The sequence below is a fragment of the Herpailurus yagouaroundi genome, unplaced genomic scaffold, assembly GCF_014898765.1.
Source record: "Herpailurus yagouaroundi ecotype Mexico unplaced genomic scaffold, PumYag 545, whole genome shotgun sequence".
Classification (NCBI taxonomy): Eukaryota; Metazoa; Chordata; class Mammalia; order Carnivora; family Felidae; genus Herpailurus; species Herpailurus yagouaroundi.
In genome coordinates this window covers 916,795-1,025,844 of record NW_024412762.1, presented here as the reverse complement: position 1 = coordinate 1,025,844, position 109,050 = coordinate 916,795, and the positions used below count along the sequence as shown (strand labels likewise).

Below are 109,050 nucleotides of genomic sequence, written 5' to 3'. Positions count from 1 at the left end.
GTGTGTGTGTGTGTGTGTGTGTGTGTGTGTGTGTGTGTGTGTGTGGTATGTGGTGTGTGTGTGTGTGTGTGTGTGTGTGTGTGTGTGTGTGTCTGTTGTTTCTTTCTTCTTAGGACCCTCTCACTGATTTTGGGTCCACCCTAAGTGACCAATCCTAAATGATCTCAATTCTTAACTTATATTTGCAAAGAGCCTCATTTCCAAACAAGGTCCCATTCTGAGGTTCCAGGCAGACACGCATGTGGGGGATGCTATTAACCCATCATGATGTGTTCTGGCACAGCCACTTTTCTGAGTTCTGTGGCCACTGCAAGAACAGACAAAAGTCCTAGCCCTCATAGAAGTGACATTCTGGTTGGGGTCATAGATGACAAGTAAATAAGTGAACCATTTCAGGTAGATGTCAGAAGATGCTTAGTGCAGCAGTCCAGGGACACCTGAGGGAGGAACAGAGCCAGCTAGAGGACCCAGGGGAGCTCAGTGAGGACGCTTGTGCCCATCCGAGAGTGTAGGCACCACCCTGCCCATGCATACCCCAGAACCCACTTTGGGAAATGCTTGGGGGTGGGGAAACCAGTATCTACAAGTGGGCCCCTGGGTGGAACATCCCAGAGTTGAGGGGGTATAGGTGGCAGCTATCCCCAGTGCTGCAGGACCATCCCAACTTCAGCCTCTTCCATAACTCACAATGGGCAGGTCTTCTGGAGAGCTTGGCACAGAGACCAGGGCGGGAGGCCATGCAAGGCTGGGCCTTCCCTTTGTTCCTGAAGGACCAGCCTACCCATCTGACATAGTCTTTCATGAAGACACCTGACCCCATATAGACCCCTCCTTCTAAGACAACTTGGCCCCTGGCGTTCCCATGGTACCAGAAGGGTCATCCACTAGCTGTGGCCAGTGCTGACTTGTGAGCCAAGAGGCTGCCACTTGAAGCTGCCTGTGAACCCAGACTCATGAAATGGTTCGTGGGGAGCAGACTACCAGATGGAGGTGGGACCCTGGGGACAGCTTGCTGGAGCATGCAGTCAAGAGCTGCAGCCACTCCTCACAACCAGGTCATCTCTGACCATCTAGTCAGGCTGCTGGGGTGGACAGAAGTGAGTGGCTTCACATGCCCACATGACTGGGCAGCGTTGTTGCTCGTGTGATCTCTGGTGGTTGGGACATGGCATTCTCTGGTGGCACCTTCTGTGTTCATCCTGTGTGCTGCACCCTAAGATAGCACTCATGGTCCTGGGAGAGTGCCTTGTGTATTAGACCGTGCTTTCTGTGCACCCAGGAGCCGAGTGAGATCCATGTGCAACAGGGCTCATGCCGACATAGCAGAAACCATAGTATTTCAGATTGTGTTGCCAGAAATACATAGTGCACACAAAGGCAGTATCTACTGAAATATTAAATCTACTCAGTTGGAAAGGTCATTCTGGGCAGTCAAAAGAGTTAACACCCCAGTGGTCTGGCATCCAGCGGGGAAGAGTCCAGCAGGCGGGTGGGGCGGCCATTGTCTAGTGCGATATTGTGTGCTGTGCGCATGGACGTTTCCGCAGTTAGTCAGGCCCGGTGGAATGCACGGGCTGCTTTCACAAGTTTATCTCTGTGGATCTCTATTCATTTCTGGAATGTCAAACAACATCTGCATTTCCTGCTGCTACAGAGGTGATTGGCAGCCGGTCCCAGGCTGACGCGTGCAGGAACACTGGGGGCTGTGCCACCTCCTGCTCCCCAGGCAGGACACACCCTGGGACGGAGGGGCCTCCAGCAGCACGGCATTCTGACTTGGGATCTGTAATGGACTGTGACATGCAAGCCAAGCTGCTTGTCAGGAGCACACGAAATGCTTCCAGGGCCCATTTTAGCCTGAATCTCAGTTAACGTGAATGGTTGAACAGTAGCGGGATCTCCTTTGAGCTTTGTCATGAGGGCAGCTCTCCAAGGCCACCAACATGAAGAAGGAGTTCGGAGAGAAGCTGTGCACGAGTGTGGGCAGCACAGCTGGGTGCATGGGCAGCTTACCTGCTTTTCCAGGGAAGGGGGTCATAACTACAGGTGTGTTCTTAGAGCAGAACAGAGGGAAGCAAGCCAGAGAACAAGCCAACCCCCAGGAGCCCTGGGGCCCAGAGGCCTTTGGAGGTTTCTGAAAGGGGCAAGCTTCTCTAGGAAGGCATGGGTGGTGGTGAGGGTACTGCACAGACTCCCTCAGACATGCCAAAGTGACCCCAGGCTCCCTCCTTACATCAGGGGCGGCCCGAGCTGACACCCACGGCTATAATGGCAGGAAAACTCTTGGCCCGGCGCCTGTACGGTCAGTCCTTAGATGTGATGGATTACAGCAACGTGAGTACCCACCGACCGCCCTTTAGCATGCTAAGTCCAGCCTGGAGACGGCCGCAGTTCTTTCCGGGGGCATGGGGTGTGTGTGCACGTACATCTGTGGGAGTGCATGCACGTGTGCCTCCACATGTGCACGCATGTGAGCTTTAGCTCTGAAGGTGTGGCCCAGGAACAAATGAGGGTGTCCACCCGCCTTCTTATGAGCCGCCAGCCAGCACATCTGAGGACCTAGCCTGCACTTGCTGTTCTTGTGTCCCATGGCAGGCATCTTCAGTTTTGGGTCCCCAAGGGTATAGGTCACTTAAGACCTGCTTTCCAGGTGCCCACCACAGTCTTCACCCCGCTGGAGTATGGCTGCGTGGGGCTGTCAGAGGAGGAGGCCATGGCTCGCCATGGAGAAGAGCATGTGGAGGTAAGGTCCCCGAGGATAGAGGGGGGCCAGGACATCATGCCTGTGTGGCGCTCATGCCCTGATGACGGCCTCTCCCCGACAGAGGCCTGGTGAGCCAGCAACAGTATTGGCCTCCCTGCTTTCCAGGGCCTGAAGTTTGGCAGGGTAGGGCAGGGGGGCCCCGAGTGATGGCTGAGATATGGTATGAAGGGATATGTAGGGCGGATTGCTGGAGGACAGCCCCAGAAACGAAGGCACGTTTGGGTTGTGGTCCCCCTCACAGGGGCATGTGTCTCCCTCCACCTGGAAAGGCTTCTCTTACCCTCTGACCTTTTCCTGCCCTCCAGCTGCTGCTCTCCACCTCCACCCTGCCCCACCTGGCCCTGCCCTCGGGTACCTCCACCTTCCTGCCACCCCTGCCTTGGTTCCTTATCTGAGATTCGTCCAGCGCTCACAGGCCCCCAATAGCCCAGACTTAGGTACTCACCCTAGAGGAAGGCTGCTTCTGGAATCTGTTCAGCTGGCCTGCTGTGGCCTGGGGTGGCCCCAGGAGGTGCCCCAGGTGGCTCAGCAGGATGCAGGAGCCTTTGAAACCTGCCGGGCTGTGCATACTGAGAGCCTTCCGTGTGGCTTCATCTTGCTACTGCAGCAGCTTGCAGACGGACCAGGAGAAACCAGACCCCGTGTGGCCACCACTGTGGGCCTGGTGTCCTTTGGGAATGAGTCACTGGGTTCCAGGGCCTGCCCCTTGCCCCAGCGCCCCGGTCCCCTCCATCAACGGGCCATGCCTGACAGGCCGGCCTTCCCCCCAGCACTGTATTTGCTATTTTTGTTTGATTCATCACAAGTACATGGGGACATATGTTCATGGCATTCTATAATGTTGTTTTATGTTTCACAATGTTGAATGGCCAAATACCCTTTGTTTGTTTTCTTTTCAATTCTGTCTTAGTTAGAACAATATTCTCTGAAGTTCCATTAATTAATAATGGCTGTGCAGCACATGTGAGCGCCCCGCTCATTTTTTACTCGGCCGCAGCCCCGAACACGCTGTCGAACCCTTCTCGGGTGCTGAAAGCCTTTGTCCGACAGCTCCAGTGTGGCCCGGGGGCCTCCCTACATCTGCCTCCCCCTCTTTGCTCAAGTGAGGGCCCAGCAAGCACCAGAGTGCCCTCAGGAGGCCAGAGAGCCACTGGGTGGGCTGGACATCCCCTTCCAATGTCCGCAGTCACCCTGTCCACTCTGCAACATCCATCTGGTGTGTACTCCTGGGGGCACCGTGTCCTACGTTGAGCCTCGGACTGTGACTTGTCACAGTGGACTGCACTTAGCCAATCTGGTGCCTACTTTGCTACTGTGATCGGTAGGGGTCTTGGGCCTGGATTGAAGAGGGTCTGTCCTGCAGACAGTGTGGCTCCAGCCACAGTCTACCTTTGTGTGGGAGAGAGAGGGGTGCTATCCATGGCCAGCTGAGCCATGTCCTTGCCCCAGACCACAACCTGCAGGCCAAGTGGGCAGTTCTGGGTTCCCACCACGTCCACGCAGTTCACTGGACCTGTAAAATGCCTATGAGGCTACTGACTCCAGGAATCGTTATCTTGTCACTTAGGTTTATCATGCATATTATAAACCACTGGAGTTCACAGTGGCAGAACGGGATGCATCCCAGTGTTACATAAAGGTAAGTGTCCTCATGGGCCTGGACTGGGGCATGCCAGGAGGTGAGAGGCAGGGAAAGAGCTGGCACCCACGGGTGGAGAAGCTCCATGCAACCACCCGTGCCCCCAAGGCAGGGCCGTGCGTGCAGCCCCGGGGTCCTGTCTCCAGCCAGGCTGGCAGTTGACAGTGTGACTTTCAGATGGTGTGCCTGCGGACGCCCCCACAGCTGGTGCTGGGCCTGCACTTCCTCGGCCCCAATGCAGGTGAAGTCACTCAAGGATTTGCTCTGGGGATCAAGTAAGTCTAGAGAAATGTCAGCCGTTGTGCAATGCCCAGACTGGTGTCCCTCCGAATGTTGGTGGCTCTGCAGTTGGGAGTCTGCCATGTTGGTGTTGCTTTTATGTAGCATTGTACGTGTTTTCAGCAGAGCGTCTCCTCAGATGTGGCACGTCGTGTTACATGAGAGGCAGCCGGGCCACCTGGGGAGCAAAGGGAGAGGCCCATGTCCCTGATCACCCAGGGTGGTGGTTGGGGGTTGGTCACAGTTTGGGTCTTTTCTACTCAGAATGAGCAGGGTTGGGGCCCTTCTTCACATGGCAAAGCACCCAGTCAGTAATGAGCGAGGTTGACGAGAGCTGCCCCAGGGCCAGCATGTGTTTTCCAGAGCTGGGCCTTGGACACAAGCTGTGCTTTGTAGGGTCCCAGGTCCCCAGGCTTGCCTGGAGCCTTTGCTGATGGAGTCTCCATCAGCATGGGTGGAGGTGAGTTGTCTGGGGCAGTGGGGTGTGGGGCTGTCAGAGGCAGGAGGGTAGAAAGGTGAAGCGGCAGTGAGGAAACCGGGAAGGGCTTCCTGGGCCACCTGGAGCCCCATATGTGCTTGGGGCTTGTGGCTGTGGCCAGGACCCAGCCTTGGAGCTTGAGGTGGGGGGGCAGGTAGGAAGTAGGAAGTAGGAAAGGGCAGGAGCTAGAGCGGCAGGGCCCATACTCAGGAATGCTGATGGGGCTGTGAGGGTTTAGTACAGATGCCCTGGGAGTACTGAAGCCACTGGGTGGGCCAGGCACCTGGTAACAATAATAATTATAGGACAGAGCCAATAGGAAGATCAAGAACATGAATGGGCAAGTCACAGGAAAAGGAAATTAGTAGAAAAAGTAGAAAGTTGCTGTGTCTCATTTGGAATTTTTAATATAATTAAAATACCAAGAAACCATTTTGGCCAGTGAAGGTTTGACACCGTCCAGTCCAGTGGTGATTGTTTTCTAGCATCTGCAAGTGGAGATGCTGAAGGTTTGAGCAAATTGGTGGAGTGTTCATGTTCAGACACCATCAAGAGGAGGGTGTGAACTGGACATTCCCACTGGGAGCCTTCGGTCCACATTTGAAATGCACACACTTGTTCATGTCAGATATTCTAACACGTGCAGAGACAGAAGAGGGTTGTTTGTCTCAGCCTTGTCTGTGGAGAGTGGAAGCGCCCTGCGGGGAGTCCACACTTCCTGTGCCTCCGAGGAGGTGGTCGCTGTGCCTGGGGGGTGGTCGCTGCTGAGGGTGCAGGGGGGCATGTGTGTGAGAAGAGTGCTGACCAGAAGAGCAAGGTGAGCAGGACCGGGCAGGGGGCTGGGCCGGTGCAGGCTACAGTAGTAAGTGGGCTCAGGCTCGCCGGAGCAGGCAGGTCAAGCCTCACCTTGGCAGGGAGAGGGAGCAGGCCCACAGAAGAACCGGCTGGAGCCATGGGCCAAGCTGGGATTGTGCCCGGTGGGCTGGGAGCAGCAGGAGGCCAGGATGGAGTGAGGGAGGGAGGGGGGAGGTAGGAGGTGGGCCTGACGTGGAGCCGCTTGGCATTTGCTGGGAGACACGTGGGTGTTGGCAGCCGTTCCTGGCCACTGGCTGGGGAAGACAGGGTGGGGGCCAGGACTGGGGAGCAGGGAGGAGACTGTGATTTCTGAGGCCCTCCCCTGGGTGACATCTTCAGAGGGACGGGATGCTGTGGACATGCCTCCTTGTGCTGACTCATCGCCTGAGTCCCTCCGTCCCCCTGTGTGCAGGTGCGGGGCCTCCTACGAGCAGGTGATGCGGACAGTGGGCATCCACCCCACCTGCGCTGAGGAGGTAGCCAAGCTGCGCATCTCCAAGCGCTCGGGCCTGGACCCTACTGTGACAGGCTGCTGAGGGTAGGCAGCCATCCCTGCCAGGCCAAGGGCACACGGCGTGCCTGCCGCCCCCACAACCAGGCTCTTTTGAGGCTCAGATCCAGGTATGTAGCTCAGGTAGGCTCTGTGTTTAAGGATGGAACAGTAGTGGGGCGGGGGGGGGGGCGGGGGTAGGGTGCCAAACTGTTCTCTCCGGGTACGTGGGAGGCTATGCCCGCCGTGCCGCTTCAGACATGTGAGCCCTGTGCCCAGGCCACAGTGGCTGAAGAAACAGGGCTGGGAAGGAGGCCATTTGAGGGCCTCACCCTCCACAGGGCACCCCCGGACACTGGCCTGGCTGCCACTGCTCCCCAGATGCAGGAAATGTCTTGAGGCTGGGCTCACACCACAGGAGGGGCATTGGGTGTGGAAAGCATCCCCGGCTGAGCTCAGTGGGCTGCCGGGCAGGAGGAACGTGCCTCCCTCCAGCTTTGCTCGGCGCAGAGCAGTGCCGGCTTGTTTCCCTGTTGCCCAGAAGGTGGAGATGCTGCCTTGAGCACGGCAGTCACCGCACATCTGGTTCTGTTAGGGCTTTTCAAAGTCAGGCTGGGAAGGTGGCAGCCGGAAGCCTCAGGGTATGTTCATCCCAGCCCTCTTCTGAGGAGGAAGAAATTAGTGAGACCCTGCCTGACCCCTGCTAAAAGGTTGCATGTGGTCAGCGCCTATTCAGCTGTCGATGTGAGAGCATCCTCGAAGCTTCCACGGCCTGGCCTGGGGTGTCTGCTGTGGCTGTCAGCCCCTCCTGGGGTTCAGCTCCTGAGAGCTGATGCAGACTATAGACTGAATGGGGAACACTCCACAAGATGCCCTCAGGCAGGCCCAAGGGCTGAGTGGCAGCTGAGGGTCCCATGGATTCGGGTGTAGGCCCACAGCCCCCCAGCCAGGGCTGCCCTTGATACAAACAAAGGGTATCCTGAGGAAACGCCTACCAGAATATTACACCTAACAGAGCTGTTATGTTAAGAGCCTGCCATAAATTTTTATCATTTCAAAATATTTTTTGACAGTACAGTGTCCCTGTGACGCATCAATCCGGGGAGGGGGGTGTGGGGGTAGGGGTTCTCCCTGGGGCCTGTTTCTCCTCTGTCCCCAGAGGGTCCCTGTGTATGGGCACTGGAGACGTGGCCAGACAAATGCAGGGATGGCCTGACTACCCCTTGCTGACCCCCCATTCTTGCAGGACGTAGAAGGCCGAGCCTGGGCAAGCCTCACCTCTGCCTGGAGAGCCCCTGAGGTAGTCAGCGTGGGTGGCGTCTGGACCGACCCCCTGTGTGCCCTGCAGGGATGGCTCCAAGGGTTGTCAGCCCCTGACCTCACACACCCTCCTGCCTGGGCCAGCCCCGCCAGGCCCCTGATGCCAGAAGATGATGATGTGCACAGAAACCCACCCTGTGGGCTGTCCATGTCCGAGCCCCCCTGGTGTCTCTGGAATGTAAATAAAGAGGGTGTTTCCCTGACATATGCTCCACCTGTGCTGTCCCTGATGCACCCCTCCCCCAGGATGACCCAGGTGGGGGTGGGTGGGGCCTGGCTGCCCAGCCTGTCACACGTACACCCCATACCCCCCCAACCCTGAACCCCACAGCCACGCCTCAGAAGACCCTGACCCTTTCTCCCAGGCACAGGGAGCTTGGCTGTCCCTCCCAGGGCCCTCTGCTGGGTCTCTGTGCATCTCACAGCAAGGCAGGCCCTTGAGGGGTGGGAAGCCACTGGCTTTGTTCCAGAGCAACCTGCCAGTGGTGTGGCCCAGTGACAGGAGTTGGCAGGGGTGTTGGAGGCTTTCTGTCCCCTGAACGTCAGGCATCTCATTACGTTTCCATTGTGGCCCTCCCAGCCAGCTTGTCTGCTGTGCTCAGGCTAATCCTGCACATTGAGGCTTGATGGGTCGAGGGAGCGCCCTTCGGCACCCGGCCGCACCTGTCAGTCACTGCAGAGAGACAGTGCTGACAGTGACGGGCAGGGCCCTGCATTGTGCTGGGGCTTTAGCGGTGGTTAATCTTGTGTCTTCCTTAAGAAAACATCACTTAGTCTACCCGCCCGGGAGCCCTGGATGGGACCCTGCTTGTCAGCGAACAAAGGAATGTCTTTGCACCTAATGGGCCTACGGGAGCCTCAGACACTCGCCTGCTTGGTGTGAAGCGTGTGCAGGAGCTCTCAGACGCCCAATTAAGATGCCGAGTGCAGGGCTGGGCCAGCGCACTCTTGACAAGTGCGGCAAGAGATCAGCCGTGTCCCATTTAACGCACGGTTGGCGGCGCGCCCCTGCCTTGGAAGGTGCAGGGAAAGCTCCCATGTGCACTGGGGGTGAGGCGTTCCCCTGCCTTGGAGGCAAAGGGTGAGGTCTGCAGAGGGAGGTCAGCTAACGTAGCTGAGCTGCTGGGGGTGTCAGGAGGGCCCCCTTGGAGTAGGGCTGGGCCCCTGCCATGGGGCAAACAAGGAACTTGAAGTGGCTTCGTTGTTTTTCATGATGGTAGAAATGATGTAGCCTGTGTGGGAGCCATCAGCAGACACCAGGCAGTCTCTGGGGCGAGGACTTTCCACCTCCCTGCTCATGCCACCAGTCAGCCAGAGCGCCAGCCCCGTGTCCTTGACCCCACAGTCCCCCACCACCAGCGGTTTTCTCCAGGCACCCTTTGCCCTAGAACAGACCTTGCTCCAGCACACTTGCTGTGTCTGTAACAGCCACTGTCTCCACACTGTGTCCGGCCAGTTCACCCAGCTTGTGTCTTCCTCTAGGAAGGAAAGAAGCATCTGTGGTGCTGCGCCCTGCCAGCCTCATTGTCTAGTCATGCGGGGACTCAGGACACCTCTTGAGGGGTGCGTCCTATGTGGCCTTGAGGCTCCACAGCCCCTGTCCAGGAGGCCTCAGGCCCACTGGCTCCCCCTGTATGGGGACTCACACCTTCCTGGCAAACTGTGGGCAAAGGCCTGGCCCAATTCACAAAGCCAATGGGCATTCCATGCAAAACTCTGCCACAAAAGGCCCAGCCCTGACAACTGCCATCACCTGGGCCACCTTCCGGGCCATATGCTGCTTCAGTATATGCCTGCCTGGCCATGGGGTTCAGCACCCTGAATGTCCCACATGCTCCTACTGCCCTGGTGGGCCCTAGGGATGACAGCTCAAGGTCCCCTGCCCAGCACTCAGGCAGGTCACATACTTGGGTCTCAAGTCTGAGCAAGAGCATGGGGAGCAGGACAGATGTGTTGGGCCACAGTGGTTTCTGTTCTGCGTGTCCCAGGGACCACCTGGCTCCAGACTCACTGTGTAACCCAAGGCCCCCTCCCTGGGCCCAGCCCTGCCCTGCTCCCCTCCTCCCAAGGAGCCAGAGCAGCACTGGCCAGGTGCTGTCCACTTGGCTCCAGGGCCGCCTTCCCTCCATCTTTGCATGTTTTTATGGTGCAATGAAAATATAATTTTAATTTCTCAGATTGTTTGGTGTAACCTGTAATTATCCCCGGTGCTGTCCTGCACACTTCTGTCTATGGCTCCAGATTTCACAATGATGTAGGGGTTGTGGTGGTGGGGTGGGGGGGGATCGCTGTTGCTCAGAGGCCAAGCTATACCTTCCCTGCCTCACCCTCTGCCGTGAAGGGGGGCAGGTCACCCTCTGGTCACCTACTACCCCCCTCCTTCCCCTAGCCCCATGAGGTACTGTCCACAATGGTCCTGAGGGCCCCAGGAAGGTGGGTGCACAGAGAAGGGATGACAAGTTATTATCAAGGACCTAAAGGACTCAGCAAGGGAGGGGCAGGCTGGGTCTGAGGCGGATATCTGGAGCTGATGGAGTGGGCATCAGCCCACAGAAGGTAGCCCAGATGCTCAGCCTGCAGGCCCTCTAAACCCTCCACAGTTGCTGATGACCCCCAATATTCCACAGCCCTGCTGGGACTCCCTGCCTTGCTGGGTAGCTAGTGGGAGATGCTGTCCCTACACATGCCTCAGCCATGTTTTCACATGACTGGGGAGGCCTGGCTGAGGAAGTGACCAGGGGCCAGGGGCCCTCACTGGTGGAGTTGCCCCATGAGAAACAGCTTGGCGTCAGCTGGCACCTGCAGCTCAGTGTCTGTGCCAGTGGCCTCGGGTTCAGGCTTGCCCCTGAGGTCCCTGGGGTCCCTCACTTGGCTCAGGCAGCAGCTCAAAGGTGTGACCAGTGCTCTGGGCCCTGGCCCACTCCCCAGCCTGAAGCAGGCCCTGGGGGCAGGACTGAGACCCTCGCCCCTGGCTCATACTGAGCTGTGAGGACCTGCCGCTGAGCAGGCAGTCCAGAACCCTGCAAAAAAGGATGCCCAAGTCAAGGGCCAGTATGCTCATCACAAGCTGTGTCATCTCCAGAGACTTGGGCCACCAGGCCATGTCACTGAGCCCTCCAGACCCTGTTCAGGGTGCCTGGCCCATTCTGGTCAGGGGGCTCCCTTGCAGGGCTCATTGCCCACACTCATATCACTCACGGGAAGCACCCATGTAGGCATCTAGTTCTTACAAGTACATCACAAGAGGTTCCTCTATGCTGGACTAATAATCGGGGTCCAGGCCAGGGTGGGGGCCGGGCTGCTAGGGGCCATTTCTATCTCCCCAAGCTGGCCCACTCAGATGCAGCCAAGCATCCCAGGTCCCAGACTTTTCCCATTCATCTCTGTGTCCCTTTGGGAACCACCACCCCCACCCCTCTCCACCCTGGGCCCCCTGAGTGCCCCTTTCCATCCACCTACCTTCTTCCTTGTCAGTGCCCACTGTTCCCACTTGGCTCACCCTTGGGTCCTGGTCAGGGCGTACACAGGAGATGCAGTGGGCTAGTCACTGCCAGAGACAGGTCGGGAGCCAACCCCTCCCCACCCCCACCCCCACCCCCGACCGCAGGTGAGCAAGCAGCAGTAGGGTGTTCTCTGTGTGAAGCAATTCTTGATCCACATGGTGAGGATGCTTGCATACGTGGCAACCTCTGGGGCCTAAGCTGGGCCTGGCTCTTAGGGAGCGGCCCCCCCAGCCTCAGAGGAAGATGCTCACTCCTGGCCCCAAACTCACAGGCTGTGGACTCCAGCCTTACGTGGGGTCAGTGGCTTTTCCCTCACCTCAGGCCAAGCCGTACTGGCACAGAAGCCAGAATCAGGGACAGGGCAAGGGGTGTAGTCATCCCAACGCAAGACCAGGTGTCTCTCCCCTGGAGGCACCTGCAGGACTGAGCCTTGCCAGCCTTTAGCCTTATGCCACGAGGGACCCCACTGCCTGCCCACCCATGGCCTTGACCCTCAACTGACAGGCCACCCAGTGTAGGGAGCCACCAGAGGTTGCTCCTGCTGCTGTTCCAGGATCTGCCACAGCCCCAAGCCCTCTTGGTGGGGTCACAAGCACTCTGGGCTGAGAAAGTGGCCCCTACAGTCTTTGGGCTGGAGGTCTGCTTCTATCTCCCCCTTCTCCTTCCCCTCCTCCCCTTCCCCCATCTTCCCTCCCTTGGCCTTCCTCCTCCCCATCCTCATCAGGTTTCCCTTGATGCTAGTGCCAAGCAGCTGCCTTGTAGAGGAAGCTCAGAGTCAGACGACAGGCCTCGTGGGGGCAGCACTTTATGCCCCACCCTTGTTTCTTCCTCTGCCACCATCTTAGACCTGGGCTTTCTTGCTGGATGCCGAATGTTCCTAGGAACTGCCTTAGGTCATCCTGTACCAGGCAGGGGTATCAATAAATAAACAGATACGCCTTGGATGCTGCCCTCCTGGGTCAGGGAGGGGCGGAGGAATGGGACACAGGCTCTGCCCACCCCAGGCCCCTCTGCACACCCAAGCTGAGGGACGTGCTTGACGCTCCATGTGAGCGGCTTCTCTACCGGGCTTTTTCACAGGTGTGGGGGTGGGGTGCTTCCCCCAAAGCTATGCAGACACCAGCTCTGTGCTGCCCACGGCCCAGGCTAGGCATCCCAGCTCCGACTGGGCAGGCTGATGGGGTGGGCAAGCTGCTGGGTGCCCTCTCAAACAGGCTGGAGAAGGAGGGAGCTGCACAGGTAACTTTGGGGAAGACCCAGCCACAAGCCTTGGAGATAACGAGGCTAGTCTCTTAAGATTCTTCAACAGGCAAGAACTGTCAAGATAGATAATTGAGAGAACTGAAAGAGACAGCAGTTCACGCATACAGGCCAGGTCACACCTGTGAGTGTGGAGGGGCTGGTGCCCGTGCTCCCCCCCCCCCCCCCCTCTGCTGGAGGACCCACACCCAGCACTCCTTGGGCCTCACCTTAGGCTGAAGGGCCAGCCTCCCCGCCCAGCAGCTGTGACTGGTGTCACTACTTCCTGTTTCCAGATCCCACCATGAAGGCGAAAGTTCGCCAAAGGCCAAGGACATGTGGCAGACTCCCTGGGCTCCCAAGGGCCACAGACAGCACCCACCTTAGGCTAGCAACATGACTGATGTTCAGGGAGCAAGAGTGACAATAGATGTGCCACCCACTGCCAAGTAGCCAGGGTCCACCAGGGGGCCATACTTGCTCCAGTTGATGCTCTGGATCTCTGGGACAGCCCTAGGAGGGAGGACACAGGACTTGGGGACCATTTTACAGATGCTGCTTCTTGCACTTCCCCGCAGAATCCCTCTGAGCAGGTCGGACTTGCCACCCTTTCTTGCCTGTGCCCACTCCTCCCCCATCCACCAGCCCTTGCTGCGCAGCCCAGCCACTGCTAAGCTCTCAGGTTACTGGTCCCTCCACCCGAGGGCTCTGGGAGCCCTGCATGGCCTGGTTCCCGGCCAAGCACCTGTGCCTTCAAGGGCAGTGAAGAGGCCGTTGCGTCAGCCCATGGGGCCCAGCAAAGCATCTTAGAGCTGAGCCCGTCTAATCCCAGCCCCAACGTGGTTTACGGTGCTTGGGTTTCCCTAATCCCGAAATCCAAGCCAGGGTCCCAGCAGCCATCCCAGCGCCATCTGAATGGGCAGCACGAGGACCCCCTCCCATGTGCCTACCGTGTTTGGGGCTGACCTTCTGGGACAGTGCAGAGAGCTGGGCACTCAAGGGTAAAAATCGAACTCTGATAAACTCAGGGGAGCTCAGGAAACAGCCAAGCCCTCTGCTGCCTGGCTGGTCCTGCTCTGGCCTCTTCCCAGGCAGGAAATGCAAAGCCAGCAGCGACAGCAGAAAAGACTGGCAAGGCAGGCCCAGCTCAAGACTGCTGAGGTTCTGGCCTCTAGAGTTTCACAGGACAGTGATCCGGCCTTGCAGTTCCACAAAATTAAGGGCTTTTTTTTTTTTTCCTAATAAAATCAGGATATCTGGCTTATAACTCATGATCAAATAACACCAAATGCTTGGGAAGAAAGTGGGACCATAAACAAGAGACAGTGTGACCTTGTTACACAGCAGCTGGGTGTCAAGAGCCAAGTGGGCCCAGCTCCCTGCCTTCACCATTGGCCACTTACCCAGCCAGGGCTCTCAGGCACTGGACACCAGGCACATGGGTGTGAGCACCCCAGCAGAGGGCACCCCATAGTCTCCCTTTTTATAATTTTATTAGTGAGGCATGCAGGCCACGTGTGGTGAGAACAGCTAATGGTGCCTCGTGGTCTTTAGCATCTTTGAGGAATTTTCATACCCATAAATTTCCCAAAGCAGATGTAATTAGCTCCTAAGCTACCAGGGTCAAGATATGGGACAGAATGTGAGGAGATCAAAGTAACGTCCAGATGTGTTTTCTTGGGGCCTCCCACTTGATGAGTGAGACCGATGCCTAGACCCCCCAGAAGTCCCCATGGGGTGCAATGGTGCAGCCAGGACACAGGCATGCTGCCATCCTCCTCATGGAGGCCTCAGCGCCCAGTCCCTGCCGTGGGAGAGAGTGGATAGAAGGCAAGACCTCCGTGCGGCTTCAATGGCTCATTGTTCTGCCCTTGGTGGCTGGAATTGGGCTGGGTGATTATAATAATAAAGTCTTAACAATCAGCCAGCGGTTGGGTTTCCATAGCTTGGGGAGTATTTGATTTTCAAAGTCTTTGGCAGGGGAGATGGTGTATAAATGGAGTGTGTTGTTCATGTCGGCCTGTTCTTTGGAAGTCAGGGTCCCATCCAGCACCTTATTTCCCTCAAAAGATGCTTACCTGTCAGCTCCCTGATGCCCAGGCACATCAAGGAGGGAGGCTTACTAGGAGGCCCTGGCACAGTGTGAGTGAGTCCTGCCTTCACCAGCTCAAACAAGCCCGGACCCCCATCCCACCCTCGGGGGGGCTGCTACTAAGTACAAATGGCGGCAGTGGAGGCACTCAATGAATTGGGTGGCTCATCTTACTCCTGCCTTGTACCCTCTCCCACAACACACATCTGGCCCTTAAGCCTTTGCCCATGCTGTTCCCCCAGCCCCAAACCGGGCCACCACCCTCTGTCATGGCTAATTTCCCCTCCTTAGTTAAGATTCAGTGCAGAAAGGCTTCCCTAACACCTGGCAAGGGGCCTGCTTAGGGCTCCCATGAAATGCTGTTTCTCTCTCACCCCTAAGAAGCCTCCCTTATTCACATCTTTGTTCCTAGCACAAAGCCTTGCACATAATAGGTGCTCAGAGCACAGCTGTCAAATGAACATTAGCATGAAATATTTATGTTATATTTTCAATACCAAAATTTCCACAATGCCCTGCTCTGTAAGATCTGAGGACATGTGCTTCACACACACTATGCATCCATGGGAAAGAGGTTATGGCTTAGAACCTGACCCAACTTACTTCAGCTTACCTCCTCCTGGTTCTGACATTCCAGGGCTGCAAGAGATAAACAGAACACCAGATTTTCTCCAAGCATTTCATCAGGCACCATGTGCCCACAAAAGCAGGCACAGCAGGATTGGTGCCTATAATATAAATGTAAGGAGGGGCTGGCCTGAGTAGTGACTGGTAAATTTATATAGGGCTTACTTGCTATAGTTAATAATGATCAACTCTAGACAAAATAGAAAAGATAACTTAGTGAAGGCACTAAGCAACAAATAAATAAAAGTGGCAGAAACTAGAGGGAATCCAACCTTTGAAAGGAGAGAAATGCACTGGGTGAGGTCCAGATTTATACTGCTTTTCCCTTGAGGGCCTTCTCCGGGGCATAGCATCAGTGACTGAAATATGAGCAGAAAGCCTTAACCCTATTGGCTTGATGTTCCAGAGAACAGAGTTTGGATCAGCCAGAGAATCTCGAAATGAGGAAGAAAATCCATAAAAAATGTGCATATAAACTCCCCTCAAATCCTCGGTTGAGTCCTGGACTGCATATGTATGAATGAGACTCAAGGGGTCCAGTAGAAAGATAACAGCTGAGCATAGATTTCAGCTATTGCCTACCACAAAGGAGAGAGTGTGTGGATCTCAAGATCTGCCAAGCTACGGAGACTGTGCAAACACCACAGGCTCTCCATAGAAACCTCAGGAAGTCCATGCCTTAGGAGAAAAAAATTATGTTCCAGGATGAAAGGGTTTGTGAAATTAGGACTAAGGGCAGAAGTGCAACAGATCTATCCCAACAAATATAAAACTAAGCTTTCAAAAGTTCAAAATGGAACAAAAACAATGTCAATATGCTTCAGAAGAAAACAATCCAAAGCCCCTACCAACTGCCATTTGTAATGTCCAGAATGCAATAAAAAATTACTAGATGGGCAAGAAACATGAAAATGTGATTCCCAGCCAAGAAAAAAAGCAATCAATTGAAAACAGCCCGAAGATGATTCAGATGTTGAATTAAAACGTAAAACAGTTATTGTAAATATGTTTAAGTACTCAAAGGAAAAAGTGGTCACAATGAATGAATACAGGGGATCTAAGCAGAGATCTCTTGGTAAAGAGAACCAAATGGAAACACTAGAGCTGAAAAGTACAACAAATGAAATGCAACTGGATGGACTTTAACTGACCTTAAGAACAGATTGGAGATGACAGAAGAAAGGGTCAATGAGCTTGAAGACAGAGAAAGAATTCTCTGATCAAAAGAATAGAGAGTGACAACAGAAATAATATGGACCAGAGAGACCATATTAGAAAGTCTAATATAATGGTGGCTTAGAAGGAGAAAAGAGAGAGAATGGGGCAGAAAAAAATCTGAAGAAGCAATAATGTAAAATGTAATGAATTTTGGATCAACTTACAGATGCAACAATCTCAGCAAATCTCAAGCAGTATAAACATGAAGAAAACACACCAAGGCACATCATGGTCAAACTCTTGAAAATCAAAGATAAAGAGAAAATCTTGAAAGAAGCCAGAGGGATAAGGACACATCACACATCTGACTTTATGTCAGAAAAAAAATGTAGATCAGAAGCAATGGAACAAAATTTATGTGCAGAAAAAAAAAAAAAGCCAACCCAGAAAATCTATGTGCAGTAAAAATATTCAAAAATGAGGGAGAAATGAAGACATTTAAATGACAGCTGAAATAATTCCTCAGCTGACTCACACTGCAACAAATGCAACAGGAAGTTCTTCGGGATGAAGGGAAATTACACCAGATGGAAGCTTATAATGACAGAAAGCAAAAAAGAGTACCGGATATGGTGAATATGTAGGTAAATCTAAAATGCTATTTTTTTCCTTTTCTTATTTTCTTTAAAAGACACTGATTACTTAAAACAAGGATTGTAACAATGTGCAATTGGGTTTATATGAATGAAAAACATGATAACAGCAAAAAGATGGTTGCAATTGGACTTATACAGTTGCAATTTCTTATACTGAATGTGAAGTGGTACAATATTAACTCTAAGTAGACTACAGTAAATTAAAGATGCATATTGTAAACTCCTCGAGCAACCAGGAAATACAATACAAAGAAGTACAACTAAAAAGCCAATAAGGGTGCCTGGGTGGCTCAGTCTGTTAGGTGTCCAACTCTTGATTTTGGCTCAGGTCATGATATCATGGTTTGTGAAACAGAGCCCCTGCATCGGGTTCCATGCTGAGTGTGGAGCCTGCTTAAGATTCAATTTCTCCCTCCTCCTCTGCCCCTCCCCTATTCGTGCACACAGGAACAAGTGCTCTCTCTCTCTCTCTCTCAAAAATAAAAATAAAAAGCCAATAGAGTAGTTAAAATGAAATACTAAGAAAAACTTAATAAACGAAAAAGGAGACAGAAAATGAAGAACAGAAAAAAAAAAAAGAAGGAAAGAAAGAAGAGATGGGACAAATAGAGAACAAATAGGAAAATGGTAGGCCTAAAACTCACCAAACCTAATTAATATCAATAATTATATAAATGGAGGGATTAACTCTCCAAGTAAAAGGCAAGGATTACCATACTTGATATTAAAAAACAAAATCTACCTTTATGTTTTCTACAAGAGATATCTGTATGTAGAAAGAAACATCCAGGCTGAGAATAAACAGATGGAAAAGAGATACACAATCCAAAAGTCAAGCATTAGAAAGCTGATGTGGCAATATTAATATCAAACGAGATAGACTGCAAGAGAAGGAATTTCACCAAAGACAGATGTGGTTATTCATAATAATAAAAGACTCAATTCATCAGCAAAGCATAACAATCATAAATATGTATGCAACCTATGCAACCTGTATGCATATGTATGCATAAATATGTATAACAGAATTCAAAATTAAAATGAGAAATGGACAAATCCATAATCATAATTAGAGATTTTAACATCTGTTTCTCAGCAATTGACACCACAACTAGAAATATTTCAGAAGAGTTGAACAACATTATCAACCACTTAAAACTACTTGACATTTATAGAACACATGCTAAATAACTATGGAATAGACAGTCTTTTTTTAAAGAGAAAGACACTTTATTGGCTCCTATACTCTAATGGGTAGCTTTATTAAAATTTTTAATAACATTTTAAATATATAATTTAAATATAATAAATTGCACCCATTTAAAGGGTACAATTTCATATGTTTTGTCAGATGTATATACTCAGGAAGCCACCCCAACAATGAAGATATAGAAACTTCCACTCCTCACAAAATATTTCTTTATGCCCCTTTCCACCTTTTCTGTCCCTCTACTTCCTGCTCCAGGCCACCACCGATCAGCTTTCTGTCACTATTGGTTAGTTTGCATTTTCTATTAATGGATTCATACAGTATATATTCCTCTGCTCTGATTTCTCTCACTCAGTTGTGTATCAGCAGCTGGTTCCTTTTTCCTTGGAGACTGTGTTCTGTAGTATAGATGTACCACATTTTGTTCATCCATTTACCTATTGGTGGACATTTGGGTCATTTTTGGCTGTTATTAGTGAAGCTGCAATGAATGTTAATGGACAGCTTTTTGTGTGGATATATGTTTTCATATCTCTTGGATATGAATTTAGGAGTTAAATGGCTAGGTCATATGGTAGGTATATGTTTAATATTATAAGAATGCTGGGGCGCCTGGGTGGCTCAGTCATTTGAGTGTCTGACTCTTGATTTTGGCTCAGGTCATGATCCCAGGGTCGTGGGGTCAAGCCCTGCATAGGGCTCCATGCTGAGCATGAGCCTGCTTAAAATTCTCTCTCTCCCTCTGCCTCTCTCCCCTTCACTCTCTCTCTGTCTCTTTCTCCCATTCTCTCAAACAACAACAGCAACAATAAAAACATTATAAGAATGCTAAAGAGTTTTTCTGAAGTGATTGTACCAGATTCCCACCATCAGTCTTCACATTTGTTTTATTCTTCACATTCTTTGCAAGCAAACATGGAATTTTCACCAAGTAGACCACACACTGAGACAAAACCACATTTAAAAAATCACAAAAAGATATCTTGAAAATCCCTCAAATATTTAGAAATTAAACAACATACTTTAAGTAATCTGAGGACCAAAGAACTCACAAGAGAAATTGGAAAATATTTTGAACTAATGATAAAAACATAACACATTGGGGTGCCTGGGTGGCTCAGTTGGTTAAGCGGCTGACTTCGGCTCAGGTTATGATCTCACGGTTAGTGAGTTCAAGCCCCGCGTCGGGCTCTGTGCTGACAGCTCAGAGCCTGGAGCCTGTTTCAGATTCCGTGTCTCCCTGTCTCTGACCCTCCCCCGTTCCTGCTCGTCTCTCTCTGTCTCAAAAATAAACGTTAAAAAAAAAAAACATAACACGTTGTTTCTGGGATGCAGCTAATGAAGTCATTAGAGGCAAATGTATAGCTTTAGAATTTGTGTTAAAAAGAAAAAATACTTGTGTAAGAAAGAAAACTACTTGTGTTTAAAAAAATACTTGAGGGGTGCCTGGGTGGCTCAGTTGGTTGAGCATCCGACTTTGGCTCAGGTCATGATCTCACAGTTCGTGAGTTTGAGCCCTGCATCAGGCTCTGGGATGACAGCTTAGAGGCTGGAGCCTGCTTCAAATTCTGTGTCTCCCTCTCTCTCTGCTCCTTCCCTGCTCATGCTCTGTCTCTCTCTCCTTCAAAAATAAATAAAAACATTAAAAAAATTTTTTTAAATAAAAAATAAAAAAATACTTGAGTTCATGATCCCTGACTCATGCAACCTCCTAAAGAAAGCAGTAGCAGCCGAAGAGCAAATTCAGATCACAGGAAAGAGGATGGAAATAATAAATATAAAAGTGAAAATCAACATAGAAAACAAATGATAATCAATAAAATAAAATGTTGATTATTTGAAAAAAAAATACCAATACCAGGGATGAGAGAATAAGCATTGTTACAGAGTCTATAGGCATTAAAAATAAGGCAATATTATGAACAAATTTAATTTGCTAAATTGGGCAATTTAAAAATGGACGGATTCCTTAACTTACACAGGAAGAAGTATAAAATATTAAAAGCTCCACATCTATTAAAAGAATTAAATTCTTCATTACAAACTATTCCATACAGAAAACTCCAGGCCCAGAGAGTTTCACTGATGAATTTTGTCAAACATTTAAGGAAGATAATAATAATGCCAACATCACACCAATTATTTCAGCAAATAGAGGAGGAAGAAACACTTCCCATCATTTTATGAGGCCAGTGTTACCCTGATATCAAAACCTGACAAAGACATTCTAAGAAAAGGAAATTACAAATCGGTATCCTTCAAGAACTTAGATGCAAAGGTCCTCAACAAAATATGAGCAAGCTGAACCCAGCAATACATACAAAGAATTCGTTATTGCCAAGTGAGATCTATCCTAGGAATGCAAAGTGGTTTTGCATTCGACACACCATCAATGTAATTTATCCATTAACAGAAAAAAAAAAGAAAAATACTGTGATCATAGCAACAGATGGAGTAAAAGCATTTTACTAAATTCAACACTTGTTTATGAGAAAACAAAACTCTGAAAATTAGGACTGAAAGGAAACACCCTCAACCTGATAAAAAGGCATCTATGAAAAACAGCTGCAGCTGACACCAGACTTGATGGTCAAAGACCAAACATTTTCCTTCTAAGATTAAGAATAGGTTAGGGAGGCCTACTCCTACCACTTTTACTGGACTTTTTTACTGAAAGTCCTGGCCACTGCAACAAAGAAAAAAAAATCAGAGAGGTATATGTACATATATGTGTGTATGCATATACACATTATATATAGATGTAAATATGCAAGTGTCATATACATAAAAAAGAAGCACAATTGTTTTTATTTGTAGATGACAGGGTCACATACATAGAAAATCCTAAGGAAATTATAAAACTACTAGAACTAATAAGTGAATTTAGCAAGAGCTCAAGATAACATGTCAATTTCAGTTTTTTGCATACTAGCAAAGAAAAACTAGACATTGAAAAAATGTTAAAGTACTATTTACAATAGCATGAAAAGCCATAAAATGCTTAGGGATAAATTTAACAAAATATATGCAAAACTGTGCACTGAAAACTGTAACAATTCCTGAAAGAAATTAATGAAGACGTAAACAAGCAAAGAGATATAATCTGTTCGTGAAATGGAAACTTCATATCGTTAAGAAGTTCCTTATCTCCAAATTTACTTACAGATTCAACACAATCCTAATAAAAAATATCATTAGAAATTGAGAAGCTGATTTTTCACAGAAATTGACAAGTTGATTCTAAAACTTGCATGGAAGTCTTAAAAGGACTACAATAGTTAAAATAGTTTTGCAAAGGGAACAAATAATTGGAGGACTTAACTATCTGATTTCAAGTCTTACTCTAAAGCTAATACAATAAGTAAGAGAGTGTCTTTCTTGCCTAAGGACAAAGATCAGCAGAACAGAGTAGAGGGTCCAGAAGTAGAACCACACAAATGTAGTAATTGGAAAAGTGCCAAGGTAATGTAGTTGGGAAGAGGATAGTTTTGTTTTGTTTTGTTTAACAAATGGTGCTAGAAAATGGAATGCCCGTATGGATAAAAATGAATTTCAACTTGTAACTCACATCATACACAAAAATTGATTCAAAATACCCACAGATTCACATGTAAAAGCTAAAAGAATAGAACTTCCAGAAGTACACATAGGAAGAAACTTCATGATGTTAGGGTAGCTAAGTTTTTAGGGTACAAAAAGCACTAGCTGCCAAGATGGGAAATTTCTGCTTTTCAAAGGATACCTTTAAGAAAATGAATAGGCAAGTGACAGGCTGAGAAAACATATATATAATACACATATCTGACAAACATTTTTAAATTCAGAATGCATGAAAAACTCTTATAAATTAATAGAAGATGACAAGCAACCACATAAAAGCATGGACATCATTAGTTATCAGAGAAATCAAAACCACAATGAAATACCACTCCATTCCTGCCAGAATGATTACAATTAAAAAGACTGACAATACCACATGTTGATGAGGATGTGGAGCAATTGAAATTGTCACGCATTGCTAGAGGAAGTGAAAAGTTCCAGATATTTGTTGGGGGGGGGCGCCTGGGTGACTCAGTCAGTTGAGTGTCCAACTTTGGCTCAGGACGTGATCTCACGGTTCATGAGTTTGAGCCTCATGAGCAGCGTGGAACCTGTTTCGGATTCTCTGTCTCCTCTCTCTGCCCCTCCCCAACTCACACTTGCTCTCTCTCTCTCTCAAAAATAAATAAACACTTAAAAAAATTTTAAAAATGTTTCAGATACTTTGGAAAACTTTTGACAGCTTCTTATAAAGTCCACTCCTAGATATCGCCCCCAAATGAAATGAAACCCTATGTCCACAAAAAGAACTTATTCAAGAATGCTCATGCTTCATTCATGATAGCTCCAAACTAAAAACCATGTGAATGTCCATTAACATGAGAATGACTGAACAAATTGCATAGTCCTGCAATAACATGCCATACAGCAATAAAAAAATGTGAGACACATGCAACCAAAACATAGATGAATCTTACAAATACTAGGTCAGACACAGAGTCCATGCTATAGGATTCCATGTGTAAGAAGTTCCAGAATGGGGGGGGGGAGGGTGCCTGGGTGGCTCATTTAGGCATTAAACTTTTGATCTCAACTCAGGTCTTGATCCTAGGGTCATGAGTTTGAGGCCCATGTTGGGCTCCACTCTGGGCATGAAACCTACTTAAAAAACAAATAAACAAACAAACAAAACAACAACCAAAAAAACCTTCCAGAACAGGCAAAATAAAGCTAAGCAGTAGAAGTCAGAACAATGTCTATGAGGAATGGAAGCACTTTCTGGGTAACAGAATGTTCTATAGCTTAATTGTGTGTGGTGGTAGCTTACTGTGCAAAATTTGTGTGACTGTGCTTTTCAAATCTGTATATTTTATTGAAGTAAATCTTACCTCAATTTAAAAAGAAAGAGAAAGAGGGGCACCTGGGTAGCTCAGTTGGTTGAACATCTGACTTCAGCTCAGGTCGTGATCTCACAGTTCTTGATTTCTAGCCCCACACCAGACTTTGCATTGATAGTGCAGTGCCTGCTTCTGTCTCCCTCTCTCTCTGCACCCCTCCTTCCCCTGTCAAAAATAAATAAACATTAAAAAGAGACAGAGGGAGGGAGGGAGAGAGAGAGAGAGAGAGAGAGAGAGAGAGAGAGAGAGGAGAGGGAATGTAAAGAAATGGATAGGGGCACCTGGGTGGCTTACTTGGTTAAGCATTCAACTGTTTGTTTCAGCTCAGGTCATGATCTCATGGTTTCAGATTTGGGCCCCCTGTCAGGTTCTGCCCTGACAGTGTGGAGCTTGCTTGTGATTCTCTCTCTCTCTACCTCTCTCTCAGCCCCTCTCCCACTCATGCTGTCTCTCTCTCTCTCAAATAAATAAACTTTAAAGGAAAAAAAAAAGAAATTGACAAAGACAACAATGGGTTCCCAAAGCTTGTTTTAGTTCAGGCTGCTCTAAGAGAATACCATAGACTGGGTGGTTTATAAACCACAGAAATTAATTTCTCACAGTTCTGGATGGGAAATCCAAGATCAAAGCACTAGCAGATTTGATGTCTGGTGAGGACCCACTTTCTTGTTTATAGACAGCTGACTTCTCCCTGGACCCTCAAATGGCAGAAGGAGTGAGGGAGCTGTGTAGGGCCTCTTTTATAAGGGCATTAATCTCATTCATGGGGGCTCCAAAAGCCACATCTCCTAATACCATCACATTGGGGGTTAGGATTTCAACATGTGAATCTTAGGAGGACACAAATATTCAGTCCATAACAATGAAGCACAAGGAACCCCAGGGGCACCAGGCTCAGGTGCCCAGCTGCCTGGCTAAGTTGGAAGGGTCTCTGAGGCATCTGTGCTAATCACTTAGGGCACAGCCCTACCAACAGGACAGGAAAGAGACCCTTCTCTGGAAAGTGGGACCTTTGAGAAGGCACCAAAGGATTCAGCTCTATATTTTTAGGGAAAATGTTGGTAGAATGAAATGAGAAAGGTGATGGCTGAATAGAGAGACACTGGCATTCCTGTTTCTGGGCTCACACATCTATCAGCAGGCTCTAGGTAAAGGCCCCTGATGAAGGTCCAGGTGCCAGGAGCACAGATAGGCTTCAGAGGCTGACAGTCCTCAGGCAGCTGGCATCACCTTTCTCAGGTAGCTGGTCCCTGCTTCCTTGTTGCCTTCCTGGTCTGGGGATGCAGTGCCAACATCAACCCTCAACACTTTACAGCCAAAGTCCTTGTTCCAATGCCCCTTGCCTGACCACTGCTTTGGGGCTTCCTAATTCAAACATTCACATCCAGCACCCAACACAAGAGGGTGCATTTCCAAAGAGGGGCTGCTAGTTGGATAGGGACTCTCAAGTGTACCATCCCTCAAGTAAGTCTTGGCCTTCATGAAGCCTAGCTTCCCCATCTGTGAAATGGACTGACTCCTGCCTCATCATCCAATGAAACCTTGAGTTCACATGTTGCCCACTTGGTGGGTTCAGCAAAGTTAGCTCGCCTCATTGTGTGGGTGAAAAGGCAGCAATTGGTCCTGTTAAGAACCCAGCCCACAGAGAAGTTAAAGTCATTAATATATGTGTATATATATATATATTTTTCAAGATCAATGTAGTATATTGTATCAATAGAAAGAAATAAAGAAACATGGTCATCTCAATTGATATAGGACAAGCATTTGACAAAACTCAATACTTTTCCATGATATAACATTCAATAAAACTAGGAATAGAAGGACACTTCCTCAACATGATAAAGCCATATGCAAAAAACCCACAGCCAACATCACACTCAATGGTCAAAACAGAAAGCTTTTCCTCTAAGATCAGAAACAAGGCAAGGATGCCTGTTCTTGCCACTTGTATTCAACTTAGTGCTAGAAGTCCTAACCAGAGCAATGAGGCAGGAAAGAGAAATAAAGGAATTCAAATTGTAAAGGAAGAATTGAAATTATTTCTGTTCACAGATGATATGATCTTCTATTTAGAAAACTCTAAAGATTCCACAAAAACACTGCTAGACTTAATAAATGCACTCTCAAAGTTGCAGGATACAAAATCAATACACAAAAAGGCTGTATCTCTATACACTGACCACAAACAATCTGAAGAGGAAATTAAGAAAACAATCCTACTTACAGTAACATCAAGCAGAATAAAATATAAGAGAATAAATTTAACCAAAGAAGCAAAGGACTTGCACACTAAAACCTACAAAACATCACTGGAAGACATTATAGAAGACCTAAATAAGTGGAAAGACATCCCATACTTACAGACTGGAAGATTTAATATTACTGAAATATCTATAGTATACAAAGTGATATAGAGACTAAATGCAATCTCTATCAAAATCTCAAGTGTCTTTTTTTCTAGAAATAGAAAAACTGATCCTCAAAATACAAATTTTTGGAATCTCAAGATCCCCAATAACCAAAATAATGTTGGGAAAAAAAGAATGAAATTGGAGGACTCACACTTCCTGATTTAAAAACTTGTCATGAAGCTACAGTAGTCAAGACTGACATAAAGAGGGGTGCCTGGGTGGCTCAGTTGTTTGGGCTTTGGACTTTGGCTCAGGTCATGATCTTAAGGTTCGTGAGTTCAAGCCCCACCTTGGGCTTTGTGCTGACAGCTCAGAGCCTGGAGTCTGATTCAGAATCTGTGTTTCTGTCTCTCTCTGCCCCTCTCCCGTTCTCTCTCTCTCTCTCAAAAATAAATAAGCATTAAAAAATTAAAAAAAAAAAAGAGTTGGACACTTAACTGACTGATCCAGGTGTCCCTCAATTCCATTTTGGGGCACCTGGGTGGCTCAGTCGGTTAAGCGTCCGACTTTGGCTCAGGTCATGATCTTGCAATCTGTGAGTTGGAGCCCCGCATCAAGGTTCTGTGCTGACAGTGCAGAGCCTGGAGCCTGCTTCAGTTTCTGTGTGTGTCTCTCTCTCTGCCCCTCCCCTGCTCGTGCTCTGTCTCTCTCTCTCAAAAATAAATAAATATTTTTTTAAAAAAATTTTAACATTTGTTTATTTTTGAGAGACAGAATCTGAAGCAGGCTCCCGGCTCAGCCCAACGTGGGGCTGGAACCCACGAACCGCAAGATCATGTCCTGAGCCAAAGTCTGGCGCTTAACTGACTGAGGCACCTAGGCGCTCCTAAAAAAAATTTTTTTTAAGACTGACATAAAGACAAACATAGACATCAATGGAATAAAATAGAGATCCCAGAAATAAACTATTGCTTATGTTATCAGTTGATTTTTGACAAGAGTTACAAGACTATTCAATGGGAAAAGGACAGTCTTTTCAACAAATGGTACTGGGAAAACTGGATATGCAAACAGAAGAAGATGGACTTTTATCTTATATCAATTTATATATAAAATAACTCAAATGGATCAAAGATGTAAGCATAAGGGATAAAACTATGAAACTCTTAGGAAAAAACAGGCAGAAATTTCCACAACATTGTATTTGGCAATGATTTATATATGACACCAAAAGAAAAAGAGAAAAAAATGGGTAATTTGACTTTATCAAAATTTAAAAATTTTGTGTCTCAAAGGAAACCAAGAGAGTGAAAAGATAAACCACAGAATGGGAGAAATATTCACAAATCATATATCTTATAAGGGATTAATATATAAAATATGCAAAGAACACATACAACTCAACAACAACAAAACAAAAAACCCAACAGGCAAAGGACTTGAACAGACATTTATCCTAAGAAGAGCTACAAATGGTCAATAACCAAATGAAAAGATGTTGGGAGTCACTAGTCACTAAAATTAAAACCATGTGATACCACTTCATACCCATTAGGATGGCTATTTTTGAACAACAACAAACAAACAAACCCAGAAAAGAATAAGTGTTTGTGAGGATGTGGAAAAATTGGAAAACTTGTGCATTGCTGGTAGGAACATAAGATAATGCAGATGCTCTGGAAAAGTTTGGCAGTTTCTTAAAAAAGTTAAACATAGGATTACCATGATTCAGCCATTCCACTCCTAGATATATAGCTAAAGAACTGAAAGCAGGACTCTAATAGATACTTGTACACCCATGTTAATAGTATTAGTCACAAAAGCCTAAAGACTGAAGCAACCCAAGTGGCCATCAACAGTTGAGTGGGTAAACAAAATGTTATGTGTACATATTATTGAATATTGCTGAGCCTTAAAAAGGAACAAAAATTCTGACAGGTGCTACGACATGAATGTCTTAAACATTCTAAATGAAATGATAATGTATGGTTCCACTTATGAGGTACCTAGAATAAGCAAATTAACATAGACAAAGTGGAATAGAGGTTACCAGAGGCTGGGGCAGGGGTAGTGGTGGGGAGCTAGTGTTTAATGGGTACAGTTTCTGTTTGGGGTGATGCAAAAGTTCTGGAGATGGGTGGTGGTGAAGGTTGCACACAGCGTAAATATACTTAATGCCACCAAATTGTACATCTAGAAATGGTTTTAAAAGGGCAAATTTTATGACATGTATATTTTATTACAATTTTAAAAATATATACATAGAACATGGCCTGAATAAAAAAAAAGCAATTGGAACCAAAAAAAAGTGGTTTCTGATGGCCTGGCCCAGTTGGATTAGTTTTTGACACAAGCATACTGCCTGCTCTCTGCTGACCAGCCTGGAGTTGGCCTTAGCTGCCTAGTGCCTGAGGTAAGCCAAATTGTCAGGAACTCCCCCTCTCCTTTGAGGCAGGAAGTTTAAATTATCAGGTCAATTAGGAAAGATACAACCGAAAAATACAAGTTTCATTCACACTTCAAGGAGGCGTTTCCTGGCTGGGTGCCACTTTTATTATTTTTGGCCGAGGTGGCTGGAAGCCCCACAGACCCAAGTAAAGGTACAATGTGATCTTTGATTCGCGTTTCAAAGATCAAAGAGAGTGAGTTTGGGTGTAAATGCAGATAACATTTCAGAGATAGTTTCATGAAAGGAGTCACTAGACCAGGGCAGAAAGGGAGCTGGTCTCTTAGGCATGTGTTCGCCTTGAGAAACATCTCTTTCCAGGGGATTCGGCTGCTGATGGCTCCAATAACTCCTGGCCTGCATCCAGGTCCTTGGCTCACAGGGCATTAGGTATCCGAGGGGCAGATACCCTCTCCCACCTCTTGTCTAGGCGCCGTAAGCACTGGAAGAGGAAGCGTGGGATGGTGCACATGAGGAGCACCCAACCTCATGCTCTGCTCACTTTCCCAAAGTCTCTGGGTGCTGAATGAGCATGTCACTCCTGGGGAGCAAACTTGGCCTTGGCAGCCTGCCCTCATTGTCCTCTCAGTCTAGCCTCCACCCGGGTAGGGCAGCACAAACACACCCCCTAGAAAACTTACAGGCCCCGGTTTACCAGCCTCTAGGCACCCAGGTGGGGCGTCCTCACGGCCAGCCCAGCCTTGCCCTCTGGCTCCCGCACAGAACGTAGGCAGAACCAGGCCCCACTTTCAAGCATGGGGCGCTGGGTGGTGAGAGACACTTTCCACCAAAGCGCCGAAGGCCCTCTATGGCCAAACCCTCCCTGGTGGGCTCTGTTCCCAGCAACCCTCCAGACGTTCGGTAGCGCCCCAGGGCCCAGCTGATTTGAGGGCAGTGGCAACGGCTCCAACATCCCTGGGAGAGCCAGTTGGGTGCCCCGTCCCTCCCTCCTGCTATCCATTCCTCAGCCCCAGTGCGTTTCGCGCGGGCCCGCTGAACACCGCCGGCCCTGGCCACCCCACGCCTGCCCGCGCAGCCTGGACTGCTCCAAGCACTTGGCGCGGCGTCGCGGGGCTGAGCGCGCTCCCATCACCCCCCGCGCCTCACTGCCGCGCTGGCAGGGCCTGAGAGCGCCTGCGCAGCTATGGGCCTCAAGGCTCACAGCGCAGGCGCAGCCCTACAGGGAGACTAGTGTGGGACGCGCCGGGTACCGGCGCGGGGACGTATGGGGCGGCCACGCGCACGCTGGGGGCGTGGCTGCGCGAAGTGGTTGGGCTTGGAACTTAGCCCCTGCTGGAGTGGGTGTCGCAGACTTTGGACGGAGGGTCAGTGGGGCGGCGGGAACCCGAGTGCCCGGCGGGGGCCCCGCCCCTCCGTCCTTCCCAACTTCCTGTCAGCGGAGAGGCGCTCGGAGCCCTCAGACTGGGTCCCTGTTTCCCTTCGGAAAGGCGGGCCTCAGTTTCTCGGTCCGCGCCGTGGGCGGGGGAGAGCCTGGAGTCATTTTCTGGTGGTTCCAGCTGTGTTCGAAGGTGTCCCCCGCGCCCTTTCTCACCTCACGGCGGCCGATCTTGTTCTGCGCTTTCTAGGTGGCACTTGGGAGTCTCGCCCTGGGAGGGAGACGGGTCCGTAGTCTCCGGTCGCAGATCCGTGGACCCTCTTCGCAGACGCCTCGTGGAGCCTCAGGTTGGTCGGCTTCTTTTTGCAGTGGGACTTGTGAGCTCATATCCCCGCGGTTTCCTGCATGGCGTTTAAGAAGGGGGTGGTGCAGTGGTCTGCCCTCCACTTGCTGCGAAGCTTTGGGCAAGTTGTTCTACCCCCGGGGTCCCTGGTCTCCTAGGAGCTGAGAACGCTCCAGCATTGTAGGTGCTGGCTTTTGGCTTTGCAGAGGCAAATGCGTGTGCGTCCCGGTACCTGTTCCTTGAGTAAAGCGCTGTGCAGTCCAGAAGGGCCCAAATTCCTCAGTGTTAGGGTGGGGAGAGAAGGAAGAGGGATCAACAAACTAATAGCTGTGGGAGGGCTAAGGTTCTCAAAAGTGTTAAGAGACCCAAGCTTAAGAAGGTTCACGGCCAAGCAGGGCTGGCTGGTTGGCGCAGGGGAGCCTTCACCCTGATGCTACAGGGGTACACAGGCATGCTGATGAGCAGGCAGGGGACAGCTAGGGTTCTGACCGGGGGTAGGAGTTTGGGACTGGGAGGAAGCCAGGGCAGAGACTTGGGTAGTGCACTGTGTATTGGGCATGGGATGTGGTTTTTGTGCGCAGCCTGGCACTTAACCTTAGATTGGTGGCAGGAGCTTGGAGTGTGGTTCGTGGTCACTGGCGTTCATCGTCATTGGTTTTCAGAGCTTGATGAGGAACTGGACTGGAGTCCCGAGTGGATTGCATTTGTGTGCTGCCACTTGAGCCACTGTTGCTGGCAGGCTCTGTTATATTGTTTTTCTCTGTTAGGATGGGAAGGCTTTCAGGTGGAAGAATCATCCCCCAGAGTAGGGGCCATACCTGAGAGGTTCCTGAATGCTTAGGTGGCAGAAGTAGGTGCTGGTGGCCCTAGCAGCTTCAGATGCTGCAGGCCACCCTGGGAGGTGCTCAGCAGAAAGATCAGCAGAGCTGTGTCTCCCTGGAGGAACTCACTCTGGTGGGGGCAGCGGTAGATAAACACATAGGCAACTGTGCACAAAGGTGTGTGCAGACCGTGGTGCCCCTGGATGTGAGCAGATGGAACATTGGGATATGTGTGGAGGGGTTGCAGAGTGTGTTCTGTGGCAGCTGTGAGTGGACCTCCCTTTGCAGAGATACTTGGGAAGTGGCCACTGTCAGGTTAGGCAGTGGGAGAGCCCTGAGAGAGGGCTCCTGGCATTGGAAGGGAACTGTACTTGGTGATGGTTGCAGCCTCCTTTCCCACTTCAGGGCTCTTTGGACTGCTCAGGGTTGATGACCACTGCCCTCCAGGCCCTTTACTGGAGTGACTTTGAGGTGGTGAAAGAAGACACAGCGAGTGAGATTAAACTTGAGGGATTGGATCCTGTGCTGTTGACAAGGATGAGGACAGGGAGGTGGTGTTTAGGATGAGGGTGGTGTTGTCAGCACGCTGGACTCTGAGTGGTGAGGTAAGTCTGGAAAGCATGGGTAGAGAGAGGCTGGTGGGCACCAGAGAATAGTGGGACCCCAGGCTTCTGTCTGGCATGCAGGTAGCCCCTTCCAAGCTCTTAGTGCTTTGACGTAAAATAATCTTGTGACCTGGTCTGCTTACTTAACGCTCACAGTGTTTGGGGTGACTGGGGGCTCCTTCTCAGTGGATTGAAACATAGTTCATAACCAGCATGGTGATGTGTGGTGGTTAATCATATGGTCTTTAGAGCCAGGTTCACCTGCCTCGGTCACTTACTGATTGGTGTGTGGCTGCAGACAAGTGACTTCACTCACCACTTTGCCTCTGGTACGATAAGAGTATCAGCCTCATCAAGGGGTCAGTGTTTGCCATAGATAGAGCACTCAGTTAAAGGTTGCTTTTGTTGTTCTTCTGAAAATCCCTGACAGCCAGCCAGGCTGTCCAAGGAAGCCCAGGGGCTTCTGATCTGGCCCCTTTTCCTTCTCCTGGGACTGATAGCATCTGCCATCACACCTTGCCCATGAAACATCACAGGTGGCATTTGCCCACCTTCTCAGGCCTCTCAGGCCTGCCTCTTGGGCCCTCCTTCCAGTCACAGCTCCTAGTGGGGTACCTGGGGTTTGCCTGCGTATTGCCTCCTTTTGCTGCACGGTGGAGATGGTTGGGCCTAGTTCCCGCTCTTCCCCACCTTGTTTTTGGACAGGATTGCCTTGGATGGTGGCCTGCATCTGACTGTCCCATCAGCTCTTCTCAGCTCTCCTGAGGCCACAGCTGTCAGCTCCTCTGACCCTCAGCACTTGCCTGGAACATCTGGGTTTGCCAGACACCTCTTCAGCCCATCTCTGTCCTGCTGAGTCTTGCCCACCCTCCCCACTGCACCATCTCTTCCTTTCTTCCCCCTTCCTCTTCTAGTTGGTGTGGCAGCTCCCCTCTGCTCCCAGCATGCCCTGTTGCTGGCGCCATCGGCACGGCCCTTGCAATCCCATCCCAGCAGCAGCCAGTTATGCCAACACACACCCTTGGCAGCAGATGGACCAGGTCTCTCTTGGGGTCACATATGCCCCCCTAGTGGATCCCTGGATTGAGCGGCCCTGCTGTGGGGACCCCGTATGCGTGCATACGACCATGGAGCAGAAGAGCACAGCCAGCAGTGCTCCTGGTGGTAAGCTCACAGAAAGGGGACCCCTGGCTCTGTGCATGCCCAGCCCATGGCCCCTCAGCGTGGACTTCTACTAGGTGCCAAGCTTGGACCCAGGCACCTTTGATGACTCCCCATGGCTTGTGGACCGATTTTGGGCTCAGTTGGGTGATTACATGTCGTTTTGCTTTGAGAACTGTCAGGACAACCTCAGTCACGTCTGTGAGATCCTTGGGCACCCGACCGGCCAAGCCCGGGCATGAGCACCCCCCCCTACCTCGTCGGGGACCTGCCCCTTCCTGACGATTATGAGCTCTTCTGCCAGGATCTCGAGGATGTCATTCAAGACCTGAACAGTTTTGCTGAGTACCATGCTGCAGCGCCTTGCCCCCTGGCCCCTGCCTTAAGCCAGTCACCAGTGGCCCCGCAGCTGCCTGTGGTGAGGCAGTACTTAGCTAGGTATTCGGAGGTCCTGGCATTCAACGTGGGTGCTGTCCCAGTTGCTGTGGCCACCTTTGCTGTTTATACTTCCAACTCTACATCCAGAAATGGTCTCCCTGAGTAGCAGCTGGCCAAGGAGAGCAGCCTTGGGTCTGTGGAGTCCCTCACCTTGTCTAGTTCCGCATGCAGGGCTGATGCTGGTCCTGTGAGGCCAGCCTCATCCCAGCCAGGGTAGGCGGTCCCCGCACCTGTCCCTGCACTTTCAGGATCTGTAACCCGCCTACCCAGAAACCAGATCCAGTTCCGCCAGGGTCCAGAAACCCAGAAGACAAAGGAGGAAGTTTCTAAGACAGAGGGAGACCAGAAGGCATCCTTAAGTACCCCTCAGCAGGTTGCAGACACCCCAGAGACCCCAAGAGAGCTAGCAGTTTCTCTTGCTCCCTACCCCACAGCCCTGGATTCTGAACACAGTCCAGGCAGATTCAGTAGTGCCCCTTGTGATGAAGTGGCCTGCATAGCTGAAAAGCCCCACAGTGCCCCAGCAGGACAGAATGGCATTGCCAGATGACTGTAGCCATAGTGTGCCAGGTATTGCCTTATCCACTTGCTTTATTGCTGGGCCACTTGTTTTATTGCTTTATTGGAGGTGCACCTGTTTGGGCTCTGCCCTGTCTGAACACAGACAGCCCCCTTGTCCTCACCATCCCACCTCCTCTTATAGCAGAATATTGGGCTCTACCATGTGCTCCTCATTCTCTGACTTCTCCAGTCACCCAGAGGCTGCCTCCCTGTGCATTGCCAGCTGCATTGCCATTAGTTGGACAGAGTTCCATACAGCAGTCCCCATTCAGATATCTGTATGTCTTCATAACACCCCCTCCCCAGATCCCTCATTCAGTGTTGGCTAGACTGGACTGGGTCTGCCATGCCAGCCCTGTTTAGATCTGTCCCCGGATGGTATCTGTACTTAGGCCCCCTTCCCCATCTTGGCTCTCTGTGACCTTTGTCCTCTGGGCTAGAATTTAAGGAAGGCTGCATGGAGGAAGTGGCCACTTTGATCATTTAGTACTAGTGGGATGGCAGAGAAAGATGCTTCCCTATGGGTATACCAGCAGCCTGGGACAGCTAGGGAGATGGGATACAAGCCTCCTTGCCAGTCTTAACTGAGTTCCAAGCATTTCCCCCTTCTGTATATTAACATTGTAGTTAACACCTGGTGTTTTCAGAAGTTGGCATGAATTTCTGTGTCTCAGTGCCTTTGCCCATTGTTGCCTTCCCACTTTCTGCTATTCAGCATTCCCTGCCTCCCTGCCCACTGTTGGGCATTGCTGACTCAACACTTAAACCATAACACTATAAATGACTTGTATCTTTGGGTAGATTGTGAGCCTCTAGGGCAGGAGCTCCATCCTAATCAGCTTTGTGTCCCTGGTACACAACTGGTGCTCATTAAACATGTTAAATCCATGGCTGATCCTGTGGTGTGGTGGTAGCTGATGAGCAGAGCCCTTATTTTGTTGGCAGAAGCACTGTTGTCTGTTCTGTTGAGAACAGGCTAGGCCCTAGCCATGAGCACTCTAGGTTCAGTGTTGCAGGTTTCTGGTGGGTGGGGCTTTGAAAATCGAAGGATCTGGTTGAAGGAAGGAGTTGGGCTGAATAGGTGGGAATGGGAGTCTTGGCAGGTGGAATGTGGCCTTGAAAACTGACTTCCTAGAGCTGGAGTGAAGGAGCAGGAAGCAGACCAGAGCTGTGAGGCCAAGGGGCCAGAGGATTGGAATGAAGAAAGATCCGTTCTGCACAGGATGGGTTTTCTAATAATGAGAACTGAGCTCAGAAGCTCCCTCAAGCCAAGTTTAACACAGGATGGGTACAGTGCACCTACTCTGATGAACAGTTAGGCAAGAGTGTCAAGCCCCTTTAGTTTTACAGCTGGAAACAACACTTTTCCAGGAAAGTAGGAAGAACAAATAAAGTGGAAGCATGAACTGCTACTAAAACTATTTTAGAGAAAAAACAGTAGTAAGCAAACATCTGGTAAAAATTTTTAAGTAAAATAGACACCATTGGGATTATTTAGTAATTATCACTTTAAAAGGCTCTGGGTTCACATGGTTTTAAGCATGAGCTATTTTAAGGCACAGTTGGCTTGTAAATAAAACAGTTGAAAATCTTAGAAATAGGTGGGAAGCTGATACAACCTGAAAAGCAAACAAGCAAGCCCACAGAAGAAACGACTGTGCAGCCTGGTTCTGATCAAGTGTGGGAAATCCCTGCACATTGTAGCCCAGCCCCAGATACACTGCTGCCCCTCTACTATTGCTCATGTCTGGACCCTCCTTTTGTAGACCCAGGTCAGACTGCTTCCCACTCCCTGGCCTGCCAATAGGTCTGATATTGTTGGCGATATTGTTTGAGCTGGTAAGATGCCTCTGACAGTAGAACCTGGAGTTGCTCTCTGGGATGATGGCCGAGTCACTTAGTTGACGCCCGCACTATTGCTGGCATCTGCGCCGGCCACCTTTCTCATCTACATTTAGTGGACCTGAAATGAATCCCGTCAGCTCAAGATTGCCATTTTCCTTTGGCCCCTCTGGCCCTGTGGACCTTTTCTCCCTTGGGCCCCAGACAGCTTCTGCAAGCTTGGTTTATAGTCTGGCATACCTCTCCTGAGGGCCACCTCTCCTAACGCAGGCCCAAGAGGATGTGTGGAGAGCCTAGGTGACCTATGTTTTAATTTGGAAAATGTCTCCTGTTGTGATTGAGCCCTTGCCACAAAGGAAAAGAAAGGAGGTCAGGGTCTCAATGGCAATGGCCACGTGAGGGTGGGATCAGGAGAGGGTGGGAGGGCTCTGGCCTGGCCTTGTAGATAGGCAGTGCATATGGTATTGCAAAGTGATAGTTTCACTGCCAGCCAATGCTGTGCCGTCTTTGGCCATATGCAGTGACCTAGCTCCTTTCCCATTCTGAGCGGGGAGAAGGAGAAGGCCCTGCCATGCATGATGAGAGGAGGATCCTTGGGCCATTCGCCACTCCTGGCTCTCACATGGGAGATGGAGGAAGGTGCTCCTGGGCGCAGGACAGTCTGAAAGTGTTTGCTGGATATGCTCAGGGTCCAGCTGATGTGCTTGGGTCTACCTACCAGATCATCAGGTCTGTCCTTTACTTGCCTTGGAAATACCTGGAGATTTTATTTCCTAAAGATAGGATATTTGTGAGCTCTGTGGAAGGGTTTTTAACATACATGTCTCCAAGGAAAACTTTAACACCAGAAGTATTAAGGATAAGGTCCTATGAGATACAGAACTTTTTATAAAGCTGCAGCAGTGAAGTTACTTGAAATTTGGTGTGGATGGATGAACAGAGAAGAATAGAGAACTTTGAAATAAAGCCAAATAAATGCAGGAATTTAGTTCATGCTTAAAGTTATTGTTTCAAATTAATGGGGCTGAAATGGATTATTCACTAAAAGGAGTTGGAACAACTGGTTAGCCATCTGGAAAATGGTAAAACTGGATACCCACCTCACTCTGCCAGGCTCTACTCCAGATGGACTAAAGATTTCACTATTTGAAAAATCATAAAAGTACTACAGGGAAGTATGGTGATTTTTTTTTTCTGCCTGTGATCCAGGACTTTAAAAGTTCTAGATATCCAGAATTGTGGAAGACATGGAGAAATAGGCTTTTTCTTGTTGGTGAGAATATCAAATACTACAATACTACAATTCACCCACATAACATTTCTAAGCGTGCAGACCCTGATCACTTGCCTACACGCAGATGGCTGTTGTGTATTCCTTGGTGTAGGGCTTCAGAGCATGGACTTGAGCTCCACTTGCAAACTCATGGTCCTTGCTGTCACCTGACCTCATAGGGTAGTGGGAGGATTGAGATAAAACCCACGCAGTGGTCTGACCCCTGTTGACTGCCTAGTGGGCAGTCACTGCATTAACAGCAGAACTGCAAACAGCCCCATGGTTCTATAGTGAGGAACAACGTAAATAGAGCTGTTGTCCTGTCATAACAATCAGGATGGGCCAGATTGTGCTGCAGTAAAAACCTCCCACATCTCACCACTTACCTGTCACAGATCAGCTGGGGTGCCCTCTGCCTGTTACAAAGGAACCATGTTGACAGGAGCTCACTGGACCCATTTTTCCAAAACCACCAAGGCAAGGGAAAGACCACAGCGAACCACAAGTGATACTTGTCCCTCCTTTTCCATTCCCATGCCCAAAGGAAGCTGCCAAACCACACCTAAGTTCGAGGGATAAGCAGCTAATCCCCCCGTGAGGTGGGGCCGTCAGCATGGAGAAGATGAACAGGACGCTCAGTGGTGCAGCCATCACCGAAGTAGGGCCAGCCTTTGTCAATACCCACGGGAAGATGCCTGTTTACTAAGGCTGCATGGCTTAAACTACAGAATGTATTCCTCACGGTTCTGGAGGCTGGAAGCCCAAGATCAAGGTGTTGGCAGGGTTGTTTCTCCTGAGGTCTGTCCCCTTGACTTATGATGGCCATCTTATCCCTGTGTCCTCAAATGGTTGTCCGTCTGTGCTCTAACTCCATCTTATAAGGACACTAGTCATATGGGATTAGAGGCCACCCATATGACCTCATTTAACCTTAATTACGTCTTTGAAGACCCTGTCTCCTAATAAAGTCACCCTCTGAGGTAGTGGTGGTCAGAACTTCAGTGTGAATTTGGGGGTGGGGGGAGGGGGAAGCACTATTTGCCCATAATAATGGCCAAGGTGGATTTCTTGTTTTTCATTTTTGCTATTGCAGACAGTGTTGTGGTGAGCACCCTTTGAGCATCGCTGAGTGCTGAGGTGCAGAGCCCCTCCAGGCCATGGCAGCAGGATATGCCCAATAACGTCTGGGAACTTTTTCTTCTTCTTTCAGAAATCTTTGTGTACCTGAAGGTACAGACATTACCCTATACTTCCCAGTTTTAATGTTTTACCGTTTACATCGACTCTTGAGTTAGCTTGTAACTAATGGCGTGGCTCTGCTGTGGCCATCAGATGGCCAGTGATGAGCAGGGCTCCTCCGCCCACCTGTGCTGGACATGTAATCTGATGTGTGGAGCTTCTGAGTTTGGGGGCTTGTGTTTTCCACAGTGTGACCTATTCTGCCCTAACCAGTAGAGGATCCCATCACGGACCTGCCAGCATCAGGTTCAGGATGCCGTGCTGGCCCAATGTGTACAAGGTGCCATCTTTCTCATACATACCTGGCTCTCTGGTCCAGTCTGTCCCCCACCAATTATCTAGTTTTATAGTGAGTCTTCATTATTTGGTAGAGAAACATTCCCACTACCTCCCCACCCTGTTCTTTAAATTGTCTTGTCTAATTTTAAAAACCCATATTATCGTAAACACAGAGGTGGTGTGTTCCTTGCTTGGCTCCAGCAGTGGTCATTTCTTAAGCCGGGGGCGTCATGTTGGTGGACTGCCTGGCTAAGCATGCTGTCCTGGACGGCGGGAGTCTTGAGCTCACTTTCTCTTCGGGCTGTGCTTTCCTCATTTGTAGGTGGGTGACATGATCTCTGTTACAACGGTGTTGACAGCCTGGGAAGAGCCCCTGGCCTGCAGGGTGCCCTTGGCAGCCCATTCCTTCTCTCCTGGCCTCAGGGGTGCACAGCCAGGGTTGGGGCCTGTGTGTGATGGGTGCTCATCCACTTGCCAGGTGGGGCCACCAGACAGTGGAGAGGAGTATCCTGGGCTGCACTCCCTCTATGTGCCTGAACAACAGGGGGCCTGGGCTGACAGTGAGCCCACACTCTCCCACACAGGTGGCGAAGTGCAGGTGCTGTGTAGTCAGCGCAGGGATGCCTCCTGGCCACTGGGAGTGCCACATCTCAAGCCCCATGAAGTCCTGAGTGCACAGTGTTGTTCACCTTGACACTTTTGCACCATAGCCAAGGTTTTCTGAAGGCCACGAGTAGGGAGGTGGGCAGCCTGTGAGGGCCTACAGGGTAGGGGAAGCCAGGAAGCATGGAGTTGGCCAGGTATCCAATCCAGGGTGCTGTCCTCTGGGAGATGGCAGCCTTTCCACCACCAAGACCCTATGTTCCTCCCCTGAAAATCAGAGTGCAAATGGGAGCCATGCATAGTGGTGGCCAGGAGGGTAGCCCAGGGCCAGTACAGCTCTGCCCCTGTGCTTCCACCCTGCTCTAGGTGTCCACTTCACAATGCCCACTGTGGCCTCCTGGTCCCTGTCATTGTGTCCTGCATCCCATCCCCCTCTGGCCCGCACAAGATGCTGAACTTTGGCAAGTCTCATTTTGCCACCTGTGTAATGGAGAGAATTTCTGCCTCACATGAGCTCAGAGGCAGCAGGCCCCTCAGGACTGCATTCACTGTCCCCGGTCCTTCCCTGTCCTTCCCTTCCCTGTGAATGTGTGCACGTAGACACGTGTATGTGCACAGAACCCTACAGCCCATTCTGAGCATGCGGTGCATCTGTAGGCATGTTATTTGCACATCTGTGAGTTGTGGGGGGGGGGGGGGAGGACCCCCCTGCCTGAGGTAGCCTCTGTCATAGGAGCAAACACATGGATCCCTGTCAGAAAATGCATTACCACCATTGTGTTTAGGGACCCCCTCTTCAAGTGGAATCAGGTTCAGAGGAGCTGCCTGGGCATAAGCCCATGGGGGTTGGTCCCCATTCCATGCCTAAGGATGAGCATTGTCTGGGTGCTGTTGTCAGCCCTGGGCAGCTTGCTGTTGCGGACCAGATCTCTTGGTGGAAGTGGGCCCCAGAGGCTGGCACTGGTGCATGGGAATGGTCACACTTCCTGTAAAACAACAAGCTTTTCCGTGTGTTCACCACGGACAAAAATGCTGCTGGCCTTTTGTTGGCTGAGTTCCCACCCCTGCCTGTAAGTTCATGGGGGCAGGCTGGCTGAAAATGCTTCCGAGTAGGACTTCCTTCCTGCTGTCTTGCCAAGCTCCCTGGACTTGCTCCTGGGGGTGACAGGCATCCTCAGCTGCAGCTTGAGGTGCCTGTTTATGGAGCGGCCTTGCCTGCCCAGCCTGCCTGCCCTGCAGCCCCGCAGCCACCCTCCCTGGCGTTTCCTTTTGGTCCAGCAAGATTGGCCTGTCTCTTGGTCCCAAGGAGAAGTGTGCAACTGCTGGCCTCAGTGGCCCGGCCTCAGGAAGCCTCTGCTGGCCTTGGGGCACACTGGTCGTTCACACCTCATATGCCGCAGCTGCTAGTCTGTCAGATATCACTGTGCCTTTGTCCATAAAGCTCACTCCTGCTGCCCCAGCCAGCCCAGCCTGGCCCTGCCAGTGTGGGAGCACTGGCAGAGCACCCAGCAGGGACTTGGCTGTGCTGTGGCAGGGGAGAACACGCACGCTGGTGGGAGGGTCATGCTCACCTCTACCTGGTCACCCATCATACCACGTGGGCCTTGACCCCAGCAGAGGAGCCAGGTCCCACGGGATGTGGCTGTAACTTGGCTTCTGTTGCCTTCCCCTCCAAACACGGTGGGGCCCTTCCAGAAGGGGTGCTTGCGGACCTGGGGGGAGGGGAGTGGTGAATGTCCAGACACAGTGTGGGACACTGCTGTGGTTGACTGCAGGCAAGGAGCTCCCATGGGACCTGGCACACTCTTGCCTGAGGGGGTAAATCTTCCCCCTCCGAGGAGCCAGGAATGCCTGAGCTCTGTGGGAGCAGAAGGTTTCCAGTTATGGAGCAAGTGACTTGCTGCTTTTGGACAGAACGAGAAGCTTCAGGCAAAGGATGGAGGTGGCTGTCAGTGTACCTCCCCAGGCCTTCAGGAGTGCAGCACCCTTGACTCTACCACAGAAGCCTGTTTCTACAGCTGTCCCCCAGATCTTGTTTGTGGACTTTCTGGTCCATGGGGAGATGTCCTGGCTGTACTTGAAGCTCAGAGGGGGTTCCTGGCCCCAGGGCTTGGCTGTTTTACCTGTGCATTCAAGAAAAAAGCCAGCACAGGACCCTGCCGGGCCTCAGGCCACCACCACCTGCTGCTCCTGGGAGATGGCTATGCCAGAGGCAAGCAGGCCTGGGACTGGCTTTTGGTCCCCTAGGGGAAGGGCTGCTGGAGGGCATGCCTTACACCCCCCTACCCCCACACCATACACACAGTGTTCCCTCAGTCGCCTGGGGAGGTGGAGATGGCCATGTTTGCGGTGTGCACTTGCTGCCCAGGGAGAAGGAGGGTGCAGGGATGGTGCCTGGCTCCCACCTCCCCCTGGACTCCGAGGCCAGGGCTATTCGTGGCCATGTCCTCCCTCCCCTCAACCCTCCCTCCCAGGCAGGGCTGGCCGCACTGTGTCCCCGGAACCCCTCCCCAGGATCTGCATCTTTGAAGCCACGGATACTGACAGAGGATTCAATGAATCCAAGGTCGCCAGTCGGGCGTTGACAGATGCCCGGCCACGATACTATTTCTGATTTAATAACCGAATGGGAGGCTGGCCCTTGGTAATAATTAGGGCTAATTACTGAGGAGGTGTTGACAGACGGGCTGAGAGGAAACAAACTACCTTTATCCCCAGGCTTAGAGTCAGATTACCAGCCCGGTGCTATCTGCCCCTCAGAAAGTAGACGCTTCAATCACTCACCGAGGCTTCAAAGGGGAAAGGGCCCTGACAATGCATAGGGTTTGGAAAGAAGCTATGAAGTGCGCCTTTGACTCCGAATAGCCAAACGGAGCCCCATTCCAGAAATGGTTTCTTTGTGAAGTTTGAGTTACCCCAGCAAACCTGCTTCCCTGGCTCGGGGCCGGGGAGGGTTGCTGTGGGCACAGGCTGGGTTGGTGCCAGGGCTGGCCCAACCCACCCAGGTCCCTTCTAGGCTGGGCTTGTGCCTGGCAGCCCATGGGGCCCAAGCAGGGAGGTGCAGCATGCTTTCTTTGGCCCAGGGAGTGTGTCCAGTTCTTTGTGGCCATGAGCTGTATGTAATGGGATAGAGAGCTTACTATCCCAGCAGAATTGCTCCTTCCCTTGTCTCCTCTGGACATGCTTTCCTAAAGCTGACATGGGCAGGTCTGGGCTCTCTGGAAGGGACTGTGCCCTTGGCCTTCTTTATGGCAGGATCACCCCTCTGGGGCCTGGGCATCATTCAGTGGGCTGCCCCCACCCCTGGCTTGAGTGGTGAGCCAACGCCGTGGAGAGATATTGACCTCCAGGAGACTCAGCAATAGGGTGAGCACTTGCAAAGGGGTTATCCTAAGTTGTAGGCTGGCTTCTGATGCCCTTATGTGGACCTGCTGACTCCCCTGGGACTCCCTGCATTTCAAAGACTGTGGATGGCAGTGGTCAGAACCCCACTTCCCTGGTATGAAGCAGCAGCCCTGGGAAGTTTCCCAGTGACCTGGCCTAGACCGCCCAGGTCACTGTGTCTGTGATGTGGCTTCGAGGGGCCAGTTCTGGGATTCTTGCTATAGTCTGTCCTGATCAGGAAGGTGGGAGGGTGACAAGGCAGCACTCAGGATGGGCCTGTCCAGAGAGCATCTTTCTGGTTCCAGGTGTAGCCTGGGAAGTATAAAGTGAGTGGTCTCTGTTCCTGCAGCCTGAAGGACCAGCCAATTCAGAAGCTTCCCACTAGGATGGCTGTGTACTTCAAGGAGAGAATGAGTTGGTCAGCCTGGTGGAGAGCTGCCTTCTTTCCCTGGCATGCTACTCTGCTTCTAGAAGTAACTATGGTGCTGCTGCTGCTGCTGATGGTAACAGTCATCGGCTAATTTCCTTAACTGAATACTGCCTACCTTATATTAGGGACACTAAATGAATTTAAATCTATTAGGGCACCATAATAAGATGGCGTATTATTTTAAATGGGATAAACACTTAAAAATTGGCATTAAATCTGTTTAGAGTCACCTGAGTAGAATTAGATAGAAATTGGCTATAAGCCAGAAAAGTCTAAGCAGGAAATGGTTTTCATAGCATGTTAGTGGTAAATCAAATCAATTGTAGCTCAAGAAAAAACAGCACAATATTGTCAAATATATTATATTAAAAAAAAATAACGTTCCAGAAAATGGCCAAGAGCAGTGACCTAGTGCATGCTTGAGCCCTGTTCTCGTCTTATTAACATCTTACATTATTAGCATGGTACATTTGTCACAGTAATGACCCAATATTGCTACATCATTATGGACTTAAGTCCCAATTTATTCAGATATTTTGAGTTTTTACCTAATGTCCTGTTTCTGTCCCAGGATCCTATCCAGGACAGTACATTACATTTAGTTGTCATGTGTCCTTAGTCTCCTCTGGCCTGTGACAGTTTCTTAGACTTTCCTTATTTTTATTATTGCCTTGACAATTTTGTGGGGTACCAGTTGGGTCTTTTGTAGAGTGTTCCTCAGCTAGGATATGTCATGTGTTTTTCTCACAGTTAGACGGGTTGTGGGTTTCTGGGAGCCAGACCTCAAAGGTAAAGTGCCGTCTCATCACATATTAATGGTACATGTTGTCAAAATGACATCACTGTTGATGTTGACCTTGGTCACCTGGCCGAGGTAGTGGTTGTCAGGTTTCCTTTCTGTTAAAGTTATTCTTTTCTCTCCCTTTGCAGACTGTCCTCTTAGGAAGGCAGTCAGTATGCGCAGCCCCTGCGTCAGGGGTGGGAATTCTGTTCCACATCCTTGAGGGCGGAATATCCATACAAATTATTTGGAATTTTCCTGCATGCAAGATTTGTCTGCTCTCTCCTGTTTGTCTATTTCTTCAGTCCTTTTATTATATCAGATTGAACTCCTAAGCATCTGTTATTAATATGATCATTATTATGAAATGTACTTACAGTGAGTCGTAACACCTGCGCACACCAGCATGTCCACAATCCTGACATGGAGACTGATCCATTACCTCAGAACTTTCCTCCTGCTCCCCCTCGGTAGTCAGCCTGTCTCCCCACCCCTGGCCCCTAGCCACTGCCCATCTGTGCTCTCTACCTTGTTGGGCCTTTTCTGGAATGCCATATAACTAGGCTCATGCCATATGTAACCTTTCACTCACCATAATTCTCTGGAGAGCCATCTGTTTAGTTGTGTTTTTCAATAGTTTGTTCCTTATTATTGCTCAAGAGTATTTTGTTCACCCATGGTTGGACCTCTGGGGCAGTATGAACAGAGCTGCTATAAACATTCATGTGCAGGCTTTTCTTTGCACATAAGTTTTCATTTCTGTAAACACCTAGGGGTAGGATTGCCAGGAATATGATACACGTATATTTTATTTTGTAAGAAACTACCTAACTGTTTTCCAGAATGCTGGTACCACTTTACATCCTTATAAACAATATATGAGAATTCTATTCCACATTCCTGTCAGCACTTGTTTTTGTCAGATTTTCTTCTTTATTGTAGCCATTTTAGTAGTTTGTGGCCCTAAGTTCCATTTCATCTAAGTTGTTGAGTTTTTGTGCATTGAGTTGTTAATAGCATTTCCTTACTGCCCTTTTAATGTTGGTGGTGTGTCGGTGTCTTGAGTGATAATCCTTCTTTCATGAGGATAGTTTGTTTCTTTCCCCCTTTTTTGTGGTTGTCAGTCTAGATAGAGATTTATCAATTTTATGAATCTTTTTTAAAGAACCAATCTCAGGGCACCTGGGTGGCTCAGTCGGTTGAGCATCTGACCCTTGATTTCAGCTCAAGTCATGATCCCAGGGTTGTGGGACTGAGCCCTGAGTTGGACTTCGTACTGAGCATTGGAGCCTACTTAAGATTCTCTCTCTCTCCAGAGGGAATGAGCCCCTCTCCCCCACTCATGTGCTCTCTCTATCTCTCTAAAATAAAATTAAATAAATAAAATAAAGAGCCAATCTCTGATTTTGTTGATTTTTCTCTGTTGCTTTACTATTCTCTGTTGTATTCGTTTCTGCTCTATCCTTATTATTTTCTTCCTTTGGTTTGCTTTGGGGCTTATTTTGAGCCTCTTTCTCTAGTTTCTTAAGGTGCACACTGGGTCATTGATTTGAGACCTTTCTTTCTTTCTAATGTGGGCGTTTTTATAAAGTGATCTCTACACCCAGCATGGGGCTTGAACTCATGACCCTGAGGTCAAAAGTCTCATGCTCTACCAACTGAGCCAGCCAGGCACCCCATATGTAGACATTTAATGCTATAAATTTTCCTCCATGCCTCACTTTAGCTGCATCCTAAAAATTTTGATTATTTTGGTTTTCATTTTTATTGCATGTAAAATACTTTCTAATTTCTCTTGACTACTTCTTGGACCAATCGGTTATGTAAAAGTGTATTATTCATTTTCCAAATATGTGGAGATTTTCCATTTACCTTTCCACTATTGATTTCCAGCTTAATTCCATAACGTTAGAGAATATATTTTGTATGCTTTTGTTTCTTCTTCATTTTTTAAGGTTTTGTTTTATGATCTGGGATATGGTCTATCTTGATGAATATTGCATGTGCATTTGTGAAGAATGTGTTTTTCTGTTAGAGTGTTCTCTTAATGTCAACTAGGTCACGTAGGTAGATAGTATTTATTAGTCAGGGTTCTGTATGACTTTTTGGCCACTTATTCAGCTAATTACTAAGGACGTGTTTAAGTCTCCAGCTATAATTACATATTTGTTTATTTCTGCTTTCAGTTGCATCAGTTTTTCCTTCATGCATTTTGAAATTCTGTCATTAACTGAGTACATATTTAACACTCTTAATATCTTCTTGATGAATTGATACCTTTTATTTTTATGTATCCTTGTCCCTGATAATATTCCTTTCTCTGAGGTCTACTTTCCATGATATTAATATATTTTCTCCAACCAACTTTCTCTTATTGTACATATAGTAATTCTCTTTCATCTTTTTACTTTTAATCTGTGTTTTTATATTTAAGGTGGGTTTCTGCCAGATAACTTCTAGTTGGATCTGTTTTTAAATAGCTTATCATTGTTGGATCTTATAATTAACACGTTGAGAGCATTTATATTTATTATAATCATTGATATGATTCTATTTTGGTCTACCGTTTTGTTATTTTCTCTTTTTCCTCTAGTTTTTTGGTTCCCCTCTCCCTGTTTCCTGTTTCCTTATGAATTATTTAAATATTTTCAAATACTCTTGTTTAAATTTTTCTATTGGCTTTTGGCTGTATCTCTTTGTATTATATACTATGTTTTTAATGGTTGCTCTGGAGATTGCAGCGTACATTCTCAACCTTTCACAGTCTTCTTAGAGTTAATTTTTTTTTTCATTTCAAGTAAAATATCAAAGCCTTACAATCATATAGGTCCTCTTACTCTCCTGCCTTCATGTGATAGCTGTCATACTGAAAACCCCACCAGACAGTGTTATTTTAGTAATATACATGTTCACTTAAGGGGTGAAATTTTGCTTTTATATTTACCCAGATATTTACTGTTTGTCTTCCTCTGCCTTCTTGAAGGCCCATATTTCTTTCTGGTTCTCATTATTTTTGAGCTGTAGAACCTCATTTAGTATTTCTTTTAGGCTATATCTGCTGGTGAGATATTCTCTTTGTTTTCCTTCATCTGAGAATATTTTTGCCTTCATTCCCAAAAGAGAATTTACTGGATATAGAGGATTTTTTTTTTCCTTTTAATACTTTAAAGACACCCCACCGTCTCCTGGCTTCTGTGGTTACTGATGAGAAATCCACACTAATTCAGATTATTATTTCCCTATGTATGTGTCATCAATGTTGAGTTATTTTTCTTTATTATTTTCAACAGTTTAATTATGATGTGTTTGAATGTAGTTTTTTTTCTGCTTATGGTTCATTGAGTCCTTAGATCTATAAATTTTTGTCTTTTCTCAAATTTGTAAAATTTCAGGCAGTGATTTATTCAAGTAATTTTCCTGCTCCATTTCTTTCTCTTCTTCTCAGACTTCAGTGACACAAATGTCAGACCTTTTACAGTTATTTCACAAGTCACTGAGGCTCTAATCGTTTATTTCAATCGTTTTCTTTTCTGTCTTCTTATTGGATAATTTCTATTAATCAATCTTCATGTTCATTGGCTCTTTCCTTTGTCATCTCCCATTCCATATTGAATTTTTTTGTTTCAGATTATTGTATTATTTGGTTTTGACATTTCCTTTTAAAAAAAACTACCTTTTTAAAAATGTTTATTTATTAATTTAAGAGAGGGAGAGAGCGTGCATGCAAGCCAGGGGAGGGGCAGAGAGAGAGAGGAGAGAGAGAATCCCAAGCAGGCTCTGCTCTGTCAGTGTGGAGCCCAGCACAGGGATCAGTCCCACACACCGTGAGATCATGACCTGAGCTGAAATCAAGAGCTGGACGCTTAACTGACTGAGCCACCCAGGTGCCCTAAAAAAATTGGCCCTAAAAAAATTCTATTTCTCTGTTGAGAACTTTACTTCTGTTCATTTCAAGTGTGTTTACCTTTGCTGTATGGAGCATAATCCTAAAAGTTGCTTTAGAATCCTTAATGATACTCCCAACATCTGAATCGTCTCAAGGTGGGCATCTATAAGTTGTGTCTTCCCATGAGAACTGGTCTCATTTCCTAGTTCCTGGTATGTTGAATAATTTTGTATTGTATCCTAGACGTGTCCTGACTGAGTATGACTTTGGGCCCTCTGGAGAATGTTGAGTTTTATATTAGCAGGCAGTCAATCCAGTTAGAATTGCCACACAATTCTGTCTTGCCCTTTGTGGGCTATGGTTTTAATCTCTTTTCAATTTTCAAACCTTTTGAGATGTTCCTTTGGGTCCGTCCCAGGCTTATGAATCTCAGCAGTGAGCCTGGGACTTTTGTGGGTTCATTCACAGAATTGAGAGACCTTTTTCTTTAGCTCTTTCCTCTCTGCAATTCTCCCTCCCTCCCCTGCCCCCCACTCACACTCCATCCTGCAGGATTCTCTCTCTGGCCAAAAAGACAGAAGTTTCTCTCAGAGTCATTTTTCCCACACAGTTCTATGTCTGGGGCCCATTCTTGGGGCAGTGCTGAGAGAGAAAACAAACCATCAGGGATTTCCTCTCACATTCTTTAAACTCTTTGTAAAGTTGTTAGTCTAAGTTTTAGCCACTGCTGCATGGCAGCTATGCAAGCTGGGCCTATCCTCAAGGCAGTGCCTCAAGACATAATAATAAAAACAGAAATCCCCATACAGGTCACTTCTCCAAAGTTTTGCCTCCAAAGTCTGTCTGCTATTGTTCACTTTTCAAAATTTTTAGGTAATTGCTCCTCATATTTTGTCTGGAGTTTTTATAGTTGCGGTCAGCCAGAGAGAGAAAGGCTATAGTGAGCTTATGCATCCTGGCCAGAATCTGTCAAAGTAGTTTCAATTTACATTTCTGCATGAGTGATGTTAAGCATCTTTTTATATGTTTAAGGGCCATTTTCATTTCTTGTGTATGTGAATTCATGTCTTTTGCCTATTTGGTCTTTGGACTTTACTTAATTTTGAAGATTTCTATGTATTTTGTCTTATTTTATTTTTTGAGAGAGCAAGGGAGGGTCATAGGGAGAGAGAATCTGAAGCAGGCTCTACACCTAGCATGGAGCCCGACTCGCTTGATCTCATGACCTTGAAATCATCACCTGAGCTGAAATCAAGAGTTCGACACTTACCCAACTGAGCCCTCAGGTGCCCCAAAGATTTCTGTATATTTTAGAAATATTAGAATTTTATCACTTTTGACATGGAAAAAATTTTAAGTTTATTAGGTATTTTATCTTCTAAGTTGGTATTATGAATGGACTTTTCTTTAACAGGTTACTGTTTGGGCATAAGGAAGCTATTGAGTTCTCTTTGTGAGTTTTTTTCCTGCTACCATACTAAAGTTTTTCTTTTTTAATGTTTGACTCTATTTTATGTTTGATTATCTGAGGTTCTCATGTATATCATCATGTTATCTGGAAAATAATTTAATGTTTTCTAAGTCATATGCCTTTAATTGATTTTTCTTATTTAATTGCATTGGTTTAAACCTCCAATGCAGTGTTGAATAGTAGTATAGATGTTGGGTATTCTGATCTTAGAGGAAATACCTCCAGTATTCCTTCATAAAGTAATGTCTGTAGAACTAAGGAGGGGATTTTGTGTGTGTGTGTGTGTGTGTGTGTGTGTGTGTGTGTGTGTGTGTATTTTAGTCATTTTTAGTCAGTTTCTATTTGGTTAGGTGTTTTAGTAAAAAATGGGTATTGAGGGGTGCCTGGGTGGCTCAGTTGGTTGGGCGGCCGACTTCGGCTCAGGTCGTGATCTCGTGGTCCGTGAGTTCGAGCCCCATGTCGGGCTCTGTGCTGACAGCTCAGAGCCTGGAGCCTGTTTCAGATTCTGTGTCTCCCTCTCTCTGACCCTCCCCCGTTCATGCTCTGTCTCTCTCTGTCTCAAAAATAAAAATAAATGTTAAAAAAAATTTTTTTAAATGGGTATTGAATACTGTCAAAGGCTTTTTTTTTCGCATCTATGGAGATAATTATATGATTTTTCTCACTGATTTATTAATATGTTGTATGACATGAATGGATTTTCTAATTGAGCTAACCTTGCATTTCAAGAATAAATTCTACTTGGTCATCATGTATTATTTCTTTAATTTGATGTTATATTTTGTTTGCTAATATTTTACTATTTTTGCATGATATTCCTAAGTTATACTGGTCTCTACTTTCCCTCTGGTCAAAGCTTTAAATATATCTCACGAATTCTGGTTTACAGTGTTTTTCATTGTCATTTTTAAAATTTGTGGATTAAGTACTTCCCCTTTTACCTAAAATCTATTGTTTAATAAATGTTTAAAAAAAATTTTTGTTTATTCATTTTTGAAAGACAGAGAGAGACAGAGCACAAGCAGGGGAGGGGTGGAGAGAGAGGGGGACACAGAATCAGAAGCAGGCTCCAGGCTCTGAGCTGTCAGCACAGAGCCCGACACGAGGCTCGAACTCACGAACTGCGAGATCATGACCTGAGCCAAAGTCAGATGCTCAACCGACTGAGCCACCCAGGCGCCCCACGTTTAATAAATGGTTTTAAATTTTTAGTTGGGAGGACACTTTAGTTTTTATTTTGTTAATTTCTAGTTTGTGCTGTGGTTATAGTATATGTTTATAATATTTCTTTTTAATGGAAATTACTGGTATTTTCTTTGTGACCCAATATACAATTTTTACACATGTTCATGTGCACTTAAGAAGAAGATGTAGTCTCTGTTAGCAGAGTGTAAAGTTCCATATGGATCCATAATATTTATCTCATGGAGTCTTCTATCTCCTTACTTAGTATCATCCACTTGATAATGACTTGTACTGAGAGTAGTAGTATATCATGTTTTCCAATTATTGATGAGTTTTTTCTGTGACTCTTTACATTTCCTATAGTTTCTGTTTTATAAAGGTAGTGTTTCTGTTGTTTAGCGCATAGATATTCACAGCTATCATATATTCATTGTGAATTGCAGCTTTCAGTATTGGAAAGTATCTGGGTTTGTCAATTCTAATGCTTTTCAGCTAAAATTCAACTTTGGTGACATCTGTATTTCAACTCCTGCTTTTTTAAGTTTCTTTTGCCTGAAATACCTTTGTCCATCTCTAATTTTAGCCTTTTAGAATCACTTTAACTTTTGCTTATTAACTTTATAATCTGAGTATGGTTTTTCATCAGATATATGTGTCATGAATATTTTCTCCCTGTCTATAGCCTCATTTTTTACACCCTTAATGTCTCTTGATGAGAATTAGGATTTTGAGCTTCATCCATGTGAGACTGGAGTTTATACAGTTTCAATTTTGTGGAATAGTCTATTGTATGAATATATCAATTCTATCCTGTTCTGCAGTTGAGGGCCATTTGAGTTGTTTCTAGTTTTTATTAGCATGCATAATATTGCTATGAACATTCTTCTACAAATCTCTCCTTGTACACATGTGAGAATTTCCTTAGTGTGTTTATCTAAGAAAGGGGACTGTTGCATCATAACGTGTGCAAACTAATCCCAGATTGTTTTCCAAAGTGATTCTTTCAATTTATGCTGCCGGTAGCATGGTAAAGATTTCTAGTTGTCCCACATTGTAGTCAACATTTGACAGATTGTTTAATTTTTTGCTAAAATGCTAGGAGTGTAATTCTATCACACTGGTTTTGACAAGCATTTCCAAGATTAGGTTAAACATCTCTTTCATATGTTTATTAGCCATTTATGTTTCTTATGAAATATCTATTCAAATTCTTTCGCTTATTTTCCTTTTTGCTGTTTGCTTTCTTCTTGATCTATGTGTTCCTTATTCTGGTTATGAGTCCAGGGCAGATTTATCTTCCTTCCCCTCATCTAGAGTGCTTTTATAATTGTAAACCTACAGAAGAGCTGCAAGTGTAGCAGAGTAAATACTTGCATACTCTTCACTTGTGTTCACCACTTGTTAACATGTTGCCACATTTGAAAACAACGTGCAGACATCATGATGTTTCACCCTTGCAACACCGTTGCCTGAGAATAAGGACATTCTTCTCCATAAAATACCACTGTCCTGCTGCCCAAGAAAATTAACAATAATTCCATATTATCTGTAGTCCATATTCGCATTTTCCCATTTGTCACCAAAATGTCCTTGATAGCCCCCACCTTTTTTGATCTAGAGTCTAATCAAGGTTCACCTGTTAGATTTGGTCACGAGGCCTCTAGTCTCTCAATTTAGAACACTCACCCTGCTTTTTGCTCTTGTTTTTTCTCTTGATCTTGACCTTTATGATAAGTCTGAGCTAGTTATCTTGCCCAGTATCCCATAATCTAGATGTATCTGATTGTTTTCTGCAGGTTGTTGGCACAGATGTACAGGGATGGTGCCGTGTCTTCTGGCATCACCTCAGGAGATAAGTGATGCTGGTTTGTTTACAATTGGCGGTGCCAGCTTCGATCTCATGGTGAAGGTGGTGACAGCCAGATGTCTCCATTGTTAAGGAACATTCTCCTTCTGTGATCAGTAAATAATCTGTAGTGTAATACCTTGGCACAATGTAGATCTCCTGTTTCCCAACAACCTTTCACCTGCCTGGATCTTTTTTCAAATCTGAGTGGTGATTTTATGCTCTCAACTTGGAGTTTTAGCTCCCTCTTTTTATTTCTTTAAAAGCATTAAATATCCCTGTTTTATATGCCTGAATGCCTTGTGCACTAGAGGTCTTGTTCTGCCTCTTGTTGTTTCTCATGGCTCTCACTCACGGTGCAATTTTTCCTTTTTTGTTTCTATGAGTTTTGATTACTTGCATTTCATAGGGCTTTATCTATGAATTCATTCAGGCCGGTGTTGAAGGTAGGCTCCTTCTGAGAGCCATTTACAGACTGAAGTTTTGAGGACCTCCCAAGGTGGTGTAAATTAGGACCAAACCCTGGGAGCTGGCATTATTCTGGCAACTCTGGTTGTAGGTTTACTTCTGGTTCAGTCTAACACTGAGAATGTAGCCTTGTGGGGGTCTCATCTTTATGGAGATACTCCTGTGAGATTGCCCACTTTGGGAGAGCCCTAGCATTGTCTTTCATCGATTCAGAGGCCTTGCTTGAGAACCAGAATTCTGGGTCGCTAATGTAGCAAATGCCCTCAGGGCAGGCACCAACTGGGGGCTCCGCAGACCTCACTAGGTTTAATTCCACTGAAGCGTTGGGCCTGTGAAGGTTCTAAACTTTTTCTGTTGTTGTTGTTGTTTGTTTTTACCAGCTTAGTGATGTACTGAAGATTTTGGTTTTTTATTTTATTAGCATTTTTAGTTGTTTTGTGGGCATCTATCCTGCCAGGTAGTAGTGCTTCCCTAGTCTGTGCTGGTTATGGAATTCTTAGTGCCTCTTGGGGCTGCTGGAGCTGTTCTAGGCACACGTGTGGGAGGACTTGGGGTCCTCTTTGAGGCACTCCCAACATCCTGTGTAGCCTGTCCTTATACTCCCAAGCAGGCAGGACCCGGTTGGCGGGGACAGGCAAGAGCAGTGCATGGGTATCTATCTCTGGGTGGTGGCTCCCCTGCTTGGGCTCACTTCATGCTGTTTTTGATTCCAAGCTTCTTCTGGGACCAGTGGCTCTGGGGCAGTAAAAGGAAAGGATTCTGTGACTGAGTGGGACCTGTTTGCAGGTTAGGCTGTGGGGCACACAGAGGTAGGGACCCGTGGTCTTTGGGTACCAGCTTCTCCCCTGGCCCTGCCTCTTCTGTGTTTGCCAGTCACTGGTAGGTTGTGTGTGTTCTCCTGCGCACACCCCCCCAGGAGGGGCGTCCTTGGGTCCCTGTGGCTGCTGCACCTGCCCAAGGTACACATGGCTTTGTGGGACGGTAAGTTCCAAATGTAGCCCTGATGCCTTTCCACGTGGGACCCTGCTCCCGCCCCTGCCCCTGCTGCTGTCCACACCAGGAGGGAGGGTCTGGGGCCCCTCTCTGTGTGGATGACCCTATGTAAGCCCTGCCAGACTGCTGCTTCTAAGATGGGATGTAGGGGGGCGCTGTCATCCTCCATCCATGGGCCAAGGGCCTGAGGGGCTTTCAGGGGGGTGGGGGAGTGGGGGGTTCATAACATCAGTTGGAAAGGCTGTCAGAGTTGCGCAAATTGTGTCAGATTGTCTTTCTTTTTAATTTTGAAAAGAATGTGTCTCTCTTTGACATCTCGAGGAGCAGGCAGAATCCGAAGTTGTGCTCAGTGGATTAAGTTTCATGTTCCTTTGCCCTCTGGGAGGAAAAGACAAGTGACAGAACAGGGAAACGAAGCAGCGGCGGGCGGCTGGTATCACGCACTGGTGTTGCACAAGGGGCTGTGGCCTCCGCTCTGGGCGGCCCAGTGCCAGGGAAGATAGGATAACGCGATTATTCTCAATTAGATTAATAAAGAATAATTAGATGTCATAAATCAAGTAATCATAGGATATTGTCATGGGAAAAATATGTAGCTAGAATTAATTAGTTTTCAAATAAAGCATTTATTTTAATTGCTTGAAATGATGGAGCCCTTAATTGCCGATGCATCATTTTGGCCTGAACATTTTGGTTGTTGTAACAACGTGACGGGTTTGTTCCCTGCAGTTCTGGGGAAACAATAGAGGAGAACTTGATTTCATCACCTCAGACTGAGCCTTGTGCTGGTGAGGTTCTGGAAACTCCCATCAGGCCGCAGGCAGGTGGCAAGTGTGGGCTGGGCTTCGGCTGGCACTGCCCAAGGCCCCCATGCTATGAATGTGTGTGTGAGTATGTGCATGCATGTGCATGCGTGTGTATGTATATGTGAGTGGATGTGAATGTGTGTGCCTCCTGTGCATGTACGCAAGCACGCGCTTGAACGTGGTGTGTGTGCAAGTCGGGACTGTACCGTGGGAACCTGCACAGAAGTGGCCTGTAGGACTCCAAGGCCTGGACTGTGGGGTGGAATGCTCCCCACTCCCTAGCCCCTAGGGACCAGGGCTTTTCTGGTGGGTTGATGTGCATTAGCGGGGTTCTCCATTCTTGGGTTTTTCCAAATCTGAGATCCTGGAGCTGATCAGCTATTCTTGCAGAGCAGGCATAGCACAGACAGTCAGTAGCTTCTGAGGATCCAATAGCTGCTCCTCGGAACTTGTCCCAAGCCCACCTGCTTGAGGGTAGCCTAGCAGGGTTTTAGCCCCAGCCCAGAAGCATCTCCAGGCAGCTTACCTGTCCCACAGCAGAGCAGGGGCCATGGGTTGTGGAGCAGTGTGGGGTCAGGTTCTTCTGCCCACAGGAGGCTGTCCTTATGTTTGAGAAGAGTCATTTGGTTTTCAGCCAAAGGGACATTCCGAGGGACCCCTTCCTTCTCTTTGAAACCCCTCGATGAAGGCAGGATGGAGCTGTAGAGTGGCTTCCTGGGGTCTCTCACCATTAAGGGTAAGCTTCTGCCCCTTCTTGGCCCTGGCCCTGTAGTCTCTGCTCTGGGTCATTAGGATCTCAGCCCCCAGCCCTACTTCCAGCCCTCACATGGGCCAGGCCTCAGCCAGCCTGGTGCTGGCAATGGCCTCCTGCCGGGTCTGTGCAGTGTTTCCCAGGTTCCTGTGGTCTCCAGAGGCTCGGGTCACTGACCGCCTTGTGCTGCCTTGGTGACTTAGAGCCCCCTGGTTTGCAAGTCCCCAGCTGCCTTGACGGTGGCATTTCTTAGGTGTTTTGAACCTTTTGCTTAATCAAGCTACTCCTGGCTCTATTCTGATGGGAGAGAGAGAACGAAAGGGTCTGGGATGGTTTCAAGGAGGGGAGGTACACAGGGCTTCGCTGTTAAGGGTGTGGATGAAGCAGTGCCTGGACTGATCTGCTGGAGAAACCCATGCCTCTCTTGCCTCTGCGCCTGAGCATTTGCCTGTCCTCAGCCTGCAGCCCTCTCCTGCATGGGCCTCCTCCGTCCTTGGCCTAGAACCCTCTCTAACCTCTGGCATAGGCCAGAGCCCCCTCCTGGAGGAATGCTGTCTTCTCTGCTCCTGTCCTTTTCCCTGCCCCAATTCCTCTGGTGGCTGTGGCTGTGGCTGTGGCTGTGGCTGCTGCAGTGGTCGGGTGACCTCCTCCCTCATGGGCAGGTTGGGAAGTGTCTCAGAGCCCAGCAGGAGAGGCCCTCCTGATGAAGTTACTACAGTTCCCCAGCAGTCTGCTCCTGGCCTTTCCCTTTCAACCTTCAGCCTGGCCTGGGACCTGCCCCTTGGTCATTGGGGCAGGTCACTTCTGGTCCAGCAACCACCCCTGTACCATCACTGGGGCAGGCTCAGGCGGGGACACAGGGAGGCTTCTTCTTTCAGGTGGGTGGGCCCCAGCAGGCTTTAAACATAGGACCAGTGATTTGAGGAAGGGTCACTCATCTGTGATATCAGTCCTCCAGGGGAGTGGCAAGGTGACTCAGTCTCTTGCCCCTTGCCCACACACCAGTGCCCAAACCACTCTGCCCCTTTGTGGCAGCATGCCACTTCAGGCCTGGGTCTGAGTGGCCTGGGGCAGCTCACCAGATCAGTCTCTGCCCTAGTTTCACCAACAGCAAATGGGGTGCTGCCTTCTCGAAGGGTGGTTGTGCAGGCCTTCAGGACCCAGCACACGTGAGGGAGAGGGCCCTCTCCATCTTTGGGTCCTGCTTGCCCAGGGACCCCACACACCTCTTGTCTGTCCATTGGTTCATCCCTTCAGTATACACTTGCTGAGCAGCTGCTATGTGCTTGGCCAGGCCTGTGGTCTGGGGGGAGCAGACCAGCGTGGCCCCTGTTCTCACAAGCTTGCTGCGGGGCCTAGGTGGGCAGCATGTCCCGGCATGTCTTTGCCCCGTTGCAGGGAGGAGAGGAGATGGGCCTCGTGAGGGAGGAGGGAGACTGAATTTGCAGGATTCAGCTAGGTCCAGAGATGAGACTGGGTGTGTGGAGAGCCCAAGTGAGGAGGAGTCTTCCCTGGCTAGAGCAGTGCTGCTGCAGCCAGTGGGGTCCAGGGAACCAGAGGTTACAGCCGGTGGGTGGACAGGGAGGCCTGGAGGCCAGTGGCTGTCTCTACGCAGGACACTGAGGGTAAGAGTGGCCTCAGAAGGGTGTGGGTGCCATGGTGCCCACCCAGAGACAGTATAGGTTGGGGCCACGGTGATGCCATTTGAGTGTAGAGGCCAATAGGCAGGATGGAAGACAGGCTGAAGGGGGTGGGCAGCATCCAGGGGGGCTCCTACTGACTACCTTCCTGAAGGATGACAGGTGTGTCACTTACACCCTCCCTTGGTCCCCAGGTAACTGCACCTCCTCCCAGTATGGCAGCCTCGCCGCTCCCACCGCCAGACCCGCGGTTTGTCCTCCGAGGTACCCAGTCGGCAGTACATGCGCTGCATTTCTTCGGAGGAGCCGAAGGGCAGGGGCAGCCGCTCCTCCTCTCAGGGTGAGTAGCTGCGGTCCCAACCTAACCCCAGGGGTTAGCCCAGGGTGAATTCAGAAGGTGGTGGGCTAGCAACGAGCCCGGCACTCAGTTGGGGGTCCTAGTGAAGGGCTCAGGCTGCCCATCACTTGGGCAGACTGCCCTTTCAGAGCCTACTCGACAAGCTGTCCCTTGGGCCCGCCCCCCTCGGAGGAGGTAGGAACATGCCCTCTCTGTTATAGACACCATCCAGTTTACAGTGTCGATGGAGCTCCCCCATTCCTCTCCAGAGAAGTAGACTCTGCCTGAAGGACTCTCTGCCCACCATCCTTGGAAAAGGAGCACTGTGCCACTTTTACCCTTAGTTCACATGTACAGCCATCACCTAAACGAAAACCCAACAACGGAACATCTGGTCCACCAGCTGGGTGGTTTCCAGGCCAGCCCTACAGAGCATGCTGGGAATGTCCTCCACTGACGCCTCTTCCTGAGTCTGTGCTTGCACTTGTCAGAACAGATCCCTGAGTGGGCTGGTGCACATCTGGAGCCTGCAGACACGGAGGGCGGTTGCTACCCTGGACGGCCATCGGGGCCAGTGTGTAACCTGGCTGCATTCATTGCCCCAAGGGCACCAGCTCCTCAGGTGGGTCTTGGTGGCGGTGAGTGCAGTCCCAAAGGAGTTAAGCTGTGGCTTTCACCAGGGGCCAAGAGCTTGCCAGTGGAGGCTCTTGGGGTTTCCCCCAGCTGCCAGGCAGCCCCTCCCAGTGTGGAGCAGTGTGACCTCTGCCCTTGGTCTGCCCTGAGACTGTAGGTGGGCTGGGTGCCCATCACTGCAGCATCTGTGACCACTGCGCTATCCAGGCAGGTGCCCACTGAGATGATGAACACAGAAAGCAGCTCTGTCTACAGCCCCACACCTCCCTGGCCTGAGCAGGCCTCTCCAGGGGCAAGAGCTGGGGGCTCAATGGCTGAGCCCAAGGCATCTCCTTAGAGGAGCCTCAGCTTTCCTTCCCCAGGGCTCTGGTGTCACAGCGGCTGCTTTGATGGGTGGCCACCTTCCCACGAGGTGGCTAGGACTGGTCACCAGGGTGGTGCAAAGCCTAAACCTAATGCCTACCCACTGACTGGGGCTGTGCTCCAAACCCTGAGTGTGGCCACCCCTAGGGGCACTGACAGTGCCACACAGGCACCCAGGTCCATGGCATTTGGGCTGACCAGTGCAGGGTGAGATGGGATGGCGAGAGCGAGGTGGGGTCTGGCACTCCTGGTAGAAGAAACTGCGTGTGCCAAAGCCACTGCAGGCCCAGCCTGTGCGTGTCATGGGGGCTGTGAGGGATGGAGGCCGGGCAGCAGAGCCCAGAGGGGCTGTGTTCTGGCACTGCCACCACAGCTTTGTGGAGGTACCAGCTTGGGGACTCCAGGTGAGAGGTGGGCCAAGAGGCAGCAGGAAGGGGCAGGTGGGTAAGAGAATGAGTTTATGTCTATCAAGTTTAAGTGAAACTTTCCTGAATGCCCTCCAGGGCAGGTCTGTGTTCCTTCTCTAGATTTGGAGCCCAGACATCTGGGTACCATGGTTCCCAGTCCCCAGAGGAGGAGGCCTGTCAGGCCCCCACCCATCTTCAAAGCACTTTTGTGCCAGACATGCCGTTCCCACCACCCTGAAGGTGGCTTGCAGGTGCCTGACAGACTGGAGGTATCTGGAAGGGCAGTGGCCCCGGATGTATGTGCTTGCAGGGCCGTTGCGGCACCTTGCCCCCTCCCTGGCCAAGCTGGCCCCCATCTTCAGTTGGTAGGGAAGGCCCTCCATACAGTTGTGGTCTTTCCCTGATCCTCAGAATAGATGTTGTGTCCAAATACCCCACTTGCACTGGAAGTTCCTATTTGTAAACGTTCCTCTTGAGTTTTCAGCTGAGGCCTTAGACCCTTTGGGGTCTCCTGCTCCTCCAGGGCCCAGATACCTTGGGCTGTTCTCAGGGAACTCCTGGCCCTGAATTCTGCTCCCTGAGCTGGCCTGATGCTGTGTGGGGAATAAATGTTGATGGTACCTCCCCTTCCAACCTGGATGGCACGGCGGTGGTCCTGCTCTGGGCAGGGGGCCCGTGGGTCAGGAGGTCCACAGCACAGACTGTGCAGGTACTTGGAATGCCCAGGTGCATTTACGTTGCACTAGAGGCCGTGCACCCAGCTGTGTTTGGAGCCAAGTCTCTCTAAAGTGGCCCTTGAGAAAGGAAGGTACACTTTCATGTCAAGGGGAGGCCAGAGGACAGAAAGCTGGGAGCCAGGCTGAGAGTTAGTTGCCGCCTGCGTGCCTGAGAGCACACCTGTGCCAGTGACAGCCACCTGGGTGGATTTGTTTCCTCCCTTTTTCATTGCGAATTGTGCATACTTAGAGAAAAGTGCATATAACATGTTTACAGACCGTTGTGTTATTACAGAGTGGACACCTGGGTAACCACTCCAGTCAGGAAACACAACACTGCCGGGCATGATGTCTGCCCCGCTCCTGGCCTCGGGAGGCAGCCCCTTGCACCTTATTCTCACTGTGTCATCTGAATGTGCATTTCCAAAATGCATAGAGTCGTCATGTCTAATTTTTTCTCTACTTAAAAAAATGGAGCCATACAGAACAGCTTCCTCTGTATTTGACTTCTTCTATTCAGCTTTACGTTGTGAGATCCACCATCATGCTACACAGTGCATTGTGTGGGTTTTTTCCTGTGTGGTATTCCACTGGATGTGGATTGTTTACCATTCTACTGTCAGTAGAGATCTCGGTTGTCCACTTGGGGCTGAGAATGACACTTAGGAAGGCTCCTGTCTGGGGTACCTGGGTGGCAGTTAAGCGTCCAACTCTTGATCTCAGCTTAGGTCTTGATCTCAGGGTTGTGTGAGCACAAGCCCCTCATTGGGCTCCATGCTGGGCATGGAGCCTACTTAAAAAAAAAAAAGAAAAGAGAAGAAAAAAAATCTTAAAAAGAAAGAGTCCCATCTGGGTCTCCTGGTGCCAGGTGTGCCGTGTCTGCAGGTGGGACCCTATACCCAGAGGTGGGCCGTCCGGGCCACAGGGTGTGCACATGTTGGGCTGCTCAGAAGGTGGCAGTCTGTCCCCAGTGCAGTAGGTGATCCCAGCCTTCCACTGCCCCCTGGGGCCTGGGAGCTTCTGGTGTGGCCTCATTTGCATTTTCCTGACCACTTAATGAGCCAGCCCTCTTCTGCTTCGTTAGCCACTGGGACAAAGTCTTCCTTAAATGCGCATTTCTTTATTGGATTGACTACCTTTTTCTTACTGAGAGTTCTTTTTATATTCTGGATATGGTTGATATTTTTATATCACCAGTTACTTCTCCACATGGTGGCTTACAGTTTGCACTCACTTACTGGTGTCTTTAATGAGCAGAAGTTAGCCATTGAAATGGAATCAAATCTGCCATCTTTCCCTTATGGCTGGAGCTTCACTCTTGTTTCTTTTTGCCCACACTTCATTTGGAATTGCCTCATCCATTGGAATGGATGAGCATTCTTTGTTTCCATTTGGATACCCAGTGGTCTTGTCCTCCCTGCCCCTGTTTCCCCTCCAAGTTCAGTGACGTGGGCAGTTGAGGAAGTAGGTAGTGGGGAGTGGCTTCCAGGCAGGGATGTTGGAGTGGCATGCCCAGTGGCCAGAGAACGAGGGTGATGGGGGCGAGGTCTCAGAGTGGCTGGGGAGGTTGGGAGACTGGCTGCATCATGCAAGCAAGCTTGTTGGGGGAGCGTGGCAGTAAATATCTTGAGGAAAAATGGGAGGCAGATTTTTCATGGGTCAGAGAAGGAAGTCACAAACCTGAGAAGGAGGAGGTGGGGAGGAAGAAGCTTCAGGGCATCAGCATGAACTTGTGGCATTTTGAAAATATACACACAAAGATAGACACAGAAATTCTTGTGTGTGTATGTTTGCATGTGTGAGTGTGTGTGTTTGTGTGTGTGAGGTATGTTTGCATGTGTGAGTCTGTATGTGTGGTATGTTTGCATGTGTGTGTGTGTGTGGTATGCTTGCATGTGTGACTGTGTGTGTGGTATGTTTGTGTGTGTGTCTGTGAGGTATGTTTGCGTGTGCGAGTCTGTGTGTGTGTGGTACATTTGTGTGTGAGTCTGTGGGTGGGTGTGAGGTATGTTTGTGTGTGTGAGTGTGTGTGTGAGGTATGTTTGCATGTGTGTGTGTGAGATATGTTTGCATGTGTGAGTCTGTGTGAGGTGTGTGTGTGTGTGTGTGTGTGAGGTATGTTTGCGTGTGTGTGTGTATGTGGTATGTTTGCATATGTGAGTCTGTGTGTGTGAGGTATGTTTGCGTGTGTGTGTGCACGTGAGGTATTTGCATGTGTGTGGTATGTTTGCATGTGTGAATCTGTGTATGTGTGTGTGAGGTATGTTTGCATGTATGAGTCTGTGTGAGATATGTTTGCATGTGTGAGTGTGTGTGAGGTATGTTTGCGTATGTGAGTCTGTGTGTATGTGAGGTATGTTTGCATGTGTGAGTGTGTGTATGAGGTATTTCACATGTGTGAGTGTGTGTATGAGGTATTTTGCATGTGTGAGTGTGTATATGAGGTATTTGCATGTGTGAGGTACGTGTGTGAAATATGTTCGCCTGTGTGAGTCTTTGTGTGTGGGGAGGTGTTTGCGTGTGTGAGTGAGCTGTGTGTGTGTGTATTTCCTGGCCCTGTCTGCTGAGAGGGCCTGGTGGCGGCAGCACCTCACAACAGTGAACAACACCAGCATCCAGATCTTGGTTTGCAAATATCTCTCTGCACTGAAAGGAACAAGGGTCCCTTGGAGAAATGATACTAGGTCTGGAATATCTTGCTGATGGACACGTGTCAGAAGGACTCTGAGCCAGCTTGAAGGGGGTCCCATTGGCTGATCTGGGATGGTTTAGCACAAAAATAAATAGTGAGAAGTGTAGATGACAACCCACTGAGTAACACAGGAATGTGTAAGTCCAGAGCAATGGGGAGGCGAAAGTCCGTTCTTCCTGTGGGATAGCACCTTGTAATTGTAGAAGGTGGTGGGCTTGGGAGTCACCCACCAGTGGCTGTGAAGGCCTCAAGGACAGGTGGGCAGCCCTGCTGTGTGCCAAGGCTGAGCCGTTTGAGGGTTAGGATACAGACTGACAACTAGAGTCCTGGGTCTTTGTAAAGGTGTTTTTCCTTTAACTTTTCAGTATCGAGTCAACACGCTTCTCCAACATCCCGCAGGTCGGCTCCTGGGTGCCCTTCCCCTTGGTCACATTGTGTCATACATTTGTCATAGTCTGCAGTTTGTCTTGGGACCCTGACACCCTGGCTGTTTTCTAAATGTGTACATGCCGAAGTCTGCTCTTTGTGGACTCGTCCTGTGGGCTTGACGATGCCCACAATCACGTAGGGCCACCCCAGGGCCACACAGGGCGGTCAGCACGCTGCAGGGCCTCTGTGCACCCCCTGTAGGTGGTACCCCAGTCCTCCACATGCCATCATGCTCCCCCCCGCCACACACACAGAGAACGCCCCACCAGGGCAATCGTACAGAAGGTGGCCTTTAAGCTCTGGCTCCCCTCACTTAGCAGATGTTCCTACAGGTGGTTGCATGCGCCCCAGTTTGTCCCTGTCTGTTGCTGAGTGGAATTCTGTGGTGTGGATGCGTCACTGGTTTCTCAGTCTCCTGTTGAAGGGTTGTTTCTGGTTTGGCTCGGGCAGTTATGAACAGAGCTTCTGTAAACATTTGTGTATGGGCTTTTATGTGAATATAGGTTTTAAATTCACTTGGGAGAATTCGTGAGGGTGGGATTGCTGGGTTGTCAAAGTTCATTCACAAACAGAAGGAAGAGAGTGAACTCATGCTTTGGCAGCATAGGGAGTGGCAGAAAGGGCGCAGGAGGCTGGGCTTGGGGCAGGGGCCATGAGGTTCCCTGGGCCTGGGTTCATAGTGCACCCCTGGGACGACCCATGAATGTGTGAGGCATCAGGCATCTTGGATGCAAAGCCCTTCCTTGGCTGCAGTTACCCAGCCAGATAATTGAGGCCTTCTAGGTCCCTCTCTGGAAAGTGTCCCCTGCCTGCCTTCGGCGTCAGGCTGGCCCTGGCATGCTCGTCCAGGTGGGACACCCAGTCTGCTCACCTGGGAGGCTCACGTTCTGTCTCCTCTTGGTCTGGCAGTCAGGGCCGGGACCTGAAGCTGTGCCTATGGGACCTGGCGGAGGGCAGAAACGCTGTCGTGGACTCCATGCGCCTGGAGAGCATGGGCTTCTGCAGGAGCACCGTCCTGGCCAGGGGTCAGAGGCACTGGATGCTGGCCATGCCGGGGAGAGGCAGTGACGAGGTGAGCACCAGCCCATGTGGTGCCCCTGGCTCCACAAGCTGCTGGCACTTGGTTTCCCTAAACACATATGCTCATCCTAAGCACCTGTTACAGGAACCCTGTGCCCACCACAGAACTCCACAGAGTGGTGGGTCTAGGTCTGTCTGCTGGATCACAGCTCCAGGGGCCTTGACCTGGCCTCCTGTGAGGTGTCCAGTGGTGAGAGTCAGGAAGGGAGGCCCCAGCACCCACTACCATATGGCACGGGATGGGCGAATGTCAGGGGAGAGACTGCTCAGACAGGTCCTCAGAGGACTTAGGAGGAGACACACATGGGGGGATGTCCCAGGCAGGCTAGCAGGAGGTGGTGGGAGAGAAACTGAGGCCTTATGGAAGTCTGGGCGTCGGAGCCAGGGCAGCAGGGGAGGGAGGCCTTCTGGGGAGCTGAACTGGGTCCTGGCATGAGAGACCTCAGTCAGATGTGGGATGCTGGGGGCAAAGACTGGTACCAGGGCAGTAAGCTCAGTATAGGGGGCACAGGTGAGCAGAGGAACTCAGGGAATGGGGCTTCGGGTGGGCGTGATGGAGCCTCGGAAGTCACCATCATATGGGGCTCCGGCCAGAACAGCTAGCAGTAGTTGGTGACAGGGAGCTGGGCAGGCTAGACAGCATGTCCACACCCCCAGAGGCAGAAGAGGCAGAGCCCACCATGGGAAGCAATGCCCAGGACATGGGAACAGATGGTGGGACGCAAGGGTGGGAGGGTAAGGTGGAAGATGTGGGTATGGGTGGAGGTGCCAGCTTTTGGGGAGCTAAAAGGTAATTGAAGAAAAAAACCCAGAAGCAGCAACCAGACAGGCCTGGTGAGTGTCGGGGCATGGCTGCTCAAGGGCCGGGCCGAGTGTAGGGGGTCAGGGGCTCTGAGTATGGGCAGGGAGGGCTGGGGTGTGCACTCGTACAAGGGGAGGGAGCCTCCTGGCTCCTTGTCCCCTGCTGGCCCCAAGAGGCAGTGCAGCAGGCAGCGCTGCGCAGGGACCCGAGGCCGCGTGCACACAGTGAGGTTTGGCCCCCACCCAAGAAGACTCGTTTGTCTTAAAGCAGATTCAGTTCATAAATAATGAGATAGGAACAGGCATTTATTTGTTCATGATTGCGTTTAAATCACCAATTAGGAGCTACATACACTTTTCTTGCCAATTTGCCAAAAACCTGTTAAAAGTTTTATTAATGTGAAAAGAGAGGGCTGTGCTTCCTCCCGGACAGCCGGGGCCAGGCAGCGCCAAGCCTTGCTCATGTGCTGCGCACTTCAGAAACCAACCCCGGGCTGAACCAGCCCTTCCTGCTCAGGTGGGGGGTGCCCTAGGCTGTCCTCCACTTCTCAGCCACCCCAAGTCTTCCTGGCTGCTTGTCCCTCTCCCGGGCCTGGCCCCCGAGACCCCGCATCTCCTGCTTGATGCTGTTTTTGTTTTTGTTTTTAAGTTTTATTTATTTTTGACAGAGAGACACAGTATGAGCGGGGGAGGGGCAGAGAGCGGGAGACACAGAATCTGAAGCAGGCTCCAGGCTCTGAGCTGTCAGCACAGATCCTGATGCGGGGCTTGAACTCACGGACCGTGAGATCATGACCTGAGCCGAAGTCGGACGCTCAACCGACTGAGCCACCCAGGCGCCCCAGCTTGATGCTGTTTTTAACTGACTTGCTGGTTCTCCATTTGTCAGTGCAGGAGGCATCTATGTTTTTCAGGAACAGCCAGTTTGGGGACCTCGTATATTCTGGGAAAATGGTTGTTTTCCATGTTCCCACGTGGAATCTGCCTGGACTGAATCTGTCTGGAAAAGCATCATTGGCCTATGCCCAGACAATGCCTGGGGAGGACGTGCTCCCACCCCGCTTGGCCGTCTGGGTGGCCACACTTGCCCAAACCAAACATTTTACCTTCTGGAAATAAAAGTTGCAGTTGAGTGCCAGATGGAAAGCACACTGGTGTCTGTAGGAGGCTCTGGGCACAGGCATCCAGGCTTTTGCCAGAGCCCAGAGCTCCACTTCAGAATCACGGAGGCCCCTGGGCCTGCCCTGGTCCTTAGGTCCTGGGCTCCTTGCTCCCCTGCACCCGGGATGTGGCTGTGGGTTCCGCCACTCACACTTCCTTCCACAGCACCTAGCTCAGGCTTCAGGGCTATCCTGGTTTTCTCCCTTTCCTCTTAGAGCAGGCTTGCTGGGTGACTCACCGCTACCTGATCCCCTTATCTTCATGCCCCTCCACTCTGCCACCAGAGGAGTCTTCCTGGGCCCACAAATTGGGATAGGCCATCCCTCACTGTACCTGTGGGCTCTTATGCCAGGCCATCCAGAGTGCAGGGCTGTGCAGGCTGTGCGTCCGGTGACTTCTGCTTCCTCCATTTATTTTGAGAGGGAGAGAGAGAGCTGGGGAGGTGCAGATGGAGACGGGGAGAGAGAGAATCCCAAGCAGGCCCTGAAATTGTCTGTGCAGAGCCTAACACAGAGCTTGAACCTACAAACTGTGAGATCATGCCCTGAGCTGAAATCCAGAGTTGGACATTTAACTGGCTGAGCCACCCAGGCACCCCGTGCAACTTCTTTCTTGTATTTGTTTCCATTTTGCTAGAGCTTCTCCTTGAGCATCTTTGCTGTTCCAGGGGTCTCCTTCTAGCATCCTCTTATTTCACGACAGTAATAACCTCTCACATCACTTAGAGTCTTTTGTGTCTCTTTTGTGGGCAGTCAGGGCTACAGTGGCTGGCATGGACACCGAGCCTGCAGGCGCAACACTGATCCTGCAGAGGGTGGGGGAACCTGTATGTTAGGATACAGTGTGGGCCTCTGGCGAGAGCCCTGCCCAAAAGGTACCCACAGCCTCAGCCTGTGGGGGTGGCGCCCCCACATGGGCCTGCAGCTGAGAGGACCAGGCTGTACACTGGCTTTCTGGTACCACTGCCTGCGGTGTCCCCTTGCATGGACCCAGCATGCATGTAGCAGATCTGGAATTCATACTCGTGACTTAATCCCAGACCCTGGGCTCATTCTCCCTTGTGGCTTAGTGAAGCAGCCCAGCCCAGACCCACACACCTCCAGTTCACTAGGCATCAGAGAGCAGGCCACCTGTCCTTTCAACGCCCCTAACCCCTCTGCACCTCAGATTCTTCATCTGCAAACCGGAGGATATCCTCTTGTTGACAAGGGATTATGTGTGACTCCGTGATGACTGCATGTTGTCGTGACATTATCTGTACAGTGGAGCCTCCCCACCATGGAGTGGTGGACCTACATTGCACAGAATCGCCTCCACTTCCAAGCACCACAGGAGGGGGCGTCATTGTCCCTGTGTGGTGGATGAGGGAGGTGAGACACTAGGGATGCAGATGGCTGGGGACCCAATTCTGGTCTGTGGTACTCTAGCACCCAAGCCTGCTCCTTGTGGCTGCAGCTGTCCCCTCCAGATGGTGTGGGGCAGAGTCTGGCCCATGTCAGGTCAATGGTGAGCCAGGGCCTGAGTATGACCTGGCTATGTGGACCAAAAAGGCACACCTTCCAGCCCAGGCGCAGGAGGGCCTGGTGACACAAAACACCACTGTGATGCCCAGTGTAGAGGTGAGGGGTGCTGGGAACGGCCAGGCTCCAAATAGAGTTCCCACTGGTGCACACCATGTTCATTTCCTAGGCTTACTGGTGGTCTCCACATGTTCCCTACACAGGGAACTTCTGTAAACCGTTTGATGCTCCTGTGATGGTTCAGAGTTGTTCACATGAAAACCCACACCAGGAAAGAGAAGGAAGCAGAGATCAGGCGAATGGGCAAACTGAGTCAGTGCCGAGCAAGCCTCCCACTCAGTGAAAAGGTAAAATCGGGAGAGGCCGGAGGCGGCTGCCAGGTGGTGATGCTGGTTAGAGGGACATGCCGGTCACTCAGGAATGACGCGTGAGTTTTGCAACACCCGGCAGTGCCCAAGCCCACGAGCCTGTGCGGCCTAATTAGGAGGCTCGGCTCCCAGGTTCCTACGGGGAGCAGACAGAAACTCGCAGCAGCCTTGGCTAATCGCCTTAAAAGTCTCTTGTTTGTATAGCACAGGCTCGACTTGGCGCCGGCCCAAATCAACTTGTTTTCTTACTGTCAGGTTCAGATTCTGGAGATGCCATCCAAGACGTCAGTGTGCACCCTGAAGCCGGAGGCAGATGCCAAGCCGGGCATGCCCATGTGCCTGGAGCTGTGGCAGGTAAGGCCCAGCGCACGCCAACCACGCCCTGCCAGCCACGCCTTCCGGGCCGTGAATCATGCCCCATTCAGGATTTGGTTTATCGTCAAACCAAAGGACAATTAGCCCCCTGGGAATACATGTACACACTGCCTTCCGCAGCCTCGGTATCCCAGCCAGCTCCTGTTGTCCTCCTGCCGCTGCTGCTACTCGTGCAAACTGCCCAGGACAGGCCTAGCTTGTGCTGTCCTCCACAGGGTGCCCCCCTGCCCATGCGGTGAGGAGGGACAGCTGGGTCAGCTAAGCTCCGCTCCTCTCTGCACACCAGTCCGCAGCCCTGCAACTGTGCACGGGGTTAGGAGGGAAGTGCTGGCTAACCCTGCAAGCCTGCCTGGCCCCTGCTCTGCTTGGGATTACTTTGTGTTACTTCTTTGCCTCATAGAGGCAAGAGTGGGCTTTAACACGTTGTCTTTGCCTGCAGCCACACTTGGCGTTTCTGATTGTCTAAGCCATTTCCTTGTTTCTTGACTATTCTGATTAGAGAGAGTCCGGAGGCATCTCCTGGGGCTGGCAGCCGAAGCCTGGGGCCGGGGAATGGGTCGAAAGCCTGAGTGCTGGTTTTGGCTTGAGCTCCAAGCCTGAGGCCTGGGAGGATTCCTCCTGGGGCCACCCACTTACCTCTACCAGAGGCCTCATTTCTTCTCAAGGCACAGCCTCCTCTCCCCCACAGGGGTCAGTAGTGGCTCAAAGTGTGTGTTTCTGCTCCTCACGGCTGCTAGTGTTTGGGGCAGCAAAGCAAATGGTCTGGTGTGCTCACTTGGAAAGAACCCAGGCAGTATCTTGGCCATGGTAGAAACCGTGGTGAATAGGTCATTGACCAGTGCTTGCCTGGGAGTGCAGTTTATAGGCACTTTCCCAGCTCTGTTCAGTTCAGCAGCACCTTCTGAGAAGCCACCCTGAGCCTGCCGGAGATCAGGAGGAGGTGATTTCCTGCCTCGTGCCTCACTGCTCATTTGAACTTTTCATAAGATGGGGTTGGGCAGTTTGGAGGTGTCTGTGGGACCAACAGGACCCAGGGGGCCAGGCACCCCAGAGACCCTGCCTCAAGCTTTTTGACCCTCCAGGGACCTGCTCTTTCTTGCCATTGGTTTCCCCTTGCAATTTCTTATCTGAGAACATTCCAGTTGGAATTTGTTTCCAGTTGGAAATCTCTGACAAGCTGATCCTGTGGTGTCCTGCTGCTGCTGTATCTCTCAGAAAGAAGCCCACGGGGAGCTGAGTTTGTGGGGGCTCCAAGAGGCGTGCCTGAATGACAGAGCTCCTGGCACCAGCTGGTATATGGCGGGGAACACCCCGAGGCCGTGACGCCTTGGGCCCTGGCGTGGTGCTCACAGGTCCTAGGGAGGACATCCCGGCTGCATCCGCTCATATTCCGCGCCCTGGAAGCACTGCCATTGTGTAATCATGTAAAAATTCCAGCAGAAAAATGTGTAGAAATGGGATGTACAAACTTGTTAAGGTAATTAATATAGTTGACAGAAGGACAAATCGAGTTTTTGTTAGTTGATACAGATCCAACGCAGGGCATTCTGTTTTTAAAAAAAAAAAAAAAAAGTCAACACTAATTTGAAAGGTCCTTTTTTTTTCCCCTCTCCAAACCTGAAGGCCCAGGTTGTAATTTATTAATCTGAGTGTGGCAGAATGGCCTGACGTATTTTTCACTGAAACATTCAGATGTATTCTTGCTTTTTATTTTATTTTATTTTATTTTATTTTATTTTATTTTATTTTTTCAACATTTATTTATTTTTGGGACAGAGAGAGACAGAGCATAAACGGGGGAGGGGCAGAGAGAGAGGGAGACACAGAATCGGAAACAGGCTCCAGGCTCTGAGCCATCAGCCCAGAGCCTGACGCGGGGCTCGAACTCACGGACCGCGAGATTGTGACCTGGCTGAAGTCGGCTGAACCGACTGCGCCACCCAGGCGCCCCTTGTTTTGCTTTTTAAAGCTGTTGACTTGCATTGTTAGGATGATCATCATACAAAAGATCAGGAATATCCATCACAGTAGCTCTAAGAGGCTCCCGACCCCTGGGCCTAGGGATCCCTCCAGTGAGCTGGGAGCTTCCCACAGGACTGGTCCCAGGAGGTACTGTAGGCATGGCCTGCCCAGCCCACTGGAGTCCCACCCAGTCAGCACAGGATAGGACAGGACACAAAGCAAGTCCTTTTAGAAACTTCAGGTCCTCGTCCTGTGGAGAGCAACCTGTCACCAAAGGTCGGAGGACATGAGACCACTGTCCTGCCTGTGGTGTCTGTCCCTGGGGGCCACAGGGGCCCTGCAGCACAGGTGGGGGGCGGCAGCCATCAGGGCTGGAGCTCAGCATTTGGTCACCCTTGGCAACAACAAGGTGAGTCGCTGCAGGTCAGTCTGGCTTCTGATCTGGACCCCCTGTGGTACCTTGATAGGTGGGTGAGTAGCATGCTGCCCCTGAACTAGCTGGGATGCTCAGAACCCAGAAACCACAGGCATCATGTGGACTTGAGCTACAGAGACAGACCAAAGCCAGTGTGTTGGCACTGGGAGGAGCCCCAGATGAGGGAAGAATGTACCCAGGGGATCAGAGGGTGGCAGATCCCTGGGGGAGGAGCAGACTGGGCTGAAGCAGGGTGGATGGAAAGCAGGCAACAAGACAGATCACTGCCCTGAGGGGAACAAACCCAAGTGGGCCCCAGGTAAGTTCCTCAGACCTGGCCTGTGGGGTGGGGTCCAGCAGATCTGGTCTAGGAGGTTGGCATGAGTTCCTGGTTGGCATGCAGAGCATTGGGCTGTTCTCACCTGGCTGTCACCCTTCCTTGAGTCCAGATATATATGGCTGCTCATGAGGGGAGGCCCTGCCTGGGGAGGTACAGCTACCTGAAAGGGGGATGCCAGAGCAGAGGGCCTGACCGCTTCTTAAAGTAGTCTGTCCATCCTTGGAGAAAAGTGGTGTAAACAATTTTATACCTCACAAATAAGTTCCAATCAGTTGACTTGAAAGATAACAAAATGGAGCTTTTCTCCATTTTAAAACTACAGGGAAAGTACACCAACACTGTCATGGCTTTGCATGGGAGGTTAGACGGAACCAGTGACCACGCTTAGCTGCTCCCAGCCTTGGCCCCTGCATGGCAGGCATCACCAGATGCTGTGCACACACAGGGTTCATGGTCACAGGGCCCATATCCTGACTGCTTGCCCAGTCGGGCCTGCCAGGAGGCAGTCACCATGCAAGAGGCCCCAGGGAGGAGCACAGGCTGCCCCAGGCTAAGTGAAACTAGGAAGCCTTTCTGTTTTTGTTTGTATGAACATGTATTATCATCAGAAAAAATGTATAAGCCATTTCCGAGGAAATGTAGGAGGTGTCCTCCAGACTAGCTCCGGCCTGGGAGGATTCACTGTGCTGTGTGCAAGTCTTAGTGGCTGTGTCAGACTCCCCCTGGCTCCCATCACTAACCAGGGCCCCAGTGACATACAGCACACCCTGAAGCCTCAGTTTCCCCTTCTGATACACGGAGAAAGCCTTGTTTCCGTGTGTTGAGGTTGTAGTATCCACTCGATAGACACAAGTCCTCGTGCCTTCTGGCTAACCCCAGTTACCTTACTCAGCTGCACAAGCCTGTCCTTTCTGAGCACTTCTAAATGTGGAGAGGCACTCTGTGTGGTGCGTACAGCATCCAGGCCCAGAGCCCCTCTGGGCAGATAGAAGCACCCGTGCAGCTCAGTAACAAGGAGCTCCAGCAGGTGGACAAGGAGGGCCTCCATGGCCTTGTCGGCCCATGACCAGTGAGGCCCAGGCACTCTCCTCACCACCAGCCTTGAGACCTGCAGTAGACCATCCTGGAGGTTGCAGGTGATGCAGGAGGCAGCCTCTCTCTGACCAGCCCCTAAGGCCCCATCCTCACCACTGACCATCCAGGGGCTGTGGGCCAAGCCTAGTCAGTTCCCTAAGGCTCAGTTGAGCTCCTGGCCCTTGGAAAATTCACTGGGGAGGGGACGTGCTCAGTTATTTCTGACACTTGGAGTGACACCAACCCCAGGCAGCTTAGCAGGAAATGCAGAGATGAGTGAAGAGCAAAAGGCATCGGCTGGCGTGTGCTTTGTCCCAGGAGCAACCTGGGCGCCTGTGCTGGAGACTGGGCACCAAGCATGGGACTGCCGCTTTCAGTGCTGGGGTGACATGGAGTCCCACGGTGCTCCCCTGGAGTTGTTGCCGAGGCTAGATAAACGAGGCGTCTGCCCAGGGTGCGGAGCCCTCTGACCTGCGTCCTCATTCATCACAATAGCTCAGGGCCGGCCGGCAGAGCTCGGCTCACACCAGTCAGCGCCCTGGCGACTCACCAGGCCTGGGGGGTGGGGGGCTTCCACGGCGACGTTGACAAAGCACAGAAAGTTCATTTTTCATTGAGATGGAGCTCGCGATTTCCTTTGGCTGGCAGTTCTAGACAGGTGACCGCCTCACGAAGGGGTGGCCACAAGTCTCAGCCTGCAGAAAGGAGACATGAAGAAGCGGCAGCACCCGGGCTGGCGAGCAGTGGCATGGCAGTGTGAGGCGGGGGCCGTGCTGGGCTATCCCAGGCTCTGTCCCCCCCCCCCCAGGGTGAGTCCTCGGGGTGCCCCAGCACCGGCCCGTGCCAGCTTTGTGCCGATGGTGCCGGCCATCAGAGTGGCACGCAGAACCTCCGAACTGTTACTGCCGGTGTGGGGAACACGGGAAACAGCTCCCCGGCTGGGCCACCCCCAAGGCCCAGTGGGGGAGCTCACCCATCTCTGGAGCCCCTTCTCCCCCAAAACATACCAGGACCTTTTGGGAGCTGACCGCTGTGCTGTCCCCGCAGGCCGAGTCCAGTCCCCGCCCACTCCTCCTGGCCGGCTATGAGGACGGATCAGTGGCACTGTGGGACGTCTCTGAGCGGAAGGTGTGCAGCCGTGTCGCCTGCCACACAGAGCCCGTCATGGGCTTTGACTTTGACTCCCAAAAGGCCAGGGGCGTCTCGGGCTCTGCGGAGAAGGCGCTGGCTGTCTGGAGCCTGGATGAGCAGCAGGCCCTGCAGGTCAGTGCGCCAGACCCGAAGTGTCATTTATCCTGCTTTGCACTAACAGTCTGATAGGCTGAAACAATATTTAGGCATGAAGAGGAGTTGTTGCAGATCCCTGGCTAATTAATCACTGCGAGGCGGGGTGCAGGCCAGCCTGTCCGCGGGGCCGGCGCAGGAAGAAGGGGGCGTGGGCGTTTGTGAACCGTTCACATGGTTTGGGTTTCTCTCAGACCTTGGGTTAACAGCAGTCACGTCTTGTCCATCTAGAGAAAAGGCATGTAGAGTCCAGGAGTAGGCAAGCCCATTTGCAAAAACTCAGAGGAATTCGGTCAGTAAGGAACTGATTAATCAACAAAAACCGACCCAGTGTGGAGAAATCCACGGAGTCACGCCCCCGGGGCAGTCTGTAAGCCAACCCCAGGGAAGCCATTCCTCACGGCCAGAGGCCACAGCCAGGAAGGGGTGTGAGGCCTCAAGGCGGAGCGGGGCGGTGCTGAAAACCTTCCCATAATGTCTCACTGGACTTTCCCTTCCCACATGACTCGTGGAGCACCGGGAGACCAGGTCTGGGCCTGTGGCTGGTGCTCAGCATGTGGTGGCCCAGCCTGCACGCTCAGCCCTGTTTGGAACCTGGGGGGTAGAATGGGGGGGAGGGCGGGCGGGAAGCCTCACACTAGGGCAGGTCCCGGGGGGCTGCGAGTGGAAGCTGCATGGAAGGGCAGTGACGTAAACCCAGGTCTGGTGGGGGAACAGAGCCCTGCATGGGAGATGTGTGGCGCTCAGGGAGACTGCCAGCAGAAGCAGCAGCAGGCTTGGCTCCTGGCCTCACCTGGGTGCTATCACTAGAGTACTAGAGATCATGTTTGCCCTCTTCTGCAGTAGCTTGGTGGAGACAGGAGGCCGAGGATGAAGGCATTCCTTAAGGCCCCTCTCCAGATGGGAGAGCCTTGTCCACAGCCTGGCAAGCCTGCCTCACCTCACACTTGTCCAGCCCAGGCCCCCACAGCCAGAGGAAGAGGCCCTGGGCAGTGGCCAACGAGCCCCTGAGGCACATGAGTTGGGGCAGAGGAGTGGGCCCCTGAGGAAAATCAGGGCACAACACTGCAGTGCCTAGCAGGTATCATGGGTCCTGGGTGCAACCCAGGGGTGGGACATGGCCATCAGATCATCCCAAAGGCAGGACAGAGTGAGGACAGCAGGGGCAGGGGTTTCACATGGTGGGTGAGAAGTCCTGAGGGAAAGGGAAACTGAGAACGAGCAAGGTGAGAGGGTGCTAGAGAGAATGGTAATGGCCATTCTCCATAATAGAGAGACCCGAGGATGGAACACTGAAGTCAAGCAGAGTGGGACCTGGGAGGGGCCTTTCATGTCCAAGCTGGAGTTGGAACTGGCATCCTAAAAAGAGTGGTCCCATCAGAGAACAGAGGTGAAAATCAGAGCTAGGAGCAGCAGGGCTGGAACTGTACATGCTGTCCTGGTATCTCTCCAGGTGGGACCTGAGCAGGGACCCGAGGATGGGGAACAGCCAGCCAGAGCCCAGAGAGAGGGGAAAGGGGGGGTCACATGTCACATTTGGGGACAGGGCACACATTCATGCTTCCTTGGCATTACTCCTCTCCAGCAGACCGACTTGTGTCAGCACACCGGCTTGTGTCAGCACATGGCTGACTTGTTGTAAAGCCAGCTACCCATCTGTCCTCTGTCCTTATGTTGTCTCAGAGTCCATGGAGGCCCTGCAGGAAGCAGGGTTAGACAAGCCTCCAAATGGGGCCCGAGCTGGCTGTCAAGGACCAAGTTTCTCATGCCTCCATCCTGGTAGGAGGGTCCCAAGGCATTGAAATTGTGGACTTGGGTGGGGATGGGAATGAATGTCTTCATGATGGTTTCATGATGACTGTCATCTTTTTTTTTTTTAAAGTTTGAGAGCGAGAGGAGCGTGTGAGTGCACGGAGGGCAGAGAGAGATAGAGAGAAAGAGAGAGAGAATCCCAAGTAGGCTCCACACTGTCAACACAGAGTCCAACTCAGGGCTCAAATTCATGAACCGTGAGATTACCACCTGAGCCAAAATCCAGAGTTAGTTAACCGACTGAGACACTCAGGCACCCCGGCTGTCATCTTTAAGAATGGGGCAGAGCCACTCTGGTGCTGGGTCTTCATGTCCTCAGCAGTGGAGGTCACCTTGCTGGGTGTCAAGCCCAGCCAGGTGGGCAGTGGAGTTCTCCCTCATACCCTTCTCTCTGCCTCTCGAGCCTGGTGGGGACCAGGCAGTGCCCCCACCTTCCCACTGTGGGGTCCAGTGCTCCATCCTGTTGTGGCTTGAACTTCATGAGCCTTGACCTTGCAAAGAGCTGAAGACTCAAGTGGCTTCCCTGAGAACCCCGCCCCAAGCCCCTGGACCTCTGGAAGGGTCCCCTTCTGCTGACCTGGCCCAGATCTGCCTGGTTTCTGCTGGCTTTTTTGGGAAACAGCTGCTGGAACTTAAGACTTAAATTTATGGTGCATGTTCCAGTCCAGAGATGAACTTTTATTATACTGATGAATTGAAAAGTTGAAGCACAGGGGATTATTAATGAATTTGAAAGTTAAAGCAGAAGGGGAGCCATGCATTGTGGAATGGACGTGGTGGTTACACGATGGTGTCACGCCAGGCTAGGGGGGCTCACTCAGTAGTACACATCAAAGGAGGAGGACAGCGCTTCTCCTGCTGAGCACAGTCGCTAAAAACGGCCGCCTCACCCAGAAACAACTGCACATCAGTTTCAGAGTTGGCCCCAGAGGCCCTGGAAATTTTCAGGTTGTGACGCACAGGCCTCTGAGGAAGAAGTATCAGGGGCCAGCACCCATGGGCATCCACAGGCATCCTCGCCCCAGGGCCCTCGGCACACCGTGCTGGCCCTGCGATGTGGCCGCCCGCCCTAGTCCTTGAGCCACGTGGGCACAGATGTGCCTCACCTCACAGCCTGCTGTTGGACTCTCTAATGAGCCCAAATCAATCTCTCCCGGGCCGGCGCTGGGAGCAAAGACGCAGATGAGGTTTCCCGCAGCAGAGCGTGGGTAATGGGAACCAGATGGCGGCTTTGCTGCGTGCACATTCCTGGCACCTGAGGTCATGTGCTATGAGAGCCACTAGTGGCCACGGATCCTTCCCAGAGGGTCCTCATCCAGGATGGGTGCGGCCAGGGGCCACAGCAGTGACCAAGGGCCTTCAGCCACTCTCATCCAGACACTATGGCCTCAGGAGCACGTGGTGACACTGGGCCACTCGCCTGCCTTCCAGAGGTGGCTTTCCCTCCAGCCTCCAAGGGATTGGGCCTTGGCTGTCGTCAGACACAGGTGGTGTGCAGACCTGCTCCTTCCTTCCACACTTGGGCAGGGCCCATGGCCTTGAAGCAGGGACTGATTTACAGCCAGCAGTATTTTTAGGCCTTTAAGTAATATTAAGCACCCCCCCCCCCCACCAACCCCAGGCAGCCTGGGCCAGGAATCAGACCAACCACACTTTCCCCGCATTGCACCGGCAGCTGGTTGGCCAGGCATCCTCCCGTCCTGCTGTGTGGCCATTGCCCTCTTTCTCCCTGACCTTCTTCTCCTCAAAAGTATCAATAGCAGGTCATGTGGGACAGGTAGGAAGGAGACTGGAGGGCCCCGAGACCAAGAAAATTGTGGACACAACCCAACCCACCATATGCATCTCAGGAACATAGCAGAACCAACAAAGCTCTGGCCACCATCACCACAAACAGTCCCTGTTGGGCCGCCCTCCTCCTCTTCCTCCTCCTCCTCTGGAATACAAGCCTGGGACAGGGACTGGCCTCATTTGGTTTAGGTCCCCATCAAAGCTTTTGCAGTTGCTTCTCTTCATTCCTGCCAGGGGAGCCTGCCTTGTGCTTCTGCCTCAGGGCCAGAGTCACTCCTGCCCCCGTGGGCAGCACTGGGTGTCTTAGCCCCTTCTAGGTGGCGACACTGGCATGGAAGGTGTTCTCTGCCCTGCACCCAGCTTCCAATGTGTAAGAACCCCAGTTCAGGAGCCTCTCTGGAAACTCACATTCCTCTTCCATTTGTCCTGGACTCTCAGTGTTCATCAGCAGAGAGCAAACTTGAAAGCATCCCTTATCTCTCTGTGAAATACTCCCCCTGTTAACAAATTCACATGAAGATGGACTATGAAGGAGGAAATCTGGAAGCAGGGCCCCAGGTGGGTTCCAGGGAGTCCATGGCTCTGAGCCCAGGAATCCCCTGGCTAACCACTGGCTTAAGGCAAAGTCCACAGAAGAGCAAAGTATGAGGGACAGTGATGGTCATCAGTCCTCATTCCCAGCCACCCTGTCTGGTCCGTGAGAATGGAGAGAGGTTCAGGCAGATGCACACCCTCACATGCAGGCACACATAGCATTTGCCTTCTCACACCTGCACAGAGGCTTCGGCTCCCACAGTCCTCCAGTGCAGGCCAGGCTTGGCAATTGCGGTCCGTGAACTGTAGAACCAGGCACTGGACAGAGCCCTGGAAGAGCAGGAGGGGGCCCTTGACCAGGAGATGCGGGGTGGGCATGGAGGTCCCTGGACAGGTCACTGCAGAGCTGCCCATGTGCTGATGGCACTGGCTAGGAACCCAGGACATCCCAAGTAGAGGCTGGGACTACGGCAAGGATCCTGGCCATGCCATGGGTTGGATGGCACACCCCATTTGCTGTGGGATTTTAGCAGGTTCCCGTCACATCAGATCCCCATTCTACTCCTAGCAGGGAAAGAATCGGGATTGTGAATGGATGTTGAGCTGTCAGACTCAAGGCTTTTCTTCTCAAGTCAGTTAATTTAATATATTGCATGTTTTTGGTTTTTATAATATTAAAACAACTATATAGTGCTAAAATAACCCACTACATAGCATGACCATTTCCGCACTGTGGTGCTGGGCCGGAGTTGTTCAGGACCATCCGTCTGTCTCTCAGTAGACTAAGTTTCACCCCCTCTCTTGTTACCCCACTCTGCTTATGGTGTCGGGGTATCAGGAGCCCTAGAGTCTGGAGCCAGGCGTCCCCTCCTCTCCTGATCTCTGGATAAGTTGGCAGGAGGTCAGTTTTGTGAGTGGCCATGGGTCACTCTTGGCCTGTCCCACTGGGGCAGGCATTTTCTTTGCAAGGAAGGCTTGATTTTCTTCTTGAACTAATTTGTCTATGAGCATAAAAACCTCCAAGGTATTTTCATACTGCCTTTTTTATTTGTAACGATTGTTTAGATTTCTGCTATATTTACAAAACGGTTCCATTTTTATCCTTTATCAATCTTATCTTTGTTGATCTTTACTTGTTTTCCTTTTAATTCTTTTTAATTTTTTTAAGTGTTTATTTTTGAGAGAGGCAGAGCATGAGCAGGGGAGGGGCAGAGAGAGAGGGAGACACAGAATCTGAAACAGGCTTCAGGCTCTGTGCTGACTGCAGAGAGCCCGATGCGGGGCTCAAACTCAACAACCATGAGATCGTGACCTGAGCTGAAGTCGGATGGTTAACCGACTGAGCCTTCCAGGCACTCCTTTTTGTTGATCTTTATAAGTCTTTTTCTGTTTCATTTCTGCTCTGATCTTTCCCTTTTTTCATCCGGTGTTCTCTGAGCTTGGTCTGTTTCTCTGACTTGAACTGGGTATGGAGCCCACTCATTCTCTGCCATCCATTCCCCACAGCAGCTGAAGTCTGTCTGTGACCCTCTGGCTGTGTCCCATGTTGGGAGATGTCACCATCTTCAGCAGTGCTCACTTTTGGGTGGACCCGATATTTATTTGTTCTCTGCCTGCTGAGCTGATCAGATTTATGTTTCCAAATGTTTGATATTTCCCCCTAGTTATTTTTTTATTTTTCAATTCCTAACTTAATGCTGTGTGTTCAGAGAATAAGGTCTGAATGATATCAGCTCTTTGAAATGTGGAGGCCGGTCCAGTTGACATAAGTATTCCACATGTGAGAAGGAAGTGCCTCTCGTTGCTAGACGCGCAACTGTACCTGCACACACTGAGGCAGTCCTGGCACCCGGGACTGGGCGCCTCTGGAAGCGGCAGGGAGACCCTCATGCTGAGGCACATCTCTGTAATTTTTCCTGCATCCTAGACATTTTTGCTTCTGCATTTTGAAGCTGGCTTAGGAACATACAGATTTAGAGTGGTCATCTTCCTAGGGAAATGAAGCTTTATACTTTAGTGACCTCATTATCTCTGAAAAGGATTTTTGCCTAAAAGCCTATTTTGCCAACTATTAATATGGTTCATACCAGATTTCTTCTGACTTTACTACTTCTTTTTATAGCTTTTAAAATTTTTTAAATTATTTTTTAAGCAATTATTTTTGAAAGAGAGCGTGTGTGAGCGGGGGATGGGCAGAGAGAGACGGGGACAGAGGATCTGAAGTAGGCTCTGCACTGAGAGCAGAGAGCCCGATGCAGGGCTTGAACTCACACACTGTGGGATCATGGCCTGAGCCAAAGTTGGATGTTCCACTAACTGAGCCACCCAGGTGCCCCTGTAGATTTTTTTTTTTTTTAATCTTTTGCCTTCAACTTTTCTTCAGATGTAGGTATCTCTCTCACAGAGCTGGTTTTGCACATGGAATGCATTTCATCGCTGCTGTTTCATAACCGTAAATGTTGTCCAGGCAGTCTCACTCCTCAGGCACTTCTTCCAGAAGCTGATACAGCCACCTGTTAGGGAACATTTACTGGGAGCTTCTGAGTGTGTGAATCTGCACACTGATGGTGCCCACAGTTCTAGGTGCTTCTGTGGGTTTGTACTGGCCCTTCACTGGGTTGTGGGGAAGCCAGCTCCCAGCCAGCTCACCAGCCTTTGTGGGTCTTGTCCCACAAATTTTGATTTCTGTATCTTCATTTTTATGCAGTTCAAAATTCTTTCTTTCTTTTCTTTTTTTTTTTTTTTTGGTTCATTTATTTATTTTGAGAGGGAGAGAGAGCGCATGCGCAAGTTGGGGAGAAACAGAAGGGGTGAGAGAAACCTAAGCAGGCTCTGCGCTGTCAGCATGGAGTCCAACATGCAGCTCTAACCCACAGATTTCAAGATCATGACCTGAGCCGAAATCAAGAGTCAGACACTCAACTGACTGAGCCACCCAGGTGCCCCTATTCAGTTCAAAATACTTTCTATTTTCTCTTGTGATTTCTTCTTTGATCCAGTTGTTCCTTAGAAGTAAATTATTTAATTTGCCAATATTTGTTGATTTTGTAGATATCTTTAATCTAGCTTAATTCTGCTGTCAGTGAAGGAACTTGCATGATGTCAACATTTCGATATTTATTGAGGCTTGTGTTTGGCCCAGCACATGCTACATCTTGGTGAACGCGTGTGTTCTGCAGTTGGTGGGTGGTGTTCCGTCAGCGTGACCTCGGTCAAGGTAGTTGGTAGCATTTAAGTCTTCCATATCCCTACTGATCTTTTTGTCCGGTTTTCTGCTAGTTACTGAGCAAGGTCTTTGAATCATTGAGTGTGGCTGTGAATGTGCCTATTTCTCTGTTTCGTTCTGTCTGTTTTACTTCATGAATTTTGAAGCGCTGTCATTACACACATTTACGATGGTTCCCACATCCTGCTGATTGGTCATCATGAAATATCCTTCTGTAGCTCTTGTCACGTCTTTTTTTTGTAGTTGTTTAATTGAAGCATAGTTGACACACAATGAATGTTACATTAGTTTCAGGTGTCTTGAGGTCGGCTTGGTCTGATGCTAATAAAGTGGCATTAATTTTCTCCTGTTTCCTCTTTTCAAGGCACATTTCCCACATCTCCCTTATTTTCAACCAATGTCCATCTCTTTATATTTAAAAAGCATCTTTCTTAGTCTTGCTTTTTAATCCTTTCTGACAATCTCTGCCTTCTAATTGGAGCACTTAGTCTGTTTGCACTTAATATAATTATTGATGTGTCCAGCATTAAGGCTGCCGTCTTGATACTTGTTTTCCACTCGTCACTTCTGTTTTGACCCTCTTTTACCCCTTTCCTGCCTTCTTGTGTGTTAATCAAGTATTCATATTTCAGTTTTCCATTTTATTTTCTCTCTTGGTTTCTTTGCTATAGCTTTTGCCATTTTCTTCTGAGGCCCTTGCAGGCCCATAGTATGCATCATTGACATTCCCAACCTTGCTTAATGTTGCCACACTCCCCCTCTGTGCGTCAGAACCCCATGCTAGGATACCAGTTACCACCTTCCCACCCTTTCTCCTGCCGCTGTTATACATTTTACTTCTATACACCGTCTAAACTCCACTTTACAGTGTTATTGGTTTTGTGCTAAATCATCAGTTTTTATTTATTAGAACTTAGAGGAAATAAAAATAGTATAGGGGCACCCTAGTGGCTCAGTTGGTTAAGCGTCTGACTTGATTTCGGCTCAGGTCGTGATCTCACGGTTCATGAGTTTGAGCCCTGCATCTGGGTCTGCACTGACTGTGTGGAGCCTGCTTGGGATTCTGTCTGTCTGTCTGTCTCTCTCTCTCTCTGTCTCTTTGTTCCTCCCCCAGTCGCACTCTCTCTCTCTCTCTCTCAAATAAATAAACTTAAAAAAAAAAAGCATAGTACAGTTGACCCTTGAACAAGAGGTTTTAACTGTGCAGGTCCATTTATATGCAGATTTTTAAATAAATACAGTGTAGTTCTATAAATGTGTTTTCTTTTCCTTGTGATTTTATTAATATTTTCTCTTCTCTAGCTTACTTTATTGTAAGAGTATGTAGTATATAATACATATAATGTCTATTTCACCCTCTTTTTTAAAAAAGAATTCTGGGGGCGCCTGGGTGGCTCAGTCGGTTAAGCGTCCGACTTCGGCTCAGGTCATGATATCACGGTTCCGTGAGTTTAAGCCCCACATCGGGCTCTGTGCTGACAGCTCAGAGCCTAGAGCCTGCTTCAGATTCTGTGTCTCCCTCTTTCTCTGGTCTTCCCCTGCTTACGCTCTGTCTCACTTTCAAAAGTAAATAAACGTTAAAAATAAATAAATTAATTAAAATAAATAAGTAAATAAAATAAAAAGAATTCTGCCTATAGGACCTAGGGATGATGCTTTTGTTTTTCTTCTTGCACTTTAAAGCTGTTGTACTGGGACACTTGGGTGGCTCAGTCAGTTAAGAATCCAGCTCTTGATCTCAGCTCAGGTGTTGATCTCAGGACCATGAGTTTAAGCCCCGTGCTGGGCTCCATGCTGGGTGTGAAGTCCACTTAAAAAATAAAATTTAATTAAATTTGTTAATTTTAAGAAGGTTTTCTGTTGTCATCTGGTGTTCATAGTTTCTGATGAGAATTCATCATATCTTATCATTATTCCCAGATGCACCATGTGTCTCACTCCACGGCGGCTTTCAAGATTTTTTTCATCTGTAGTTTTCAGAGTTTGACCATGTAGGGGCTTTCATAAGTTCGACAGTTGGACAGTTGGATATCACCCCATAGGCTCCTGAAGCTCTGTTGAGTTTTCTTCATTCACTCTTCTCTGATTTGTCCTCTGCTTTACTGACTAATTTTTAATGATTTGCAGTCTGCTGTTAAACCTATTCTACAAATTTTACATTTCAACGATTGAGATTCTCAGTTCTACATTTTCTATTATAGTTCTTCTTTATTTTTTTAACAAAAGGCTTTAAAAAATTTTTTTTAATGTTTATTTATTTCTGAGAGAGAGACAGAGCATGAGTGGGGAAGGGGCAGAGAGAGAGGGAGACACAGAATCAGAAGCAGGCTCCAGGCTCTGAGCTGTCAGCACAGAGCCCAACACAGAGCTTGAACTCACAAACTGAGATCATGACCTGAGCCAAAGATAGTCGCTCAACCTACTGAGCCACCCAGGTGCCCCAACAAAAGGCTTTTTTTTAGAACAGTTTTAGGTTCACAGCAAAATTGAGAGGAAGGTATAGACATATCCCACATGCCCCTTGTCCCCCCACATATGTATAGCCTCTCCCCTGTTATCCACAGCCCACCAGAGCAGGAGAGCTATTATAACTGGTGGACCCACATGAGGGGTGCCTGGGTGGCTCAGTTGGTTGAGCATCCGACTTTGGCTCATGTCATGATCTCATGGTTCATGGGTTCAAGCCCCACATCGGACTCTGTGCTGACAAGCTTAGAGCCTGGAGCCTGCTTCGAATTCTTTGTCTCCCTCTCTCTCTGCCCCTCTCCTGCTTGCGTGCGCTCTCTCTCTCTTTCGCTCTCAGAAATAGATAAATGGTAAAAAAAAAAATTTTTTTTAAAGATTAAAAAAAGTAAATAACTGGTGGACCCACATTGACATGTTATCACCCAGAGTCCATAGTTCACATAAGTTCACTCTTGGTGGTGTGCATTCTGTGGTTTTGGATGAGTGTATAATGACATGTGTCCACCATTATAGTATCATACACAGTATTTTCACTGCCCTGAAAATCCTCTGTGCTCTGCCCGTTCATTCTTCCTCCCTCACTAACCCTTGACAACTACTGATTTTTTTATTGTCTCTTTGATTTTGTCTTTTCCAGAACATCATGGCGGGGTCAGATTGGCTTATTTCACTGAGTAATACACATTTAAGATTCTTTTTATGGTTTGATAGCTCCATGTCTTTTTATGGTTTGATAGCTCATATTTTTTAATGTTTATTTTTGAGAGAGAGAGAGACAGAGTGTGAGCCAGGGAGGACAGAGAGAGGGAGACGCAGAATCTGAGGTAGGCTCCAGGCTCTGAGCTGTCAGCACAGAGCCCAACGTGGGGCTCGAACCTAGAGACTGTGAGATCATGATCTGAGCCAAAGTCAGACACTTAACCGACTGAGCCACCCAGGCGCCCCAATAGCTCATTTCTTTTTAATGTTGTTTTTTTTTTTTTTCTTTGAGAGACAGAGAATGAGTGGGGGAGGGGCAGAGAGAAAGAGAGAGAGAGGGAGGGAGACACAGAATCTGAAGCAGGCTCCAGGTCCTGAGCTGTTAGCACAGAGCCCAACACGGGGCTCAAACTCATGAACTGCAAGATCATGACCTGAGCTGAAGTCAGACACTTAACTGACTGAGCCACCCAGGTACCCCACTCATTTCTTCTTAGCACTGAATAGTATTCCATTGTCTGGAGGCACCACCATTTATTTATCTATTCACCTATTAAAGGACATGTTGGTTGCTTCCCAGTTTTAACAATTATGAATAAAGCTGCTATAAACACCCATGTGCAGTTTTCTGTATGGATATAAATTTTCAGCTTCTTTGGGTAAATACCAAAGTGTCCAATTTCTAGATCATGTGGCAAGATTGTGTTAGTTTTGTAAGATACCACCAAGCTGTCTTCCAAAGTGGCTGTAGAGTTTTGCATTCCCACCAGCAGTGGATGAGAGTTCCTGTTGCTCCACATCCTTGTCAGCATTTGGTGTTGTCAGTGTTCTGGATTTTGGCCATTCCTACAAATGTATAGTGGGTATCTCACTGATGTTGTTTTTTTTTAATTTTTATTATTGAAGTATAATTGACATACAATGTTAACCTAGTCGTTGTTCTGATTTGCATTTCCCTGAGAATGTATGACAGAAGCACTTTTCTTATGCTTATTTGCCATGTGTATGTCTTCTTTGGTGAAGTGTCTGTTAAGGTGTTTGGCCCATTTTTTAATCAGGTTGTTTGTTTTCTTAGTGTTGAGTCTTAAGAGTTCGTTGTATATTTTAGATAACAGTCCTTTATCAGATACATCTTTTGCAAATATCTTCTCCCATTCTGTGGTTTGTCTTTTCATTCTCTTGCCATTGTCTTTCACAGAGCAGGAAAAATTTAATTTTAGTGAAGCTCAGCTTCTCAATTCTTTCTTTCATGGATCGTACCTTTGGTGTTGCATCTAAAATGTTATTGCCAAACCCAAGATCATCTAGGTTTTTCTCCTGTTATCTTTTAGGATGTTTATAGTCTTGTGTTTCATATTCAGAGCTGTGATCCATTTTAAGTTATTTTTTGTGAATTAGGGATGTAAGGTGTTCGTCTATATTCATATTTTTGTACATGGATGTCCAGTTGTTCCAGCACTGCTTGTTAAAAAGACTGTCTTTTCCTTCATTATGTTTCCTTTGCTCCTTTGTCAAAGACAAGTTGACTCTATGTGGGTCTATTTCTGGACTCTCTATTCTGTTCCCTTAATCTGTCTCTTTCATCAATAACCACACTATCTTGACTACTGTAGCTTTAGAGTAAGTCCTGAAGTCAGGTAACGTTAAGTCTCCAACTTTGTTCGTCTCCTTTAAAATATTGTTGGTTGTTCTGGGTTGGTTCTTTTTTATAATCTGCATTTCCTTTCTCTCTCTCTCTCTCTCTCTTTCTTTCTTTCTTTCTTTGAGAGAGAGAGTGTAAGCAGAGGAGAGGGGAGAGAGAGAGGGAGAGAGAGAGAAAGGATCTTAAGCACGCCACATTCAGTGTGGAGCTGATACACAGCTCGATCCACGACCCTGGGACCATGACCTGGGTTGAAATCAAGAGTCAGACGCTCAACCTACTGAGCCACCCAGGCACCCCATATAATCTCCCATTTTCTGCTAATAATTCCTGTCTATTCACTCATCAAGACAATTATTTTTAGTAATTCTTTGAATGCATTTTCTTTCATTTTTTAAAAAACATTTAAACAGCTGCTTTAAAGTCTTTGATATGTCTAATATCTGTGTCATTCTGGGTCAGTTTCTATTTAGTGTTTTTTTTCCAGTTGACCATGAGTCATATATTCCTGCTTCTTCGCATGTCTAATAATTTTTTGTTTGCATGGTAGACATTGTAATACAGTCTAGTCTTTTGCGCTGAAGAGTGTTTACTTTTGTTATTGCAGGCAATTCAGTTACTGGCTGTTGACCTTGAACTTATGTAGGTTTGGCATTATGCTCTGTCAGGGCAGATATGTGGAAAGCCCAAGGTCCTTCCCAGGCTCCTCCGAAGTGGTGGAACTCACCTTCCAAACTCTGCCTCCCCTTCAGACCATGTAGAGCTCTGTCTCTAGCATTGTTACAGTAGGTCCAGGGTAGGCCTTACCCAAAGGTATGTTCCTCATTCCTGAAGTAAGACCATTGTGTCATCTCAGTTGGTCTTGGGATGTCAGGCAGTGTTTGCACTGTGGCTGGATGCACTGGAGATCACTGTTGAATCTCTTATAACTATTCTATTTAACCCTGCTGCAGCCACTGTCTGGTAAACCTCGTGTGCTGTCCTGAGCTTGCACAGCCCAGCCTTCCACACAAGGATGGATAGGGAAACCAGACGTGGCCTTCCGTCCCTCCCCCAGTTCCCTCCATGCTGCTGGCTCACCCCACAGATTTAGCTGCTCTAGCTGCCCCACTCTGTGATCTCTGCCTCCTCAGCTTCATGTGCACAGAGGTGCACCACCTAGATTTCATGGCTGGGACATTTCCCTGGGCAGATTGCTGCTAGGGTTTTTGAGAGGCCCACCTCATCAGCTGCCCTTCCCCACCTATTGTCCACTGCCTAGACACAGTTGCTTGGTATATTTTGTCCAGTGTGATAGTTGTTTATAGCATGAGGACTGGTCTGGTACCAGTTATTACTCCATCAAAGCCACATCCCTGTCGTTCTTGCTTCATAAATGATATGCCTATTTATCTCTTAAAGAGATAGTCATAGCTCTTCATTGTGAATTGTACCCTTTATCATTGATAAGTATGGTATATAGTCTGTCTTCATGCTTTTGGCTCTGAATTCAACCTTTCCTATTACTGACACTGTACCCCTGTTTCTCTTGTGTGCACTCTCCTGGTATATCTTTGCCAGTCATTCTTTTGGTGTCTCTCTTACACATAGCACAGATTTGGATTTAACTTTGTAATCCAGTTATAAATCTGTTGAGTAATATTTGTATGGAGAAATACAAGGGCAAGTTCTAGGAAATCATGGCACCTAGTGTCAAGGGTGGGGAAGGAAGTAATGTTGTTTTTGTCATTACTTACAGTGGGTTGTCAGATAATCTGTCAAGTATGAGGTTGACTATTTTATCTTAGGCCCCAAATGACAAAAGATGAACAAATCAATGAATTTAACAAAAATTCCATCTCTCTCAGTATCCTCCCATATTTCAGTTAGTTGCATAACCAGTTCTATAGCCATAATCCACATATTGTTTTAGACCTAATCCCACTGGTAAGTAGATTCCCTACTCTCTGCCAGATCATCTGTTAAAGTTCTCTGGTTATCTCTTATGAGACTAGAGTTAATCTTCCAGTCCTTCAAGAAGAGCTTATGGGAACATATTCTTTGAGTCCTTACATGTTCAAAAATGCTTGTCTATTGTTTTTATACTTGAACAGCAGTTTGGCTAGATATAAAATTCTTGGACCGTGCCTGCCCTCACAGCCTTCTCTGTCTTTTGCCACAGATGTGTCCATGGAACATTCTGAGGACAGCCTAAACCTTACCTCACAGTCAACTTGATCTTTTTGCCTGACCACCAAAGGGCTTTTATTTTTCCCCCCTCAGTCTGGTGATTTTCCTAAGGCATATCTTAACATTGACCATCCTGAAGCCTGTCTTTGGATTTGGATTGTAAGACTCAATTTCTAGAAATTAGAATTGATTTTCTAAATCATTGGGTGTTAGAGCACCTGCACCTATCTTCTACATCTGCTGTTTTCTCTCCAGTCTGTTGTAACTCTTTGTTTCTCTTTCATTTTGCTCACTTTGTATCTTTCCTGCTCTTCCTATCTAGTTCCAGTCTCCTTCTGCTGTTCCCATTCCCCTTCATTTCTTTGAGTTCTTTCTTCTACTTCTTTCCTGTGCTCTGTCAGTTCAGCTTTCCTCCCTCTGTGTTTGCTACTTTGGGTTCTTCTTTTATAGAGGTGATTGCTTCATCAAGTTTTGTTTTGTTAAATTATGGCAAAAATGCTTGCTGGCAATATTTGTTTGCTTCCAAGGAATATTACCATTTGTATGTATGTATGTATGTATGTATGTATGTATGTATGTATTTTGAGAGATAGAGAGCAAGTAGGGAGGGGCAGAGAGAGAGAGAGAGACAGAATCCCAAGCAGGCTCCATGCTGTCAGCACAGAGCCCAACACAGGGCTGGAACTCACAAACTGTGAGATCATGACCTGAGCTGAAACCAAGAGTTGGACACTCAACCTACTGAGCCACCCAAGTGCCCCTACCATTTGTTTTTAAATGTTTCTTTCCTCCTTTTCCCTAGTTTTATCTTTGCAGAGATGAGGAATTCTTAACCAAGACTGCTATGGCCCCATTAGGAAGTGAATTAGGAGAAAAGGGTGTGCTGGTGAGACGGCAAACTTCAGGGCAGCAAAAGCTTGTGGTGCACAGGGCTAGACCAATCATGGGATCAGTAGAAGAAAGTGGCCATTGTGCATTGTCACAATGATGGCAGAGTGCCTTTGTCATTTAGTGTGTGGGGACAGAGATGCCAGATTGCCTTGCCATGCATGAGATAGTGCTGTATAACCACAAGTGGTCCTGTGACCACAAAGGCAGCTCTGGATCCCTACCTGTTGCAGGAGGCACGTGTCGAGGAGGGGTCATCACACAGCACTGACTGTGGGAGCGCTCAGCCCCCAGAGAGCGGTTGGCTTCCAGTGGCTCAACACAGATAGAATGCGTCTGTGCAACTGCTTGTTTTGTTTTGCCTGCCCCCTTCTCAGAACCAGGCTAGGGACTAAGGTTTCAGCCATGGCCAGTGTGGCAGGCTCTGCAGGTGCTCCTGTGACCTGCACCTTCCTGTTGTCCCCCACTCCTCCTACCTGCACCCACTGGCTCCCCTTCTTGGTGGCTCTTCAACCCCTCTTGCTGAAGATGGAGTTTGTTTCTTGTACTCCTCTTGCTTTGGGGTCGGTGTGAGGTTTCCCTAGAAGGGAGAAATGCAGACTTTATTCTTCTATCAAGCAGGAAATGCCTCTTGCATTTCATTAGAGTGCAGTGTATTTCTGTGATGAAGGACTCCAGGACCCAGCCCACTGAGGTCTTTCCTGAGGGCCTGATAGAAAGGGAAGCAGAGTAGCTCTGTGGGGCCTCAAGGGCTCTCTGAGGGAAGGGGCTGAATTCTCCTCTCATAACCCAAGGGTTCAGCCAAGGGCAGTGGTCAGGCTGCTCCCCTCAGGAGGTCTGTGCCTAGCTCCTGGGAGGTAGGGGGTAATTTTATAGGAACATGCAATCATCTTGGCAGCCTGCATTTCCCTCCCTGTTCCAGCTGCCAGACCGGGGATGTCCACAGGTGGGAGCCCCTGTGACAAGTCTAAAGCCACTTCATGGTTCTCTCTGCTGCTCTTGATCTTGTAGGTATGCAAAACTCATGAACTCACCAATCCCGGGATTGCTGATGTCAAGATCCGGCCAGACCGCAAGATCCTGGCCACTGCAGGCTGGGACCATCGTGTCCGTGTGTTTCACTGGCGGACAATGAAGCCACTGGCTGTACTGTCCTTCCACAGTGCTACTGTCCACTGTGTGGCCTTCGCTGCCAATGGCTTGCTTGCTGCAGGGTCCGGGGATCAGCGCATCAGCATCTGGTCACTTTACCCGATTAGCAGTGACTCATCCACTCCCTTGTCAGGACATGTGGAGGACACGGAGGTGGGATCCCATGCCTTGGCCTGACCCAGGCATGTAGTAACCGTGCATCAGGACCCTTGAGGACAACCAGTCACAGTTATCTTCCTCCAGTTACGAGAGGTGTCCAGTCCTTGGAGTCCTCATTTTCTTCACAAGGCTTGGGTTTCCTTTTTTTTTTTTTTTTTTTTAATTTTTTTAAATGTCTTTATTTTTGAGAGAGAGAGAGGGAGACACAGAATCCGAAGCAGGCTCCAGGCTCTGAGCTGCCAGCACAGAACCTGACACAGGGCTTGAACCCACGAACCGTGAGATCATAACTTGAGCCTAAGTCAGACACTCAACCAACTGAGCCACCCAGACGCCCCGGCTTATGTTTCCTTTTGTGAAATACAGCCTCTGTCTGACAGTGACTGCAGTTTACAAAGAGTAACCGGGCCAGACACCTGGGCATCTGTGGTCCAGGTGAGAGGCCAACCTGGGGATACTATTTTATAATAAACTTCCAGTTGCAAACCTGCAGGTTCAAAGTACAAATTCTCCAAGGTGACACCCTGCTTCCCCCTTAGAGTTAGCTCTGAGAGCCATCCTCAGACTTTCCAGTGGGCAGGACAGTTGACCCCTGTCCAATGGAGGGTACCGAATGTGGTCCCCAGGTCCTGCTGACTCCATGTGGCTCCTTATACCCAAGGATGGCCAGGAGCTTCTGATGCACAGGGCTGAAGCCAGAACCAGTAGAAAGAAGTGACCGGACCCTTCAAGAGACCACGGCAGAAGCAGGGTGGCCACGGCTGATGGCAAAGGTAACTCTAGGCAGAGAGAGCTCATGGTTCAGGGCCAGGCCAAACGCAGGACCCATGGGAGGATGTGCCACCCCAAAGAGGGGAAGACCAAGGATGGCAAGGGCGGCTTCAGGGTGAAAAGCATAGCAGAATTAAGTATGGCTGACACAGCCATCAATGACACGGTCCCAGCCAGTGCCGTGCACTCAGGGCAACTGGGAATTAGCAACCAAAGTAGGCAGTGCACCCAGTCTCCTTCCATGCATGGCTGGGCCCAGCCGTCAAAGCTGGGCTATTGATTGGGAAGGAAGTTGGCCCTGGAAATTGGGATGGAGGTTGTGGGCAGGTAGGAAAGCTGGGGGCCTCAAACCCCTTTGTTGCACTGGCTGTTTTGCCAGAAAAGCCCCCTTTGGTCCCTGCCTGAAGAGGTCAGTCCTTCTTTACCTAAAAGACCTGGAAGGGCTTCCCCTGGGTCAGGGTCCATGTGGGATACTCAGGACCAGCTCCCCCACCTCACAGCTTGCCTTACAACTAAACTCAGGCCCCAGGAGGCCCCAAAGGGTGAGGTACAAAGTGTGGCCCGTGATGAAGTGGCAGTGCTCCAGAAGACCCTCATGCAGACAGAAATCTGGAGAACACGTGTGGGATCCAGGTGGCAGGAATATGAGACGCATGAGGCCAAACCCATTGAACAGGGCCACTAACAGAGAGTCTGGACTCACTGCAGCCTGAGGAGTTAGAAAGGACCCCAGGGTTTGGTTGCTTGGTTGAAACATGGACCACAAGGCAGGTTTGCTAAGTGCAGTTGAAATGCCAGAACAACCTCCGTGTACTGCAGAGGGGATGACCTGAGGGCTCAGGGGGATTGGGGTGCTCTAGGGCACTTACCACTGAGACCTGCTCACCTTCCACAAGAGGGGCTGGAGCATGTGCCTTTCCCCATGTCTTGGAGGAATACATCCACAAGGGGAGCCCAGCGTCCTTGAAGAGCTCTGTGGTCTCTCTTCTCTGCAGGTCAGCTGGAGCCACTGCCACAGAGCAAGGATCTCTAAATGCAGTGGAGTCCGTGGATCTCAGAGTGGCAAGGCCTAGTGGTGGCGCTTCATGACCCAAGACATGGTAGGTGTGGTTGTGTGGTGGGCAGCGGGACCACTGCAGCCACCAGCAGCCAGACTCACAGAGGTGCAGGTGTGAGCTGGTGGCCTTGGGGCCCTGGAAGTGGAGCTGATGGGAAGCCTACTCAAATCTGGCTTGGTCTGCTTGAGCGGAAGCGTTCTGGATCTAGCAGACAGATGTCTGACCCAGGCCACCAAAACAGAGGCACAGCCCCTCCATCACAGACCCAGGCCTTGTGAGGAAAGATCGCACTGCACTGCTAACCACGTATACTTCGGATCTTCTGCCCAGCCTCCCCAGTGACCTACGGCTACTCCCGAGGGGACGGCACACTGTTGGAGCTCACTGACAGCCCTGCCTGGGGACTGGCTTACCCACATGGGCCCTGTGGGACAGAGGTGCTGGAGAGTGTCCTCCGGCACCTTTGGGAGGGACCACGCTGGCCCCAGAGTGTCCTGTGGCCAGGCTACCAGATGTTGGGGGACCCATCTAGAGGGATTTCCACATCATGAATGTCCGAAGGAGAGGCTCTGTTTAGGCTGCAGGCACTTGAACCTCACCAGACATGAGGGGAACTGCCGAGTGAGCCACATTCAGGGTGCTCCTCACAGGGAGGCTGTCAGGTCAGAGACCATGGAGGTTGGCTGAGCCACAGCCCTGCCATGACTCCCACATACCAAGGACGTTCTAGAACAGCAGCTGTGGGCTGCTCAGTGCTGCTGCTCACCTCCCTTCTCTTTCTCTCTGCAAGAGGCACCCATCTGGTGACATGACCACGGGCAGCGGGACACTGGGTTGTGGGTGCTCATTCTGAAAAATGAACCTTTGCTAATCCTGCCCACGGCCAGGCAGCCGCAGGCTGATGCTAAACAGCAAAGGATTGTTGGATAAGTCTCGGAACGCACCTAGCCTCCTTGCTAAAGCAAAGCTGTGAACGCACAGAGTGGTGTCAACATCCCGCCCTCACCAGCACTTTTGGGAACGGGCTGCGCTGCAGGCAGTTGCCGGGAGGGAGGGGCGTGCCTGTACAGCAGGGGAAGAGAGAGGCGAGCCCCTTCAGTTACTCTGCATGCCCTTCAGGCAGCCCTGCCAGAACCCACTGCCATGGCTGGGAAGCCTGTGTGGGGGTGCTGTCCACCCTGCCTCAGCTCTGGCCCTGAGGCATCAGGCCTGGAGCTGGTACAACCTCAAGAGGCTGTGAACCCAATGGCCAAGGAAATGGTGTCCCCGCCCCTTGTATATGCCTGTGTCATCAGCTCATCAGGAATCTTGGGGACTCTGTCTCTTGGCAGAATCACCATATTTACAAAAACAGCCATGGAGGTGTGTGTTCCAGACAAAGGGACAGGGTAGTGCAAGTCAGCATGAGGTTTATTAAAGCCAGAGATACTTCCACAATGTCTGAGGTGTGCTGTGTGTGTTGACTGCCTGTGTCTTGCCCCTGGAGATGGTAGAGAGGAGGTGTTGGCAGACGCAGACCCGGCGTCCGTACCTGGCCCTCACCTTCCTGTTAAAGGCACCAGCAGAGGTACATAGAGGATCACAGGCAACTGACTGTGCACTGGGCTCTGGGCTGTCCCACTGGGGTCACATGCTGGTGAGCAGTGTCTGGGGACGTCTTGTGGCCAAATCTCCACTTATGGGGGCCAAATTGGGCTGTGACAGCCCTGCAGGCCCTGTGTGTCTCATGGGGTCTTGTGGATAGGCAAGCATGTTCTGAGGCCAGCCAGGCTTTATGGATGTTATAGGGAAAGACTGGTGGCCAGGACTTTTGTCCATTCAGCTGAGCCACCTGGAACCACAGTGGCACCAACTGTATTAGAAACGCTGGTGTCTGAACCAGCGTGGCTCTCCTCTCGGCCCACCATGGGGCCCGAGGTTTTGTACAACAGGATCTGAGGACGTAAGCAAATCACCACAGACCTGACCAGTCTCAGACTCCCCGCAGTGTCATCAAAACCAGGGGCCCCACTCTGACGCCCCGCCTGGAGAAGATGCTTCATGTTTGCAAAGTCCCAGATAGTCCTTGTCATGTCCCTCCTCAGACCTGACTTGGTGTCGGTGGCTGGCTGCGCCACGGGACCCAGGTGTGCAGGAGCACTGCTGTCTTCCAACAGCTGTGCGGCCCCCTTGCTGGAAGCACTTAAGCTGATCTCCCTGACCATCCCAGGGTGGGCTGCAGAGTGGGCACAGCGGCGTCCCTGCAGCTCTCCCGCAATGACAGGCAGGTGCTCGATGAGGAGGAGCCTCTGTGTAGATCCACGGTTGGGCTTTACCAGAAGGGTGTGTGCATTCTCATGGCCAGTCCCTTTGCTGTTAACTTGACCTTAATGTTCTGGGAGTGGCTTCTTTTCCTTTGCATGGATGATCATAGCAGCTTTATTCATAACAGCCCCAAACTAGAAAGACCCCAAATGTATTGACAGATGAAGGGACAGAGAAGCAAACTGTGGTGCATCACTACGTGCAGTCTTGCCAGCCATGAAGAGGAGCCTGGATGGACCCTGAGGAACTGGGCTTGGGTGGAAACTACAGTCTGCCAAGGTCCAGCCCATCCCCAGATCTCCCTCAGGCTGTGCAGGATGTCTGCATGAGGCACCCTGGGGTGACACCTCAGAACTGATCTGGGCATGGCCTCGGGCAGAGGCCCATAGGAGGTCTCTCACACCCTGTGACAGAGTTTTCTCCACTTTCCATTTTACCACAGTACAAAAGGCCTGCTTTTCCTTAAAGATGTTTCCACATGCCTCGTGTTGGCCAATAAAACCTGTCCTTGGAAGTCCAGTTACCAATGGTGTTCCTCAACCTATTAAACAGACAAAAGAATGAGAGCAGGGCTTGGGCTGGGCCTCCTGGCCTTCACCTCAGGCCATGTGGGAAGCCCTACTCCCTTCCGGTCACCTGTCTGCAGGCCAGTAGCAACCACATTTAAATGCTGACAGGCCATGTCTGCGTGTCCACATGGTACCTTGGGGGCCAGGCCATGCCTGTGTTCCTTCATGTAAGTTGCTTTCATCAAGACCCTTCCCAGCCCACCAGCATCTCCGCACACCCAGCCACGTTTGTCTGTGGCATCTGGGTGGCTCTTCGAAATCATCCCTGTGATTTTCTCCCCATTTCCAAAGTGCCTTTCCTAGCTGAGCAACATTTTTCAGGACTTCCACTTAAGCACTGTTTCATTCAGAGGTCACTTTGATTTAGCACAGTCCACAGTGGCCCAACTGGTGCTTCTTCATCACCGACATCGATGTTATCATCCAGAAAGATGAGGAAGGCCATGGCGCGGGTGCCCAGGGGACAGGAAATGCAGCCAGGCAGAGACCTGTGGTTCCCCAAGGGAATGTCACTAGACAAGCATCACTCATCATGTGTCCTCAGTCACCCTCACCCTCAGGAAGACCTTTTCCAGCCCAACCCAGCCACTGAGAGGGGCTCACTAGTGTCTCAAAGAAGTCTTCGTTAATACTCTCTTAGTGGAGAAGCTGCACACAATCGGAGAAAACTCATTTGGGAGAAGCTATAGACATTTCTTGTGTGCAGCTCTGGTCAGTGTGTCCTTTTTTTTTTTTTTTTTTTTAAGTTTTATTTATTTATTTTGAGAGAGACAGAGACGGCGCAAGTGGGAGAGAGGGAGAGAGAGAAAATCCCAAGCAGGCTCTGCAGCACTATCCGCACAGAGCCCAGCGCGGGGCTCGAGCTCATGAAACCGTGAGATCATGACCTGAGCCAAAACCAAGAGTCGGACGCTTAACCAGGCACCCCTCTGCTTAGTGTGTTCTGTTGTCCTGTCCTTGGCACAGCTTCCATGGGTCAGGAGTGCGGGCACAGGATAGCCGGGGCCTCTGGTGGGAACCTCACAGACTGTAGTTAGGTATCAGTGGGACCGGGTCCTCTTCCAGCCCTCCTGGTTATTAGCAGAATCCACAAGTTTGTGCTAGATGCCTGATGCCCAAGGCCTGAGGCTCCTTCACGGCCAGCAGGCATGGCCTTGGGGTATTCTGTGCTGTGACTTTCATGGGCCCAGGGTGTGATCTGAATGTTCTTTTGGGGAGTCCAAGCATCCCTTTGCCACCACCTCCAGGGCAGAGGGCGCCTCTGGAAGGCTGGGACTGCAGCAGGTCCCACCTCAAGGCCACCTGCCCTGAAAGGCAAAGCAGCTGTGCCATTCTGGCCAGCCAGCTCGGGCAAGTGGGTGGCCCAGTATGTGCATCTGAACCTGCCTCAGGAACCTTCTGCAGATCCCCCTCCAGACCTCTGGTAACCCTGTAAGAGGGGTTCACAGCCATTCCCACCCAGCAGGTGGGCAGCGCTTACCCAGCATCCACCACAGGCCAGGTCCCTCTCGGACAAGCAGGAAGCTAACGGCAGACCTGGCAAGGACCACGGTCAGTCGTTGAGAATTCATCATCTTTTCCTGCACTCCCTGAGTTTCATAGAGGGGGTAAGGTCGAACAGCCATGTGCTTTGGAAGTACGCAAACCAGCCTCCACGTCTGGTGGGGGGCGGTGAGCCCCAGAGAGCTGGACAAGGCACACACACACAGGATTACCCGAGGAAGGGCTTGCTGTGGCGCAGTGTCCAGGGAGACCTCGCTGCACTCGCTCGGCAGTCTGGCTTTGTGCTGACGTGCAGTGCGTGTCTTTACGCTCCCAAGTGACTGATGTTCAATCAGGTGTTACCCACCTGTGTCTGTGCCAAGAAGCCACAGAACACCCTCTGCACAAAAGGACTATTTGCACAAAGGAAAAAAACATTCCTTCAGGGGGTTCTTTAGAAACGCTTGATACTCAACTAGCTATAACTTCATGGGAAAGCCTGGTGTCAAAGACGAGCTGGCACAGACGAACACCTTAAAGCTGAGTGTGCCGTGCACCTGTGCTCCAGCGCAGGCGAACCGCTGCTCCCCACCATGCCCCACAGCTCCAGCGGCGCAGCCGCCCCATGTCCAGCCCACTCCCCTCTCCTACAGCATCACTGCCCCCCGGTTTCACACGCACCCTGCCTAGACTCAGCTTCCCGAGGCCAAGCTCACCAGCTTGTCTGGCACCTCCCTTAGGAGCCAGGCAGGAAGGAAGCACCTGGGCTGGACAGAGCTGAACAAGATCCCAGGAGCCAGGAGGCTGCTATTGAGTGGGGCAGACATACACCCAGCCCACCCGGAAACATGCCCACCACGTATAGGATTGTCAGCTCCACAAAGGAAGTTCCGAAACCGCGCTGAGGAAATCCATGCAGGAAAACATCTGAGTGGGAGACAGAGCCACAAACCATAGGAAGTAGGGTGTACCTATATTGTGTGCTAAACTGAAACAGGTGCTCATGGCCTTTAAATGAAATGTTTTAAATGAAATATCCCTGCCAAGGGGGGAGTGCCTAGAGCCATTCCGTGTGCACACCTGACACCCGACTTGGGCTCTCGGATCTTGGAGCAGGGTCAGGAAAGTACACCTTGTGTGTCATTGACAGACACCCTTGGGCAACAGCGTCTGGGACCTTGGCCCCACAAAGCCAAAAGTATTCATGTTTGCTGGCCCCCAAACATTCTTTAAAGAATAGTTGCTTCTGTGGCACAGGGCAGACGTGGGGAATCCTGCTACGGCCACAAGGCCCGGATGTGGTCAGAGGTGCCAAGAGCAGCACGAGAGGCCAAGGGGGGCTCCCACACAGGTCTGGGATGCATCAGGCATCAAGCAGATAGTCAACAGTCATCTGTTCAAACTGGTGAGATTGTGATAGGCCAAGAATTCTCACTGGCACGAAAACAGGAAAAGTTAACGTGAAGTAGACCAGAAGAATGTTGTAACAGTTAAGTAGGCCAAGTGTGTCTGAACACTGCTATGGTCTGAATGTCTGTGTCCCCCTCCAAGTTCCTAGGCTGAAACCAACCCTCCAGGTGATGGCAGCAGGAGGTGCTTAGGTCACAGGTGGAGCCTTTGTGAATGGGATTAGTGCCCAGAGAGCTCCCTCTGCCCTTCTGCCACTCAAGGACACAGGAAGTGGTCTCTCGCCACACACTGGATCTGCCTTGCTTGTGGACTTCTGGCCTCCAGAACTGTGAGAAACGAATTTCTGTTGTTTATAAGCCATAGCAGCATGAACGGACTGAGACAAAATGTTATATTTTTATTGTTTTTTTAAGATGTGGAATGTTAAGGGGCGCCTGGGTGACTCAGTCAGTTGACTGTCCCAACTTTGGCTCAGGTCATTATCTCACAGTTCGTGGGTTTGAGCCCCATCGGGCTATGTGCTAACGGCGCAGGGCCTGGAGCCTGCTTCGGATTCTGTGTCTCCCTCTGTCTCTGCCCCTCCCCAACTTGTGCATGTGCACCCTCTCTCAAAAATAAATAAACATTAAAAAAAAAAAAAAAAGATGTGCCATTAATAAACCAGCCCAAACTCAGCAGTGTCCAGCAGTCATCTGTACTCATGGAATCCAGGGGCCAGGAATTTGGGAAGGGCTCAGCAGGGCAGTAGAGACCAGAGAGGACTGGGCACAGAGGACACTGTCGATGTGAACGCTTCTGCATGGCCTCTCAGCCTGGCAGTCTCAGGGGAGCCAGGCTTCTTACATGGGGCCTCCAAGAGCTTATCCAGCAGACCAGCAAGGAGCCTTCTTTGCCCAGCCCTGGTATCCGAAAAGGGACACAAGACCCCACCTCATGAGGGAAGAAAGCCAAAATGTCTTCATCCTTTACAAAATGAGGCTTGTCCTTGTTTCTCTTTGGGTAGCAAGAAAGAGTGAGCACAGACAACTGAGACCCGAGGACTAGGGGGGAAGGAGCCCAGGACAGGACCTGGGCCCCCTACCATCACCAGGTGGGAGCACCGAGCCATGCATAGGGAGCACCCCTCCCTCCACCCTGCAGGGTGTGATGAACTGCTCATGAAGAAGGTTACCCATCCCAAAACACCAGGCTAGATCTCCAAATAAATGGACAGCAGATCTGGACCTCCCGTCCACATGAAACCAAAGAATCCTTCATCTCAGGGAGAGAAGCTAAGGGTCAGAAGCTGAAAATAAATATGAAGGGCGGGGCTGTCATTAAGAGTTCCTCAACCTGTGGAGAAGTTTTGTTACAGGGTAGGCCAGACTCACTCAGTGACAGCACTGGGCCTTCCTGTGGCGCCCAGCCTGGAGCCAAACAGCCCGCTGACCCAGTGGGTAGTCTGAGCCCTGGGTTTGCTGAGAACACACCTAAGGAAGAATAAGAAACAATCCAAAGAGAAACTAAACATAGTTCAGTGCTTTTAGCACAAGCTTTTGTGAATCTCATATGGTGTGTGTATCTTTCATAAGATGTTAAGACATTTTCAGATCTATATGTTAGGCTTGTCACTTTTGTTAAATATTTACAAGTGTTTTTGATGCATTTGCAACCAATGTATAAATGTCGGGGAAATTTTATTCTGTTATATCTGTATACCTGACATGTTTTAATATATCACCCAAGTTAGGGTGTACTATAGTGAGAATTCTTTATTATACAACATACAGTTTATAAATCTTGAGAATTTATCAAACCATTGATATTTTTTTCTATTTTGGAAATCTCAAACAAAGGCCACGATGAAGGAAACACAGCAAACCCCAGGGAGCCAGCACCCGGCTTCAACGTTAAACTGAGACCTTGCTGGTGGCCACTGGGCCTGTAGTGTCGAAGCAGGCCCTTGGCACCTCTTGGAGCCAGGGCTCCCGGGATCTGAGGTGAGCTCTGGACACCTGGAGTTTGCAGCTGCTCATGTAGAACTTAGGAGTGACCTCCTAATCTCCTGATCCCATCAGATGGGAGTGGACAAAGTTCTGCATGAAACACGTGACCTTCTCCTTGTAGACGAGACAGACATCGGGTATCTGATGTGCAGACGGGTGGGGGGATTCTTGGGATTCTGCCCAAGTCCGCAGCCATGGGGACGAAGCCCACAGCAGCACACGCATTTCCTACCCATAACACGCGAACTCAACGTCCCCCTTCCCTCATTGGAGAAGTAAAAGAACGAGATGAGATTTGCTAATCAGGAAGAACAAATCCTACAGCCATTCCCCGCACACTGCTCAGCTCAGTTATAGGGGGAAAGAGGGAGGAGAGTGGAGAGGGGGTGAGAGGGGAAAGAACAAACCCCAGAATGGGCTCAAAACGGAAGAAAGGGGCAAGGAAGGGACAGCAGGTTCTCATGTCAGAGGAGAACTTACATTCAGTAACATTCACTCTCTGTTGAAGATGGTTGTGTTGAACTGTAACACAAGTTCCACTCCCTCCCCGCCTCAGTGATACCCTCCTGCCCCTTTGCTGGCCCCCACCACAGCCCTGGCACCCATGGGTCTGCTCTCTCACCCTGTAGCCTCGCCTCTTTCAGAATGAGTATAGATGGAATCCTACAGTGTGGTGCCTCCCTTCTGGTCACCCGCAATTCTGTGTTTGGGGTCTAATGGCTGTCCCCCCAAGAAACGGTTCCTTTCTCCCAGAGTGACCCTCACGCCTGGGGGACCGGGCTCCTGAGCACGGTAGGCAACTGGACTTACCCCTGAGGTGGTCTGTCTTTGTGGAGCCTGTCCTGAGCCCCTCAGCCCTGCCCCATAGAGTCGACTGGCCACCCCCATCCCCCCCCAGAGGACCTGGCCAGCATGGTGGCCTCCATCTGTCCCTCCCCGTGGGAACATGGGAGCTCTTAGAGCAGAAACTGCATCTCAACATATGCTGTGTGGCACCCACTTTAACATGTGGAAGTGTGAACATGTGACTCCACTCCCCACCTCACACCACACTGTTGCCTCCCCTGAAAGAGAGAGGGCTGGTGGTGCTGGGCTCTCCCAGAGCTAAATGGCCTTGCCCACCCTCCTGAAGACTTGGGGTCCCTAACTGAAGCTATGGACCCCCACAAACAAAATGAGACAATGTCCCTGTGAGAGAGACACAAGAGATAGCTGGACTAGCCAGGGCACAGGCACTTGGGAGAGGCATCTCCCGGGGCTGTCAACCCCACACCCGGGGCTGTCACCAGCTCCCCCAGGGTGCAGGACCCACCGCTCAGGTTGGGAGATGAACTGCCTGCCTCATAGGTGAGTCTGGGTCCCTGGGCACCAGTGAGGCTTATGGAGAGAGCCTGGGGTGGACTCGGCCTGGGGAGGTAGCACCAAGAGAGTGGCTCCCAGTAGGAGGGGTGCTCACTCGTCTGACTGCCGTCCAGCTAATTGCCAGGCAGGATGTGGGGCTCAAACTACTTGGGGCTGTGGCTGTTAGCTGTTCCAGACTCTGTGACATCTGGGCCCAATCATTCTGTGTTGGGGCCTTCCTGTGCACCACAGGGTGCTGAACAGCATGCCTGGCATCCACCCACCCAGTATGGCCATCAAAAGTGTCTCCAGGCATTGCCGAATGCCCCTGCGGGATGAAATTTCCACATTAAAAACCACTTTAGAGACAGGTTAGGACTTGGTCAATCCAAGGTAAACAGAGTGGCTTTTGTAGATTATGGATAATCCAGGGTTTCTTTAATTGTTAAACACATATAAATATACATTAAAAAATATAAATTTGGGACACCTGTCGGTTAAGTGTCCGACTTCAGCTCAGGTCATGATCTCATGGTTCATGGGTTCAAGCCCCTCGTGGGGCTCTGTACTGACAGCTCGGAGCCTGGAGCCTGCTTCAGATCCTGTGTCTCCCTCTCTCTGCCCCTCCTCTTCTCATACTCTTTCTCTCTGTCTCTCAAAAATAAACAGTAAAAAAAATTTTTTTTAATATAAATATGCCATTTTAACCATTTCATGTGTACAGTTCAGTGGCATTAAGTATATTCATGTCGTGCAGCCACCCCACCATCCACCTCCAGAAGTTTGTCATCTGCCCAAACTGCAGCTCTCTCCCCATCAGACACCAACTCCTCATTCTCTCCTCCCCCAGCCCCTTGCACCCCCCCCCCCCACACACACACCAATACTTTCTGTTTCCATAGATCTGACTCAGGGACCTCATTTATGTGGGTTCATACAGTATTTGTCCTTTTGTGTCTGGTTTATTTCACTGAGCATAATGTCCTCAAGGTTCATTCACTTTGTAGTACAGGTCACTATTTCCTTCCTTTTTATGACCCAATAATGTCCCACTGTATGGCCATCCCACAGGTTTATCCATTTATCAGTCCATCGTTTATCCATTGATTAGTTGATGACACTATGTTTGCTTCCACCTCTTGGCAACTGTGACTGATTCTGCTGTGGACATGGGTGTACAAGTACCTGCGTAAGCCCCTGCTTCACTTCTTTGGGACACAGACCCAGAGTGGGAATGCCAGGTCCTATGGTAGTTCTCAGTTTAACTTTTTGAGGGATCTCCATCCTGTTTTCTCCAGAGGCTGCAGCATTTTACATTCCCACCAGCAGTACACAAGGGTTCCAATTTCTCCACATCTTTACCAACCCTTGTTATTTTCTCTCTCCGTGTGTGTGTGTGTGTCCTTATGAGCACAAAGTGGTCTCTCTCTGTGGTTTAATCCAAATTTTTAATTCATCATAAATTATTTCCCGGGTGTATGTGTAATAGGATCTCTGTCTTCCGGAAACTTAAATCTCACTGGGATGAGACACCTGCATGGGAAGTAGCTGGAAACCGGAGGGAAACCCAGTGGCAGTGTGCAGGGGGGTGGGGGGTGGGGGAGCAGGGGGCAGTCTTTGAGGAGCCAAATGGCCTCATCAGCACACAGCAGGCACCTCAGCCCCCTCGTGTGTCCTGGTCCACACAGGACTGAAACCAGTCCTCTTCCTGGTGGAGTCCTCTCCCGCCAGCAGCTCACCTGTTCAAGGAGCGGGACTGGTAAGTGGCAGGGAAATGACAGTGCCAAGAGGCCAGCGGCAGCTGCGGCTCTGGGGACAGTCCTGCAATAGCTTCTGGGAGCCCGGGTCTCCAGAAGAGGGTGCCTGCTGACTGTTGCCTTGGGCCCTGCCTCTAACGGACCCTCCTGGCTGTCCACCCAAAGGGGAGGAGGGCTTGATCATCGGTGCCGAGAGGGTGAGACGTGACCAAAACCACCAAGGACTACAAGGGCCCGCTATAGAAGCCTCCATGGGGCGCTGGGGAAGATGAGGCCCACTGCCCCTCGCTGCCCAGCAGAGCTGCCCAGTCCTTCTCAGTGGAGATGACAGCAGGCGCGCTTGGGGTCCAGTGGCCTCTCTTCAGCTCCGCCTGTGGGGATGGTGACTTTGCCTCAAAAGCCCAGAGTGCCTGCTCCCTCACAGAGCCAGGCTGCTGGGTGACAGGCGTGTGGGGAATGTGTGTATATGAGTGTCCACCTCCGTGATCAGCTGGCAGCTGGCAGCTCCCTGCAGCCCACTCCCCACCTTAGCCAAGATGCCCTCGGGCCAGGTGTATAGCCTGACAGCTCCTGGTGTCTGCAGTTCTGTGCCCTGTAGTTTCTTCCAGGAGAAGGGCCAAGCTGGCCAGCGGCATCTTAATTAAACTGCTTGTTTTTCTCAGTCCTTTTAAGACTTTACTTACCGTTATCAAAAGATGGATTCTTTGCATGGAAGTTGCTGCTTCCTTATTTTGTTGCTGCCTGTCACCACACACACGCGCTCCTGGTCCCCACTGCCACGTTGGAAGAGCTGACCTACTAGTGCCCTTTGTAGGTGAATGGCAGAGGACACACTGCCGCCAGCCGTTCTGCAGCTCTGAGCCCCACCTGCAGACCATGCAGGAGCCGGCCAGGCCGGGCAGCCTTAGCAGACACAGGGAAGGGCCTGTGTCCCAGCCAGTGACTCAAACCTACCTTACCATGAGGGAGGACTCGGAGAGGGCAGCCCTGCAGTGAACCAGCGCATGTACTGGTGAACTGGTGAACCAGTTCACCAATTGGTGAACCAGCGCATGTACTGCCCGACAGGAAAAGATCCAAGCTGCAGCCACATGCAGCCAAACAGCCGTGGGGAGCCCACGAGCTATGGCCTCTTCCTTAACTTGGCCTCCATCAGCCCTGGCTGCCATTACCACCTTCACTGTGTGATGAGGTCACAAAAGAAGCCATCCTGTGGAAGAATCTAGAAAACATGTTCTGAGATGAAAGGTAGGTTCAGAGATGGGGACACGGATGGAGTGAGGAGGAAGTTAAGAAGACAGGTGTGTGCAGGGGTGGGCGCGGGGGCATCCATCCTGGAAGGCCAGGGCCACTGTGGGAAGGGCTCGGAGACTGGAGCCCCAGGAGCCCAGTCTCCCAGGGTGGGGCTTTGCTGTCTTCCCAGTGACCTGAGATGCAGTACCCAGAGCTGCTCCAGGCCCTGGCCCCGAAAGTCACAAGTATGTGGCTGAAAGAATGTCCCTCAAGTCCAGGCCCCCAGCAACTGTAAGGCCCACCAGAAGTTCTTCTGATCAGACTGTGACCCCCTTAGACTGAAAACTTCAGCATCTCTGAAGTCAGGACGTGTTTCAGTCTAAGGCGGTCACGGTGTGATCGGAAGGCCTTCTCCTTGGCGGCGTGAGCAAGAGTGGTGGGCCTAGACCCTCACGTGTCCCCAGCACAGGTCTCTGCAGCAAGAGCTGGGCCGGCCTTCTCTGTGAGCGGAGGGGGAAGACACGGGTGGCAGCCACTGGAAGCGGAGGATTAAGTACTTACTTTATGCAATTGAAAGCTGATAGATAAAGGATGTCAGCAATGCCATTCCTCTTTATAATTAAGAAGATAACTTAATTACTGCTATTAAAACCTAAGCTTCTCCCCCATGTGGGCTGCTTTTCATAAAATACCTTTGGTTCTGCTCTTCCCCACACACAGACCTGGCAGCAGTTAAACAGCGGCGCCGAGACTCCAAAGGTTCATCTTGTGAACCCATCTGGTTTGAAGTAGTACGACAAGCAGGGAAGGGAATTGAATCAAAGGCAAGATTTGTGTGTTTTTTTCAATACAGAAAATGTGTGGGGTAGACCAGGAAACAGTCCATCCTCCGCTCCCAGGGCCGGGTGCCACCACCAGGCTGTGGGGCCATGTCCCCTGGCCTGCTCCCCGGCTGTGCCCATGTCACAATACAGAGGTGGCCTTGGGGGTGAGGGAGGTTGATAGGGAGGCATATGGGAATCGGGTTTGTGCAGAGGCATCAGATGTGCCCAAATAGATGCCCGGTCCTGCCCCCCGGCACCTGTGAAACTGCACAGCCTCACTGGAACCCAAACGGAGGAGGAGAGGATGGTCCCCACTGCTCACATGGACCTCCACCATTCATACCACTCCCACAGGGCAAGGGTCAGCACCCCAGCAGTAAGGGGAAACTGAGGCACAGAGGCTGCAGAACCTGGGAGGTGTGCTCTCCCTTACACCCAGCTCCAGGTTGGGCCACTGGAATCATTCCTTTGGCCCAGGAAGAAGCTCCTTGGGCCCCTGCCCTCCCTCTGTCTGCCTGCACATGGCTCCCCTGGCTCTGCCGGCGCTGCCCCTGGCAGCTGTGGCCCCGTGGAATTCTCTAGTGCTTAGGCGCTTTGATCTGCAGCACACCTGGAGATCAGTGCCTCACATTCACCCAACTGTCACCACACAGGTCCCACACACTCTTCGGACGTCCCCCAGCCAGAGGGAAGGGGTGGCTGAAGCCCCACAACCAGGTTTCCTCTGCCTCTGCAACTCCAGGCTTGAGGTGCCGCCGAACACACTCCCCTCATCCATGCCACAACCTCAGTGTTCTGCCTCCGCACCCCAAATGCTTCCCTGTGTAACCAGCCCCTTCAGGTTATTTGTCATCAGAGACCTGTGTCCACATCTGCCTGTGCCCTATGACTCACCCGACACGCTTGTTTGGGCACTTTCTTTTTGTCCCCATAAAGGCATGTGATGTTGGCCAGCTTTACTTAGTGGTAGTACTGGGGGAGGGTCCCATTCCAGAACATCCCTGCACCAGCCATGAGCCTGTGGATAAGACCCCATGGGCTGTGGGGTTGTTAGAGTGCTTGTGAGGAGGTGGCAACCACAGGGCTTGCCAGGGTGCCTGACACTTGGTAAGTCCTGTAAAAATGCTAGTCGTTTGTATTGGGGTATCCCACACACATTTCCAGCCTTCCTAGGAATCTGGAAGGTTTATGTCAAAGACAGAGGCTCCAGCGCTGGAGGAAAGCAGGTCCTACCTATGGCTCTGGTCTGGTCTTCCTCCTCTATTTTTTATTTTATTATTTTATTTTATTTTCTTTTTATCTATTTATTATAGTCAGAGAGAGAGAGAAGCGGGGAAAAGAAGGGCAGAGGGAGGGGGAAAGAGAGAGACAGAGAGACAGAGAGACAGAGAGAGAGAATCCCAAGCAGGCTCTACATTCAGAGCAGAGCCCAATGCAGACCATGACCTGAGCTGAAATCAAGAGTCGGACGTCCAACCAACTGAGCCACCCAGCGCCCCTGGTCTTTCTCCTCTAAAAACAGTGAGCTGGGCTGCTGGGGGTGTCATCCCACCACACCCCAGGGTCTTTGGGTCCCCTAGACCCCTTATGTGGGACCCAAAGGAGTGCAGAAGGCAGTGGACAGGCCCCACCCCTCCTCTACTTAGTCAAGAGTTCACCTGTTTCATCCATTGCACATCCATTGTTTTTTGAGGGTTGAGGAGTCTGGGGTCCCTGGACCAGATTTCTGAGGTCCCTTCTAATCCAAGTTCTTCTCATCCCGAGTTGGCAGCTGGACACCTGGAGACAAGTGAAGGGAGCAGAACGGAACCTCTGGGCCAATTGGTGAACCTAGAGGAAGACACTGAGGCACGAGCCCATGAGGAAGCAGATCAGATGGGACCCGAGACCCACACAGTGCAGCACAGCAGCTCATGGAAGGGGCAGGCCAGGTGTGCTCACAGAGGAGCCCAAAGTGAGGGACACAGAAGCTGCCAGGACAGTAGCTTCACAGGGAAGTCAGGGACTGTCTGGGGTAGCTGCCCATGGGAGTGTCAGCCCCACACGGCAGTCAGAGGTGACAACATTGGCAGTGCTCACCAGGCACTTGTTCCAGGAATGAGTGACCAAGAGGGGCTCTGAAATGCGCAGCCCCCAGCAGAAGCTGGGTGACCCGAGCCACCCTTCCCTCGCCCTCTCCCCAGGATGGAAGATGGGTGACGGCCATCTACTGAGGTGTTGCATGTAGAACCGCCTGTACACACTGTACAGGACCTACACACTGTAGGACCGCCTGGAGGAACAGCCCTCCCCCCCCCAACCCCCGCGCAGTGCTGGACATCACAGCACCCATCATCCTAAAACAACCGAGTGCCCTTCACAGGAGACTGGACACTGGTGAGCAGTAAGAACTGACAGGTGGGCAGCAGTGTGGGCCAGCCCTGCCACACCAGGGAGCACCCGGCGCCCCGCTGCATGATCCCATTTATGAGAAGTTCTTAAGGCAGGCAAACTCATCTATGGGGGCAGAGGGCAGAAAACCTTGCCTGTGGGGGGCTATTCCCCAGCGCAGGGCAGCCCTCATCTGCAGCATCCAGCGAGCTGACCTGCAGCACATGTGCTGTCCAGCACTCGGAATGCAGCCAGTGAAGAACCAAATGTTTAATCTTATTCTATTTTTGTTCATTAACATGTAAGTGGCCCACTATGGCTAGCAGCCACCGTGTCGGACAGCAGTGCAGCTTTCCGTCTTGAGTAGGTGATGATCATGGGAGGGGGTCCACATGCAGGAGGCTGACCGGCTGCACCAGAGGCCCATATGCTCAGCTTCAACCTCTCATCTGCAGGCCGCACCATCATTGGTTCAGAGGGAAGCTTCTTCTCATTTTAGCTTTAAATGAAACCAAAGTGGAGATCTCTCCAACTGTGGTTCTCACCCCCTGCCCCTCACCATGGCCTGAGTGTTTGAAAGTGTGCAGAGAGACCAGCTCTGCCGGGCATAGCCCATCACTCCTGCAGGCCTCCCAGGACAAGAAGGGATGCAGGGCACATTTGTGGCACTAACATGAAACAGGCTGCATGAGTGGGGAGCCCAGTGGTGTATGCGGCTCACCCAGAGGGAGGTCTGCAGCAGGTGACAGCAGGGCGTCCATCAGGGATGGGTGTCCAGAGCTGCCCTTAGGAGTCCCTGAAGCTGCATCCACAGAGCCCATTCAATCATATGCTGCGTCTTCACACCCTGGCACTAGATGACCTTTGAAGCTTTGGGGGACCCTGGCTCCAGAGCTCATTCCTCAGCAGCCTTGGTTACCCTTTGTAGACCTGCCTCATGGAAACACTTTCTACCGTCCAATTGCTAAGACTTCAGTCACTTCATATCATCAGATGGGTGAACACATCCTGGAAGAAACCATCCAGTCTAGGACGGACACTGGGAAATGCCTGGCTGTGCTGGGGAGAGGTGGCACCAGGTTGCAGCAATTGCCACAAACATACTGAGACTGACACAGAAGGGGGATAGAACCTCAGCCACTTGCATTTCCCGTCCATCATGTGTCCAAGTTAGCAGCCTTGACGTTGACCGGTTGTCAGCTTTTCCTGCCTGGACTCAGGAAGGGAGGGATCAAAGGGTTCCTCTGGCCCCATCCCTGGTGTTGAGTTAATGGGGAGAGGTCCGTCACCACCTGGCCTGGGGAAAATGCTTCACAGACAGGTTTCAAGATGACTCATGACCACTGTCATTGTACCCCCTGTCCAGGTCACTCCGTGGGGACATTCACAGGGAACAAAGTCAATAAACAGGGGAAAACGCAGGCCTGGGCTAGGTCCAGCCAGGGGAAATGCTAGAACAGCAGAACTGCCTGTTTTTGTCTTTCTGCTATCAGAGTCAGAGCTTCTCCCCTTCCCAGCCCCCAACTGGCAGTGTCCTGTCGTGATGGTTATTTCCAGCTTCCGTGGAAAAGCACCCAGTACAGGCATTGGTCCTGAAAACAGGCGAGGAGTGCCTGCCTAAATCCTAGAGCAGCGACGACTGCATGCCAGAGTTAAGTAAAAAGACCCTCTGTACACCTGGGACTGGGGCGGAGCCCCGGTACTTTCAGCCTGGGGGCGGGTGGGATGAAGCTGCGAGGTGGCAGTGGGGGCGGGGAACTGGCTGGCAGAGCCGGGAGGAGACCCTGGGAGCGAACCCGGTTGGGGCCACAGCAGAGGGGGCGGGGAGAGGACGGAGAGGGGCGTGGCCGAGAAGAGGCTCTGGAAACCAGCCGGGAGAAAGCGCTCGCAGGGCACTGTAGGGACACAGTGGGGACTGTGGGGACTGGAGCTGTGGGGCCTGGAGCATCGGCCCGTGGGGACTGCAGCTGGGGAGACCCCGAAGTCCCTGTATCGACCGGACTCGCTCCCCCCGACATCCCCGTGCGATCTAACTGGACGCAAATAAATGGACACGCAGGCAGCTTCCAAAAGAGGCGAAACCTTTATCAAGTCGGCGCCGGCGCGGTATCTACAGTATCTACAAATATCTACACGTATCTACACCGCCTGCAGACGGGCTCTCGGATCGTCTACACTGCAACTGCCGGCCGGGCCGGGGAGGGGGGGCGACACGGTCTCGCGGAGAACAATAAATATCACTTCCTTCCGCCGCTGACCGGGCGCTTTGGCACTGGCGGGCGCGGACCCCGTGGCCCTCGGGGCTGGGGAGGGACCCGCGGTGGCTCCCGGGACTGGGGAACCATATACTTCGACAGCTGTCAGGGCTGGAAGGTGGAGGACCCCGATGGCTTCGAGGCTGGGGAAGGGGAGACCCGCACTGGCCCCCGGGGCTTGGGGGAACGTGTTCTTGGAAGGCCCTTGGGGCTGGGTGGACGGGAACCCCGACGGCCCTCAGGGCTGTGCGGGGACCCCGGGCGGGGAGCGGCCAGCGGGCGCCCGCATTATCTGGGGCAGTAGTCGTAGGAGCCGGGCGGCGCGGCCCCGGCCGACGAGTACATGTTGGCAGCGGCGGCGGCAGCGGCGGCGGCGGCGGCGGCAGCGGCGGCGGCTGGGCTCACGGCGGGGTGGTGGTGGTGCGGATGCGCGTGCGTGTGCGGGTGGTAGCCGTGGCCGCGCAGGCCCGGCAGCGGGTAGGGCGCCGGCCGGCTCTTGGGCCCGAGGTAATGGTCGTAGGCGGCGGCCGGGTACTTATACGGGTGGTGGTGCAGCGGCTCCGACGCGCCTGGCGCCTCCAGGCGCAGCTCCGGGTGCGGAGGGCTGGGCCGGCCTCCGGGTGCACCGGGCAGCGGGACGAGACCGCCAGCGCCACCGGCCCCGGGCAGCGCTGGGCTCAGCACCCGTGCCAGCAGCTGAGGCGGGTGCGCCGGGTCCCCTAGCACGGCCGGTCCACCCGCGTCGCGCTCGAATTCTCGCCGAGCCTCGGCCGCCTCTGCGGGGAGGGCCGAGGGGTAAGCGCGGCGGGTCGGGACGGCAGAGGGGACCCGCGAGCGCTCCAACGGTCCTGGCGGGAAGGAGGCACAAGCCCGCGCTCGGACCCTCCCGGCCCCTTCTCGCCGAACCTGCCGGAGACCCGGGGCCTCCCCAGGGGCCCGCGCCCCTCCGCGGGCGGCAGGCGGGGCGGGCGGGGCGCAGCCGTCGGGCCGGGCGGGCGAGTGCGCGC

At 50.4% G+C, this 109,050-nt stretch overlaps 4 protein-coding genes, 1 long non-coding RNA gene and 1 other non-coding gene across 14 annotated transcripts in view; 4 read left to right on the top strand and 2 right to left on the bottom strand.

Annotated features, from left to right (window-relative positions):
• TXNRD2 (thioredoxin reductase 2) overlaps positions 1-8,028 on the top strand; it is a 52,165-nt gene extending 44,137 nt beyond the window's left edge. For 4 of the 8 annotated variants that reach the window (XM_040465063.1, XM_040465061.1, XM_040465066.1 and 1 more), the window contains exons 13-18: positions 2,239-2,334; positions 2,651-2,743; positions 4,332-4,403; positions 4,581-4,678; positions 6,428-6,636; positions 7,752-8,028. In XM_040465063.1, the coding sequence (XP_040320997.1) occupies positions 2,239-2,334; positions 2,651-2,743; positions 4,332-4,403; positions 4,581-4,678; positions 6,428-6,551 (483 nt within the window). In that variant the 3' untranslated portion in view covers positions 6,552-6,636; positions 7,752-8,028. Of the gene's footprint in view, positions 1-2,238; positions 2,335-2,650; positions 2,744-4,331; positions 4,404-4,511; positions 4,679-5,078; positions 5,143-6,427; positions 6,637-7,751 lie in introns of those variants that run through there. The other 4 variants (XM_040465062.1, XM_040465067.1, XM_040465069.1 and 1 more) reach the window with 4 other exon arrangements.
• A 21,605-nt stretch (positions 8,029-29,633) lies between these two features.
• Positions 29,634-34,200, top strand: RTL10 (retrotransposon Gag like 10). Its single transcript, XM_040465102.1, is given in 5 exon segments — positions 29,634-29,730; positions 31,858-32,558; positions 32,561-33,002; positions 33,005-33,041; positions 33,043-34,200. Coding segments are annotated over 4 exon segments (1,200 nt in total). The 5' UTR covers positions 29,634-29,730; positions 31,858-32,096; the 3' UTR covers positions 33,302-34,200.
• GNB1L (G protein subunit beta 1 like) lies at positions 29,640-88,882 on the top strand. 2 transcript variants are annotated; one of them, XM_040465103.1, is made up of 7 exons: positions 29,640-29,730; positions 56,384-56,529; positions 57,023-57,148; positions 62,676-62,838; positions 66,952-67,050; positions 71,910-72,125; positions 88,385-88,882. In XM_040465103.1, the coding sequence occupies exons 2-7, from the start codon at positions 56,405-56,407 to the stop codon at positions 88,700-88,702; spliced, it is 1,047 nt and encodes a 348-aa protein (XP_040321037.1). In that variant the 5' UTR covers positions 29,640-29,730; positions 56,384-56,404; the 3' UTR covers positions 88,703-88,882. The 2 variants fall into 2 exon arrangements, with proteins under 2 accessions (XP_040321037.1, XP_040321038.1); XM_040465104.1 differs by lacking the exon at positions 29,640-29,730 and adding an exon at positions 32,228-32,316.
• On the bottom strand, positions 44,744-44,816 carry TRNAK-UUU (transfer RNA lysine (anticodon UUU)). The gene has a single exon. It is a non-coding gene; the product is annotated as a tRNA-Lys (tRNA).
• Positions 88,883-88,923: 41 nt separating the features above from the next.
• On the top strand, positions 88,924-89,580 carry LOC121023303 (uncharacterized). Its single transcript, XR_005787340.1, has 2 exons — positions 88,924-89,119; positions 89,346-89,580. It is a non-coding gene; the product is annotated as an uncharacterized LOC121023303 (long non-coding RNA).
• An 18,268-nt stretch (positions 89,581-107,848) lies between these two features.
• TBX1 (T-box transcription factor 1) overlaps positions 107,849-109,050 on the bottom strand; it is an 8,032-nt gene continuing 6,830 nt past the window's right edge. Inside the window, exon 2 of the mRNA XM_040465108.1 lies at positions 107,849-109,043. Within this exon, the coding sequence (XP_040321042.1) occupies positions 108,332-109,043 (712 nt within the window). The 3' untranslated portion in view covers positions 107,849-108,331. The remainder of the gene's footprint in view (positions 109,044-109,050) is intronic.

Coding starts and splice junctions, on each gene's coding strand:
- GNB1L (XM_040465103.1), top strand. CDS start 56,405: ATGGCAGCCTCGCCGCTCCCACCGCCAGACCCGCGGTTTGTCCTCCGA. Junction 62,839..66,951: donor CGGGGAGAGGCAGTGACGAG/GTGAGCACCAGC, acceptor TCTTACTGTCAG/GTTCAGATTCTGGAGATGCC. Junction 72,126..88,384: donor ATGAGCAGCAGGCCCTGCAG/GTCAGTGCGCCA, acceptor TTGATCTTGTAG/GTATGCAAAACTCATGAACT.